The 142,078-nt window shown below is 53.9% G+C and overlaps 1 protein-coding gene across 3 annotated transcripts; it reads left to right on the top strand.

Annotated features, from left to right (window-relative positions):
- Positions 1 to 25,410: 25,410 nt before the first annotated feature.
- Positions 25,411 to 140,067, top strand: AJAP1 (adherens junctions associated protein 1). 3 transcript variants are annotated; one of them, XR_008661944.1, is made up of 6 exons: positions 25,411 to 25,526; positions 80,471 to 81,282; positions 127,852 to 127,939; positions 130,058 to 130,300; positions 131,964 to 132,095; positions 138,944 to 140,067. XR_008661944.1 is itself a non-coding variant. In XM_055306316.1 (5 exons), the coding sequence occupies exons 1-5, from the start codon at positions 25,498 to 25,500 to the stop codon at positions 132,034 to 132,036; spliced, it is 1,245 nt and encodes a 414-aa protein (XP_055162291.1). In that variant the 5' UTR covers positions 25,411 to 25,497; the 3' UTR covers positions 132,037 to 132,098. The 3 variants fall into 3 exon arrangements, 1 of the variants encoding a protein (XP_055162291.1); XR_008661943.1 differs by lacking the exon at positions 138,944 to 140,067 and adding an exon at positions 136,989 to 137,091; XM_055306316.1 differs by lacking the exon at positions 138,944 to 140,067 and having other exon boundaries at positions 131,964 to 132,098.
- The last annotated feature ends 2,011 nt before the right edge of the window (positions 140,068 to 142,078 follow it).

Here is a 142,078-nt window from a genome sequence, read left to right as displayed (position 1 = left end):
ATAAAACAAATAATTTTATCTTCAGCAAGGAACTTCTTAAGTGAATTTGCAACAGCGCTCACAATAGTCTCAGGTGTGTTGCCTCCAACAGGATGAAATTCTGAAAGCTGCATTTTTGGTTCATAAGTGGGATTTAAAACTTTGAGCGGAAAAAAAAATAAAAAAAATAAAACTTTGAGCGGTTCTTGGAATTTACTGATTTCCTGTCTGAAGTATCTGATGTCATCCTTTAATATGAGCTTCCTTGACAAGTTTACAAAGTCTTTCTTCTGCTAGTGGCACTGGCATATGAACCGCTAACTGCTCACCTTTCACGCGTGCACAAGAAAAATTAGAAGCTGAAATGAGCAGACTGAGTTTGGAAGCACAGCCTGTAATCTAAAAGAAAAATGATGCTTCAAGGTATGATGTGCAGGAGAACTGCAGCCACATATGGTGGGATCCCAACTCGGGGCAAGGTCCTCCTCAAGCGACAACTAACGTTGGATGCAGAAGCTGCTGTGTGATCGGTGTCCTTGCTAGGGTCCGTGGACAACGTGAATGAGCATTTTGCGCAAACTCCAGCTTCAGCATAATTTTAATGACCATGAGGAGTTCAGTACTTGGTTTTCAATAAACGTGTACTTTCATTATTTTAGCTCATTGCTGCCAAAGGGGTTTATTGCAAAATTTTAAAAGCATTAGCAAACAATAAAATGAATACTTGGTTGTGTCTTTATCCTTGCAATAAAGAAAGGATCGTTTGTGGCAAGAGCATGCCTGCTGCTCCCTGTCTGTATGTTCTACGGCAGGACGGCTTGGCTTGCCTCAACCTTCACGTTTGGTTTGTAATGTCCTACCGATCCCAGTGACTGACTGCCAACTGGGGACTTTGAGGAGTTTGGGGTGTTGGCATGGACCATAGCACACCTGGCTGTCCACCAAGTGTTGCCCCTGCTGGGAAGCAGGAGAGACAGACATGGGGTCTGGAAAGGGTCAAGAACAGGCTATCATCACTGCTGGTCTTTCAGCTTGGACCACATGTTATTTTAAAATGCACCAGCTACAAGACAATCACAGAAGCCAGGGACTGAAAGGTGGCTTTATCAGACTACAGACTACACTTACTTACTTTAATGTGAATGTTCACTGTGATGTTTGGTTAGAAAGTGAAAAATCTGGCACAAAAGCCAAACTGACAAGGTGCAGTGGCAACAGGTATAGACCAGGACTAAGGTCACTGCTGTGACCACATGTTTGTGTGGCCTCCAAATCTATGTTAAAATTCTAAGTTCCAGTGTTTTGGTATTTGGAGGTGGGCCTTTGGGAGGTAATTAGGTCCTAAGAGTGGGTCCCTTGTGAGTGGGATTGGTGCCCCTATAAAAGAGAGCCCAGAGAGCTCCTTCACCCCTGTAATGAGGACGCCAGCCTTTACCAGAGGCTACGAGCCTGGATCTGTCAGAACCAGTGACCTGCCGTGCTGTGTGCTTTACAGCCAGCCTCAGAGTGCTCCCACCATGACTCTGGAAGAAAAGCAACCCAAACTCCCTGAAGAGACAGAGTGAGTCTTCACCTTGTGTCTGGGTTGCCTGGGGTACAGCTAGCCCCCCATAGGCTGGTCCCTGAACCCAAACCTTGTGTCTGGGGCTTCTCCTGACCACTCACAGGTCAAGATGCTCACTGTAGGATCTTGATCCTCACAGGAACTCTTTGCACAGACAGGCCAGGCTTATTCTCTATCCAGCTGTTCCCTCTGTTTAGCCCCAGATGTCAGGGCCTGGTGTCTTGGCCTCATCTGGGAGTAGCTTTTCTGAAGCTTTTCATAGCATTGTCCCATGGGCCCAGACTCTTTCTGGGCTCTTCCCTTTTCAACACATTGCCCCTGAGGCCACCCAGGGGACCTTCTCCCCCCCAGCCACCAGAACGGGGGAGCCCATGGAAGGGCTTCCTTGGGAAGGTTTGATGGCAGCCAGGCCTGGATATGGATGCCACCTCTCTGTCCAGCATCCATTGGCTGGCAGACACACGGCCTTGTCTACAGAAAGGGAGGCCAGGAAATCTGGCTGGCATGTGTGCAGAAGGAAAGGAATTGTGTGAATACACAGCAATTTCTGGAGCCCTCTCCTCTGGCCTGTGATCATAGCCGGGTGGGCTCCCACTGACCCTGCTCTGCTTATGTCTCCTCCTCCTCCATGTGGGAAGAAGAGCTTCTGGGGTGCAGCTCTAGAGGCATTCTCATCAGGACCCACAGCATGTTCAGGGGTGTGGTTCCCTGGGAGGGATGCTGTGCAAACACCACCCACTTTGGGCAGGTCACCCCTCTTCCCCCTAGGTTTTGCAGGTGAACAAATTGAAGCCCAGATGCTTTCTCTGTTTCTGCCTGGGTCACATGGCTGCTTCTCTCAGGTTAGAGCTTTAAACCCACGTGTGCTTGACTCCAGAATCCATGTCCAGGTGACCTTTTGACTCAACTTGCTGTCCCTTCCCTGGCTTGCTTGGGGACAACCCCTGCCCTCTGTGTGGAGCCTCTGGTGCCCCCTAATCCCCATGACCAGCACCTCTGTTTATTTGTCTGGCTTCCCCCTAAAGACCCTGCTTCCTCACTCCTGAGGCACAGCCAGGGGACCTGAAGTAAGTGCATCTCCCTCCAGGCTTCCTGCTCGTGGGCAGGAGCATGGGAGTCCCTTCTGGGGAGGGAATGGACTTGAGACACTTCTGCTGCCCTAGGAAGGCCACATCCGTGCACCTGCAGGAAGCAGACACTCACAGGGGGCTAGTCTCACAACAGAAAATAAATCAATACCTTCCCAAGGCACATTGCACGCAGACATGCGTTGAGAGAGGATACAGGACAATTTGCCCAAATTATATAAACAGGAAGACTTTCCAGACAGATCCATGGCAATTAATGGAGATGCTTTCATTCCATGTGTTTCTGTGACGAGAAGAGCAGATGCAGAGCAAGCCTGTAATCCCTTCTCTCCGTGACCATCCGGTCTGTAAATGACCGAAAAAACTGAACCATCTCATGGGAGACTGCCCTTCACCTTCTCACTGATTGTGCTTTGATTGAGCACCTATTATGTGCGTGGCAGAGCCAAATGCACGGTGTTCTGGGGCCTGCCCAAGTGAGTCCAGGGAGAGAACAGAGGACCAGAGCTAATCCCAGAGAGGAAGTGATCAAATAGCTTCAGGGGATTTCCTGCCAAAGTCTCCTACTACCCCTAATGTCATGTGTGTGGCCTGGGGAGACCCCATCCTTTCATTCGGCAGAGGTTTACCAAGCAATTATGCTCCTGGACACCAGGATGGTGTTTAGAGACACGGGACTGCCGCCGAGACCACTCATATAGGGGAAACAGGACAGGTAATTACAGAACCTAGAGCAGGGAAGGTTCTGGCACCTGTGCTGCGTTGAGGGGGTCTTTAAATTTGGCCAAGAGGTGAGTGGTTAGTGGGGCTTCCTGATGAAGGCCACCCGTGCTGATGCTACAGGGAGCAGGGCGGCATGGGAGCCAGGACATTAGAGGACCACCTCTGGAAGGTGGGGTACAGACGGCAGGCTGTGTGCTGTTGGAGCTTGGAGCCCAAGGTGGGCATGCCTGGTGAGGGCGGGGTCTGGGAGAAGGCAGGGTGGGTGGTCTGCATCACCAGGGGTGGGTGGGGGACCCGTTCACTGGATGTCCTCATCCTGGCGCTGCGGGGGCAGGATGGTGGAGAAGACATGGACCCCCCATCCTGGGGCAGAGGCAGAACAAGTTCAGTGATTGGGCTCACTCAGGGGACCTGCCATCCGGGGATGGTAGCGATCAGAGGCAGCCCGCATAGGTCCGCACAGCCGACTGTCGGATAGCCACTTTCGTGGTGAGCGGGTTGGAAGCTGGAGTGGGAGTGGACAGGAGTGTGTCATCACGGGCCTCGGCAGAGACTGCAAAGCAGGACTCCTCTTTACCTTCCTCTCTCCAGGCGGCCTGTTTGCCAGCGCACCTGGCTCAGGAGGGGCAGGATGGGAGCGGGGACAGCAGCCCAAGATAGTTCTCTTGGCCAGCCCAGGGGATGGATGGCAAGGAAAGGCTGGACACATGGCGGCGGGGGCGTGGTGGCCTCGGTCTCCCCCTGCGTGCAGCACCCGCCCATGCAGCCTGTGATCCCTGTGGGCTGGCAGGGGCTGCTCCTCCTTCCAGGATGCAGCTGAGAGCAGCAGCCCCCGGGGCTTCCTCTGTGGCCACAGGGGATGAGCAGCTCCACCTCCACCAGGCACAGAGGAGTCGATGTCCTCACGGCTGTGCTGGGGACGGGCAGCTCGGAAGCTGGGACCAGCCGCACATGGACAGTCAGCCGACCGTCCCACCACCTACATGGACATTGAAGACACTCTAAAAAAAGCTCTGCATTGCCAAACAGCGTGCATTTAGAGGTGTTCCAGGATGAGAAGTCGCTGGGTGTGGGGACACTGGCCGGGGCCACCTATGCATGGCCCTCGACGCCCCTCCTGAAGTGGGCTCCGTGGGGTGGGCGGGCGGGCCTGTCGTGCACGCGGGGGCGGCGGCCTCCCTACCTCCCGAGCAGCCGGCCCCTGGGGCTCTCGTCAGAGCCTCTCGCTGAGTTCTGAAGTAACGGGGAAGGATTTTTATTGTGCCACTTCAAATTAAAATCTCTCCATTTTGTGGAATTGTCAGCTGCTGGAGGAAATAAAACTGTTTGTCGGCTTAATCATTTAAGTACGATGTCTCAAGATGGGTGGTGGTGTGCCAGGGACTAAAAGGTGCTCCACTCCCAGCAGAGACAGATCATGGAAATGACGGGGCCCCATAACTTTCTGTTTGAGGGTTTAATGGAACAGGCCTGCTCTGCATTGATAAACAGCTCCGGCAGAGAACAAGGCTGTGGGCTTCTGGAGGGGAGGCAGCCGGCCTCTGCAGGTAGCTGGTGCATGGGGGCGGTGGTCCCAGTCTGCTGGCCGCTGTAGCAGAACACCACAGCCCATGGGCTTAGGCCACTGACGTTTATTGCTCACAGTTCTGGAGGTTGGGAAGCCCCTAGATGGAGGTACCGGCACATTGGGTGCCTGGTGAGGGCTCGTTTCCAGGCTTACAGACGGCTGCCATCTGGCCATGCCCACACACGGTGGAGAGAGACCCTCTCTCCTGTCTCATCCTATAAGGGCACTAATCCCATTCACAAAGTCTCTACCTCTTAACACCAGCATACTGGGGATCAGGGTTTTGATGTATACATCTGGGGGTGGCGGGGGGGGGACACTAGTCTGTAGGGTCATCAGGACAACACCAGCAGGAATGTCATCTTGCCACCCCCAGCAGCCAAAGCCTGCTGTCTCATCCGACTCATCCACAGGCATTTGGCTCTTGCCTCTAGGCGACCACGGCTATGACTGAGGACCCCACTGGCAGGCAGAGGAAAGCAGGGTGACAGATGTCAACATGTCTGTGTCCTCAAGAAGATTGCAAAGCAAGGGGGAGAGCCTGGCCTCTGGAGATGGATCTGGGCTCCAGTTCCTGCTCCCTTGTTTGTCACCAGCTGTGAGATACAGGATGCCCGGCTAAATTTGAATTGCAGATAAACCACAAGTACATTCTGATGTAGGTATAGCCTGTGGAATATTGGGGATATATTTATAAAAAAATACGTATCGTTTATCTGAAATTTAAATTCAACAGAGCCTGTGTGTTATTTCGCAATCCTAGACCGAGGCAGGCCTCAGCTCCTCTCAATTTCTCAGGTTCCTCTTCCCCAAAAGAACGTCCATTTGACAGGACAGGATGGTTCTAAGGGACGGGGCTGCAGACCATAGGCAAGACCTCTCAAGCTAGCATTGAGTCTTGGTTGCCCTCCCAGGGTCCCAGACATACAGGAAACAAGCAGATAGCCACACAAGGGGACGGGGCAGGCCCAGGTGTGGGACAGTGCTGCCCCTGTCAGTGCGGGCCGGCCAGAGCACTGCTCTGGGGAGTGGGAGGTGGGCTGGACAGGAGCAGATAGGTGCAGGAGCTGAGAATGGCCCTGGAAGCAGAGCAGAGTCTCGAGTCCAAGCCTGGAGGGGACAGTGTCTGCAGAGCTCCTCAGGCTGGAAACGGAGGAGGAAGCTCAGTGTGGGGAGGCCTTTGCTTCGGTTTTCAGAGTGGACAGGAAGTGAGGGAAGCAAGGCCCTGGGGATGCCCTGGGGTGGGGAGGCCTGAGGTGGGCTGGGGAGGTGCCCTGGGGGGTAAGGTAGGGTGAGGCCTGGGGCGGACCTGAGCAGAGTGCAGAGCGTCTGGGGGCATCCTGGGTCGGGCAGTACAGGGGCAGAAGAGGGGTCAGGCCAGAACCTCCAAGGTTACAGACAGTGATGAGGGGTCCAAACATGGGAAGGAAATAGCCCAAGGGACGGACTGCCCTGGGACATGCTGTGCGGGCAGGATTCTGAGATGGCCCCACGATGGGGTCATACCCTGAGTACAGCCAGAACCTGTGACTAGCTTCTCACCCATAGACTACAGACAGGGCTCTGTGGGTGTCGTGGACGTCCCTGATCATCTGAGCTCAAGCTCATTAAAAGAGAGGTTATCGGGGATCCCTGGATGGCTCAGCAGTTTAGTGACTGCCTTTGGCCCAGGGCATGGTCCTGGAGTCCTGGGATCGAGTCCCACGTTGGGCTCCCTGCATGGAGCCTCCTTCTCCTCTGCTTCTCTCTCTCTCCCTATGTGTGTGTGTGTGTGTGTCTCTCATGAATAAATAAATACAATCTTAAAAAAAAAAAAGGGAGGTTATCCTGATTGGGCCTGGCCTAATCAAGTAAAGGTTCTTACAAAGGGGCCTTCCTGAGGCAGGAACCGTCTCTCCCACTGGCTTTGTGGAAGGAACTATGAGCTCTACAGCAGCAAGGAACCAAATTCTTCCAACAACTGTGGGAGCTCCAACAACTTGGAACTGTGGGAGCTTCCAACAACTGTGAGGACCCTACCCTCAGGTGAGAACCCCCCCCCAGACTCCACTGATACCTTGATTACAGCATTGGGAGACCTGCCCAGAGGACGAGCCTGGACTCCAGACCCGCACCAAGTAGGGGATAATAAGTGGGTGCCATTTAACCTGCTGAATTTGTGGTGATTTGTTACACGGTACAGGTAGAAATGCAGATGCCGAGTTTCCTGCCCCTGCAAGAGCTCAAGAAGCAGCCAGTTAGCTACCCAGGAGGGGTGCTGTTTGCATGCAGGGGTGCACCAGACCACTCACCGTGGAACCTGGAATCTGTCCTTCCAAGTGCCTGGACAGACTGGATGGGCTCCATTCATTAATGTTAGGACACTGCAAGGTGCGTGTAAGAGCAAAGCACAGGTGATGGCTGCCCTCGAGGACCTAGACACAGGCGGAACCATCAGAAGTCAAGACGTGGACGGACACACAGCAGCTGCAATGTGCTGCAAAACAAGGTGTGTGGTGCAGGGAAGGGGGGAGGAGGGCTTCCTAGAGGAAGATGAGGAAGACGTGGCTCCGTGAAATTAGCTTCATGGGTTTGGTGTGTTGACCCAGAGAGGACAGAGGTGAACCTTCCCCCAGACGTACCAGGGGTGCGGGCTGGGCTCTAGTCAGGGTCCCCAGAGCTCCCTATCTGGGCTCCCTTGGGGTGTGTCCCCCCAGGAGTGGCCCCCACGCCACCTCTTGCTCCTGCTTCCCCGGGGAGCTGGAGGCCCTCCAAGCACCGCACGCTCACTTCTGGCTTGAGGAAGTGGTGGTGAATGGAGGGCCACAGGGAGTAAGCAGGCTGGCGAGGGTGCACGAAGGTGGGCCCTCTTCCCTCTCAGTGAGGGGGCACTGGGGTGCGCTCTGGCCTGCCAGCTGAGCCCAATTTCCTGACAGCACAGCTGAGCTAGTGCAGCAGGACGTGGCCACCGTCCCGGGCCCCGGCTGTGCCACACCTTCTTCCTCCGTCCCAATCAAGGGCTGAGTTTCTGGTGGGATCCAGAAAGGTCCTCCTGCCCCTGAGTTTTCTTTCTAAACAAGGCACTGTTCTTCCTTGCTCTCTGCACAGCAGGAAATTTGCATTTTTAATGCTCAGTGCTGCATGTATTGATTGAAATTATACTGATTTGCATTTTTGAGGTGGTCAGCCACTGGAGCTATTTCTAATTCACATTTCTTCGAGAGAAGACTCCATCATGAGCCATAATGATGAGCAGAGGAGGACCCGAACGTGGAAGCAGCTGTTGGAACCCTTTTGGGGATGGGGAAGGCTGAGGGTTCCTGCGACCCTCTGCCCTGTGCGAGGAGGCTGGTACTTGGGGCCTGGGGTTAATGTTGGGCATCCTTTCAGGAGCAGTGTGACCTCCTACACAGGGGCGGGGTACCTAAAGCGAGCGACACTGCTAAGGTCAGAGGGAGAGACTGACCCCACTTCTGACATGGGCCCCTATAGTTGGGGGGATCCCCAAACCACCGTTGGTTGGATAACTTGTTAGAAAGGCCTGGAACCCACTATCATGGTGCACTCACAACTATGGTCTACACTGCCGGGGTGTAAGTAGAACCAGCCCAGGGCATAGGCATGTGGGCATAGCTTGCATTGCCCTCTCCCCATGGGGGCAGGACACATCCACCCTCTCAGCACCAACGAGTGACAGCATACATTGGATGTCACCAACCAGGCAGGCTCACCTGAGCCTGGGGCTTTATCAGGGCTCCATGAGGTGGGCACAACCGAGCGACGATTAATGGATTGGCGATTGATGGCCATGGACTTCTCTGTCACCAGGTTGGGTGATACTGTAGGAACCAACCCCCAACCCCCACGCCCCAGCCAGTCCCATGTTGATGTTTCTGATGTGGCCAGCCCCACTTTAAACAAAGGCCCTCCTATCAGGACGACACATGTCACCTCTCAGAAGCCAAGCACAAGGGCCAGACCACTCTCAGGGCAGGACTAAATTCTTTATGGCCCCGCACTCCATGGGAGCCCCTGCCACGGCCAGCCCATACCCTCTCTAAAAGACCCTGAAACCAGGAGACAACATTTCAGGACACTCAGAGAAATAGTCTGTAGTCTTGTGACCAGGTTGTGGGCAGGAGTTGTGAGACTGTCTGGGGCTGGACAGGAGGCTGAACCGGGGCAGGGCGTGGAGACCAGCACTCCAGCCGTGACCTCTGGTTGCACTGCCATATGCTCATCTGCCCACCCACCCTGGTGCTTGCTGCCTCCACTGGCAGGAGACTCTGCCTCCAGCCTCAGCAGTGCTGGGCTGACCCCTCCTCACCCATCCGGTCTCCTGCCTGAAGCAGCCATGAGCTCATCCTTCTGATCCCAGTCCCTCACTCATGGACTTTTTTTGTGTTTGTGTGTGGGGGGGGAGGTTATTAGTTTCCAGTTGCTGCTCTAGTCAAAGCCCACAGACTAGGGACTTAGCAGCACAGACTTATTATCTTGCAGTTCTAGAGGCCAGAAGTCCTGAATTGAAGGTGTCAGCAGGACTGCATGCCCTCTGGAAGCTCCAGGAGAGAAATTTGTCTTGTCTTTCCAGTTTCCAGAGGTTGCTGGCCTCTTTGGTTGGTGGACCCATCCATGCTCCTCACAGCCATCAGGGAAACATCTTCCAATCTATCTTTGGTTCTGACCCCCAGTCTCTCTCTCAGGAGGGCCTCTTTGATGACATGGGGCCCAACCAATGATCCAGGGCCATACTAAACACCTCTGCAAAGTCCCTTGGCCGTGTAAGGTCATATATTCCTGAGTTCTGGGGGTCAGGACATGGGGACTTTGTGGGGACCATCTCTCACCTGACCTTCTATGTCTATAAGGTACCTTTGCATTATCTTCCATCACTGACTATTTGCTTCCCACCCCCACACCCAAGTAGATGTCTCCTGGGGGCACTGGTGCACTCCCAGGTCCTACTAAGTGTGGACACATAGTTGGGGGCCATCCAGATCCATGAATAAATGGTTTCAGGGGTGCTTGCTGAGTCCCTGACATTGAGCTTCTTGAGAAGGTTCAGAGGGAATGTAGAGATGGACCCCAGGGGAGGCTGAGACTTTACTCCATGCAGCTGGGTAGATGCAGAGCACCCACCCAGGGTACCGACCTAGGGGCTGGCAGGTCACACCCTGGAGGCTGGACATGCCCAGCACTGCTTCTGAGAAGTGTGGACAGGTGGTCCCAGGGAGAAGGTAGGCTGTGATCTGTCATGGAGGTTGGTTCTCCCACCTTGTCCCCACGACATGGAACACAGAGCTACATCCCCTCTCTGGCAGTCCCACCACCCATGGGATGCTATTTTAGCTGGGAATCTGAGACACAGATTACCTAGAACTCTAGGAAGGGCTCTGGCTTTGGGGTTCCTGCCCCCCTCTCACACCCTTGTAGCAGGAAGAGACCAAGCAGAACTCAGGTCTCCCAGCATTCCATCTGCACTGGAGAGTTTAGGGGGTGCCACCACCTCCCACCATCCCATCAACTATCCCTCAGTTTCCAGAAGGTCCTACATCATTGCTCATTAGTCACCTGCATGACCTGGAGTTGGGAGGGAAGTGTGGACACCAGTGGGGATGATGGTGTTAGTTCACAATGAGCAGATGTCTCCACTACTTCTCCAGGGCCAAGCCCCCATGGCCTGTCCTCCCACAGGGACCCCGTTTCTCTATACTTTTAGTCTCTCTTCTCCTAGAAGGTAGGCTTGCTTTCCTCTAGAGTGAGTCACACATCCTGAGCTATTGTGCTTTGCTTTTCATTTGTTTTTAAAAGTCTCCAGAGCCCAAAATAGCATAATCTTCCTTGGGCACATAAAGGCAATTTATGAGAATTTGCCTGCTTGTACAATACTGGTGTCAGAGAGGCAGAGCTGCGTGGAGATCCTGTCTGCAAGCAACCCCTATCTGCCTTCCCTTCCTGGCTAAACCAGCGTCTTGTTCTCAGCCAGTTACTCCCAAAGAGCAGTCAAAAGCCTGGCATTTAGCAAAATCCCTGTGTGCTATATGCTTCCAGGATGTATTTGCCATTTATGATCTTTAACAACAATGAAAGGAGATGTCTGCTCATTGGGGACCTCCCTGGAAATGACTTCCATTAATGTGTCAGAAGGTTTTATGATGACACAGGAGAGTGGGTCTGCCAGGTGCCCCAGGGGGCCTTTCCTGCAAGACAGAGTAGATGGAAATAGCCTCCCCCCAGCCTTTGCATGGATGACCTGCACTTCCCCCTGAACACCTAGCCAACCGCTTACATCCCTGCTCATCCATCCAGGCATCCAGTGCACCACCACCACTCAGCACCCTCAAGGAGCCAGGCCTCAAGGGGCGCTTCCATGCCATCTCTCCATGACCCCTGAGACACCCTATGAAAGGGGAAGAGCTTCCCAAGAGGTGTTTGTGAACACCAAACTCCATGGTGAGGCTTGTCTATTCCTGGCAGAGCTGGAAAGGGCATCTGCATGGACCAGCTACTAAGATCACAGTTCAAGTTCCACCCTGGAGGAAAGAGTGGACCAGCGGGAGGAACAGCAGATGATGGTGATGGTGATGATGATGATGGGGATGCAGGAAGATGGAAGAGAAAGGGTTATGTCTAAGAAGAGGACCCATGGGCACACAGAGATGGGACATCTCATCTCACAGGGAGGTTAGAGAAATGTTCCAGAGGAGGGGACACTTATGAAGTGAATCCTCCAGGACCAGGGCGAGTTGGCCAAGGAACACCAGCACAAGGTGCAGGAACTCTCCTACAGGGACCACGGGCCAGTAGAGAGGCCTAAGGACAAGTGGGACAGTGCAGGCAGTGGCAGGGATGGGCCAGGTGGGAGGTGGGGCAAGCAGTGCAGGAGGGGAAAGAGGCCCTGGCCCTAAAGAGCCATGTGTGTCTTGTATCGGAGCAGCAGGAAGCCACTGTTGAATTTTAGTCAGGAAGTAGCATCATCCATGTCACCATAACATAGCGAGTACCTGCTTTATGTCAATCCTATAGGCTGGACCTATACACTATGCAGAACTCCCAAGGGGTAGAAACTAGTGTCAATTAACTTCATTTTACAGAAGCACAGACAGGTTAAGAGACTTGCCCAAGGAAGCAAAACTGAAATTTCATGAGCAAAGCCCAAGCTGGAACCCAAGCAGTCTGGCCAGAACCGCACCATCGCTGTGTTTCTCCTTTGCAACACGGATCTGGTGTGCCTTGACCTTCGACGGATGCCATGGCTCCAGGGAAGGGGTGGGTGTGAGGAACACAGAGTTGGCTGCAGAGAATTTCAGAAGCTTAGACACCCAAGGTGCCCCGTCCTGCAGCGAGTGGGGACCTTTTGCCTCTGACATCAGTGCCTGGGCCCCACTTAGCAGACACATCCATTCTCAGGGACTCTGTCATCCTATTAATCATGCTGGGTAGAAATCAGAAGGTTTTTTTTTTTTCCATCAAGAGTCTGAAAGCTCCATTTTCAAAAGATGCTTCTCATTGTGCAAATGAATAGCCATCTCCTTATAAAGCATTCTGCTTTGAAATTCTGGGATGAAAGGGCTGGAGCACCAGTGATTGGAGTGGTGGTAGTAATGGGAACAATAATCACGATCATCATACTGCATGGTGATTTTATTTTTGAAGTTAGGGAGGGCTAATTAGTGCTCTCTGACTTCATGCTCAAACCCTGTGCCATGCCCTTCCTAGAAGTCGGAATCCTATCAGGTCCAGGAAAGTGGCTCATGTAAGAAGTAGGGCTTTGGAAAATTAATGCTCTCACCTTGAGCTTTCTCTTCCCTGCCTTGGACTTTTTGAAGATCTGGCAAAAATGCATTAATGGCACACATGAGCCCCTGGGACCACTGGGGACTTCAGTGTGTTAGAATCCAAGACAATTTCCATAGCAGCTCAGGGTCACATGTCCATTCTATGCTGCTGGCCCCTGGATACAGTCATTTGAGTCGTTGGAGCCCCCCCCTACCTGGGGTGGGATTAGGGGAGAAGTGGACCCCTCACCAGGGGAATCGTCATTGGCCGCATTACCCTCCTGTCCCTGATGTCTGCCTCCCCTCCCCACCCCAGGAGCACAGAGAGCTGCCTGCTAGGCAGGCTGCGTGGTGACAGACATCACAAGAGGCTCACATCAGTGAGCCATCCCTGTGGAGCTGCAGAAAAACAAGGGACATCTCGGCCAAAAGCATAGGAACAGAGCCTCCTGCAGTGGGATATGGTCTCCATCCAGGAACCTCACTTAGGCACGCCCGTCGTGGGGGAAAGATTTGAATGGAACAGGCAGGATGGCCCTTCACTCTGTGCATTTCAGAATTCAGTGCCCCCATGCTGGCCGGGTTCTGAATCTGCAAGAGACAACTGGAGGAGCAGAGAGCACCCGAGGACGGCTGCGTGGGCTCCCTGAGGGCCTGTCCTGGGGGCTCCGACTCCTGCAGCAGATACCACCCTGGGGGCTTAGACAACAGACCTGTCACTCTCACAGCTTCGGAGCTGAGAGTCCAGGGCTCTGTTCCTGGCAAGAACCCTCTTCCTGGCTTCTCGCTGGGTCCTTGCACTACAGAGAGCATGAGCTCTGGGGTCTCTTTTATCCTTGTGGGACATCCTCATCACCTCATCCAATGCTAATCATCTCTCAAAGGCCCCACCTCTAAATACCATCACACTTTAGGGAATAGGGCTCCAACATTTGAATTTGGGGAGCACAAGCATTTAGTCCCTAGCAGCTCCCAACAATTGTGAGGGAGATGCACCCATTATCCCAATTTTGCAGGTGAGGGTGTGGGGTGATGTCACTGGCCTGAAGCCTTACTGCTGCTAGGTGGCTTGTCTGCCAAGATCCGGGTCTGGCAGCTGACTCTAACCACTGGGTTGCCCCACCCAGTAGGCCAACCAGGTAATAGGCAGGTGCAAAGCAAATGAGTCAGGACATGAGCAAGGTGGGCAGCCAAGTGGATTTTCTAACTTTGCCCCCAGAACTAAATTATTTGCACTGGAAGTCTCATCTGGAAGGCTGGGGAGGGGGCCTATGTTCCCCTGTATCGATGATCACAAACATCCCCTGCATGCCTAATCCATACCCTGCTAAGGACGTGACAGCCACTGACACACATACCCACCTCTCCAAGCCTCCCAGGGAGGATCTGGGCATGAGCCACAGTGGCAGAGGGCCATGCCTCATACCTAGAACGTATCCTGGGCTCTCTCCTGGGCTGATAATATTCTCATACTGCAGGGCTGCTGTGGGGGATAAATAGCTCAAATCCAGAGAGCACTTGACACATGGTAACTAGTTTATAATATTAGATAGAATTAATACAGTTATAAACATCTTCCTCATCACTCTGGCAGAGAGTGGGCATTCATTGATTTTCTGAAGGAATAAACGAATACGTGAAAAGCTGTGCAAGTTCAGTGATCATACTATGCCAATCTTTAGCCAAGGCCAGTAGCTTGCCACTGAGTCTCCATCTCCTTCCTCCTTAAAAAAAATGTTGTTGATGTAAAGAACATTTTTTTTTTTACTAAGAATAATGTTTCCAAATTAAAAATAAATTGCATAAGACATCTGGATTCTCGTATCTGTGTCCTTATTCAGCTTCTTAGTTGCTTTGGTTAAAATATATGAAGAAAATCTGGCCTCAGACATATATGTAGTCAGGACATTGCCTTTTCAGACGATCGTGGGCTTCTCGTTTGATTGTCCGCTAACATTTGACAAGTGGTCGTTTCCTAAAGTTTAGCTGCAATGAGAAATTCCATATCCATGCCTTTTGCCCTATATTAAATTAAAATCTATTGGATTATCTTACTTTGGATGGCTCTTTCACCCATGCATGATTTTTTATTAAGTTTTTAATTTTAATTCCAGTAGAGTTAACGTATAACAGCTTTATCGAGATATAATTCCCACACCAAACATTTCAGCCATTTAACATGTGCAATTCAGTGTTTATTTGGAATATCCACAGATATATGCAACCATCACCACGGTCAATTTTAGAAGATTTTCATCATTCCCAAAAGAAATTGTTCTGGAGAGTTTACATCAATAAACAGTATGTGGCTTCTTTCTCTAGCATAATGTGTTCATCTATGCTGTAGTGTGTGTGTCAGAGCTTCATTTCTTTTTATGACCAAGTACTTCTCCACTGTGTGGATGGACCACGCTTGTTTATGCACTTGCCTGTTGATGGACATTGGGATTGCGTCCACCTTTTGGCTATTGTGAATCATGCTGCCATATATAGGCATGTGCAAGTTTCCATGTAGACCTTTGCTTCTCATTCTTAAGACCCTGCTGGTTTATAGTCCCCAGGTGGGCTTTCCCAATGCCCGGTAGCTTTTGATGTGGGAGTGCTTGGTTGATCAGGTCAGCACAAAATACACAGTCCAAACTGGGACACTTTGGGGGGGGGAGATGGGGCATGGTAGACAGTTACTACAGGACAGCAGCCCCAGGGAGACTGGGACATAGGGTCACCCTACTTGCTGAGAGCCTCCCTCTGCAACACCCACCTCCCCTAGATTGGTGCTCACGCTCTTTAATACTGTGCAGATGAGGATAGATGCCCATCTCCCCATTTCCAAACAACCTTTAATAGCAGATGCCCCAATCAGAGAGTTTAACAAGTATCCCTCCTGGATGTTCAGGGCTGGAGATTTGACCCGGGAATCTGGGCATGGCGAATGTGCAATCGCACCAGCCCCTAATCTCAAGTCCAGGTTCCAAAGGGATGTTTGTCCAGTCTATGTTTTCTGGAACTCGCTGGAATGAAATAGTGAGCCTCCTGAGCAGACGCCTCACTTGCCTGATTCAGCAGTCACAGAACACATTCTGGCTAAGTGAGTGGATGAATTTAAGAATGACCCTAAGATGCTGGGCACTCTGCCTGAACGGAAGCTGACCCAAATGTGCATGCGTCATCCTCTCCCTACCAAGCTCTCAGGGCACAGGTGGATTGACACGCCCCTGCAGCACTTAGCAGATTCTCATAGGCAGTAGGTGGGCACTCCATTCCTGTCGGGTACGGTATCACGCTCCTGGACACGCATGGACGTAGCACCTGCTTTCCAACAGTATTATTCTGCTGACTCTCTTGTGAGACCCGGACACAATCCCTCCACAGCAATTCACAGGATCATAGGTTCCTGCAGGAAGAAAGTCTAGGAATATAGCTACACGCTGTAGCCCCTGAAAGCAGACAGAGCTAAGAAGGGAGGTGGGCTGAGGACCAGGCAGTATCCAGCTGGTGGCCTTCGGAAGGGTGTCAATGGACAATAATGCATTTGTATCTCCTGTATCCGTTTATCGTCTGAATTCCACCCTGAGCTGTAAATCCTATAAGCACAGAGATTAGGTGCATTTAAGAAGGTGCAACTGGCACATGGGACCCTGCACAATAAATGCTCATTGCAGGAAGAAAAGGTTAATAAGTCGTTGATGCTGACCATGGGCCTCTTCCTAATAACGGCAACAATGTGTGCCTAACATGGAGGAGCGTTCCGTAGCTCATCAAATTTAATCTTCCGAGGCGGGTTGCCCCTTTATGTCCCACTTTCAAGATGTGAGAACCAGTATGGGAAGTGATGTAACTGGTCTGACATCATGCAGCTGATGAGTGGTGGAGGCAAGACCTGAATTCCTTGTTCCTTAAACACACACACACACACACACACACACACACACACAGTGTTGTTCTGGCTACCATAGGCTTCCTCTAGTTGGATACAAGTGTCCGCGCTGATTTTGCAGATCTCTGCGGTGGGTGAGTGGGAGGGGCTGCCGGGGGTGGTGGGGGGAGGTATTCTAGTACAGTTGCTCCACGAAAAGAGATCCTGGATTGCTACCCTCGCTTTATATAGCCGGGAGAAATGAAACTCCTCATTTGGGAAGTCGTGGGCCTGATTCAGCTTTTAAACACCTGCTCCAGACACGGCAGATCTGTGCTGCCTTCTCCAGGGCCTTCTGTTGGCTCCTGCAACAAAGGAGAGCTCAGGAGCACCAGACATCAAGCCCAGAGCCAGGAATCACCATCTCCCAGGAGACTCAGCATTTGCCTGCTCCCTCAGCAAAGCCTTCAGAAACCTGGGAACAAAAAGCCGAGAAGGAATCCATAGCTCCATCCCATCCCCACCCCAGGTCAGAACTCAGCCAGAGATGCCTGTTAGGCATTGGTGAGGTAGGCCGGGCTCAGGATGTGCAGTGGGTGACGTGAAACCCACGTGGTGTGTCTCTGTTTAGCTTCCAGATTTCTGTCCCTCCTTTTTGACTAGGATATTTAGTGGGGGTAGTAAAATTCCTCCCCAGACAATTGACAAGAAGCTCAGTCTGTGTTCAGGTATTCCCAGCGTTGCCCAAAAGTTACAGAAATCTAGAATGAACTGTAGCTTGAGCTACAACTGATTTGTCGTTCTTGCCTGCTAGAAAGTCTGTAGACCAGTTTGTACGGATGTCTACGACACCTCAGAGGCCCAGACTGTTTCCATCCATTCACTCTGGCATTCTTGGGTTGTAGCTTCAACCCACATACCTGTCACTTCAGGTTGACAACATGGCTGCCGCATCTCCTGCATCCCATCTGCATTCCAGGCAGGAACGAGGAGAAGAAGAAAAGTAAAAGGTGTGTGCTAATGGGTCAGCACTCTCCCAGAGAATTTTGTGGGAAGTCCCATCAAGCAATGCCTGTCTGCGTGTAACTAGCCAGGACTGTGTCACAGGCCACCCCAGGTACAAAGAAAGGCTGAGCTAGATGTATTTTTGGCCTGGCACATTTGTCACACACACACACACACACACACACACACACACACACAAGTTTTGTTGTTAAGGATGAAGGGGAGAATGGATATAGGGTGGCCAGCAGCATGTCACTGTAGGCACACTCCCTGGAAGGCTAAACAAAATCGACCATTTCATATAAGCACAGTTTCAGAGGTGAGATTCAGGGACCAGCTATACTGTATTTAAGAATGTAATGACCCAGGGTAGCGACTGGTAGTCTTTGAATATTGCAACCTACCAGGGGTTCTGTTTTTTGACATATTCAGAAGTGGGGGCGAACATGGGGGAGAAGTGATTTTCCCTGAAGTGTCCCCCATGTGGTACACTGGATAGAACCCTGGCTTTGATTGGCTGGGACTGGATCACAGAGCCATCCCTCCCCTGCTGGGTGATCTTGGACAATCCTCTCTGAACTACATCTATGTGCATACCTATGTGAGCAGGCTTGATATCCAGGCAGCATGCCCAAATACTACACTATTACAATATTGAAATGTCTACATGCCAGGTGGAAACAGCCCCTGAACTTTCTCAGCACCACCCCATATAGCTTCATCCCCTCACCCATAATGCCTGCTTGGCTCTGTGGTCACAGCCAGCCTCCGTTCCAGTGTTCAAGCTGCACAGTGCTTAATATTTTAAATGTTAGGTTCAGCTAGGATGATATTATTAACCTCTCTGCGTTGTTGTGGTGGTTAAATGAGATTAGAAATGTAAAATTCATCATGGTGGCTGATGCTTATAGACTGGGGTGAATTTCAGGCCACACTGTAACAAGCCAGCTGGGTATTTGCTCTGCATCAGGGCACTCAATAAGTGACACGTCTTCCTCCCTCCTTGGCATGTTCCGGAAGCCTCTTCAAGCCTGAGAATAACAGCTTGGACAAGGCATCGTTACAGGAAGTGGCTTTTCTGCTTGATTACTCTCTGGATTGGCTGTGAGCAGCCTTGACGTCACATGAGCTGCTGCTTGGGGAAGATGGGCTATGATGATCACAGGTCAAAAACGGGGGGCCATTGAAGGGTCAGAGCTTTTGGGTGTGCTAAGAAAGTATCTCTCGGTAGATCCTGAGCACCAATAAAATTCTTAAAGCTGATAATTATAGTGATGATGATGGTGATGATAGTGATGACAGTGGTGATGGTGGTGATGATGGGTATGATGATGGTGACTATGATGATGATGGGGATGATGATGATGGTGGTGGTGATGATGTTGGTGATGGTGGTGGTGATGATGGAGTTGATGATGGTGACTATGATAACGATGAAGGTGACTCTGATGATGATGATGGAGATGGTGATGATGGGGATGATGGTGATGATGGTGGTGATAATGATGGTGATAATGGTGCTCATATGGTGGTGATGAAGGTGACTACGATGATGATGATGGTGATGGTGATGATGATGAAGGTGACTATGATGATGGTGATGGTGATTGTGATGAGGGGGATGATGTGATGATGGTGATGAGGGTGGTGATGATGATGGCAATGATGGTGATGATGATGCTCATGATGATGATGATGATTTTTCTTGACTACTCGGAGCTCTGCCCTCTAGATAGAAGCAGAACCCCTAAAGATGCGTTGTCTGACCGTGGCTATAGCTAGGGGTAAGCAAATCACCCCCACCACCCAATTATAGTCAGCAAGTGCATCTGTTTTTCCAGCATTACTCTTGGTTCAGGCCCAGAGTCCTCCCAGCCTTCAAAGTCAAGGCTGGGAGGACTTTAGAGTCTATCACTCTGGAATCTGGAGGTAGAAAAGATATACAAACTCAGCATGCCTCCCAGAAAACATGCTCCTTCCTTTGAACAGATTCTGGCATTGCAGAGTTTAGGGGCTCAGTGAAGTTGAAATACAAACTATCTTCTTGAACCATTGACATCTACTGGTGAGTTTAGTAGACTGTATGAGTATCCAGAGTGTCGTCTGTCCCTCCCTGTGTGAGATTTATGCTTCATCATCCTCTAATATCAGCTTGGCCATGTTACTTACTTTGGCCAGTGAAATGTGCACAGAAGCGACATGTGCTCTTTCCCTGCAGAAGCTTTAAGGGCCACTGTGAGCTTCCAGCATGACTCCATGCCCTGTGTTACGTGACTGGGGATGTTCAGATAAGGGTAGCTCCTTGGTTGGGTCCCAGAATGAAGACAACATGCAGCAATGCTGATGGCAACCGTTGGTGGTTGTGAGCAAGAACAAGACATTGACCTTTGTTGAGTTCAGCCACAGCTCTGGGGGTTGTCTGTTGATACAGCATAATCTAGTCTGAGCTGACTGATGTGGCTTATGAATCAATGTGGAAGGGACATCAATAGTGGGGATGCACTGGCACCCAGCTTGGCTTTCCTGCTTGAGACCAGTCAGTAGCAGCAACTGCTCTGAGATCAGACTTCCTTCCCTGTGAGGTCATCCCCATTGGAGGAGCTTCTCCAGCCAGGCATGCTTCTGTCCAGGGAGCCTCCCTCACTGGTCCTTTCTGTACATGCTCAGAGCTCATTCAATGGGATGAACTCAACCTCTCATCCTCCTACTAGCAGGTGTCAGACCTTTGGATGCCAACAAGAGACTCATCCCCCATAACAACCAAGGGTCTGATCTCCCATGTCCCTGGTCTCCTCTCCCCTCTTTTCTTTTAATATCCACATGAGCTCCATCCTGAGTATTTTGTGAAGCCCAGTACCCCCTCCCTCTACCTCCCAAGGCCCAGCGCTTTCCGAAGTATGGGAGAGGAAGGGGGTTTTTCCTCACATCCTCTGGCCTTGCTGGCCACTGTTCTCTCCCTGGCCCTGACCGGCCCCACTGCAGAGTCCATCATCACTCACCAACGTGCTTTTAACACAAGCACAACTGCCTTGGAGCAGAACCATGACACAGGACAAAACCCTCAGACTTTGGTTTCAGCCACAGTGACGAGAAAATGTAAGGATTCAGGTGGGCCCTGTGGCCTCTCCCCTGGGGACACCCCAGCCCCTGCCTGGCTTCCCTGCATGCCTCCGCCCACCTCTGGACATTCTCATTTCTCCAGCTCCAGGCTTCAAACCTCCAGACTGTCCACACTGCCAAGGGAAGGTGTTCAAATTGCCACTTTACTTTGCAATGCAAATTCATCCTCTTTCTCATCATCCTTGCCCATCCCAAAAGAAGAAGCAAAACTGTCATCACAGTGAATCCCTAAAAGCCTTAAAATGGGCTTTTTTTCCCTCCATCCCAGGCCAGCTCAAATTTTTAGGCAGTCCTTTTTTCCACCTGCCTTCAGAGTCCATCACTTGCTCAGAACAAGTGGCGGGAGCAACTTTGCCTCTTTCTGATACACAAGTGTGTTTGAATGGACAGTAGGGACCTGGCATTTTCTGTTGCTGGCCCTGGGCTGGGCTAACCATCCTGGGAGTCATTTTGTCTGGGGGAGTCTCTTTTCTGGCCCTTGACAAGGAAGCCTTACTCTTGTGCTCAGCTGGAGTGGGCAACTCTGTGCCAGCCTCACCTAGGAAGCAGCTCAGAAGACCAGGGAGGAATTCCAAAATCTGGGCACTTAACCCCAGCCCAAGGCAGAGTGATTGGAGTTCATCCCTGCCCCCACCCCACCAGGGGCAAGTTTTCTTGTGTGGGGGAGCCACTAAGGCAGGGGGCAGAGAAGACAGTAGTGTGAATGCTTTAAAGAAACTTACAATTTTAATCAGCATTTTTCTTTCCATTTAAAATCACAAACTTAGCTACTTAATCAAATGTCATGCTTAAGACACATTTACCTCCTTGGGAGAAAAATGAACAATGGCAGCTCAATTTGGCTTTGGATGGGTTTTAAAAATAGTCGACTCTGGGAAGGCCATTAGGTAAATGGCCTAAGAGAGTTTCAAAGAGGACCACCTGCAGGGGGTCGGCGGACTCCTTTGTTGGGAAAATAGGGCAGGGCAGAGGCGAGGGGGCTCAGAGGGACCCATGCGATGCCCGCTGATTCTAGGGTTTCAGGGCGCAGCTAGCCCCTGAGTAGGGGGCAGCAAGCAGAGGTGGGAGGGCGCTGGGAGAGCTTTCCACAGCGGGTGCCTCTAGAAACCACCCTTCTGCACCTGCTGAAGCTGGGAGGCCTGTGTGTGCGGGAGTGACAGTCTGTGTGTGGGGTGTGGGATGCCATGCACCCACCCTCCCAGTTCCCAAGAGAGGAGGAAAATGAAAAGGTCAGAAATATGAGATGTCCTCAAAGTACAGGAAGTCAGTTACAGTAATGGTGAAATACAGGTCCTGGTTTTATTGTTTTACAGCATGTAAAAAATGATAATGTTTTTCATCAAGAGAAAAATATAAAAACCAACAGGATACCAGGTGGGTGCTTTATTGGAGGGACTTATGCTGTAGATATCGGTGCCTAGAGGAAGAGGGGAACTTGTATGCCCAGTTCTTACTGATATGCTACTGTCCAGGTGTGGGAAGGGCAGCCTGCTGGCCCAGAGATTTAAGAGACCTGCACTCACCTGGCGAACAAGGTGAACAACTACTGTGTACTTTAGACCCTGACGTCCCCCGCTACTTATGCCCCCTCGCTCTGTTGTTTTCAGGACACACATTCCTGTCTATCCAGGGGTTCATGCCCGAGGTCCAGGGAACCCCAAGGTATGTGGGTAGAACCCAATGGGCCTTTTTATATGGGTGGGAAAAATTGATATGTTTATTCTCACAAATTCCAAAGGAAATCCAGCATTTCCTTCCATTACAAGTGAAGGCAGCAGGCTCCTGTGACCTGCTCTCAAACCGGGAACCCGCGGGCATCCCCTCTCCACTCACATCATGGACATTTCGGATGTCCCAAACTACCATTGCCACGTATCTCCTACATCGTGGTATGTTTTGATCCACTCATTCATTACTGGGCCTAATATTAAAGAACACACATTGCTGTTTCAAAAATTTGTTTTAAAAATTTGATAACGCATTGCAATATAATTGACTTCCTAATGATTCTTCCTGGTGCATTTCAGGGCATGCATTTGTAAACATTCTGAGACGAGGTCTGTGGGTTTGCACACAGCCACTGACGGGGTCCCTGGAACAGAAGGGCCAGGACTTGCCCTCACCCATGGGGGCCTCACTCGTGGCTGTGCGGGCTCCTGCAAGGGCCTCCCTCCCGCAGCACCCCCCACTTCGTCCCGCTAGGTGGCAGCACTGTGGGCACCCCCTTCTCCCCTGGCTATCCTGAGCCCAGCCTTTAATGGGATCTGTTCCCCCAAACTCCTCAGGCAGAGGGGTCCGGGGGAAGACCACCCAGGAACGGCCAGGCAGGCAAAGTGCTGATGCAGCCTGGTGCTTCTTTGAACCCTAAGAGTGACGCTGTGTGCGAGGCCACCTCATTGACTCCCCACAAAAGTCTGTGTGGAACCGAACATGAAATCCATTTTACAGAGAAGGAAACAGGATCAGAGAAACTCAACCAGGCACCCAGGACCCCTCAATGGTAAACAGCACTGGCTGGTCTGCTCCTGGCAAAACTTGGTTCTTGCCACCATGCTTCCTTGCCTCCTGCCTTTGTCGTTGGGGATCGTGGTGGGGATGCAGGTCACCTGCATCTTCTGTCTGGGCGGAGCAGAGTCCTATGGCTCTCCAGGACCTGATGCCCAGGGATGAAGGCCCTGCCTGGGAGTCCAAGTCCTGGCCATGCAGGGCCTGGACCTGCCCCGCCACCAACTGCCCCTTCTCAGCGAGGCTTGACCAGCCAAGTGGGGTCTCTGCTGACCTCACAAGAGCAGGTGATTCCAGAGCTGGGCTAAGGGAGGCCGCTGGATGGCTCAGGTCTGGAGTGAGTTAATGACCTTCCTTCCACTCCCGGACCCCGGCTGCAGGCCTGCTGCAGAAGAGCCGTGCTAGGCGGCCTCTGAGGCCTGTGATTCTGCACCTGCCTCGGGGGCCCCAAGGGGACAGCTGGGCTTTGTGGGCCGTTTCCCAGGTGGCAGAGCAGGGCCGGCCTCCGGAGGAGCAGTTCACCGTAGGTCACTCCTCTCAGTGAGAGGCCCGCAAGGAGGCCCTTCGTCCTGGGGCCGCTGTCCTGCAAATAGAGCCTCACCAGGAAGGCAGGGACAAGTTCTGGGATGGGGTAGGGGGGCCACGATACCCGCTGCGGCAGAGAACGTGGGAGGCCGAGGACCCTGAACTCAGCGGCTCCTCCCGGAGCAAGGGCCTGGCCAGCAGCAGCTGCTGCCTGCTGCTCCCCCACCCCCGCCCCGGGGGGGCTGCGGGATCCGGCCCGGCGGGGGAGGGGGGGCTGCCGGAGCGTGGACGTTCGGGTCGGGGCTGGGATGCGATAGAAGGTGCTGAGCTCCGAGCTGGAGCGCAGGGGCCCAAGGCGGGGGCCGGGAGGCGGGAAGAGAGGAACGCGGGCCGCGGACCCTCGCGCTTCAGCTGCGCACGGAGGAAACTTTCCGCGAAGCCTCTGGCTCCAGACGCCCCCTGGCAGCGCCCCCTCGGGAACGCCCCGTCCCCACATTAGCTCTCCGGGTCCACCGGGCGCGCCCGTAAATGGGTCGGAACCCCGAACTGCTTCGCAGGCCATCCGGTTACCGTGGCAACACCATCCGGCGGCGCCCGGCGGTCCAATCCGAGCCCGCGGCCTGTCTCGAGCCGCTCCCGAGGTGGGGACTAGGACGAGGCCGGGGACGGGGAAGGGGCGGCCGGGCCCCCGCCCGAGGTGTGGCGGGGCCGAGCACAGCGCGGCGGGCGGGGCGCGGCGGGCGCGGGGGCGGGGCGGGGCGCGGGGGCGGCGGGGCGCGGCGGCGAGCGGCAGCCGGCGCCGGGCAGGGGGCTCGGGCTCCAGTTCGAGGGGCGGGGAAGGCGGGTGACGTGAGCCGGGCCGGGCGGGCGGAGTTGGGACCCGCTCGGGGAGGCGGGGGCGAGCGCGCCGAGAGGCAGACGCGCGGAGGGAGGCGGCCGAGCGGGCGGGCGGCTCTGCGGCGGGCGCGGTGGGCGCGGGCGGCGGGGCCCCGGGATCCCCGCGCGCCTCCTCGGCGCCGCGCCGCCGCCGCGCGTCCCCACGCCCCGCGCTGCACGGCGCCCTCGCCCCGCGCGCCCCCCGCGCGCCCCCCGCGCCCCCCGCGCCCCCCGCGCCCGCCTCCTGCCGGCCCCGGCGCCGCGGCCGTCTGCGGAGCGAGCGCTCAGACGGAGCCCGCGGCCAACTCGAGCGGCGCCGGCCGGCCGCGCACCCCCCCGGAGCCCCCTGACCTGGCCCGCGCGGGCCCCCGCGTCCCGCCGCGTCGCCGCCGCCCGCACCCCCGGGCCGCGCCGCCCCCTCGGCGCGGGGCTCGGACCGCAGGCGGGAGCCGCGCTGCGAGACGCGCACGGTGCGCGGCGGCGCCGCCCGGCCTCCCTCCCCGCCGCCCCGGAGGCCGACGCCGCGTCTCCGCCGACTCTCCCCGCGCGGCCGCAGCGCCGGAGCGCGCCCCTCCGGGCCGGCCGTGGGCGCCCCCGCCTCGCTGCCGCCCTCGCCCGCTCGCCCTCTCGCCCGCGGAGGGGCGGCGAGCCCCGCGCCCCGGCTGGAGGATGTGCGCCCCCGCGGGCCGCCCCGCCTGAGCCATGCGCCCCAACGGCGGCGGCGCGCCGGCCGGCATGGAGCCCCGCGCGGCCGCGCTCTGACTCGCTCTGCGCCCCGCGGCCGGCGGCGGCGGGCGGCGGGCGGCGGGCGGCGGGCGGCGGCGGACGGAGAGCCGGGGACCGGCGCCGCGGGACGGAAGCGAGCGGGCGCGGGCGCCGCGCAGATGGCCGGGGCGAGCGAGGTCTGAGGCTCCGCTCCCCGAAACGTGACCATGTGGATTCAACAGCTTTTAGGACTCAGGTGAGCCACCCGGCCAGCGCCGGGGTGCGTGTGGGTGCGTGGGTGCGTGGGTGCCGGGCTGGGCTGGAGCAGCGCTCTTGTCGGCGTTGCAAGCAAGGGGACCCCCCCCCGCTCCCCGCTCCCCGCTCCGCTCCCGCCGGCTGCCGGAGGGGGTCCCGGGAGCGCGGCCGCGGTGCCAGCCCTGAGCTCAGAGCTCCGCGACCCCGCAGGGAGCGGCCGGCTCTCCCGGCTGCGTGCGTCCGGGTCCGGCCGGGGGCGCCCGCCCCAGCTCCCCGCGCAGCCGGGCTGGCCGGGGCGAGCCCGTGGCTCCAGGCGCCAGCAGCGCAGTGTCCTGGCCTGCCGCCCCGGCGCGCCTCCTCCCCGGGGCCCGCCGAGCCGTGGACCCGGGGCGGGGGCCAGGGCTGCCGGAGAAAGCTAGAGCTCTCCCGGCTTCTGGCTCCCGGCTCCCGGCTCCCGGCGAGAGAGCCTGGCAGGAGGAGTTGGAGGAAACCAGAACCCAACAGCCACTCCGCCCTCTCTTCCCCTTCCCCGGGGCCCCGGGGCTGAGCAGGGGCCGCCTGGGCGCCCAGCTGCCGATCCAGCTGTTTGCCGGTGACCTCCGGGCCCGACGGGCGCGCACAGCTGGCGGGCAGCTGGGGCGAGCGACGCTGGGGCTCCGGGGAGCGCGGGCGGGCGGGCGGGCGGGCACCCCCACCCACCCACACGCGCAGACGCCGGCGGGAACGCCCCGGGGCTCGTCGGGGTCGGGGCTCCAGGGCCCCTGGACCCCGGAGGTCGCGCCCGGGACTCGCGGCAGGGGTACGCGTGAAGACCCTTCTCCGCAAACTTTGCCCGCTTGCTGTGGAAGTCGGGCTTTGGGGCCGGGCGGCGGGCGGGCGGCCTGGGGCCCGGGAGGGCACTGGCGTCCCCTTGGCCGGGCGGCTGCCTCCGCACCGTCGCCCTCCGGCCTGCCGGGGGGCTTCTCGGAGCTGGTGCGCGTTTTGGGTCCCGGGTTGCAGCCCAAAGCAGGGGACGACAGAGGCGGAGGCGGAGAAAGCGGTGCGGTTCTCGAGTTTGTCCACTGGGATGCACTGCGCTCCCGCGCTGGGGAGGAAAGGCCGCCCGAGCCGCCCCCACCGTCGCCCCATCGGAGCTGGGGGGAGCGAGCGGAGGGAGGATCGAGTGCGCGTCCTGATTTTGAGAAATCGGGAGAGGTCGGAGCGCCCCGAGCCTTCTCTAGCTACCCTTGGTTTACGAGACCACCCCCACCCCCGGGGGAAAGACTGCTTTTAAAACATCTAGCGAAAATTGTCAGATGTTATTATCCGCCTTTTTCTGGAAATCGGCATTCCTTCTCCTGGTGGCTGGTCTTGTCTGCCAGTGCGGGCTTTAAAGGGTTAATGGCGAAGCGGATCCTGTTGGGTACTGGCTGGCCTGAATCGATACCGTGTGCTTGGACTAGATAACGTTTAGGCTCCCTGTTCTGGGACACGGACAAAATGGAGCGGGGCAGCGGTGCCTGGTGACCCCTGCAGGTGCCCTGCCATCCGCCTCTCAAGTCTCAGGCAGCCCCGCAGGGCCTCAGGAACGACCCCCCCCCCCCCCCGGGCCCCAGCCTCGGCTCTGGGGGCCCCTCTGGCTCCCAGATGCTTCCTGAGCTACTTTCTGGCCGCCTGGCTGCTGACTGACTGCTGGGAAGTTATGTGTGCTTTTTTTTTTCCATTATTACTAAGTTGCTAGATTGAAAGATTAGTACATTTTGATAAGGGAAAGAGAAGAGTAAATACCATGGAAGGAAACCTCTGTGCTGGTTCAAAATTCACTAAAACAGTTCCTCTAAAGCATCCCCAAGTGAGATCTCCTTGGGATTTTGCTGTAGGAAATAGTTCTGTTGGTGATTTTGAAGTTTGACCTTTTGTGGTTTTTTTTTTTTCCCTTCAGTGTTAGCACAAGAGATTTTCTGTAAGTGTGCCTCTAAGGACGAGCTGTCACCCATCTAGGAGACTGACAGGAGAGAGCTCCGTCATGTCTGGGAGAGCCATCCCCTGGCCAGCAGAGGTGCCTTGCCAGGAGGGTCAGTGTTGTTTCCCCATCACACCAGGCAAGGGTAGTAATAACAGTAACAAAGCCGGGACTGCTTACTCGAGACCTGGAAATGCACTTCTTCCTCGATGAAAACCTGTCACCTTTGCTTACAAGCTCACCTGGCCCTCCAGGTGAGCACTGGGCATCTTGCTGCCAGGCTTCCAACCTGGTTGCGTCAGGCAGTTCCTTGACCCGGAGCCCAGGTGAGAGGGGGCAGCCTGGGCATCACCTGAGTCCGAAGCTCTGTGCTCAGGCTCCTGAGATGAAGTCTGGGCTTGGTTTTTCTGCTTCTGCGTTTGACCGGAGCTGTGCATGGAGCCTTTTCTTCTCACGAGGCAGAAACAGATTGAGTCTTATTGAGCTGTTTTCGTGCCTTTTTGGCGGTAGTTGTATCAAAGCACGGAGCACAGATAAAGGTATCTCTTGAAGGCAGCCAGGAGCTTGACCAGCTGCTCTGGAGCTCAGACATAAATGAGCACCGAGCCCAGCGTGGAGGGGTGCTTACTCAGCACGCAGCAATGAGTTTGGCTGCCTTGTCGTCGTGGTGAGTGGCCTCTGGGGCTGCAGCCCACAGCGCCGCAGCTTTGTCAGGGGCTGGGAGCTTGCGAGGCATTTGCTAGGTGTCCTCGCGCGCGGGCCTCGGCCAGCCACCGTCACGGCTTCTTCCCGGGCCGTGCTCCTCGGGGCTGCTCTGCAGGTTCTCCCGCCCCAGGGCCCTGGGTGTGCGTGTCTGCGTGGGGGTGGGTGTGTAACTGAGTGCTGTGGCTCTCTCTTCTTGTGGGGTGCTTTGCAAGTCCCCCGAGCTCTGGCCGTGCACGCGGTACCATGCTTGGGCCTCACCATATGGACCCAGCGGGTGGCCTGTCACCCTCCCCGCGTCTAAAGTCCAGGAGTTGGGGCTGTGCTGAGGCTTTAAGAGGACGGACGGAGTCAGATGCTCTGTCCACAGACATGGCCCTCCTGGTGAATCCTGGCTCGTGCCCATTTCCAGCTGCTGCTACCAAATTGATTGCAGCCGGAATCCACCGAGTGTCAGCGGCTGGGATGCTCATCAGGGAGAGTGATGCTGAAATAAATGGCCATTCTGAGAGGCAGCTCAAACCTTTCCACCACTGGGGTGCGTCCCCCTCCCCTCATGCCACGCCCACCCTGGGGATCCAGCATCCACACAGAGGAGGAGGGGCCGGCAGGCTCCTCCTAGTCCCCTTCTGCTGATTTATTGTAATCACCTGCTTCCTTTCCTTCTGTGCGTCCAAGAGGGTGATAAGTAGGGAGCAGGGCAAGCCAGCTCCGAGCGGAGACAGCTCCATGCCTCCCTGAGATGTCTGTCTCTGCACTTCCAGAGGGGGAAGAGCCCACGTCCCCACCGCATCCTGCATCCTCTTAGCTGGGGTCGTTCAGGTGTCAGTGGGAGTGGTGGCAGCCCCGCCCGGCCTCGGCACCCCCCAGCCCACTGGCCCCGGGCACTATCAAGATATCTGGCATGAACGGGCTGGGTGTGCTCGCTGACGCCTTTATTTCCCTGGGCCTCTAGTGGGAAAACTCTGCTGCCCAGCCGTGTGGATAAAAGCTGCCCCCTAGGTCACGATGAAGTGGGTAAACAGCAAACCCCGACCCACCCGTGACTGCCTAGCCTTCCAGAGCCCAGGGGCTCCTGTCTGGGGTTACGTAAGAGTCATCTGCTTTCCATATGCGTGGTTGCCAAGTTTTCTTCAAAGGGCTACAAGTCAGTAGAGACCAAATTGGATGTAAAGATTAGCTTGGAAAGCCAAATATATCCTTGATCTAGATTTTCATGTTTGAAGTCTGGCTCGAGAGGGTTCCTCTTGCCCGATGCCAGTCAGACTCGAGGGGGAGTAGGAGCCGGGCTCACTGGAGCTGGAACAGACAGGCCATGGGGCCCACCGACATTCTTTCTCTAAGACCCCCTTCCAGGAATTCACAGGAGTCGGTGAGTCATAAGGCTGCCGAGTGGGGAGTGGCAGTTACATAACTCAGATGAACTCTCAGGTAATAGAAAGTCAGAGGCTGCCGCGTGCCCATGTCAGAGCTTCGGGGGCCCTGGTGTGGGGTACCCCCGCTCTCTGAGCTCTCTGAGCACATCAGGGCTGGAACAGATCTGGCTGGTTGGAGGAGACCTGGCTGCTCCAGCCTCCTCACTGGGGGCAGTGCCCTGTACTCCGGCAAGCAACGAGAAAGTGTAGGATATTTCTTCAATGCCGAGTCCCCGAAGCCCCTTCCAGAAGATGGTGTGGGATTCATTCCCTTCTGCTGCTGGGGTGGGGGCAGCTGCCTAGGTATCTCCCAGCAACCTCTGCATGGGCTGAGTTAATTGGGGCACCTGGCAGGTGCAGAGAAGTGACCTGGGGAGCTGTGCTGGGCCTCCTCTTCTCTTTGGCAAGGGCCCCAGGGACAGTGACAATTCAGAAACCCAGCATTCCTCTGTGGGGGGTCTTCAGCCTTATCAGTATCTCCGATGTGGCTGAAAGAGAGCCCAGGGCAGGGGCGGCACGTTGAGAGTCGCATGTTGGCAGAGGCCAGGGTCCTGCGGCTAGACTAAGGGGACTTGGTGTTGGCCGGGTGGAGCTGGGGCTCGTGTTTGCATTTCCATCCCCTGCATGTGCTCTGCAGAAGGGTGCCACTTTATTTCTTCATCCCCGCCCCCCACCCTCCAAGAAAAGGTTGGTGGCAGCCATGCTGGTCCCATCTGTGCCTTAGCCTTACAGCCTGCCATTCACTGTGCTTACTCTGTCCACTCACTGGGACGTCTGCCATTTGTTGCACTTTCTCTTGGGTGGCCAGCCAAGGAGGGCTGGCATGGCAGGGCCTGCTGCAGCTCTGCCCTCCCACCATTTCCAGTCCCGTGTGGGCACTTGCCTGGGCCTGTGGCTGCTGAAGCCTGGTCGCCTGCCCTCCCCAGGGAATCCATGCTTGGGCCTGTGACAGCCTCAGGGGCCTCTGGAAAGGGCAGCATCTGGACCTTGTAGTCTCAGTGGAGACTGAGGGGGTGGGTGTGTCCACCAGAAACCCGTGTTACACCAAAGAGGAGTTCTGGTCTCTGCAGTATGGGTTCATGAGGGCAAGGACTGAGTCTTATTCTTCAGGAGCTCGTGAGAAGAGTGTGTGGCACACAGTAAGTGCTCAGGAGATGTGTGTGCATGAGTAAATGTGTCTGCCTGGCTCAGTGCCCTGGCTTCATCTAGTCTCGCCCTGTGGTTACTCGTCCTTAACTCCACACTGAAGCTTAGGAAAAGAATTCGCAGCCAGGTCCACTGTGTGTTTAGGCCCTGTCCTGCCCCAAATAGATAGACTGCTTCTTCCACCTGACTTACTGAGGCTCAGGGTTCCACCATTAGAGATTCTTTGATTCTTTCCTTTGCTGTAAGATTCTGTTGCATTGGAATGCAGACATGTCTAGCAAAAACAGTCCTATTGAGCTCTTTCAGTTATTAACAGTTCAGTAGGAGTGAAAATATCTGATTTTTAAGTGTCTGGGAGGAAGAATGGGTATAGATGGGAGGAGAGCATGAAGGGTGGTGGCACAGGTATGCCAATGGGATTGAGGGGAAAAGGCATCACCAGAGAAGGAGATACGGGGTGAGGGTGGGCTTGGGGCCAAATGCAAGCTATTAGCCTTACAACTGCACTGAGTCTTCCCTTCCCTTTGGCTTTCTCAGGCACTGGGACAGTTCATACCCCTACTGGGGACTAGGGAATGTTAAATCGAGACAGAGCTTGGCTGAAAAAGAAGGTTCTGGTCAGTATGTGAGTCCACAGGTGGGCAGGTAGGTAGGTTGGTAGGTCCTGAGGACAGGCAGTGATGTGTACAAGTCTCTGGCACTTTGGCTCCTGTCCTGAATGTGACCTACAGAATTTGCACTGGACTCCGATAAAACATGTCTGCTTTTTTATGAACGTTGAGGTATAATTGACCTATGACATTATATTAGATTCAAGTGTCTAGCATAGGGATTCAGTATTTGTATATTGTGAGATGATGGCCATGGTGAGTCTAGTTAGCATCCATCCCATCACACAGTTACAGAATGTTTTTTTTTTTCTTGTGATAGGAATTTTTAAGGTCTGCTCTCGTAGGGATTCCTGGGTGGCTCAGTGGTTGAGTGTCTGCCTTGGATTGGCTCAGGTCCTGATCCCGGGGTCCTGGAATCAAGTCCCACATCGGGCCCCCCACAGGGAGCCTGCTTCTCCCTCTACCTATGTCTCTGCCTCTATGCATGTGTCTCTCATGAATAAATAAATAAAATCTTAAAAGATCTGCTCTCTTAGCAACTTTCAGAGATGCAAAGCAGGCAGCAGACTGGTGGGTGCTGGGATGGGGGTGAGGGCGTGAGCAAAAGAGGTGAAGGGGATCAAAAGGAACAGACTTGCAGTTATAAAATAAATAAGTCCTGGGGTGTCAGGCACAGCATGGCGACTCTAGTTAATCACACATGTCCACTTTAGATGTCTTTGTAACATAGAGAAGATGCTCTGATCTCTGGTTTCATTCATTTCATCTACACTTTTCACTCACTGCTCAATCCTTGCATGCCTGGGGGGGGGGTGGCTGACCGGGAGCAGGTGCCGTGCAGATCCAGAAGTGAGTGGGTTTCTGCTCTAGAATATGTGTGAGGATAAAGATACTGTTAGCATCGGGGAGACCAGCACTATCCAATAGAAATGTAACATGAGCCACCTTTAGGGTGCTTGGTAGCCTCATGGGGCTGCCGATTGTCATATTGGACAGTTTCCTGGGGAAGCACAGACATGAGAAAAGTAAATGTTTTAGAGCCTGCCAACCCCCGCTGCCCCACCCATGTCTAGCTTGGGCACTGGTTCTCGTAGGTATGAGCCCTGAGAAGGGCCAGGCTGGCTGGCACTCCTCCCCATTTGACAGTGGACATCTGCGGAGTGCCAGATCTGGGCCTGGCTGTGCCAGTGCTGGGGGAAGGACGTTGAGCCAGGGTTGGGGCAGCAGCTGAAGGGGCCGGAGATCTCAAGCGAGAGAGAGCCAGCCAGTGAGCATGGTGCTCTTCAGTAGCTCCCACACTGGGTTGTTACACGGAGTGACAAAGCCTGCTCGCTTATAACGGAGTCTTGGAGGCCGGGGGACAGTCAGTGGAGGGGTAAGATCAGCAAATAAAGAGCAAGACAGAAGCCAGGCTACCTTCCAGACGGGAGAGCTGACCTCCTAGAGGGATGGTTCTAGGGTTCTGTCCCAGTGTGCCCTGGAACCAGCACCCTGCTGGGACCAAGCAACACACCCTGGGGTGACAGACGTCCCAGTGGCTTCTCTGACAATGCACATACACCAGACCTGTACTGAGGGCAGGGACTTCATCCTCTGCCCTGCACACAGCACTTTGCACCGACATGATGCTGAGAGTCTGTGCCACCCCGGGCTTGTGGGAGGAGGAGAGATGGTGAATTGCCAACGTCTGGTTCCAATGAAGACACTTACAAATATTCTTGCAGATATGGGGGTGTGTATGTGTGTGTATGTGCGCATGCATGTGTGCGTGTGTGCCTGTGTGTGTGTGCCTATGTGTGCACTGGGCATTTTGAGGACCAGTGGGTACCAAAGCACTTAGATCAGGAGCTCCAACTCCAGGTGAAAAGAACAGTTTTTAAAACAAAACTCCTCCTGCAGAAGGAAACTTGCTGTGTTCACACAATTGAGAGTCTAAATAAGAAATGATGGAATACGCCGCATCAGAACTTGGCTGCTGACAAAAAAAAAAAATCCTTAGCAAAATATTAGCACACAAAATTCAACAATATATAAAAATATAAAAAGAAGCTTATATCGTGGCCAAGTGAGGTTTGCTCCGTGGATGTCGGAATGGTTCTGTATGTGAGGATCAATCACGGTAATCTATCAAATGAAAGGCTAAAGAATATCATAGGATCCTCTGCATTTGATAAATTCAAACCTATCCACAAGAAGGCATGCCAGAAAGTCAGGAAATAGAGGGGCACTTCCTCAGCTTGATAAAGAACATATACAAAAGCCTACAACTAAGTTCACGCTTAGTGCTGAGAAACTGGAAGCTTTTCCCCTTGAGATGAGGAACAAGCCGGGGGTGTTTCCTCTCCTCACTCTGATTCAGCATAGTGCTGGAAGTCCTAGCCAGTGTGACAGAGGTAGAAAAAGCAATAAAAGACATACAAAAGGGAAGAAATAGAACTGTCCTTATTTGCAGATGATTGTCGACGTAGAAAATCTCATATAATCCATTAAAAAAAAAAACTCCTCAAACTAATGAATGAGTTCAGGGAGGTTGGAGGATACAATAAGTGTATAAATATGAATTCTATCTTCCTCTGTTAGTAATGAACATGTGGACACTGAAATAAAAAATGCAGTGTCATTAACAGTCACCCCCAAAATGAAATATTTCAATATTTCATGACAAGTCTTGTTATGCTGATGACTCACATGCTCAGAGCAACAGGGTGCGGATGGAGGAGATGAAAGGAGGTCTAAGTGATGGAAAGTCATACCATATTCATGGACGGGAATACTTAAGGAAGGAAGTCACTTCTCAAACTGATATAGGAGGTTAACATAATTTTTATCAATATCCCAGCAAAATATTTGCACAGGTAAGATTATTCTAAAATAAAGGACCTAGAAATACTAAAATAGTTTTTTGTTTCATAAAGATTTTATTTATTTATTCATGGTGGGGGCAGAGACATAGGCAGAGGGAGAAGCAGGCTCCCCACAGGGAGCCTGATGTGACACTCCATCCCAGGACTCTGGGATCATGACCTGAGCCAAAGGCAGAGACCCAACCCCGGAGCCCTCCCCCAGGGACTCCCTAAAACAGTTTTGATAAGATAATAAAATGAGAGGCATCAGTCTGATGACCAGACTTACTATGTAGCTGTCATATCAAGACTGTGTCACATTGATGGAGGGATAGATTATCAATGAAACAGAGCAGAGAATCTACAGGCGGACTCCCACAAATATGCCCAGCTGATTTTGGTTAAAGGTGTTAATTCAGTGGAGAAAGGGTAGCCTTTTCAACAAATTGTGCTGGAACAATGGGACATTCATAGCCAAGAGCAAGCAAACAAACAAGAATCTCAGTGTTAAGTCTTGTACCTAATACAAAATTAACTCGAAATTGGTCACATAATTACATGTAAAATGTAAAACTAGGAAGGCTTTAGAAAAAGAAAAAAATGAAGTTATTCAAGATGTGGGACTCAGCTGAGAGCTCTTTGGCTTGCCACTGAAAGCACGATCCATAAAAGGGAAAAAATGATAAATTGATTAAGATTTTATAAAATTATATATTTTATATATTTATGTATTTTATAAAATTATAAGATTTTATAATTTTCTCTGTGAAAGTCTCATCCAAAAGGGTGAAAAAGACACTACAGAGTGGGAGAGCATATGTGCAAACCATATACCTGAAACAGATCTAGTATCCATAAGACAAATACCTCTCAAAACACAATCCAATTAGAAACAGGTGAAACCATGAAGGGACATTTCAGCGAAGAGGGTAGTCAGGTAGTCAGAAAGTACATGGAGAGATGTTCGACATCGTTACTCATTAGAGAAATGCAGATTAAAACCACAGACATCACTGCTTATCTATGAGAGTGGCTAAAATGAACAATACTGACAACACCAAGTGCTGACAAGGATGTGGAGAACCTGGGTCTCCTGCATGTTGCTGGTGGGAAGGCAAAATGTGACCATGCAGTTGAGCTTTTCACTCCAGGGCATTTATGCCAGAGAAATGCAGACATGTTCACCCAAAATCTGCACACCTCTTTTATGGCAGCTTTATTTGTCATAGTCTCAAATTGGAAACTACCCAGATGCCCTTCACACCGTGGAATCGTGCCCAGGCATAGCAATGAAAGGACCGTCGATACACCCAACAACCTGTATGAATATCTGGAGAGTGATACTAAATGAAAAAGCTGATCTGGAAGGTTGTGTGCTACATGATGTCTCCATAGCATGCTTCAAACGGTGAAATTACAGAAATGAACAGGGTAGTCATTGCTAGGAGTGAGAGAGGGAGCGGGGAGTACCAGAGGAGATGATATGGGCCACGCGAGGGATCTTGGTGGTGATGGGGATGCTTTCTGTCTTGATTGCATTGATGCCAATATCCTGCTTATATTATTGTACCCTAATTTTGTAGGATGTGACTGCTGGGGGAACCCCGTAAACAGGGCAGGTTCTCTCTGTTATATATTACAGTGCTCGTGAATCTACAATTAACTCAAAATAAAAATTAAAAACCAAAGAGCCTCTACTTATCTGCCAAGATAAGCATCAGAGTATTGGGTTTGTGTGTATACCTTTTAGGCACCATGTTTTTGGATTTAATGACAGTCGGGCACTGTGGAAATGGGGAAAGGGGTAAAAACATTATGGAATTTGCTATGTTGTGGTTCTGCCACATTTTTAAGAAAATACAGCAGCCTATGAACAGTGTTGCTCATGTTACCAGATCCATCATCAGTGACAGCAATAAATGACCTGGTGCATATTTATTGGATAAGAAGAGCTGTCCAGATTCTTGTATAAAGCAGGTCAGCTCTGAAAATAGAGCAGCCTTTTTGGGGACAGACCCACTTTCCTACCCCGGTACGTAGGGTGGCTTCAAGACCATGCTCCGAAGATTTTAAGTCAAATACAGGAACAGTTGGTTTCTTGTTTCTAGACGAGTAAGACATGAGCCTCCAGTTCTTGAAGGCAGAGCATTGGTTTGTGGCTTTGCTGTTTTCATTTTATTTTGGTCTTTATGGTAAAAGAATTGCAGTGTATTGTGTGTGCGCACATGTGCGTGTGTGTATACATGTGTGCATGCGTGCACATGAGCACACGCACTCTGTAAACATTTGTTGAATGGTGTCAGTTAATGCGGTGGGAGGCTCTACCTTGGATTTGACTGTGAGCTTCTGAGACACCCATGGACTAGACCCACTGTCTTTCTGTCCTTTCAGGTCCAACTGGGAGGTGCTGGGCCACCGTAGTTCCCAACCTTCTCATAACCCAGGCTTTGTGCTGATGACCTAGCCAGGCTGCATCCTCTCAGTCTTCAGGATCCCCGTGATGGCTCTGTGGCGTGGGCATTGTTGCTTTTATCTTACAGAGTTGGAGACGGAAGCTCAGAGAGGTTTAGTGACTTGCCCAAGGTCACAGAGCTAGCCAGTGGGAGAGCTGAGATTTTGACCCAGGTTTCATGGACTCCCAGGTCCACTTGTGCTCCTCCCATGGCTCTTTATGGCTCCAGTGTTTTATACAAAATCTCCTTCTTACTCCTTTGGTTAAGTTACACATTGCCCTTTTGGGACAAACAAAACAAACAAACAAAAAAACAACAAAACTAGAAGGACCTGCTTGCTGCGAAGTCAGGCCAGCACTCTGAGGATCCAGCTGTCCTTGTGTCTAGCAGATGCTGGAATAACAGGTCCTAATGGCAACCAGAGTTTTGGGTGCAAGTTTTATAGTCTAACTGAGAGATCATTTTGTGGCCAAGAACTGATGAAATGTCATGAAGGGGTGAAAACACGTCTGTGACACAGATACTGTTATTCAGTCTACTTAATAATGAAAAATAAATGTGTCACCAAATCCATGGAGGCCCCTCCTGAGAGCTCGTGTGAAATCATACCGCGGAAGTTAATGAATGAGCCCATCGACAAAGTTGGGTTAGTGTGACACAGGCCTGGGTAGCGGGATTGTCTACCGTGTGTGCGTGCACATGCATGCTTACTTTTGGAATATAATTTATATTCTGCGACATTCACCCATGTTAAATGTACAACCCAGTGATTTTAGCAGATGTGCCATGTGTGCAAACATTTTCGCTGTCCTGCAAAGATCCCTGCTATTTCCAGATAACCCCCATTTCTACCCTCAGTCACACGCAACCGCTGGCCTGACATGCATCTCTGTAGATTTGCCAGTTCTGGGCACTCACTGAAGGCAGAACCAGGCAACGCTCCATTGGTTTGGGTAGCTTTCTTCACTGCGCCTTCGTCCTTGGGGTCTCTCCACGTTGTAGTGCACTTCTCTGTCCTCTGCACTATTTCTGAGGGGCACTGCATTTTTGGATGTACCATAGTTGGTTTGTCCATTTGCTGGCTTCCTTCTGCTTTGTGGTTCATGCACATAACGCAGCTGTGAACACCGCTTTCATTTCTCTTGGCACCCCATGTCCTCCGTGGCCATAGACGGAAAGGCTTCGAGGAGCTCCGAGGAGCCCCTTATATCACCAAGTTGGTAGAAATGCACGGGGCAGGGGTCCAGGATTCCACCTCTGGTTTTGGATTTGCTCCTTCCCTTTGCCCTAAAGGAAGAGCTGACTACACACAAGCCCTTGTTTATTTGTTCATTTTTCATTTGATAAACATTTATTGAGTGTCAACCATGTCTCACTATGGTGCTGCATCGTGGCGAGATAAAGAGCAGTACAAAGCTTTCTGTTCTGCCTTGGTGCAAAGATACCGTGAAGAGGAACATCTGAGTCATTAGAAGGGCTCCTGGCTCACCTGGGTGTGGTCACCCGGGCAGGAGGAGGGCGGAGTGTGGCCTGGGACCAGAGCAGAGGGGGCTGGCAGGTGGCCCTGCAGCAAATCCTCCAGCCCCTGAGGCTTCTGCTGCGTGAGGGTGGCCTGGCTCACGGATCCAAGGGAGGCAGCTGCATATCTCATCGTGGGCTTCCTTCCAGAGGGACAGTGCTGCCCGTTTAGTTCATCCTCTGGGGTACCTTTTAGCAGAGGGCTTTAGAGCAGCCTTTCAGATGGAAGAGATGGTGCCAAGTCCCTGTATAGGCACAGGACAGCGCTCACAGGAAGCTTCCCTGGAGGACAGGTTAAGTTGAATTGTAGGTGCCACGTGCATGTTCCAAGGTGGGGTCAGTTCCAGGGGGATCTGGGAGCTTTGAAGAACCTGATTTGATAAAAGGAAAAGGTGAAACGAGTATTTACCATTACGTGGTGAGACAGCGCATTTGTCAGTTGTCCCCGAGCCTGGGCTTCTGGCATCCCTCCTGCATGGGTCCCATGTGCCTGGACAAGAATAATGGCCGTGCTGGCCCTGGAGGGCCTTTGCTCCCAGATGCCAACTTAGCAGCTGGTGTCGAGAGCAGGGACATCCCAGACAGACCTCCACTGTGGGACCAGTGTGGGTAGTCGCTTCCTCGAGCCCCATATTGAGAAGGGATCTGAGTTCTCCTGAGGCCCAGAGGGAAGTGTCCTAGACCATTCATCATATCTGTGCTGGGCAAGGGATGGGGGTGTCAGAGAAATTTCCTCCCTCCCTCCTTCCTTCCCCAGAAGGACAGACAACAGGGCTTGTGAGTGGTCATGGGCTGAACACCTTGATGGAGACACATTTATATTAGTGAGCGCTTGTGATTATGGCGTACCAGGCACTGCTCCAACACTTGACGCATCTTAACTCATCCCTATGACCCTGCTGTAATGTAGACGTTTAATGATGTCCTGATCCCCAGGGAGGCTCAGAAAGATTGAGTGATTTGTCCAAGTCACACAACAAGGAAATGACAGAGCCAGGACTCACACCCAGGCAGCTAGCAGTAAGAGCTGCTCTTACTGGTCTAGAAGACAACGCATGGGTGTTGGTTGTATTGAAGGAGCATGATGTCCACCAGGCCCAGGCAGGTGGCAAATTGGGGATTTGAGCCCAGTGTGGAGGGGTGGGGTCCTTCCTGCCTGGCTCAGCGTGGAGCATGCATATTGAGGCCCAAGATCCTGACCTTCAGGTGTTCTGAGCCTGGTAGGAAAGATGATGGTTTAGGAGTACCCATGTGACAACAGAAGTCTGTCCATGTGGTTGGGGGGACCAGAGCCCTGAAGTGAGGCCTGCCTGAGGACAGCTGGGGAGCCACAAGGAATGAATGCCACATGGTTGGCTGCAGAACCTCCAGACAACACTCTCCTGCTGGGAGTGGGTTGGGAACACTGTCCTCATACAGTCCAGGATGGCCTAGGAAATAACTGGCGATTTGGGGGAGGGAGCAGGTCAAGTCCATGACTGCTTTTCTTTCCCTAGAAAACATCTGGTGACCTCCACTACCGCTCTGGCATCTAAATAATGCAGCTCACCTTTCGTGAGAGTCCCATCACTGGCCTCCGGGACCTGTGATCAGAAATAAACCTTCTTCGGTGGATTCAATCTCCCAAACTGTTGCAAAAAGCCATATTAGGCGAAGGTGGAGAAATTGCCCAGGGACAGACAGCCCATAGGCTTGACGTGCAACTACTATTTTCTAAAACTGACTTTTCTAAAACAGAATCAGTTGGCAGGCAGGGGCCTTACATCTTGCCTATTGCAATGAACCTCCTGAAACCACAAGGCCAGCCTTGTGACAAAAGCCCCAGCCTCTAGACCCGCTGAAAACTGTGTTCCAGCACTTGGCAAGGAGAATATAATAATGAGGAGGGAAAGAGCCCACCTAGGAGTCTGCTTTCTCTCGCTCCCCCCATCCCCTCTTTTTTGTAAAGAGAAAATGCAGGACTGTACCCAGATGCTGAAAAAAGCTGTACTTCCTGCCGAGGGACATGGTGGCTTTCAGAATGCAAGGATTCTTTAGGGAGCCAATTATGCAAGACAAGAGTAAGCATGTTTATTTTTATGACACCGCATTTCAAAATCCCAGAAAACGTTGATGGAATGGCCCCATTAGGCGCCTGGGTCCCCCCCGATGCTGTGGCATTACACCTTGCAGTTTGCAGGGGGCATGTGCAGGCTCTAAGCGAAAGCTCCACAATGGGCTAATTTACTGCCCGCCACTACCCCAGAGGTCTCTTTTAGCTCCCACATATCCAGGTTCCTTCTTCCCTCAGCATTTTTCAGGATAATTTGATTCTCTTCACAGAAGCTTGATCAGAAACCTGGAGCCCCAAGCTCACTCTGATGGCATCTGTTCCTTAGGTTCTCACGTCCAGGGTGACAGGGGAGGTCAGAGCTATGGTTTTGTAGCACCAGCTACCCAGGTGATCCCCAGGATTGCAGCCTAGGCTGGCTCTGGGCCTGGTGGGGCAGAGGAAGAGTCCCATTCTGATGCCTCTATTTAGCAGACAGAGATGGTGTGCCCACTGCATGCAGGTGCTGTGCTGGCTGGGGAGACAGGAGAGCCCGATCCTGACCCTGTAGGAACTTTTAAGGGGAGTGAGGGCAGAGATGCAAATGAAATTTCAGGAGCCAAGAGGAAGAAGCATATAGTTCCACCTGGAGCAATTGGGAAGGCTTCATGGAAGAAGCAATACTCAACTCCCATCAGAAAGAATGAGAAGGAAGATGCATCTGGGCAGAAGTGGCAGGGTGGCTGTTCTCCATCGAGTGCTTCTGGTGTCTGTGCTCCTTGGGGCGTGGAGGCACCCAGCAGCTAGTGACTTGCTGAAGACTTCCCACCTCTTGGCCTAGGGGGGAATCCAGGTGCAAGGCGTGGGCGGAGCAGGTGCATTTGGATCAGGCTGTAGGTTTTGCACAGCTGAGGAAGGAGTGCGTATGGAGCACCAGAGGGAGGAGCCTGGACAAGCCAGCAGGGCTAGCCAGGACTTGGGCTTCTGTCCTCAGGCTGGGAGCCTCAGGAGGTGCCAGGGGCAAGGGTGCTGCTCCATTGCCCCAGTATGCTCAGGTGTAAAGGGAAAGACAGATCCTGGGGAGAGAGGTGAGGAGGAGAGTCACTGAGAGCAGGGGAGTGAGCAGATCTATGGGAACCCCTGCCCCACAAGCAGAGTCTTCTGTCCTGGCCAATCAGTGCAGTCCTCTGCCAGCCTCCACAGAGGCCTCGAAAGACCCCAGGTGGTGAGGGGCTCAGGACAAGAAGACAGTCTGGCCAGGTCCCTCAATCAGAGATGTGGCTGCCTGGCCACCCTCCAGCTGTTTTCACTCAAAATTACTCTTCAGAAAAGTGCTGGCTCGAGACCATATGGGGACAGTACACAACTCGCTTCAACCACCCCACCTTTCTCCCTGTCCCCCCCGCCCCCGGGAAAAACCCATCCCATACTCAGGCTGTGCTCAACCCATCCTGCCCACCCTTGAAATGCATGTTTGCATTTTGAGAAAAGACCCCAAGATTCAAGGTGTCAAGCAGCACCATCAAGTCAACATGGAATCTTTCGGTAGAAAAGGGGAGCTTTGGGGGGAATTTGTTTCCCCCTCAAATAATGTGGTCAGGGTGGCAGATCTTTTTGTCACCTATGGGTCTAAACGTGTGTGGCAGTGAAGCTAAGGTAGCCTAGGAAGAAAGCTGTGTGTGTGCATGTGTGTGTACATGCATGGAGGGTGTATGTGTCAGTGACTATGGGTCTGTGTGTTGTAGAGTATGTGTATGTGTGTGTCTCTGTGAAGGTGGAAGTGTGTATGTGTCAGTTTCTGTGTCTGGGTACCTATAGGGATGTGTGTGGAGGGGTGTGTGTGTGTTGTATACATGGAGGTGTATGTGTGTCAGTGTGTGTGTGTCTGTGTGTACATGTGTGGTGTGTGTGCAATATATGTGCAGGTATGTACTGGTGTGTATATGTGTGTGCACGGGTGTGTGTGTCCATGTCTGTGTGTTGTAGAGTGGGGCAGAGTGGGTGTGGGGTGTCAGTGGACTTGGAAATCATCAATTAATAAATCTGTGCCCTGTTCATCCATCAGGTGCCCAGTAGTTCAGAACCTTAATTAACAAAATCTCTCAATAGCCCTCCATGATCAGAAAATGTCATTTAGCCTTATTTCACAGGTGGGTAAACTGAGGCATTGCATGGTTCAGCAGTATGACTAAGGCCGTGCAAGGTCAGCAGAGTGGCACCCAAGGGCTCCCAGAGGAACCTGACCAGACCCCTGGGTGTCCTGCTTCCCGTTGCAGTCCTGGGCAGGGACACCTGGGGAGCAGGGGCACATCCTTTCTGTGTTTAGCATGTGATGTGTGTCCTAACGTCTGGTATCCCCACCTGGAAGATGGGCTGGGTCCAGGGCTGATGTACCTGAGGCGTAGCCTTCACTGCTAGGCCTTCTCGCTGGGCTCTGCTTGCACTTTATTGTCCATCACTTATTTTTCGGTGGCAGTCAGCAGTCCAGGGCAGCCCTGAGAGGCAACGGGGTGGGTTGGCTTCACACCTCCCTCCCCCCATCATCTCCCCTAGCCCCTCCTATCAGTCTGAGACCCTGTCTTGTGTAGGAATTCCAGAGTCACGGTGGGTAGAGTATGTACCAGTGGCCATGGGGCATATTTGGATTTCACAGGGACTCAGACTCAGCCAACAGGAGGGACTCAGACTCTGTCAACAGGAGGGGCCCATACTCAGCCAATAGGAGGAAGGACTCAGACTCAGCCATAATGAGGGGGCCGAGATTCAGCCAAAAGGAGGAACCCAGATTCAGCTAACAAGGAGGGACCCAGACTCAGCCAACAGGAGGGACTCAGACTCTGTCAAAAGGAGGGGCCCACACTCAGCCAATAGGAGGGACCCAGACTCAGCCAACAGGAGGGACCTAGATTCAGCCAACAGGAGGGACTCAGACTCTGTCAAAAGGAGGGGCCCACACTCAGCCAATAGGAGGGACCCAGACTCAGCCAACAGGAGGGACCCAGACTCAGCCAATATTTTTAGTTTATATTTTTTTTCATTGAGGTGGAATTCACATAAAGAAATTAATGATTTTTAAAGTGTACGCATCAGTGGCACTTAGTACGTATACAGTGTTGTGGGGTAGCCATCAGCACTAGCTGGTTCCAAAGTATTTTCGTCTTCCTCAGGAAGCCTGGTATCCCTGTCGTCCGCACCCCACGGTCTACTCTTTGTCTCTGGATTTACCTATTCTGGATAGTTCCTACAACGGGAGCGTGCCGTGCGTGTGCCTCGGGGGCCCGGCTGCCGTCGGTGGCTCACCCACACCGCAGTGCATGTTCCCGTCCTCCGAATGGCTGAGTGTATTCCCTTGCTTGCGCGGACCACGCTTTGTTTCCGGCTCGTCCACCGAGGACATTTGGGTGCTTCTGCCTTTCAGCTGGAGTGAGTAGCGCTGCTGGGAACGTGGGCGCGCGGGGTCTGTCTCCGGTTCTCTGGGGTGTGTTGTCCACAGCTGCACCTCCTGTGCAGCCCTGGGTGGTTCCCGGACTCCCTCCCAGCCTGGCTTCCTCGCGGGAGGGATGGGGAGCGGAGGGGTCACCCTGCCCGGGGCCTGGCGAGCGCCGGTGGCTGCCGGTGGCTGCTCGGTGGCTGCGCGGTGACAGCCGGCCCACCCCCCGCCCCATCGCCGAGCAGCCGGGCCTCTGCTTTGCCTGTGGGCTGCGCTGGAGCGCCCGGCGAGGAGCAGCTGTTCTGTCTTTACTCCTAACACATCCCCAGGGAGGAGGCTCGGGTGAGAAGCGGCACTTTTTATAAGCTCTACACTAAAGAGGGATTATGAGCCATTTTGGGAACGGATTAAAGCAATTGCCCCTGGGATGAATCTTATTCTCGGTGACTTTTGCTTTCCCCTCTTCCTGGACCTCAAAGCTAAGCTGTATGGTCTATTGAAAATACCTGAGCCGACGTTTATCCTTTTAGCCGGATCCCAGCCCAGACCCCGCAGGAGCGTGGGACCTCTGTGACCCAGCCACGTGCCGTGAACTTGGAGCTTCTCCGGTGACGGCCCGGCTTGTTGAGCCTGTCACTTCTCATTGAGAGCAGCATCTTGCTGGCACAGAAGTGCGCTGCTGCGCGGCCGCTAGCTCCCAGGGAGCTGCTGCCCCTCCGCCCCGGCACCCGGTCCCCGAGCGGAGTCACCCCCAGCCTCATGCCTCCGAGGTTTCCTGTCGCTAGAACCCGCGGGGTCAGCTGTTCAGGAAAACATGTGAAACCGAGAGCAAACCCAATGAACCGGAACACAGCTTTCCAGAATGTTCTTCCGCCCTCTCCCTCTTTGGAGGAAGGCAAAAGAAAATGGCCACAAACTTCCTCCGTGTTGGGGATTTAAGTTTCTGGAAAGCCCCTTCTAAGGGATGTCCTGGCATGGAAACCGTTTGAGAACGTCCTGAACTTTACCCATCATTACTTCTCTGTAGAGACAGTGGTAGTAGTAACACTTGCTGGCATTTTAAAGTGTGCATCACACTTCCCATGCATTGTTTCCGTTTGTCTTCACAGCAGTGAGTAGACTTGGGCGATTTTGCTCACTTAGAAACTGAGGCCCAGAGTATGATAGTGATCATAATATTGACACGATGATGACAGTCTTCGTGAAAGAGCAAACCACCTGTGACCAGGGCCGAGGTCGTATGGCGTAGAGTACACACATCCTCCCCCTTTATCCGAGAGCCTGCCAGGAGCATGGAGCCGGGTCTCCCATCTAACAGGTGTGGGGTCACAGGCTCGGGACAACCCGCCCTCCTGAGTGCAGTCTGCAAGTGGGGGGATGGACCTGACATGGGTCCGGCTGTCCTCTCCAAGCATCTCCGCTGGTCCGTGCCCCATCATATCCCCATCCCTCAAAGGACGATGGCATCATGACATGGAAGCCTCATTAGCTGCTTCTAATCTAAAAGATATTGGCCCGTTATTTTTCCTGCTTTTGTAAATCCAGAGACTGAACAAAATTGAATCCCTGGGTAACCAGAAAATGTAATTAATGGGAACACAGCATTTCAACAGGGAAGCTGGTTAGAGTCTGCTTCATTGTAACGATCTAACCGGGGACCCGTCGCACAGACCTCCCACCTGCGCTCAGGTGCCCGGGAAGAGCAGAGACGCTCTCGTGAGTCCTGTTCTCCCCTCTTTGGTGGGATCCTCACAGCGCCCTCGCCCTCTGTCCTGGGGTTCCTGTGGGGTTGGGCACAGTGGGTCTAGGGGTCTCTGGGCTGCTTGTGAATCGTGTGATTTTGTGCATGTTGAAGCCAGGCAGCCAGGTGTCTTCCAGGGTTGGATTTTGATGGGGTGTCGTTGTGGGGTGTGTGCACTGTTACATCAGGTAAAGGGAGCAGTCGGGGGTCGCACGGGCCTTGCACAGCCAGACCTTATGCCTACCAGCATTGTCCCCATCACATAAAGGATCTTTGGATGAAGCAAACAGGGATGAAACAGCCAAGCCACTGGGAGCCTCAAAGGGCCACACTCAACCAGGACTTTTGTCTGGATGGAGGGCTGTCTCCACCAGCTTTGCCCCTGTGCTGTTGGGATCTGGTGGGTTTCTGCTGGGGACCCAGCACTGTCCTGCCAAATGATGGTAAACCTCCCATCCTCGGAGTATGGGAACAGAATGTCCGGCACAAACTCCTTGGAAGGCCCCAGAGCACCCATTGCTGGGAACTGGAAACCAGAGTGGGGGCTTTTCACTGCAAACACCAGCTCTGTCCAGAGCCATTTCCATGGCTGAGGTCACATCTGCCCATGGGTGATGTGGGGGGCACTGTGAACCCATGGGTGATGTGAGGGGCACTGTGAACACTACGTGGTCCTACCCCCTTCCTGGGCCAGGACTGTGGTGTGATGCCACACCCTCAATATGTCACCTGACACACCAGTAATTAAGATCATTAATCAGCTAACCTGAAACTAGGGAGATGATCCCAGATTATGCAGAAGGTTCAGTGTGACCACATGTTCCCTTAAACCCAGAGACAAAGGATGGAGAGAAGCAGGGATAGGGGCATGGAGATTGGATGTGATGTGTCTCAAAGGGCAGGAGATAGGACCTTGGTCCTGAAGCCTGAGGGACAGGAGTCAGCTTTCCTAGGGTCCCCAGGAGAGGACGCAGCTCAGTAGTGCCCTGATGATGGGAATCGTGTGACCCTGAGCAGAGGACCAGCCCCCTGACCCACAGACTGTGAGCTGATGAGTGGGTGCTGCTCTAAGCCATAAATTTTGTGGTCATTTGTCACTGCACAACAGACAACAGGTACACATAAATTAGTTGATGAGATGCCCCTGGCTAACCAGCCTTCTCCCCGACTCCTTCCCTCCCAGATGTGGGGTGTGGCAGGGGCCCCCGAGACCCCTTTGCTCTGTGGGCTGTGCACACAGATGTAGCTGGCAGCCGTCCCAGGAGATGGGCTCACTGGTGGCCTGCAGTGTCCAGGTGGACCAATTAGGGCGAGAGTTCTGGTTCAGCCTTGTGCTTCGTCAGAGACAGAGTGAACTCACCACTGGCAGTTTGGATTCATGAGTCCTCTTTCCTGCTCCAATCGAGGCTTTACCAGAATCACTGATGCAGGGGAGGCTCTGCTCCTGAGGGAGGAGCAGAAAATTTGACATCTCTGTGGAATGCATTGAACTGCATTGCCCCCCAGATAGGGGGCTACCAGATAAAATGTGGGAAGCACAGTTATTTTAATGTATATCCAGTTATTATTTAATTTCAGACAAACAACAAATACTTCTTTGTTGTGTGTCCTAACTTTTGCATGGGATATTCTTATACTTAAGAAAAAAAAAAAGCTGTTGTTTCTCTGAAATGCAAATGTAACTGGGCATCCTGTACTTTTATTTGCTAAATCTGGCTGCCCTGTTCTCAGGGATTGCAAACTGGCCGAGGGGCTGGGTTAGAGCACGGATGGAGCAGTGGGCAGGGAGAGGGCTCTGGAGACAGGATGCAGGGGGAGCTGTGGGCGTTAGTAACCCTTCTCAAGGGCAGGGGTCAGCAAACTATGGTTCCAAGAGCATATCCCACGGCTGCCTAATATCTGTCAATAAAGTTTTATCGGCACATGGCCGTGCATGCCCATTTGCATATTGTCCGTGACTGCTCTTGTGCTACAAAAGACAGGATGGGACGGTTGTGACAGAGCCCCCAGCCAAGCCTGCAGAGCCTTAAGCACTTGTCTTCTGAGCCTTTCTAGAAATAGTTGGCGAATGCCTGCTGTGTGGTCAGAGGTTAGCAGGAAGTTGTTAGTGTGGGGAGTGGAGGGAAGGACTCAAGTCAGACGTGAGGGGGCACTTTCTGACCTGGGGGGCCCCTGGCCTGGCCTGCTTGAGCAGTGGGCAGAGGTTCTTGGCCGCTGGTCTCGGGCCCCCACTCCTGGGGCTCTGGTGCCATGGGAGGCTCTCAGGGCTCCTGTTCTGATGGCACAGGGACAGGGCAGAGTGAGCAGCCTCCACCCTTCTCTGCCTCCCCGCCTCCGTATTTTGGGGTCTCTGGTAGAAAGCTCTATGCAAACAAAAGCCTCGTTTTATCTGTGCCCTCCTATTTCTGTCTTGTTGCGTACTTCTGCTGTTCCTTCTCGACATTCAGCATTTTCAAACACAGATTGTGCGCAGGGCATGAATCACGGTGCCATGTGGCTGTGGAGACGTTGTCCTGGGTCCTGGCTTGGGCATCTTCCTGCAGGCGGGAGAAGGCTCTCCCTTCACCGTGAGGCCCAGGTATCAGAGCATCAGGCCTGGGTGGAGGGGACTGGACGCACACACAGCCTGCACCTCCCTCTGCTGGGCCACCGTCTTCCTTCCAAACCCCCCAGGGGTGGGCAGCAGGAGCATGCCTCAGCGAAGTCCAAGGGTGCTGTCCCCGGGGATTCCCTCACTCTGACACCCACTCCAGGCTTTGGGGGGTCCCGGGACCCTCCAGTCCTGACACCAACTGCAACCCTTAGGGGTCTCCAGTGCTACCCCCAGGCTCAGTGATTTGCTAGAGGGACTCGCCCTATACTCACAGCGAGGGTTTGTTCCAGGGAGCGGATACAGATTAAAATCAGTGAAGGGAAGAGACACGGGAAGTGGAGTTCAGGGAGGAACTAGCCAGGTCCAGGATCTTGTGTAATCCCACTATGGATGATGGTGTCGCTAAAGCCAGCAGAACCCTGCCCCAGAGGTCTTCTGGGCAGCAAAATGGGAGAGAGTAGACAGAAGTTTCTCCATTAATCAGTGAGACATCCCTGAGGCACTTGGCGAAGTTGCTGCCGAAGCAGCATCGGGGCTGCTCTCCCACTGGGACCTGGACACCTGCAGCGTGAGAGGGTCCCCCTGTGGCTCCCAGCGCCGTGTCCATGTGAGGACAGCCCGTCCTGTGGGTTGCCTGCTGCACTTCCCCTTCTGTGGCCGGTTTCGGGAGAGGACGCTCTTCCAGTCCGTCGGCTGCTGCAGGATCGGTGGGCACCGTGTGTTCACCACCTCCTCGTGTCAGCTTGGTGCCTGTGTATTACTCACGCTCCTTCAATTTCCTCATCTTCTGTGCACTTGCTCGTTTTTTTCCCCCTTCCCTTTTTTTTTAAAGCAGTTCCAAAAAAAGATGATTTGTGTGAAGGCAGTAAAAACTGAGTTTATTTACAATGAATCCAAGCTTTGGCCAAGGATCCCAGAAGAGGCCACACTGGCTTCTGGAAAGTGCCTGGTCGTGTCACCGTGACATGAGGTTGTGGCCTGACTGGGTGAGATCCATTCCCTCACTGCCATCCTCCTGGGCTCCCATGTCCACTTCTATGCTGCCTTCTTGGAGACACGTGAGCCAGTGCTGACCGAGGGACTCCGTGGTAACACATATGAGAGAGCAGGAAGGTAGCTCCTTGGGAACTCGGGCCCACAGAGCACCTGGATGCTGAGCTGGGGTTGGGAGCAGACCAGGGGAGAGGCAGAGGGTTGCTGGGTCCCCCGCTCATCGGACATCCACGTTTTGGGGTGATGTGGCCTGCAGACGTGTCTTCTCTACCAGTGTCCGCACCCAGGGGCCAGTGAAAAACAATGGTAACACGAGGAATTCAGCCTCTAGATTATTACGGTATTGGATTTGCTGCGAGTAGGAAACCCAGATGCAATGGTATTGGTTCCAGGAGTTAAAAAAACAAAAAATCGTGGATGCATGGCTATCAGTTGGACGTGGGTAGAAGGCTGGCCATCCCCTAGCCTGGGTGGAGGGAGTGCAGTGACGAAGAGCTCTTGGGCCCACAAAGAAGCAGGCTCACACGTGTGTTCTTGCCTCCTCCTGGCTTTTGTGGACTGAAGATGCCGGGTCCTTCTGCAGAGCACGCCAGCCAGGTGCTGAGTTTGACCCCACCCAGGGAGTGAGGAGCTTGCGGAAGCCCAAGGGGCAGGTCAAAACGTGATGGTGGAGATCCAGACCCACATCTACTGCTCTCCTTCTGTGCCCTCGCAGCGATGACCAGGCCAGGCCAGTGCCACAGAGTGCTAGGGAGAGAACATTCTGGAAGATAGAATGAGTCTCTGGTGTACCCCGCTGCGTCGTGTTTCCCTTGGCTCGTCTGTTCTCACTCCTGCAAGTGTCTGTTCTGATGTTTGTCCCCGGACATCTTATCTCAAAGGGCCTCTCTGAGGCTGCGCCAGGTGCTCCAGGAGTGTGGCGGCTCCCTATGGGTCCTGCTGCCTGGCTCAGACCTGGCACATCCCCAGTGTGAGTCTAGACAGTGGCCCGTGGACGGAAGAGTGGGTGATGGAAGCACTGAATGTGTGGACGTGTTGGAGGAGTTTGTCATTCAGGAGGAGGGGTCGTCTGGGAGAGTCCAAGGCCAGGAGAACGGAGCTTATAGGTCAGGAAGGCTGTCCGGCAGTGCTTGTGGACCTCAGTTATGGAGGTCCAGTGGTGAGACAAGTCACCTGTGGTGACAGTGAGTTCCCCACTGGAGGAGGCATGTAACCCAGGTTGAATGACAGGTGGCACGGGTGCTGCAGAGGGGGCACCCTAGCAGACTGTCAGGGTGGGCTTTAATGATGCACCTTCCAGCTCTGACCGCACACACCCTGCTTCCGCTAATAGAGAGGCTGCCCCGGCTCTGCAGCCGCCCTGCCGAGCGTGCTGCTAAGATTAATTGCTTTTATTTGTAGTAAATGAGCTGTTCAGATAGAGGAGGGCCTCGCCGGGAACTGGCCAGCGGCCTCTCCTTCCTCTTCCCACTGGGGATCTCACCCTCTCTTGGCCTGCTCTGCTACGCCAAGTGTAAGACAGAGGGGATGAAGGAGGGAAGGGAGGGTTTAAAAAACAAAATCAACAACTAACATTGGAAACCACGGTGTGCCGTGCAGGGCGGGGGGGTGGGGTGTGTGAAGCCGTGGCTTGCAGGAGAAACTCTTTGAAAGTCAGCCAACGGATGTTCACAGCAGGTGGAAGAGTCGTTTCCTAAAAATGCTCCAAATGGAAATGCCTTGAAGTTCAAAAAAAAAAAAAAATGTGTACGTGTGAGTGTGTGTTCAGGTCATTAAGAGCCCATAGTTCAATATATCCCATCAATGACAAGATGGAGCACTCCTCTCTTCTGGCCACGGTGCTCCTACAGCTAACTATCAGCTCACTTTGGAATGCCAAGTCATTATCTTTCAGAGAAATGTAAATGTACAAGTACATTTACATATAAAGTAAATATAATATAGAAACACATATAGGCATCACACGGAGTGAGCATGTGTGTTCACATGGGAGGTGTGTCCTGTTGTTCACATGGGAAGTGTGTCCTGTCCCTCTTGGTGGCCTGGGGAGCGAGGACCAGCCTGGCTGGCCGGCAGGTGGCGGGTGCAGCCGCCCTTCCTGGGGGCAGGGAGATGCCCCCCCCCCCCACAGTAGGGATGTCCTGCCAGCCAATGTGACAGGCGTCCCTTTGTCCAGCACTAGAGGTTGCATAGAACTACTTCCCGATGAATCTCCCCTGTTGCGTGGGGATTCTTGCGGGTTCCGTGTATCCATGACTCACATAGAAAGGTGTCTGGCACAGAAAGTGCGTGTCACAGGCATCAGTAAATCTGGCCCTGGTTCATGCCTTGTGGAGCCGGCCTGTTTCTGAAGATGTTTGTATTAGTGAGTGACTGCTGTATAACCAGTCATCACAAACTCACACCTCCTGTGGGTCTGGGGGCAGGGTAGGGGGGAGGCCTGGGCCTAATGTAGTGGCCTTCTGCTGCACAAAGCTGCAGTCAGGATGTCAGGTGGGTCTGGGGTCTCATATGTGGCTGGACTGGGGCGGGGGTCCCTGCCGAGCGTGGGGCGGCTGCAGCACACAGTTCCTTCAAGGCTGTCAGCCAAGGGTTCCCTTTCTTGTTGGCTGTGAGCTGCCAGCCCTGTGGCCTTCCCCCAGTGGTGGCTCACAACAGGGCAGCTTCCTCCCCCAAAATCAGTGAGCCAGAGAGCCCCCCACCCCCAGCACGATGGGATGCTGTGATCTTATGTAAGGTTATCCTGGAAGGGACGTCACTGCCTTTGCTGTTTCCTGTTGGTTGGAAGTGGGTCAGGTCCCTCCCACACCCAGGAGTGGATTATAGAATGTGTGAACACCAGGAGGCGGGCACCCTGGGGATGGCTCTCTGCTACCCGGTGTCTGCCCAGCATGTGGAAGTGGCACTGTCTGGGGTTCTCCAAATAACTGCTAATAGTTGTAGACTCCACAGGACCCAGTCCAGGTGCACCTGCCCTGAAACATCTCATTGCATCCTCAGTCCAGTGACCCTGCCATTATCCCTGTTCGACGGCTGAGAAAACCAGCTCATAGGCGGGCTTGGGAACTCAGCCAAGGCCACTCAGCGAGTATTGGGAACACGGGATCAGGTGTGCATGCCCTGATCTGTGTTAGCCCTCAAGACCAAGGGTGAGCTGCTGACGAAGACCCAGGCCCTGGAGGCAGTGCTGGGCTGGGCACCTGAGCTCCCCGGAGTGGTAGATGTAGCCCTGTTTCATACACTCTCCCTGCTCCGTGTGCCATGTCCTGTTTCCTGACACAGCCTCCTCTTGAGAGCTCTTGTCACCCTCTGATCGGCTGTACCTTCTGCCTGGTTTATGTCTTATCCGTCTCCTCTTTCTAGAATGTCAACTTGTACCTCTACAGCGACTTGTACCCCGTGTCTCAAGATCCCAGAACAGGGACCCTCAAGTACACCATGAATGAATGAATGAATGAATGAATGAATGGGAGTCTTTGGTAAGGGGCCTCGGATCCTAAGTGGCCATGGCTGATCAGTGTCCTGAGGCCGCCGTAGCAAAACAGCACAGACTGGGGGGCTTCAAACAGGGAGACTTTGTTCCCTCCTGGTCCTGGAGGCCAGAGGCCAAAGATCAAGGTGTCCATGGGGCTGCACTCCTTCTAAAGGCTCCAGGGAGGAATCCATACTCCCCTCGTCTAGTCTCTGGTGACCACCGGCAGTCCTCCGGGCATCTTGGCTTGTGGCTGCATCTCTGCAGTGTCTGGCTCGGTCTTCCCAAGGCCTGCTTCCATCTGTGTTCATCTCTCCTTCTTGGAAAGACACAGGGGTATGAGGGCTGTCCAGAGAAGCAGGGCCAGGAGGACGTGTGTATATGTGTAAGTAGACATAGATTTACTATGAGAAATTAAATCAGGTGATCACGGAGGCTGAGAAGTCCCCAGATTTTCAGTCTGCAAGCCAGAGAGCCGGGAGGGTCCCCCCCCCCCCCGTGTTAGCTCCATCCTGAAAGCCAGCGGGCTCGTGACCCGAAGAAGAGCTGGTGCTCCAGTTCAAATTGGAGACAGGAGATGACTGTTGTCCCAGCTCAGTGCAGTCAGGGAGAACCTTCTGGGTTTTTTGTGTTTTGGTTGTTGTTGTTCTGTTCAGCTCTCCAACGGGTTAGGCAAGGCCCACTCTAATCAGAGAGGACACTCTGCTTGACTCAGTCTACTGATTCCAATATTAGTCTCATCCAGACACAGCCCACAGACAGACCCAGAATGACCTTTGAGTGTCTGGTGCCCCAGTCCAGCAGACATGAAATTCATCCTCACACCGGGCCTTAGATTCATGGTCCACTGTGATCCAACAGGACCTGTTCTTAACTGACTCCATCTTAAAATACCCTATTTCCAGGTAAGGTCACTTTCTGAGGTTCCAGGTGGACATGAATTTGGGTGCTCCATCCTCCCACTGTGGGTCTGCTGGGCCTGGCCTTCCTCCATTCCTGGACACCTGCATTGGTGGATGCTTGCAAACGAATAGACCAGCATGGGATTGCATGGAGCACCATCCTGCTGGCCCTGTCTCTAGCCACCATTCAGGTCGCTGCTGTCCATTTTGCTCCCTTGCAGAGTCACTGTGGGTCTGCTGCTACTGCCGGGCAGAGATGACTGGAGACAAGAATCACAGTTGTGCTTTCAGGCACACTCAAGTTTTTATATATTAGACATACAAAATTTGTTTCCATCCCAGGAAGAATGGTGAAGCTCCACGTAGCATTTCCACGTGGGAGCTTTGATTCCAGCACCGGCGTCTTCCTAGAGGTGTTTTTGCATGGACTTTTGGCTGAAGGGGAGTAGAAATAGAACATTTCTCTGCAGGATTACAGTTTAGTGTCTTATAACCTATATGATACGGGAGCTAAATAATAGATCTTTGACATTAGAATGCGGGAGGATTTAGAAATATTGCAAAGATAAACTTCTGAGCAAGTTCTGTTTGAAATGGAGTGTTTTCCAGCACCCATTATTGGCTTAAAATCCTGAGGGAAGAGTTAAATAAATCAAAGAGACAGGTGCAGGTTTCAGATTAAACAGCCAAACTCATACAAAATCCCTTTGTCTAGACTGGACAAACATCAAGTGTTATTTCAGAGAGTTTGATGAAATGCCCCACTGTTAACCCACAGCCCGCTAAATGCCCGCAGTGTTTGGTGAAGCCCTTCGGAAGCCCGTGTTTTCGGCAGCACGGACAGTGTGCAAAACCGCCACAGACTGCAGCAGAGAGGGGTGTCAACTGGACCACCCTGTCAGCGTCCCCGTCTGCTAGCCACAGGCCAAGGAGAGGAGGCCAAGCGCCTGCCAGAGCGGGGCCAGGACGCCCGCCACACCCTGCCCAGGGCCGGCCTCTGGGAGGAGCCGCAGGCGGGTGGGCAGGCGGGCGCTTGAGAGCAGCCTGCGTCCAGAGGCTGGGAGTCTGGCTGGAGCTGGCCAAGCTTCTGTCTGTTCGGGGTGTTTCTGCTCACCTCGCCAGACAAGCCCAGCTCGAGCAGAGGGGACAGGCCCAGGCTGGGTGGCTCCTGGGGTAGAAGAGTCCCCCTCTCCTCCTCCTGACAGTGCCCTTTGCTCCAGATAAGCAAGGCCTTTTAGAAATATGGTGTGTCCCAAATTTGCACCTCCTGTCCGTCTTCCACAGGGAAGAGGCAGCCGAGTGCGGGAAGGTGGCATGCTTGGGGTCTTGGGGACAGCCTGGGGAGCGTGAGTCAGTTCCGTGGGCTTCCTCACATCCTCTGCCTCAGTCTCCCCATCTGCAAAGGCCAGCGGGTTCCAGGCGCTACTCTGCGTGCTGGACATGGGCTGTGGGCCTTCCTCAGCACCCTGTGATGGTCTCCATTTCGCAGATGACAAAACTGAGACAAAGGAGGGTCAGGAAGTTCATGAGGTCACACGGCCGGGAGGGGCCAGGATGCAGCCAGGGAGTCTGGTGCCGAGTGCCTTGACAGTGCCATAGTCGACTGGCACTGCAATGCCAAGAATGGGCAACACATCCCCATCTGCCCACTTGGCGATGCTGAGCGTGCCAGCAGCATTTGCCTTAGATGCTGCGGTACACGGTGGGCTGTATTGGGCATGGGGCTCTCCACAGCTGGTGAGCCATTGTCACCACTGTGGGCGTCCTGGCTACAGTCGCCTTGCTCAGGGACACTCGGGGGTGCCTCGCCCCCTGTGGCTGCCTCCTTCCACCTGAGCCTCCACCTAGACCCCCTTTTCTCCCCTCTCCAGCCTGAGGCCTATCAACCTGCCCAGGCCAGCCTGGTTCTGGGCCCCTGACCTCCCTCCAGGCTCCCTCTTGAACCTGGCTCCACAGCACCCTATAGAGTCTGCCTGGATTTGTGCAGTCTGAAACCCAGGACTGCCCCACCTGAGTGATTCCTGCACGCCCACCCCCATGGCATCCAGAGCCATGCTGAGCCCTTTGTGGGGTTTTAGACTTGTGATGAGGATGGCAATAAGCCCCTGTGTGGGTCCAGGGCCCCAGCTCTCCCTCTGCTCCTCGCTGTGGCCCCAACTGCATTATCTGCCAAAGTCCGGGCATCCTTCACCCTCTTGGGCCTCTTTCCTGTTATCTGTAGAATGGGGTTCATTAGCATCTTGTCCTTCAGGGCTGTGGGAGGATTGGATCGACCAAGGCCATGGATGCCTGCCTGTAGCACACACTCTGTGAAGGTCAGCTGAGATGCCCACTTGGCCTGCAGCACTCAGAGTCAGCGCCCTGGAAGGCTTGTGGAATGCAGATTCCTGGGCCCAAGCGTCTGATGCAGCAGGACCAGAGTGAGGCCCAAGAACTGCAGTTCTTACCAGGGCCCAGGTAGGGGTGCTGATGCCACTGGCCTGGGGACCCCCTCTGAGGGCCTCTGAACCTGTCCCTTCTGCTTTGGTGGATCTTCTGTGACCTTGATGTGTGCGAAAAGCAAGTGTGACTTCACAAACTTGGGACAGCAGGGAGACATAGGACATGTGCTTTCCGTGTGTTTTAGGGGATATTGCTTCCCATGCTGAGCGCCTGCCACCCTGGCATCCCCCTGGGCACTCTGGCATGACGTACTTGGAAGACCTCCCTGGGGCACCTGACTAGCATGAAGCTGCACCCACTTTCTCCCTGATTCCACAACCATCTGGGGTCACGGCCTGTGTCCCAGCTCCAGAAGGGGTGCGGGGGTCACGGGCAGATAAAAGGGCTGTCACTGCCTTCAGGAAGCCCCAGGGATGAAACTAGGTGGGTAAGGCATGAGAAGGGTCAGGAGAACTTGATACACAGGGTCAGGGGCAGGAGGCAGGGGGTTGGGCAGGAGGCAGAGGGTTGGGGGCAGGAGGCAGGGGTTTGGGGGGCGGGTGGAAGGGGTCAGGGGCAGGAAAAGAGGAACTGAGTAGAGGGAGGCCAATTGGGAGAAGGTCCCCAGGAGCTCCACAAAGGGTCAAGAGGGGCCGGGCCTTGGGGCTGCCAGGGTGGGCATGGCGGGCTCAGTCTAGTGATTTAATTTCCTGTGGTCTGCAGAGCTCGAGGCTCCGAGGTTGTTGCCACCCTACGCCTGTGCAGGGCCAGGAACTCACCCCCAGCTGTGCAGGGGCAGCTGTGAAGGAGCTGATAATTTTCCTCCACAGAAACCGTCCTCCGTTCATTTGCTCTTGGCTCAGCACATCTTGCAGGTTTTAAGAGTTCACAGGGAAGGCAGGAAGGAATAGGCCACGAGGCTCCCCTCGAGCCTTGGGCAAGGGACTACATGGCCATCTTTATGAGGGCCTGCCTTCCTAGTCACCAGCTTAATGAGCTGCAGGAGGGAGAGTTCAGGGAGCAAGGTCCAGGGCAGCTCCAGGCCTGCCTGCCTGTTGGGAGGACCGGTGGGATGGAGGGGGGCAAGCAGCTTGGGAGAAGAGGGGAGGAACTGGGAAGAGATGGAGGGGGTGAGCAGCCTGGAGGGGGAGGAGAAAGGAGGGGATGGAGCTACTCAGGCAAGTTGTCAGCACATCCTCATTCCAGGGAGCTCTTTCCCTCCTGCCTCTTAGGCATCCAAGCCCATTGCCTTTCCTGGGTGCAATCCTGGGACAAGAAGCTTTCTGCAAGCACGTCTGGCTCACCATTTGCTTCTAAACAGAGCTGCATGTTAAGTGTCAGAGGCCGACACATGTCTCTCCCATTTCCCAGGTGGGAAGGCTGAGGCAGGGGGCCTACGGCTTGTCTGAGGGCAGTGACCAAATGGTGAGCAGGGCTGAGATGGAGCAGAACAGAGGGTCCAGTGAGCTCTGCTCCCTGACCTCCAGGCAGCCGGCCGTCGACGGCCTCGGAGAATGGAGTCCGACCCGGTTCCTGGCAGTTGTCCTCTGCCTTTGTCATCATAAGTCACCGTAGCAGGAGGAAGAAAGACAAAACGAGACAAAACCAACCTCCTTCAGCTGGGGCCTCCCCTTCTAGCAGGGCTTTTCTGGAGGACGTGCTGACGGCCCAGCACCCTGTCCATCCCACGGCCATCCCGTGTCTATGCGACAGCCAGAGTTCCCTGGGCACCCGACGCGTGTTAGTGAGATTGTGTCCAGAACCAAGAGCTGTGAAATGCTCCGAGCCCATAAATCATGAAAAACAAGGACATAACCTTGGTTCTTTCTGCACCATCAATACATTACCTAATTCAATCATAAAATGGAAGAGCAGTTCCATTTGTATAATTCCGTATGAAAAATCAGCAGATCTTTGCATTTTAAATGCTGCCTGCACAGCCTCTCCACGGGACAAGCGGGGCCTCCCTTTGATGGAACAGGTGTCAAGCAGAAAGGATATAAACAAGCTCCTATGTCACTACCTTCCGTGAGGATGCTTATTTAGGGGATCTTTTAATGCCTCGCTGTGATGGTTTATTTGCAAATGGTCTGCAAGCTGCTAACAATTTGTATATCACAATTTGTGGGAGCCTGGCGGCAGCCACCATCCTAACTAATAACGTTGACAGATCACCAAACGCAGCGTCTCTGTCTTCAAACTGCTGCTGGCAGGAGCTCCTTCCTGGGACCAGAGATCTAGATCTAGACCCCACTCCAGGGCTGCCACCCGCTGCCAGGCAGGGGACACACAGGCTCATTGGTGCCACCTTAGCATGCACTGTGGGTGCCTCCCCTCTGCCTCCCCTGCCGCACATCCAACCATGGGGGCAGGTGTTGTTGGCGGCCAGTGATAAGCCATCTGGTCAACCTGAGGCCACAGGCTCAAGGTCTGTTTGCTTGGTTACTGCAGCCTCCGCCAGGTTGGGGATGGCAGGAAGTGTCAGGTGACAGACAGAGGGGCCCAGGCAGCACACCAAATTTGGCAGGACTCATTCCTTTAGGGATTGCCTTCTGTTTTCCCTGGGTAAACCCAAACGGTGCCCTGGATGGCAGGGCCTTCTCCTTCTTTCCTGGGGTCTTCTCCCACAAAGCAGATGCAGGCACGAGGCAGCTAATGCTGAACTAGTTGCTGAACTGGTAGAGTGATCGACCCTCACTGTCCTCATAGCCAGTAGGGCTGTCTCCACTCTGCGGCCCCGAATCCAGTGATCTATGTGGTGTGCATTTCCTGGGATTATGGCAATGAAGTGCCATGGATGGAGAGCTCAGAACAACAGGAACAGAGTCTGTCCCAGCCCTGAAGGCCAGAAGTCCAAAATCAAGGTGTATGCAGGGCCATGCTTCCTTCTAAAGACTCAGGGGGATGATCTTGCCTTGTCTTCCAGCTCCTGGTGGCTCTGGGTGGTTCCAGTGCATCTTGGCTTGTGGTCACATCACTCCCTTCTCTGCTTCCACCTTCACATGTCCTCCCTGTGCCTTCTCCTGTAAGGATACCGCTCACTGGATTTAAGGCACTCATGGGTAGTTCCAGGAGAGTCTCAACTCAAGACCTTGAACATAATCATATCTGCGAAGATGCTTTTTCTGAATAAGGGCACATTCTCAGGCTGGGGGTTAGGATGTGGATATCTCTTTCTGGGGGCTGCCATTTCACCCACTATAGCAGTGTCATCCCTTGGAGCGCCTGCTGTGTGCAGGGACTTGTGTCCCTCACCCTCCTCTTCCTGAAAACCTCCCCTATCACTTGTGATTGACAGATGAGGACATAGATGCATGGTGGTCTGTGTGCCATAGGCCCAGACGCGTCTACCGTGTGGTATAGCAGGGAGCAAGCAGATGAGCCCTTTGGGCTTCAGGGTCCAGATTCCTACTCTTGACCTCCCTGTCTCCCTTCCTGCAGCCAGAACCTCAAGAGGGGCTGGCTCCAAGTTTTGTTTCTTCCCCAAGAGTGCAGGTGAGTCCCTTAATCTATCTGTGCCTCTAGAACAGCCCCATCCAAGAGCATGCCCACACAGTTACCGGGCTTCCGTCAGTGAAATGATAAACCCCAGTCCTCCGCCATCCCTCACCGATTCTGAGGAATTTTTTTCCCTTCCTACTATTCTACCAATCTCAATGCCAGCAAATTAATAAGGAGATTGGCTGAGATGCTAATGTGGGCAGGCCATTATTCCAGAAAGTTCTTGCCTGCCCTTCCTGGCTATGGTCAGGACACCATGCTGGCCCCAGCCTTTAGGTCTGGGATAAGATAAGCCCCTGGGTCTGTTTGTCCACTTTGTCCCTCTGGAAGTCACCAATCCCTCCAATCCCTCAGTGTAACTCATTGGCATGTATCAGCCTCCTTTTAGGATTACAGCCTCCAAGCAAAGGGTGGTCTCTGCTCTGCAGAGGGATCAGAACAGAAGGTCAGCGCCCCCTGAGCTGGACTCCTTACCCCTGAGCTGACCAGGACAGCTGTCTGCCAGCCGTGAGCCATGTCCCCCACAAGAGCCCTGCTGTAAGTGTCAGGACTGGGGCAGTGGGTGGTGACAGGAGCCAAGAGTCCTGTTCCTCCTCTGACCCTTGGCTTGGCCTCTTCCTCCTAGGAGACTGCTGAGTGTCTGTCTGTATTCTTTCTCTTTACAGAGTCTATTCAACAATGTAGGAAGTGTTTGCTTTTTTAAACCATCATCAGAGTAAGAGTATAGAATTGAGGGCTTGAAAACCTCATGAAGTCCACCACGGACACTCACCATATAGCAGAATCCTGGGGGATGTTTTTGAGGGAAACCATGGATCATTTTTGCAATATCTCATAACTATCTGTTGTCTCAGCTGAAATTCAGAGTAGGTTTCCCTTAAGCCCAGCACAGAAAAATATAGAGATGCTGGCACACCTTCTGTTGGCTTCAACACACTGATTCAGCCCTAATCCACTGGGCCTGGCGTGAGGGCAGATCCTGGGCAGCAGCAGCCTGGTGGACTGCCTCTGGGTGGGAGCTGGAACCCCTGGAGTTTGCATACTAGATCTTCTCCCTCTGGTCCTAGTTTTCTCTTTGATTGGAAATAAAAGACCTAAATAACATCATTTTATTTTATTTTATTTTATTTTATTTTATTTTATTTTATTTTATTTTATTTTATTTTATTTTATTTTATTTACTCATGAGAGACACAGAGAGTGAGAGGCAGAGACATGGGCAGAGGGAGAAGCAGGCTCCATGCAGGGAGCCTGATGCGGGACTCGATTCGGTGTCTCCAGTATCAGGCCCTGAGCTGAAGGCAGGCGCTAAACTGCTGAGCCACCCGGGCTGCCCCAACATCTTTTCTTCATTTATTGTGGAGGGGACAAAGGTTAAATGTTGCCAAGCCAGGCAAAGAATATACAAAGAATAGGGACAATTTCTGTCCTTTGTAATTATGGCTTCTTTAAGAAAAGAGAACATTCACATGTGGAATAGACCACTCAGTCACACTGTTAAGTGCTGAACTGAATTATATGGTGAACATTGCTGTCATTGAAAGAAGGAAGAGCACCCAGGACCTGAGTAGTTGGTGCAGATGGCAAATGTAGTGCAAAATCTCATGAGAGGGGAGACACACTGGCACCGTTCGTTTATCTGTCCGTCCATTTAATTCATATGTCCATCAGTCTTTTCGTCTGTCCATTCCTCCTTCTAGTCAGCCAGCTATCCATCCATCCATCCATCCATCCGTCCATCCATCCACCCACTTATCTATCCAACCATCCATACATCCACGCATCCACCTGTCTGTCCATCGTTTGTCCATCCATTCACCCATCCTGTGTCCATCCATCCATCTATTGGCACTTGTGGGGCATCTCTGTGTGTGGGTGTTGGGTGAGGTGCTGGGGAGGCCAACAGAACAGAGACTCAGAACGTTGGGGCCACCTGCTGAGGGAAGGATTGCAGCTCTAAGTAGCTGTTGATGAGGGGGTGCACCTAGGAGAACATTTCTCAGGGGCCCAGCCTTTTCTGGGGTGACAGGAGGGCATTCAGAAGAAAGGACCTTTATGTCAAGGCCAGGGGATGCAGGAGCAGGTAGCCAGGACAGGGAGAGGAATTCAGGGCTAGGCTCTGTTGGAGCCAGAGTGTGACCTTGTGAGCCCCATGAAGGTGGCTGTGGGTTTGGAGAGGGTGGTGTGTGGCCCAGGGTATTGGCTGAGCCATGGTGAGTGTAGACATGAACTCAACTTGACCACACATGTGTGCAGGCTGGGAGGAGGCTGGCCTGGCTGAAGCCTGGCTCCCCCATGTACCTGGTCACTCTGTCCCCAAGGAGATGTTCCTCCATCACCTGGTGGGGCTATAAGGATGTCTCGGGCTGCCCCGGGCCTCGGTCAGCATGGTACCAACTTACAGTCACCAACCAGGCCCGTGGGTGTATTTTACCCCAGGGCCCGAAGGGATCCGGCACGGGCAGGCCTGATGGCTACTAATATATATATTAGGGGATTGGCAGACTGACCCCAAAGAGGGGAGAGACAGGGAAAGGGGAGAAGAGAGAGGAGGGAGAGAGAGACAGAGGAGGACAGAGGGACAGAGGGGAACATGGGGAACAGCAGGACAGAGGGGGACAGAGGGGGACACAGAGGACAGGGAGGGACATGGGGACACAGTGGGACATGGGGGACAGAGACAGAGGGGGACGAGGGGTACATGGGGATGGGGCAGTGGGGGACAGAGGGTGACAGGGACAGAGGGGGACATGGGGGGAATGGGGACATGGGAACGGATGGGGGACAGAGGGAGTCCTGGCCTGAAATGCTCCCGGGAGGAATTTAAATACACTGATCGACCGGCAAACACAGACTTATTTAGTGAAAACACTCAAGGTGTAGCTTCTTGCTTAAAAACAAACAAGTGATTAAGTTAAAAATAGAATTCTGAAAACAAGGGCCTGGATGATGCTCACTGCTCTGCTACCAGACTATGGTTACCCTCGCACTGGAGTCACACCCACGTGGAGACCCAGGCCCCGCCCCCCCAGGGACCAAGGACAGGGAGCAGGGCACACCCCTGTGTGAGGTGCTGGCCCCCCCAGAGTCTGAGAGGCTGTCCTGGCCACAGGGTGGGGACAGTGGGTCCCTCTCCTATGTTACCCTGAGCACGGGGTGGCGAGAGCTCCGGGCCCAGCAGGCACGCTGGTGGTGGTTGGGACACTATTTCCTGTGGAGTGTTCCTGAGATCGCCTAGAGGAGCCAGGCCATCCCGAACAAGTCCTGCGAGTGAGAAGAGAGAGTGACACACCCACATCCTCTGCTCCCAAACAGGACAGGGTCACTGAGAAATCAGAACAGACCCTGGGAAGAATTCAAATGACTAGGGTGGCCAAATGGTTCTCCCTTGCCGGAGGGCTGCCCGGGCAACAACCAGACAAGCAGCCCGATACACCACCATACGTGTCTCCGAGTGGAACGGCGAGTGCGGGGGTCTGCAGAGCCACCCGGGGCCTGGGGGCGGCAGAGCCAGGACTGCTCTCCATGCAGAAGGGGAAGGGGTCCTGGTGGAATCTTGCACACAGCAGAGGGGCTCCCTGGCTGGGCCTCCAGTTCTGCGACTCTGGGCTGGGCCCTGGCACGGGCACGGCCTCCCATGGATCTCCCCTGGAAGTGGTGGCCTGGGAGCCGGGAAGAGTTGGGGACTGGGGTCCCGGGGACCCGAGGCTTGGTTTCAGCTTCTTTGTGGGGGGAGCTCCCAGGTGAGATGCTGGGCCTCTGACATCGGCTCCCCAGCCCACAAAACACGACTGGGCTCTGACATCCAGAGCAGAGGGAATGTCCACACTGTTGAGCGCTCGGCACACGTGAGGCTGGCTGTGGACACACGGAGCGGTGGGGAAGTGGGTGGTGGGAAGCACACGAGCCCAGAGGACAGAAGCCCCTGGCGGGGACAGGTCAGGGAAGAGGGTGGTTCTTTCTTCCCTTCCAAGGACAGGAGGCGTTCCCACCCTGTCTGGCTCCGTGCAGTGTCCTCCCTGATTTCATGGCTGCCCCAGTTGTAGCACAGAACCTCACCGGCTCTGGGCACGTGTAGTACCCCGTGCACCCTGTGCACCCCGTGCACCCCTGGCAAATGGATGGATGTATTTCCTGCTCTGTGACAGAGACCAGTAAGATTCAGTCCCTTTCCTGGACAAGATCAGGTCAAGGGTGGGGCCTCACCACTGCCCTTTCCAGAAAACTTCCTCTGGGACGCTGCCCCCAGCCGGATCCCACAGGAGGGCATGACATCGGCCCTCTGGGCCCTGCCTTGTCCCCTAGCCAGGGCTGCTCACTCTGCTACCATCAGTAGCTGTGGTCTGGGGTGCTGGGTGGGGTCTGCAGAGGTGCCCGGGGGGTCCAGATCTTTGCATTAGCTCCTGTTTTAGAGATAGAAGCAGGTGGAGTGGCAGTCAGTGGTCCTCTTGTCCTTTGTGGATCCAAATCCAGGAGCTGCCCCAGGAGCCCTGGGGAGGCCCAAGAGAGAGCGGACATCACAGATTCTGTCCTCACCTTGGAGCCTGCTGGGGACAGATGATGTCCCAGTCGGAGAGGGACAGGGCTCCTTCCCGTTTATCGGGCCCCGACAGGCGTCTGGGTCCTCCCTTGGCTTTGTTTCCTTTAATCCAGTCTGCGTAGTATTCTAGTCCATTCATGGATGGGCCCATGGAGAGCCTCCACAGCTGCCCCCGCCTCCTGGTCTACACGGAGAAATGGCACTTGTAGGACACTTCCAGCCATTTCTGGTAGAAGGGCCATCTCCATTCTGCATGACCCCGTTCCTATTAAGGGGGCACACCCGGGCTGCAGCGTGTCCAGTGTTCTCGAAGCCCCCGTCCCTCCCCCAGCCTTCTCAATCTAGGCGGGGGCCTTGCAGACCACCCCCCTTGGTCCAGGGCTGGGCAGCAGGCCTTGGCCCCTGCAAGGCCGTGGACGGGGTGCTCTGTGCTGCTGGTCGGTCGGGGGGCCAGTGCTGGGGGTGGATGGATGATGTGCCCGCTTGGCCCTCTGCTGCCCACCTGCTCTGGGAGTGCCAGACACACAGATCTCGGGGAAATTCCTAGACCTGCATGCTGGGCTAGCCAAGGGGGTGTCCAGAGAGAAAGGTGGGCTGTGGGGTTTCAGGCTCCAGCTCCAATTGGAGCCCAGGAGATGCTAGGGTTAGCTGGTCCTCTGCAGACACCCCCACAGACGTGAGCACTGGCTGGGCGGTCAGAGCAGTCAGCTAGCTCACTGGGCACCGGGAGCGGGTGTGGGAGGAGGAATCCAGGCACGAGGAGGAGATGACCAGGTGCTCCCAGCAGGGAGAGAGCCATGGGCAAGTGCTTTGAGACTGGGTGTGAAGACCGTCTGGGGGGACAACCACAGGAGGGGCCCCTGGGTCCCCCAGATGCCCCATCTACAGGTGAGGAGATGGAGGCTCCTCCTTGCCCTTAGGTCCGGCCCGCACCTTCGTGTCTGGGAAGAGGGCTGTTGGGGGGGCCTTGGCGTGTCTCTCTGCTGCCCGTGCTGTGGCCCTCTGCCCTCCTCCACATGCCTCTCTCAGCTTTTCCCTCCCTCTGACCCCAAACCCATACTTGGGGCGATGGGCAGGATCCACCAGAGAGAAATGGTGTCGGTGTGATTCATGGGGTGGGTGAAAGGAGGTTCCTGGTTAGGAGAGGAGCACCTGAACCCCCCTCCCCCACCCACCGGGTCTAGTCACGGGGACTGCGAGGCTTCACGGTTGCTCTGCTCCCTTGGGATCATTTTCCAGACACATCCCTTCACGCTGACGACACAGAATGTGGAGCAGTGGCGAGCCTGGGCTCTGGGGCCTGAGAGCCTGGGTCTGGAGCCCTGGCTCCCGTTTTCCTGCATGTTCTCAGAAGTTCGCCTCTCTCTGTGTTCAGATGGGGAGGCTGAGGCACAGGAGGCAGGGTGTCATTCCATCATCACTTGCTGTGGGGACCGATGCAGCTTGTGACCATGGGAGTGGTCCCTGTTCCTGTGCCAGCAGTGACCTCTGTGACTTCTGAGGGGCCACCCATTGTTCCCAGAGGAGATGGGTGTTGGGACTTCCTGCTGCCTGCCCTCTTCTGAGGTCCTCCTGACCACTGTTGGCCTCCCGAAGTGGCCCCCGCAAATCAAGCTTGGGTTCCTTCAGCTCTCACGTGTCCTCCCTCATAAACTTATACTGGGCACTTGAGACCCATCACTGCCTCTGAGCTACCCTCCAGGATTGCCCACACAGAGCTGAATCCACCCCAGCATGTTGACTGATCCGCCTCTGGGTCGTTTGTTACCCAAAGCGCCTGTTTTCCCCAAGTGAACTGCATGCTCCTGACTTGCATTCATTGATTCATGCATGCATTCACTCATTCCCTCCCTCCGTAAATGATTCCTGAGTGCACATTTGTGAGCCTGAGCTGCACATGGGGTTGGAGAGGGTGAGGACATCACTCCTTTGCTCCTAGATCCCCAGAGACCATCGTTGTCATTGCTTAATCAATGGTTGTAGAATAATTGGATGAAAATTAAAATTATGAAGCACAGTTAACGGTTGTATTAAAGTGTAATTAATATTAAATAATAATCAAACTTAATAAGCTCCCACCTCAGGCTGCAATTTAGTTTTCTGTGCCCTGTCTCCCCACCACAGCCCTGAGGCCAGGTTCCTCTCTTATTTTATGGGGAGAAAGCTTCCGAGGGAACCTTGATGCTGCAGGATGCAGAGACCCACCTAATGGGGTGTCACAGGCAGGTACTAGTCGGGATGGACTCTGGGCATCAGAGGAAACCCTATAGGAGGTGGAGGGCAGTCAGAGAAGAGTAGGAGGTTTCCTGGAGGTGGTGAGGGGGGTCCTGGGGGCTGGAGGGTGTCCAGGGAGGGGTAGGGGGCTTCCTGGGGGAAGTGTGCCAATGTCTAGACACACCTGGGGGGAGAAGGGAGCTGTTAGCATCTCGTGGATGGAGGCAGTGCACAGGACAGCCCCCAAGGCAGACAGATCCCACCCAGAGGTGCGAGTGCAGAGGCTGAGAATCCCTGCATGGGAGGGAGGGATGGACGGGACTTGCTGAACGTGTGCTTTTAGGACGAGGAGGGAAAGGTGGGATCCGCTGGCTTTTAGATTTCGGGCTGTGCTGCCATCTGAGCGCGTTGACGGGGGCTCCGTTGTGCGGTGAGCAGAGGTTCTCAGAGGCCGTGTAGGGTTCTGCAGGACTGGCCCAGAGGGCGGTTAGCCTGGGGTAGCCAGACGACTGCAGACCTAGGAGGTGGGACCGTGTTTGCGAGCGACCCCCGCATGCCCGGGCAGGATCCAGAGCCATCCCTGGCTCTCCTGGGGATGGCGAGCAGACGGCAGCCCCGACCACCCCCAGGGGGAACTGAGGCAGAAGCAGCAGGGGAGGGAAGGTGCCCGCATGGGCCGGCTCCTGCCACCCAACAGGAGTTAGTTTGTCCCGGTCCTGGAGGCTGGAAGTCTGAGGTCGAGGTGTCGGCAGGGCTGGTTCCCTCTGAGCCTCTCTCCGTGGTGTGTAGAAGACTGTCTTCTCTTCGTGTCTTCACGGAGTGGCCCCTCCAGGCGTGTCTGTGTCTGGATCACCTCTTTTTATAGGAACGGCAGTCCCGTTGGATTACAACCCACCCTAATGACTTCATTTTAACTTAATCACCTTTTTAAAGACCCGATCTCTAAGTGCTGACCAGTTCTGACGTCCCGGGGTTAGGACTTCAACATATAAATTTTGGAGGGACAGACCTCAGCCCACAACAGGGCCTCGGGGACATGAGAGACCCCGAGAGAAGACAGCCCGTGGTGAGAGGCAGTGGGCAAGTGTTGTCAGCACTGCCAGGGGTCAGGCCCACTGAGTTTGAAACTCAGCGGTCATAGGTCACCCTGACAGTGTGCATAGAGCGGGGTGTGGTGGCAAGCCAAGGGCTCCAGATTCCCCGGGGAGTGTGGAAACGGGCCCTTTCCAGAAGATCTTACCCAGAGTCCCAGCTTGGCAGACGACAAGACGTCTCTGGGCTCCAGAGGTTGGGGTGTATTCTTCACACCAGGGCAGTGTTCCCTGAGGGCCCAGCTCATGCATAGCAGGTCCACAGCTTCTGTAGGTGGCGTTTCTCTCCGTCCTCCCCACTCCCATAAAAATCAGCATGGGTTGTCCTCGGGGAGGGGCACGGAGCTCTCACCCTGGCACCCAGGGGCCAGCGTTGGGTCTCATGTTCCTGGTGAATGATGTTCAATGACAACTGAGGATCATTGATTTCTGCGCCGGGGAGCAGCCCCCAAGGTGGTGGAGGGTGGTGTGGGTGACAGGGAGACCAAGCAGACTTAGGTCCTAGCTCTGCCCCTCGTATCCCCATATCCCTCCACTTATCCCTGTCAGTGTCCCCGTCTATACAGTGGGAATGGCCATTCCTGCCCCGCCTGTGACGGAAACTCTCTTTGGAGTGCGGAGCTCAGATGCATGCATGTGAGAAGATACAGACTCAGGCCTGCCTGTTATTGATGCCACAAGAGAGAACTGTGGTTCCAAGGAACTTGTCAGTAGCCTACGGCCACCCATGCTGGGGCACGAGGTGGAGAACTTTCCGGAGAATCATTTGAAACCCTCTCGTGAGAGGATGATGCCGTGTATCTGCAACTGAGCCCCTCTTGGAAGTAACCGGCAGGTGGTCAGGGACTTCGCACAGCACCAGCCAGAGCTTGAAGCCAGGTGCTTTGGGATGGGGATAGGGACAGAGGCCTTGTTGGCCCTTGGTCCATCAGAGCCCCGCACTGGGGACTTGGCCTTCCCAGAAAACAGAGACCTTCTTCCCCTTTCAAGTCACAGCTGCCCAGAAGCCCTGGGCCTTCCTGGGAAAGCTCTCATGCCCCAGCAAGACATTCCAGCAAGAACTCCTGTGACACCTGTTCCTCGGGACAGTGTCAGGATGGGATGACCTCGTCAGGAAGAACTGGAAGCTCTGACCCAGCTGGCTTGGCTCCACTGGGTTCTTTTGGGAAGAATTTCCCCAAATGACAGTGTTTTGTCCCCACGCCAGCGGTGGCTGTCACATTAGCTTTGTGCCAAGCCATGTTTGCAGCCAAGCTCCGGACACTCCAGTGGGAGACTCAGGCAACACGGCGTTTGCCTGGTGGAGGTGGCCAGGACAGTGGGGTTTCTCAGCTCCGCCGCAGGAGAGGGAACCAGAAAGGGGTGGATGGGAATGTGTGTGCATGTGTGTGTATGTTTCTGTGTGTGAGTGTGCATGTGTCTGCATGTGCAAGTATATGTGTGTGGTGTGTCTGTCTCTGGGTGTATGTGTGTGTGCCTGGCTTAACCTTGTGCAAGCATGTGTGTGAATGTTAGCACATGTCTGTGTGTGTACAAATGTGTGTCTCTGGGTGTGTGTGTGCATGCCTGGCTTATCTGTGAACATGTGTGAGTATGTGCATGTGTCTGTATGTATAAGTGTATGTGTTATGTGTGTCTCTGAGGGTATGTGTGCATGCCTGGCTTATCCTTGTGCAAGCATGTGTATGAATGTGTGCACATGTCCGTGTGTGTACGTGCATGTGTTATGTGTATCTCTGGGTGAATGTGTGTGTCCCTGGCTTATCCATGTACAAGCTTGTGTGTGAATGTGTGCACGTGTTTGTGTGTGCACAAGTGTGTGTGTGCATGTGTCAGGGTGTGTGTGCGCGTGTGCCTGGCTTATCCATGAACAACTTTGTGTGTGAACGTATGCATGTGTTTGCATGTACAAGTGCATGTGTGTGTGTGTCTCTCTCTGGGCGTATGTGTGCATGCCTGGCTTATCCATGTACAAGCATGTGTCTGAATGTGTGCACGTCTGTGTGTCTGGAGTGTCTGTAAGTGCGTCTGTGTGTGTGTGTTGGGGTATATGCCACCACAAGGATGTAGGAGTGCTGCTCAGGGATCGGATTAGTCCTCTGTCCCCCACAGGACACAGCAGGAGTGGGAAGCAGAAGCCCCCCGGATGCGGTCTTTGGTTCACATGCAGGCTCTTCTGAGACACTGCCCCGCACTTGCTCAGTGTTGCTCTCTAGAGCTCGTGAGTGCCTGTCACCCTTTGTGTTCAGAGCCTGGGGACCCTTTGATGGTGGCTGCAGCAGAGATGTCTGAGTCAGGCAGAGCTCCTTCCAGCTCCCTGTGGCTGTGAAACCGTCTGGAAGCTTGTCCTCGCCTCACTCTGCACCCAGGCCTGGGGCAAGGTGGGGCAGGCAGCCGCAGAGGGTGCCCAGGGTGCCGTGCACCAGGGGTGGCCCTAGGCAAGCCCACTTACATCTCATTGATGACGGGGAGAGGGGCTGCATCTCTAGGGCCGTGGGTGGGTAAGTGGGAGCTGCCCGGGTGGGCTGTCCTGGGGCTGTGGCCAATGCTCGGGGTGGGCACTTCCCTGGGGCAGCATTCCCATGGCCTCGCCTACAGCCCCTTTGTGGGGGCTTGTGTTAGGCCCACTTGTGTTAGGTGCCTCCCACCTGCAGGTTGGGCACAGGCAGGGCATCGGGGTGGGGCGAGCAGGGCTTCTCTCCTTGTTGCAGCCTCTCCTGACGGGGACATGGGGACTGTCTGTGGCTGGAGATGAGATGGAGCCGTGACCTACATTGGGGGATTTGCATGGATGATTCATGCACTTCTGGCAAGTCCAGCTCATCTCCAAGTTACCATTGCATTTTTTCCCTAATCGTGGATCAAAGGTGGGACGTCAGGTGGGCCACAGAGGAGCCCTGACTGCCCCCTCCCCACCATAGGCCCTGCACCCCGCAACAGCCACTGAATGAGTCCCTTGATCGCCTGCGAGGGCCGTTTCATTTATTTCAGTCTCATTTATGCCTGGGTGCAAAGGGCCGAGGAAGGTGAAGTATGTGTGGTGGGCTGTGGACCTCGGGGCTCCTGCAGGTGCACTGAGTCTGCTTGGACGGTGGAAGGTATGAAATCTGCACATCACAGATGCAGAAGGACCTCCAAGGTCATCTGCCCACCCCCAGCCCCAGGTCCCAGCCTCAGCCAGTCCCAGGCCCTCTGCTAAGAGCTTTGCTGAGCTCTGGTCATCATCCTATCCCCCTGAACAAGATGAGCACGTGACCACCTTGGGAGATGGTATCCGGACAGGTCCCTGCCCCTGTGGTTGGTAAGCTGGCTGTGAAGTTGGGCTTTCGGCCCCCGTGGCCCTGGCCACAGGGCTTCCCTCAGGCGGCTTGCTCTCCTGTCCCCACCAAGCCCTCCACACCGCCACCGCCACCGTCCTCCCCCCTCCACCAATCTGGGAAACCCGTGGAGCCCATGATGGGTCTGCTTTAATTGTTCTGAGAAGCAGCGACTCTGTCCCTGTCTTCCGCCATCCTTGGGTGGCTTCGACACACCTTGAATGCAGTGATTCTTGTACGCGCCAATGTCACGACGGCAACAGAACCAAAAGGCAGAAGGCCTTCGGGGGTGCTTTGGAAGCCGGGTATTCGTTCCTGTGAGTCCCCGTGTCAGGGCTGAGATCACGGGCAGTGAGTGTGTATCCCCAGGAGCCGCGCGTGAGCAACTGGGATACGTACTTCGCAGTGTAAGAGGGATGACGGTTCAACACCTGGAGCCTTGGAGGAGCGCGTGCTGCCAGCACCCCTCCCGCGGCTCCGTGCCTGCCTCCTCCATGCTTTCCGTTGTGTCGAGAGACTTCTTTCCAGAGAACACACAGCTGCTATTTTTGTGCTTCTCTTTCTTGTGAAAGATGAGAGTAACAGCCCTTCCCCCAGGGTTCCCGGAGCCAGCCGTGCAGTGCTCTGAGCCCCGTGCCCGGTGTGGAGCCGCTGCTCAGCCCGCGTGGGCTATGGTTCAGTGTGCGGTGCCATCCTCTCTCCCTGAGCTCCTTTCTCTTTAGTCTAGATTTCTGTAAGTGTGCGTTTGTGCACTGGGTCTTTTTGCAGGATTGCATGAGAACTTGCCCATGAGCCAGTTCCTGAAGGAGATGTGACACGGGGGAAGGGACCGCTGTGTGCCTGTGCTCTGCCCAGAGCCCTGTTCTGAGGGGTCACCCAGTACCAGGCATGCCCCAGCATCCCTGCTTCCCTACCACCCTATCCTCTATCTCGTTAAAGTTGTACTGAACTGGGTCCAGGTGGGGATGGACTGTGCCCTGGGCTCTTAGTCCTGGATGCCTAAGAGGAATGTAAGGGGGGCTTCTGAAGACAGGACAGATGCTGGACTTCTCCCCCAAAGAGGCTGGTTAGTGGGGCCACAGTGGGGCCTGGGTCTCAGCCTTTTTTAACAACCCTCTCCCCAACCAAGTGATTCTCACATGAGGCCCAGGCTGAGAACATGTGCTGGGCTTTGCAGAACTGCCTTTGGCTTTCCAGGGTCCTTCTGAGCTTCCTCATTCTGCACTGACTTCAGTGTGGGGATTCATGTTACCAGGCAGCAGGATTCTGGTCCAGCTCCTCTTACTCTGTGGCTTTGCCAAGTCTGTTCTTTTGCCCAGAGGGATATGACGTGTCTCCTGGGATGGGCCAGCTTGGGCTGGGGGCCTATCTAGATCTTTGTCCCCACCTGCAGAGGAAGCATGGGAGGTATGGCGCAGGGTACCTGGAGAGACCGCGTAGCTGCTGGGGCAGGTGCTGGCCACATCCAAAGTGCTGCCCAGAGAGGACACAGGCATGATGTAGGAGGGAGAGGAGCTGAGCCGAGGGGACATACTAGTCCTAGATGGCCTGCCTGTTGTCCCAGCAGAGTGGAGGGCACTGGGGACCTGGCCGCAGCAGCAGGGCTGTGTGTCAGACTCGCAGAAGCCCCGCTCCCCACTCCTGGGGAGAGAACATTCCCACCCACGGTGCTACCCACCCACTGCTTGTCACCACTTCACTCCTCCGGAATGCTTGCGGGCACGTTGCCCAGGCAACCAGAACGCCAGCGCGTTGCTATCCTTCAGTCTCCTTCAGGCACCTGCGAAGGCTGTCGAGAACATCCCCCGTACCTCCGAGTCCTGCAGACGCTCTGCTCCAGAGCTCCTGGGGAGGGCAGAGGGCCCCTTGGCATCCCTGATGGCCTCAGGGGAAGTGGGGGGGTTGTGGCCGATGCCTGTGAGTGCTCATGGGGAGCTAAGCCTAAAGGATTCATCATGGGATCCTGGGACACCTGAGGTTTGGGGAAACTGAGGCACAGGGAGGTCACGTGAATTGCCCAAGCTCACGCAGCCAGCATATTGCAGTGCCAGGATGGAAGCTGGGCAGCAGGCTCTGAGTCCCTGTGTCTCCACCATCTCCTGCTCCTTCTGGAGCCTGAGTGGGTGGGTCATCTCTGAGCCTCTTTACTCTTGGGATAAAGATGCTCATACCCCTGTCATCAGGCCCTGGGGGGGCAAATGGAACATGGCAATAGGGCTTCTTGACCTTGGCCCTATGGAAACAGGGGTCTGTCCTATCCCCTGTAAGTTGTTCTTAGCATCTCAGGGCTCTCACTAAATGCCAGTAGCACCCTTGGATGCTGGCAATCAAAAACATCTCCAGACATTGCTGAATGTCCCCCGGGGTAAAGTGACTCCCAGGGGAACGTCACTGACACATAAAATGCATTTCATGAACCACAGGGCACCGCAGAGGTGCCAGGGGTTATCCTTTTCGGGAGCATGTGAGGCAATTCCTTGGGACTGCAAGGCCCTGGCTGCTGCCAGAGGTTGGCAGGGGTTGTGGAGTAGCACCTGCCAGGGCCCAGGGCCCACCCCAGACCTCCCCTCTGGGCAGAGCCACCATGCATATAGGGTCCAAGGGGGTGGAGCTCCCAAAGGCCACAGGTCACGAAGGTTTTGTTCCCTCTACTTTTCTTAGCATGTCTCTAGTCCCACAGGTCTGGGCTTGTTGGGACCTTACGTCCCTGAGTCCTAGACTCAGGGTCTGGGTCTGACGCCAGCTCTCTGTGACCCCGAGTAGGCCCCTTCATTGGTGGGTCTCGTGCTCTCATCATGTGAGTACTGAGTGTTTGGAGTGTTTGGGATGGGACAGGGGTTCGGTAGCATGGTGCCCGTAGAACGCCCATCCACAGACACTTCAAGAGAACTGGCTTTGTCAAGAAACTGGCGTTGCATTGGCCTGTCCACTGCTTCTCACACGAGCCTGAGCCGAAACACTTTCCTGAGGTGGGCAGACCCGCTCGGTTCCCAAGCATGAGGGGGCTGAGACGCCCAACTTTGGGGTGGGCTGAAGCAGAGACTGTCTTTATTGCTTCCAGCTAGGACTTCCTGTGATTTGGGTACAGCGGAAAGACCAGTAGAGCAGCTAGTGGACACACATTTGGGACATGCTCAGAGTCCTCTCACCCTTGCCTTGTAATGATCCCCGGAGAAGGCCACTTGCCTGCGAGTACCTTCTCTGCAGGGTGCTAGCCCTTGGCTGCTCCTGCGCGGGCAGGACACACATCCCTGGGCCACCCCGGGAACCTGACCCAGGGCTGGGACCTACTCCAGCAGGGGAGGGTGCTAAGAGACCCCAGAATCCCGCCCCAGGCCCCCTTGGCCTGCAGCAGGCAAGTAGCCAAAAACTTCTTGTCATTCTGGAGGTTTCTATCCCACGTGAATGAATGGCTCCTACACGGCTCCTTCCCTGTGGATCAAGTATCACGTGTGTGCCTGACATCCATGGGGCCACCGAAGATGAAAGCCTCATAGGCAACCAGAGCACCTCTCCTGAAAGAGCGGGATGCTTGTAATCATAGTAAGTCACAGGGTAAAGCGAGCGAGGGGTGGCTCTAACAGGACACTAATGACGACAGGCTGGGGAATCATTCAGGTGAGTCACAGCTCCCTTTCTCTCTCATTAGGAAAATGGGACCAGCGACTGCCTTCTAGAAGACAGTGTGAATGTGTGTCTGCTCCCTTCCTGGGCCAAGGCTGGGGTGTCCTGCCCTGAGTGGGGAGCGGTCTCTGCTCCTGAAATCTAGCGGGAGATGCCACACGTCCCGTTGGCAGTCGGGGACGCGGGTGAAAGCCTCCCAAGTGTGTGATGGGGAGAGAGGAGGCTGCCTGCTGGCCCCTTCTGTGTGGGTCTCTGTGCCAGAGAAGTTGGAGCAACGGGGGGCGGGGGACCGAGGGGTCACCGGGTCTCTTCCACACCAGACACCAGGGTTTTCCCTTTCACCTAAAGCCACATTTCTCTACCTGATGGAATGCACACGTCCGATCAGGAGGAGACACAGTGATGAGGCTGTGCTCCTTGTGGGTGCCCCCACCCAGGCCATCCCTGGAGGTGGACGTCCCTTCACCCGGGACCCAGGGTCCCCGGGGAGCCTGTGGTGAGTCCACCTTCACCCCTCAGCATGACCCCCTTGTCCTGACGCCTCCTGATCCGCCACCCCCCCCACTTCTGTGGGTGTGTTTGCTCACATAACCTCTTTATTTCAGAATAGTTTTACATATACAGAAATTGAAAAAAAGAAAAGAAAAGCAGATAGAAATCCTGCATTCTCCGCCCCCAGGCTGCTGTCGGGTTAACATCTCACATCACCACGGTGTATCTGTCCTAACTAGGGAAAAACACCGCTCGTGACCATTCGTGAAATCCCTCACTTCGTCTGGATTTCCCCGTTTTTTCTCTGACTTCTTTTCGTCTTCCAGGATTGCGCTCAGGGCACCACATGACGGACGCGTAGGCGTCACGTCTCCTGAGGCTCAGTCTTGGTGCTGACAGTTTCTCAGATTCACCTAGTTCTTGATGACCTTGGCAGTTTCGAGGAGGACTGGTCAGGGATGTTGCCGAATGTGCCTCCATCCGCACTTGTCTGGCGGTTTTCTCGTGGTGAGACTGGGTGACGGGTTTCGGGAGGAGGTGCCATGCCCTCCCTGTCACGTCACGTCAGGAGCGCCTGCTGTCAACATGACTCACCACCACGGATGTGACCTTGACACTGGCCAAGGTCCTGCTTGCCAGGTGTCTCCACTGAAAAGTGACTTCCCTCCCCTTTTCTTGTGCTAATTTTGGGAAGCAGGTCACTAAGCACAGCACATGGCATTGGGGGACACCCGCTCTTCGTAACTCTTCAAAACTCACCTGATTCCTAGCCTGAGGAGATGGGATGGGACACATCTAAGGAAGTCACCATCCCAAACCATCGGGAACCAACTTCTCCATCCAACAGTTATGCACACTGTGGCTTGTGTCCCAGGCCAGCTGATGATGAGCTCAAGAGCGGACACTGTGGGGGCAGGGGTGTTCCTTGGTGGTGCGGCACTGGGACTAGGGGGGCCGTGCCGTCATCCCAGTGGCCAGATTCCAGGGCTCACAGGAGCTCCTGGCCCTGCCGAGTCTCACTGGCCCGGGCCCCTCGCATGTGGGAACCAGCTGCTTGCAGGAAGCATTTCCCTGCGAGCCCCCTGGGGAACTGTGTGACCATAAGTGGAAAAGAAGTCTTTCTCTCCCCTAATTGACCACAGTTTTCTTCTGTGAAGAAAATAGAAGGTAGCGAATTCAGTCTCAATCCACTGAATCATAGGGAAGTGTTCTTAGGGGGAAAAAAGATTTCAATAAAAATTTAAAAGGGGGAGAAGCAAGAAAGCCATGAACCAGAAAATAAGGGGGATGGTGCCGCGGCCCCTATGTGGACGTGGCTGGGTGGGGGTGGGGGTGCTCACTCTTCACAGCTGGGCCAGGATGCTGCCCCACGTGGGCTGAGGGCCAAAGGGCCAGGCACTCGGACGAGCCCAAGCCCCCGTGAGCACTGCACACAAGCCTGAAAGGTCTCTAGGGCACCCTCTCTGCACTTTGCTGGCAGCTCAGACGCTGGCTGCAGCCTGGGCCCCCTTCCCCCCTCCCACCTGCTTGTGCCCACACCCATGCCAGGAGCTAGACACCCTGCAACCCACCCCAGGCCGGTCCCCCTTGCATGCATCCCCTTCTTGAGCTACAATCTTCATACCCTAAGTTCACCCCCCTCCATACTGCGCAGTTCAGTGGTTTACGGATTCACCAATTCTGGGCATTTCATAAGCGTGGACACTCAAAGGATGTGGAACCTGACATAATCGGCTTCTTTTACACCATGTAATGTGTTCAAGCTCCAGCCATGTTGAAGCATGTGTTGGTGCTTGCTTCCTTTATGAGGCTAAAGAATGTTCCCCTGTAGGGACAGATCACGTTTTCTTTGTCCATCCACTTGAGGGACACTTGGGTTGTTTCTGCTTTCCACTCTTGTGACTACTGCTGCCGTGAACATTCATGCACACCTTTTTGTGTGGACTTATGTTTATTCCCAAGAGTGGAAATGGTGGCGCAACTGGTAACTATGTCTTGGAGCAACTGCTGAGCTGTTTTGCGTATTGCGTAGCAGCTACACCATTTTACATCCCTATCTCCCCACATCCTTGGCAACACTTGGACCTGTCTTCGTGCTGTGACCGTCCCCATCGGTGTGATGAGGGGGCATGTCTTCAAGGGGCGTGTGGATGACCCCGAGCTTTGGGGGAGCTGGCATCCGCTCTGTCTACCCTGTGGCCTGGCCTCCCTGGTGTGTCCCGTGGCAGGTCTGACGGCTAGTGGTGGTGCTGGCAGCCTCAGGGCCTCACTCCTACACCTGGGAGGGGTCCTCTACCACTATGGGAGTGGCGGACAGCACCCCAGCGCCTTCCTGGGGTGTGCTGGACTGGGTCAGAGGGCAGAGCAGAGCCGGGTCTGGGCCAGCTGGAAGTATGGAGAGAGAGGGCCCGCATTGCCCCCCATGGGGTCCTTGCACATGGGACTGTATCCCCTGATGCCAGGATGCCCTGTGTGTATCTCTGGAGCATGAAGGTCCAGACTGACATGGGCTGCCACTTCTGGTGACAGAGCAGAGGGCTTGGGACCTTCGGCTCCCCTAGAGAGACCGCCAGTCCCTGCAGGCTGCAGGATTGGCCCCTGGCCTCCCTAGGGAGGGACTCTCTCTGCCCCCGACGCTGACAGTGAGGATGAGGCTCTGTCCCCACTCGTCCACCTGCCCTCCTAATAGTCTCTCTCTGACAAGTCCAGCACTTTAAGAAGGAAGAAGCTGGACTCGAAGAGAAACAAAGCAAGCTCTCCCTGCTCTTGCCATCGGTTGGTTTTTCTGCATAACAGCCGGGTGGTGTGGAAATGAGGGGGTTTCTATGGTAACCAATTACAGCTCATGATTGGTGAAAAATGACAGAAATATCCTGTGTGTGAAGTTATGCTGGGGCAGGCAAGCAGGCACAGGCTGAGGTGCGGCGGGTTTCATTTCCTGGGGCGATATTTCTCCAAGTACTGACGGCACACAGGTTCGCCTGTGGCTGCTCTTCATTCAGCCTGTCTGGTGGGGCCAAGCAGGGTCTGGTGGGATGTGAGGGGCCTGGTGGGGCCAAGTAATACCTGGTGGAGCCTTATGGGGCCTGGTGGTGTCTGGTGGGACCTGGGGGGCCTGGTGGGACCTGGTGGGACGTGGTGGGGCATGGTGAGGCCTGGTGGAGCCTAGTGAGGTCTGGTGGGACCTGGTGGGACCTGGTGATGCCTGGTGGTACCTGGTGGGTTCTAGTGGTAGTTGGTGGTCCCTGATGATAGCTGGTAGGGCCTGGTGGGATCTGGTGGTGCCTGGTGGGACTTGGTGGTGCTTGGTAGGACCTGGTGGGACCTGGTGGGGCCTGGTGGTAGCTGGTGGGGCCTAGTGATAACTGGCGGGGCCTGATAGGGCCTGGTGGGCCTTGGTGGGGCCTTCTGGGCTGAGGCATCTCTCTTGTTTGAAGGAGTGTTAGTTCCCTGGGAGCTGGACTCCCATCCAAATGTGCAGAGTGGCGAGAGAACCAGAGGGTCTAAATCATCCATCCTCACTGAGCCACCTGTGGTCACCCTGGAGCTGTGCTTACCATGTGCATGGGGATGTTTCACACTGACCTAAATTTCTGTGTGTGGTGACAGTGGCCTGGGTCCCTGCACGGGGCTTGGTTGGCTGTGCAGAGAAATTGCACACCGGCAGAAACTCAGTGCAGAGGCATTAGCATAATGAGCGATTCCTAATTTCTGCAGCAAAGCACTTTCATTCTGATTAAAAAACTGGGCCCTTTTTATTTGGGGATTAGTCCTTTTCGGTAATTAGCGTTCATTAATACATGTTTCTTCCTTTCAACATCCGGATGACAGGCAGGGAATGGCACGTGCCTAAGTACCCACCAGAGAAGAGGCAGCCCAGGCACGTGGGGCTCAGTGCAGAATGAGGAGGGAGCTCACACGCAGACACACTCACACACACACGCACCGACATGCAGACCCCACACTCAGCCACACCTGCACGTACACACATGTGCATATATGGCAGGCAGGCACATAGACTCACACTCTTGCACACTCACTGACACACTCTCACACAAGCACTAAGAGGCAGACCTCACGCTCAGCCACACCTGCACACACACGTGCATATATGACAGGCACACAGACCATCCTCCATAAACTCAGTCTTGCACACTCAATGACACACTCACAGGAACACCGACATACATGTAGACCCCATGCTCACGTACACCTGCACATGCACACGCTTGTGCATATATGACAGGCAGGAACACAGACCACACCCCTAGGCTCACACTTTTGCACAATGACACACTCACATGTGTGCACCAACATGTAGACCCCATACTTGGTTGCACCCGCACAGATACACAGATGCATATATTACAGACAGGCACACAGACACCCCCCCATGGACTCACACTCTTGCACACTCATTGACACACACACACTTACTAGACAGGCAGACTCCACACTCGGCCACACCTGCACAGACACACACATGCACATGTGACATACAGGCACACAGCCCCCACAGACTTGTGCTCTTACACACTCACACATTTACACACTTGTACTTTGGTCTTTCACAGGCACTGATGCACTATCACACAGCAGCAGTCACACAGGCCGACACGCCGTCCTGAGACACACTCCCGTGCACACATGCACACATGACTCACACACACCACACACTGCTCACTCACTGATTTATTCCCTTTTAAAGTCACGCGAAACCTCATAAAGAAAAACTGCCAAGCCTTTTTTTCTACAGGGCTGGTCTTGAGCAGCTTTTCAGGCTGGCGGCTCAGCACACCGAACGCCCTCGCCCGCCCCCGCCCACAGTAGTCACTAACGTCCTGGATCCGTGTCAATTTTCAGACGTGACGCCGGTGACAAGTACCGACTTTGAATGGCGCCTGTGCCCGGTCCTCACTTACCTAAGCTGGTGGGAGAGGGAGCGTGGGCCCGGGGCCCCCAGCCCTCCACGTGGCTGGCTGCTATGCTCTGGATGCTCACGTGACGCTCCGTGCACCCACCTGGCCTCATCCTCCCTGCAACCCCCGCCACTCTCCTGGGTCTTGTGGGGTTTGCCCTTCCTCCCACCCTTCCTGGAGCTGAGGAGGTGGGGGATGCGGTTTCAGAGGGCACCTGCGCTGAAGATAAATAGGGAAAGTCGAAATGTCAACAGAACAGCACTTGGGCAGAGTTGGCGCATCGATAAACTTCCAGCTTATCCACAGCAGATCTCATTTTCCTGAACAAAATCCAGAGGAGGCCAAAAATAAGAAGCTTTCCTAGCGTACAGCATCCAAGACCGCAGCCTGCACATTTGCCTGAGGAGGGGGTAGTGGGGTTTATGGACCAACCGTGGGGCAGGGGCTCAGCAGATGCCTGGCCTTCGCGCCCCCTGTGAAGTCCAGCGGGCTCAGCCCCACAGAGAGTGGAACCCCCGCCCCTCCGGGCCTCGGGGAGGGGAGGCTGTGTGCTCAGAGACAGCCGCCTCGGGCCGGTCACTTCTGTGACACAGAGGAAAGAGCCCAGCCCTGGACCCAGGGCATGGACCGAGCTCCCAGCTCTGCCATCCTCTTACCACACATCCTCACCGCTTCTCCGTTTCACTCAGGCCAGAAGCTGAGCGGGTCACAGAAGGTGTTTGAGATCATCCTGTCGGCCGAGTTGGGGGTTTTGAGACTCAGTTTCCCTCCCGGGTCACGTCAGCCGCGTGCGTTGCACACTCCCGGGGCGAGATGGGCCGTGCAGGCGGGGGAGCCGGCTCCTGGGAGCAGGTGCATGGGGACGGTGCTTCCGAGATGCTGACGAAGTGGCGCTCGAACGGGGCCGTGCGGTCGGCTAATGGAGGGTTTCGGTTTCCCTTTTGGAGTTAGGATCAGCGCTCGACGGCGGGGGTGGAGGGACAGGCAGCTGCGCCCCCGCGCCACCCCCTGACGCTGCTCTCTCTTTTCCACGCAGTTCCATGTCCATCCGCTGGCCGGGCCGCTCCCTAGGAAGCCATGCTTGGATACTTATAGCCATGTTTCAGCTCGCCATGGATCTGCCGTCGTGTGAGTCCCTGGGCCCGGGCCCCGACTTCCGGCTCCTGCCCCGGCCACCGCAGCGGCCGCCCCGGCTGTGGAGTCTGAAGAGCGGACAGGCGGCGCGCATCCCCGTGCCCGTGTGGAGCCCGCGCCCGGCGCGCGTGGAGCGCAGCCACGGGCAGATGCCCAGCCCGCGCGCTAAGCGGGCGCACAGACCCAGGGACCAGGTGGCCGCCCTGGTGCCCCGAGGGGGGCTCGCCAAGCCCCCGGCCGCCGCCAAATCCAGCCCTTCCCTCGGCTCCTCCTCCTCGTCCCCGTCCCCCACGGCGGGCGGCGGGGCAGCCACGGACCGGCAGGCCCTCCTGCGGCGGGGAAAGAGGCACCTGCAGGGGGCCGCCTTCAACACCTTTGACTTCCGCGGCAGCAGGCCCACCACGGAGACGGAGTTCATCGCCTGGGGGCCCACGGGGGAGGAGGAGGCCCCAGAGTCCAACACGTTTCCGGGGCTTTACGGCCCCACCACGGCCTCCATCTCACAGACACGGAAGACAACTGTGGCCACCGCCACCACCACCACCACAGCCACCATGGCCACCTCCACGACGCTGCAGACTAAGGGGGTCACGGAGCCCCTGGGCCCCAGGAATAGGATCCCGGTTGGGGTTAGCACAACGGAGCCTTCCACCAGTCCCAGCAGAGACGATGGTGAAGACGTCAAGCCCCCGCGGATCCTGGGGGAGACCTCAGGTACAGCCGCCTCTTTTCTGGTTGGGGTTCGGTTGGGGTGGGAGGACATGGGGGTGTGGCTCACGAAGGATGCCCAGCCGTGCCCCGGGACGCGTTTTTTTTTTTTTCTCGGTGTTGACAGTTGGGTGGCAGCCTTGGGGACGGAGGGGGGTTGTGTGTCCAGAGACTTGTGTGTCCTGGCAAAGGTGGGTTGTGCTCCAGTCATGCTCCAGCCGGCGTGTGGCTAGTAGAAGGGAGATGGGACAGGGTCTCTCTGTAGTGGTGGCCTAGAAGGGGACGTGGTGGCTGCCTTGCCAGTGTCACAGGCATCTGAACCCAGCAGGCACAGGGCCGCATCTTCCCGAATGGCAGCGCCTTGACTTCTGGGCCAGCCTGGGAGTAAGATATGGCCACAGCTGCTGGTGTAATTAGGGCCCATGTGGAGTCTCCGGAAACGTGCAAGGGTGTGGCTCCGTGGAGGAGTGACTGCCAGATTAGGGATCCCTTTAAGCAGCAGAAGAGATTGAGGTATAAGGAAGAACTTCCTGTGGTTTCGCTGAGGTTCTGCACACCGACTCAGGCTGGGGAGTGTATTCTCTGGAGATGGTATCACAGGTGTTTGGAGGACAGGGGTCAGGACGAATGGCTCTGGTTCCTCCCCCTGTTATTCTAGGTGCATAGGACAGTTAGCATTTCCTGGCCTCGAAGTAGCCACTGCAATGTAGTTCTTGTTTTTCTTTCTTCTCCTCTACCTCCTCTTCCAGTTGCTTCAGAAGGAGTAGCCCTTGAATATCTGCCAGGCCATAGCTTGTCCTTTCAGGGGTAGCCACAGCCATGTCCCCAGCCCCACGGCTGGCTGAGGGAGATGCAGAGCCCAGGACCCCTGTGTTCCAGCCTGCCTCTGGCTCTCTGTGCCACTGTGAACAGGCCCCCACCCCACGCCCCACCAGGACCAGGATGTTCACAGGTCGGGCCTGTGCTCACACATCACACAAGCGGCAGTACTTGCTAGCTTTTTTTTTTTTTTTTAAGATTTTATTTATTTATTCATGGGAGATGCAGAGAGAGAGTCAGAGACACAAGCAGAGGGAGAAGCAGGCTCCATGCAGGGAGCCCGACGTGGGACTCGATCCCCGGTCTCCAGGATCATGCCCTGGACTGAAGGTGGCGCTAAACCGCTGAGCCACCCGGTCTGCCCACTTGCTAGCTCTTAAAATGGGATGCAAATTGCAGGATACCAGCACGAAGGGGTGGTGGTGCCGTGTGGCCTCCTCCGTCCCCTGTCTGTTTGCTTCTCCACATCCTAAGGGTTCAGGGCTCCTTGGTTCCAGGAAGACCCTCTTTGGGACCTGGGAGAAAGAAGACAATTGCTCCCCAGGGCCAGTCGGCAGCATTGGTGCTCCGGTTTTCCTACAGGCCTCATCAGCACTGGACTCTGCGTCTGGCCATAGTCAGGAGTTGGATAGGTTTTCACAGAGTGGGTGGCTTTTGTTCGATGACCTACTTCCTTCCTTTACCTGGACAAGAGAACTGCAGTTTTTATTATGAGCAATTCTTCCCTAGAGAGCAACGTATCTATGAAGGCAAACCCAACTCCATCTCAAAGCCAGGGGCCAGGCCCAGGGCTGGAGGCTGTGAGCTTGGAGCACGGAGGGAGGAGGTCTGCAGGGGGTCGCAGGCCATCTTCCGGGTGGCCTTTGTCCCGAACCTATGGACGCACAGCCTGCAGCTCATCCTGTCTGTGCCAGATGCCTGAAAGCTGTTTACAAAAGCATTTGTTTTTATCTCAATAAGCTCGCAAGCCATCATCATAATAGAATACAGTGCTGTGTTCATTTCCTGTCATCCCCTCTACATACGTCACTTACTATATAGGCACGGATGAGAAAACAAGTTCCCATTTATTCCAAATTACATTTGTTATTACTAAAGTTAAATGCTCGGGACAGCATTAGAAGGCTTAGCAAATTAATTCACAGTACATTGGATGTTGCTAATCCAACTCGACAGATGCTTATCTTGGAAAAGATTTATGGTTCTTCATAATATAATCTGGTGCTAGATTAATTTGTTTAGCAAAACAAATTTAAAGGGTGGGGGGAAATATGTGTGTTTGCTTTTAGTGCAGAGAAATGTTAATTCTGGGAAGTGATGCTGGATGCTGAGAAAGGACGCCAGCAGCCTTCAGCATCCAGGCCAAGGCAAAGCAAGACAGGAAGTGCTGAGCTGACGCCTCTAATTCGGTGCATCACAGCCCAGCAGATCCCACATAAGTGGCCCAAGCCCGGGCACTGAGAGCCCTGGCAGAAGCCCCACGAAGCCAAGTCCCTGCTTGTCCTGGCAGTCACCACACATAGACCGGGGCTCCCAACTCTTCATGGAGCATGACTGTTGCTCACTCTTCTCAAACAGAGTTAAGGCCGTAAGAGTAAGTAGCCTTGGAGATCCCAGAGCTGTGGTCTAGGAGGCTGTGCATGCCCTTTGAGCTTGCAGGCCACAGACCGCCTGTGCGTTGGGCTCTCCTGCAGGTAGCTGTGTGACCCTGGGGAAGTTCTCTTCTCTCTTGACTTCATCTTCTTCATCAAAAAAAAAAAAAATATTAAAGCTTAGAAGTATCTCTTCCAAATGATGGTCATGAGGATTCAGCAGAACAACACCAAGCACATGCCCAGGTGCTTCTGTACCCAGCAAGAATGACTCCAAAGAGAAGTTTGCAGGTGTCAGGGGCCAACAAGCCACCAGGGACATGGAAGTCTTCTCATCTGAGACACACCCAGCTCTGCCCACTCACTGCTGAGGATACCCCAAAGGACAGAGTTAAGGTTTTGGAAAGTGATAGGAAGAATTTGTTAAGTCAGCTCTGTTGTCCAAAGAGATGTCTTTGGAATCAGATTTGGGGAGTTCTGAGTTTTTATTTTTGCTTCTGTAGAGAGGTATTTGGAAAGGAAAAGTTACGTTTGCCCATCTGTCCAGAACACAGATATCAGTAGGCATAGAAAAGTAGATGGCTAGAGATTTGGGGCACACTGAAATCCCTCAGGAGCTAATACTGTGTGGAATAGCTACTGGAATCATCAAGTGGTCCCTTTCCCAGTGACCTCCCTGTAAGTGAGTGATTGGGAAGTCTCTTCTAGTTTTAGTGTAGTGGCTAAGAGTGTCTGCCTTCAAATTCCTGGCTTTATCTTGTATTAGCTGTGTGGACTTGACAACCTGGTTATCTGTTCTGTACCTCAGTGGGAGTTATAGAATTAAAGATCTTATAATGTTGCAAAGATAAAGTGAGATAGCATATGCCTGGTAGTCAATGCCTGGCACATAACAGCTGTTCATTACATGTTTGCTGCTGTTAACATGGTGGTGATGATGGCAGTGGTGATGGTGGTGATGATGATGGTGATGAGATTGGTGATGATTGTGATGATGATGGTGATGATGTTTTTTTTTAATAATAAATTTATTTTTTATTGGTGTTCAATTTACCAACATACAGAATAACACCCAGTGCTCATCCCATCAAGTGTCCCCCTCAGTGCCCGTCACCCATTCACCCCCACCCCCCACCCTCCTCCCCTTCCACCACCCCTAGTTCGTTTCCCAGAGTTAGAAGTCTTTATGTTCTGTCTCCCTTTCTGATATTTCTCACACATTTCTTCTCCCTTCCCTTATATTTCCTTTCACTATTATTTATATTTCCCAAATGAATGAGAACATACAATGTTTGTCCTTCTCCGATTGGCTTACTTCACTCAGCATAATACCCTCCAGTTCCATTCACGTCGAAGCAAATGGTGGGTATTTGTCATTTCTAATGGCTGAGGAATATTCCATTGTATACATAGACCACATCTTCTTTATCCATTCATCTTTCGATGGACACCGAGGCTCCTTCCACAGTTTGGCTATTGTGGACATCGCTGCTAGAAACATCGGGGTGCAGGTGTCCCAGCGTTTCATTGCATCTGAATCTTTGGGATAAATCCCCAGCAGTGCAATTGCTGGGTCGTAGGGCAGGTCTATTTTTAACTCTTTGAGGAACCTCCACACAGTTTTCCAGAGTGGCTGCACCAGTTCACATTCCCACCAACAGTGTAAGAGGGTTCCCTTTTCTCCGCATCCTCTCCAACATTTGTGGCTTCCTGCCTTGTTAAGATGGTGATGATGTTGATGATGATGATGTGATGATGTTGGTGATGGTAATGGTGGTGGTGGTGATGATGGTGGTGATGATGATAGTAATGATGATGGTGATGATGTTGGTGATGATGGTGATGATTATAGTGACGATGATGGTGATGATAGTGATGGTGGTGATATTGGTAATGATGATAGTGATGTGATGATGAAGATGGTGATGAGGCTTCTGGTGATGATGGTGGTGGTGATGGTGGTGATGATGGTGATGGTGATAATTGTGATAGTGATGATAATAATGATTCTTATCCTTGTGATGATTTGCTACCGCTAACTTGCTGCTACATTTACTGCTCCACTGATGAGGTCATTTGATGAGATGATTTGATGGAGTCCCGCATCTTCATCCCTGACCTTGGTGCTCTTTGTGGAGGTATAGATGGCACTAGGTACGAACTGCTTGGGATGGAAAATCACCTGGCTGAGGTTCACTGAGGCATTGAGCTCCAGCCTTGCATGGTGCTGGCAGAGGGTGAGTGTCAGATGGGGCAGAAGTTCACTTGAGGTCGAGAGACGAGGACTCCCCACTGCGAAGCACCATCTTCCTGTGACAGCTCTCTTGCTGGTCATGTTCTGAGTCTGGAATCACAAAGTCTCCTGGGAGAAAAACACAAAGTCATTTCCTGGGCTTTAATCTTAAAACTCGTAAAGGGAGCTGTGGGGAATTCAAGCCAGCTGATTTTGGTTATTGCATTTGCCCACTGTGGATCTCCTAGGCTGTGGGTGCTAGGCATACAGCTAGTGCTCAGTAAAGATTTCTGCGACCTGATGTTCTTAGACCTTCCTGCTGGCACCTGGACCTTGAGATTCCCCAGCCTGCTCACATACATCTGTTGCTTTCCTCAATCGTCCACATTCATAGCTCTAGAAGGCTTGCCACCCAAGAGGGGCTAAGAAGCCCTGAAAGGTCTCCAGTGTCATTCAAGGTTTGCTCCCATTTGGATTAATCATGTATTCATGACACCCAGCAGCTCAAGGAAAAGATGGCACGGATGTCATCCTAGTCCTGCCTGGTAATTTTTACATTGGGATTCACTCATGCGTTTCCAGGGATGATTTCCAAGTTGCTTTGTCCTTGTCACCAGGGGGCCTTCAGTGTCCTTTATGTGTGTCCCACTGTAAGCAAGAGGACAGGCCGGTGACATCCTCTCTCACACCGATAGTCAGCTGACCTAAACAGCAGAGCAACCTTGGGAGCAAGTCTCACGTTGGGAACTATTTTCTAAATGCTGGGGTAAAAGTGGAAGGGAGTTAGGAGCAGCTGCGACAGGGAGAGATGGGCTCTTTTCCTTCTGTTTAAAGCTGTGATGGTGGTTTAAATGCTGAGCCCCTTTTAATTAACTTGCTGGGTGTTTGCTACCAGGAAAGTGAATCCTTCCTTAATTTAAAGATATTTGAAGCAAATGACTCATGAACTTCAAAAGTTTTGAGCGGCTTAATTGGGCTAAGAGCAACCATGAACAAATGAGTGTTCAGAGCTCGCTAAACATCCTGCACTCAGTAGCCGGTGAGCCTGGGCTTTAAAGGGTCTTAACTGAGCCTGTGGAGTGGATGTGCCTGGTTTTGGGTGGTGACCTGTCGTGGCACGGGTGGGATTGCGCATGTCAGCCGACAGCTCTCTGCACCCGTCCAACCTCCCAGAGCGCTTCTCTGCTTTTGCTGAGCAAAGCTGTGTTCACACCAAATGGATAAATGAGCTCCAACTCATTAGAGCCAGCCTCAACGTCTTCTGGAGATGACTGTCTCACCAGCTTATTGCATCTAGCACTTCTTATGCTTGTTTGGTTTCCGCCAGAACCTCCTTCTCCTCCCAAGAGCAAGTTAGGCATCAGGAAGGTTCTTGAGTTCTTGCTGGATTGTGGTGCCTGTCCGGGCAGCCTTTCTCTGTTTCCCTTTGCCCAGCCCTCAGGACTGTGGAAAGGGGCCTGAGCTCACACCCCCTCAATCCGGGCACCGGCCTCCTCAAAGGGCTGTAGGCAGGGTTGTTGGCAATGCAGGTATTGGGAGATTGCCCCCCACCCCTGCAGAATGTGCCTTCCTGACATCTAGTGCTTCACTAAACACTGGATGGGTAACAGACCCGTTTGATATACGGTGGATTGAATTTATGGTTTTCATGCACTCACAGGGGAATGATTCTAAGAGTAGAGATTAAATATTAGACAGAACATTATTTTTAGAATTATTTGACGATGTGAAGAGGACTGGTTTTGGAATTTCTAGCTTCTGATCTGTCTTGCAGGGAACTGTCAGCTCCGTGCTTGGTTGATATGAAATACCGCGCTTCAGGGTGGGGGAGGCGTGAAAGGGTACAAAAACCTGGGCCCTTGCTGTCTTTTCAAGGAGTTTAAAATCTATTTGGGAAAGTCAGACAGGAAAGGACACAAGTCTGCCTAAGAGAGTAGTGACAGTTAAGGACGGAAGCGGAAATGTCAGAAAGCCCCAGCTTGGGCAATCATATAGCAATCCTGAAAACGCAGTAAAGAAGGAGGGGGCCAGTCCTGGTGGGAAGGGCCCTGCCACGCTTCCTGGAGAGGGTGTGAGGCTGGTCCTGACCGACGGGGAGGGTATGCATGAGCAGAGCATCGGGTGGGCAGAGCACACGGAGCACTTGGAGACTAGAGCCTGGAGGCCTGCATGGTGGAGGCAACAGAGCAGGAGGCCTGGGACTCAGTCTCCTCACATCTAGAAAGACACTGGAGGAAAAATCTCTGAGGCCTCTCCTCCAGCTCTGAAGGTCCATCAGCATGCTCGTGGCTCTGTGTTTCTTCTGCCCACAGCCAGGACAGTGGCCTGCCCTGTCCCTTTCGTCAACAGTGAAAGGAGAAGGCTGGTGAGCGTTGGCCCTCCCCTCTTCCGGTCAGGCGTCACTCCAGGCACTCAGCCCAGTAGTTCCCATGCACAGCAAGCTCTGGGGTTGGTGGGGGCGGGCAGCTGTGGCCGGGATTTCCCAGCTGTCAGTTGAGGTGAGAAGTCACCTGTCCCTGAGCAGAAGTCACCCACCCCCATCCAGGAGCAGCCTGGCGGAGCTGGTGTCCAGCTTGAAAGGGCCCCACGTGCATGTACTTGCTGGAAGAGCATAGCCTTCACCTCTGCAGCAGGTGGGTTCCAGGTGAAGCACCAGTGTGCCCCAGAGGTCACTGCCTGGTCCTGGAAGCTCAGCCAAGATCACAGGCACACGCCTGTTGGACATGCCGTATGGTCCGACGGGCATACAAGGCCTCCCGTCTTGGTTTTCACTGTGGTCCAGTGAATCTCTACCTGGGAGTCTGTTGCAAAGAGATGAAGATCAACAATGCCAGAGAATTATCTCTTCCAGAACTTTCCATCAGCAGCAGGAATGCCCAGTCTCTCTCAGGAGAAGAGGTGGAAGTGTCTGCTGAGTGGACCAAGGGTAGGATGTGGGGGCAGTGAAGCTGGTGCTGATAGGGGGAGCCCCTGCCTTGACCCAGGCATGACCTGGGCCTGGGCTTCCCGCCGTCCATGGCCCTTGCTATGCCCCATGATCTCAGGGACAAGTGGCTTCTTGGGCAGCGGACTGGGAAATGATTTCCACCTCGAGGGGTGCTTCTGAGACGTGGCTGAGTTTACCCACATGGAAAGCTGGACACACATAGCAAGTGTTGGGGCCCTGGGCGCTTGCAGGTCCCCTCACTCTGTGACAACATCACAGACGGAAGGACACTTATGCTGGGGAAGCATGCCTCCTGTCTCCTTCAGCATCCCCCAGCGGGGCTGGGGTCAGGACGTGCAGGGGCCTGGCCAGTGCTGTCCTAGCTGCCTCATGACCTTTTTCAGTCCCAGATGAAAGGGAAAGAGACCCACCCGGGGAATAAACCGCCAGCAGAACCCCATACTCCACAGTGTTAGCAGCTCCCACATGTGGTTTGTGGGAGCACTATGTCCAGCGTCCCTGCCTAGGAGAGGGCTGCGTGCTGGAGGACCCATCAGCATGTCCTTCGTCAGGGGCCAGTTGGTGTCTCTGCACACTGTCCCTTGCACACGTCCCTTTAAGTGGCTTATTACCAAAGCTGTGCTTCACTCTTAGTGTTCCCAAAACTGCCCTCAGAAGGCTGTGGGGCTGATGTTCAGGGAAGTTCAGCCTCTCGTGTGAGTCGGAGGGAGGTGGGTTGGGGCCCTTTCTATGATGCTGAGGGTCCCTCTTCACCACACACCCTGCTGCCTGGAGCATCGGACATCCTGAGTGGGACCTGAATCCAACAGGGAGCTGATGGCCGTATTCACTGGAAAGTCCTTGGCCCATATGTGAGGCGTGGTGATGAAGGAAACTTCTAGAAGCTCCAGGGAGGCAGAGCCCATGCCAGGTGGAGAGACGAACTGGACGCCTCCACTATATGGTTTCACGTGCTGAACAGAGAGGCTGGTGGCTCAGGCCAGAGGCAGAGCCTCTGGGAACCGTGCCTGGGTCCCCATCCCTGTTCCTACCTGTGCCAGGAGAGAATCACCATCGTCTATGCAGTGGGGCAGGAAGAAAGGCTGGCTCTCTCCAGCCAGCAACCTGCCCTTCCAGACCCGGGACCTGGGTTTTACAAAGCATATTGGCCAATCCCCTTTTACTCACTTCAAATGCACCTTTTCAGAGAAATAATAACTGACCGTATGATGTCCTCCTGACTCGTATGAGTGGACCTGAGAGGAGGTGCAATGTGAAGTAATGTACGATAAATGCAGGTCTGTGCACGTCCTCACTACAGGCTCCGCCCCCGTGTGACATCAGCAGGAGCCTGAGCACAACTCGACCTGAGACAGGTGTGTCGTCTGAGCCTGGGGGGCAGGTGACTTTCTGAAAATGGTGAACACCTCCCGGCAACGTTCAGTACGAAAATAACACAGCCTTCTTTCCACATACGTGGTGGTTGTGTTCTTGGAAACTTTGGTGCTTATTAAAACCATGCAAAAAATACTCTGGGTCTGTACGTGGAACAGAAGGAGCCGCTCTGGGCTCAGCGCATTTATAGCAGGAGTGAGCAGAAGGATGTTCGGAGTCGCATGGAACGGAGGGCTGGCCGTGGGTGAGCACGTCTGTCCCGTACACCACAGGGCAGGTAGTGTGCTGGCCCCATGCCACAAGTGTCACTCATTGTGACAACCAGAAACATCCGCCACAATTCCTAGATGCCCCTGCCTCCCAAGAACCCTCATTCCCGTCCTAGACATTCCAGAGGCAGCCTCCCACCCCAGAGACTGGTGGCCTTGCCCCTACCTGCATGCTGCACAGGACGGACCAGCTTCCCTCTGCACCTGGGTGTCCTGGGGCCGCAGTGACACATCTCCGCTAGCGCAGAGTTTGAAATTCTAGGCATTTGATATCTCCTAGTCTCAGGGCATAGGCCTTCTGGAGACCCCGGGGTAGGATCTTTCCTGCCTTCTGCCGCTTGTGGTGCTGCAGGTGTTCCCTGGCTCATGGCCACACCACCCAGCCTCTGCCTCTGTCTTCACACGGCATTTTCCCTGCATGCCTTTGTCTCTCCTCTCCTTGTAAAGACACCGGCCATTGGATCAGGGCCCAAGCTGGGGATCTGGGATGGTCTCATCTTGCAATCTTCCATGTCATCACGTCTGCAGAGTCTGCTCTTCTAAATAAGGTCACATTCACGAGGTGTGGGGTTAGAATGAGAACGTATCTCTTCCATGAGGCTCCCAGCCACTCCAGGGGGAGCTGCCATCTGCTCCGCCTGGGGGTTGGCAGTGCCCGGGGATTTTCTCCAGAAGCTGGGAGAATTGCAGACCCATCATCTGCTGCTCACCCCACTGGAGAAGAAGGTGGGTCGGCAGGAGGGGGGGGGCATTGGCCCGATCCTTACTCCTACCCACACTTCATGAGGCCTTGGAAGCCACCAGGGCTTGGAGAAAACACTACCTCCGTTTGTATAAAATGCTCTGTATAAAGTGAGGCCCACAAACAGGTCACAGATGAAGATGCCTAAGGTCTGGTTGGGCTCATGCCCTGAAGAACCATCCTTCACTCACCCACCCGCCTGAATGTTTCCTGAACACCTACTATGTGGCAGGCAGTGCGGTCATACTGTAAGACAACACACAGTCCCTGTTTCTTCTAGGGGCAGCAGACAGACAGACACACATGCAGAACATGTGTAAGACCAGCCCAGGTATGTGGAGAGGATGCCTGGAGCATGGGGCAGGGAGTGGGATTCTGGAGTTGAGACCGGCTGATGAGAAGACAGGGTAGGAGGGAGAAGGAAGGTGGCAGCCGGGCACTGAGGTTGTCAGAGCGGGACAAGCAGTGCCAGGGCTGTGGTGTGGCAGGCCATGTGGTGGGGACAGGGGATGTCGGAGGTTGGACTGGAGCAGGGTCTTCAGGGCTTGGAGGCTGTCGTGGGGGCTCCTGGTTTTAGTCTGAGGATAGTGGGGTGAACAGAGCATAGCCTGACTGGTGGACCCCCTGAAGCCCTGCAACTCTGGGAAGACAAAGTAGGGTGGGAGTCCAGGTCAGAACAATCTAGAAGGCCTCCCAGGTGCTTGGTCTGAGCAGCTGGTGCCTTTGACATAGTGGGGCCTGTCCTGAGCTGGGGTGGGGTGGGCACAGATGGGAAAGGGTGGCCAGCAGCCCCTTGGGCCCTGCCTCCCTGCCCCTGCCCATTGGCTGTCAAAGGGGACGTCTGTGGGCTCCTCCAGCCTGCGTGTGAGCAGCGGGGGAAGGTCTGGCCTGCGGTGGAGACCCCAGAGCTGTTGGGGAGACATATGGGTGGTTTCTGAGATCACCTAGAGGGAGTGTGGATGGTGTGCGAGGGGACAGGGACAGAGGACAGGGCCCCAGGGAGTCCCCAAAGTATAGGAGGGGTGCCCAGGATAGAGGAGTCCAGGAAAGGAGGAAGAAGATGGAGGAAGTGGTCCTGCATCAGGGCTCCTACGGGGCCAGAGCACAGAGGTGTCTGTCACCTCTGTCCCCACAGAGGAGCCTCTTGGAGGCTTGATGGGAAGGCCCGATGGAGCACATGGGGGAGGACGGGACTGTGGGCGTGCAGGCCCGGGGGAGTGGTGGAGGGGCTGGGCCAGACGGGATGGAAAGGCCTGGTGTGCGGGGCCCAGAGGGGAAGGACACGTTTGCTGCTGTTCTGTCATGAGCGAGCAGGAGGCAGGTGTGCTTGCCAGTGTGGAGGGTGCAGGACAGGATGACACTGGCTGCTGGTGGTGTGCAGACAAGAATGGCCCCAATGGCTGCTGGACAGCCAGCACCTGTGCACACAGCATAGTGGAAGGCAGGATGGGCTGGGCTTGTGCAGGGAGCAGGAGGTGAGGAGGAGGTGGTCTGTCTGGGAAATCCCGCTTTCCTGGCTGCAGAAGTCTGCCCTTATCACTCCTGTTGGCTGGAGGAGCCTGTGCCCCTGGGGGATGGCACAGAGGGGTCAGGGATGGCCGCCATCCCCGGGGGGGACAATCAGCAGGCACCCAGACATAGTCTCAGGTGGACGTGGGAGCATGTGAGCTGGGTCTGACTGGTGGGAGAGGGTGTCTGGGAGGACATGGGCTCGGGGCTTGGGGCAGGGGTGGAGGCCTCCTGGCACTAGGGAGGCTGGGGATGGGGATGGATGGTGTGGAGGCCAAGAGGTCATGGTCAGGGGCAGGAACCGGTGCTTCCTCAGTGCAAACAGACGCTGTGGGAGGGCCAACCCCGCTGGCTTTGGCAGTGTCCTTGGGCCTCTCCTGAGGTCCCTCATCTGGGAGGTGAGGTCCACGTCCTCACCTGGTCATGTAACGGGCCAGACCCACCAGCAACCAGCAAGAAGCCATCGCCCTCAGTCCCATGGCCATGAAGAAATGAAGCCTGGAATGAGCTTGCAAGCAGGCCCTTCCCATGTCAGGCATCCAGGTGAGAACGTGGCCCAGCCATGGAGACACCAGGAGCTTCAGGTGGTGGAGGTCTATGGGCCCTATTGACCCTCAGACCCAGGCAGAGGACCCGGCCAGGCCAGAGTGGGACTCCTGACCCCCCAAAACTGACATGATTGGGAGGTTTAAGCCTCGGAGCCTGTGGTCTTTTGTTACTCGGTGTGGATGACCACCCCAGCCTGGAACCCTGGGATGCCAGCAAGCAGGTTGGAATGAGGGAGTAATCGTATGAGTCGGTGGTGGTCATGGATGCTGGGTCCAAGTGGGCTGCAGGCCCTAGCCGTCCCCTGCTGGCTGCTGTGGCCCTTGCTTTGGCCAGTTTGGAGAGAAACTCCATCTTGGGCACAGATGGCTGTGCTCTGCTCCCCACCCGGAGCCTGGGACCTCCTCCTCCTCTGATCTACGGTCCTGGGGGCAGGGCACTGTCGTCATTCCCATTGGAGCCGACCTCGCTGGGCCTGTCACCGGATGTGTGGGCTTTCAGGCCGTCCGCTGCCCTCCAGCCCTGGCCACAGGCCCCCTGTTGGTCTCCCCATAAGACCCCTCTCCCCCACTCCCTTCTAGCCTGGGCTAGCACGGGGTCCATGTTGTGCTGTGTCCTGGGAAAGATCATGGAAATGAATTATACATCAACACCAGAGATGGATCATCAATTAATAAACTCGGCCATCTCAACTTCCTGCCCGTAAATAGCACTTACAGTGAATGAATAAGCAGCCTGGCGCCCCGCCTGGGTATTGACAGGTCCTCCCTTGGCTGGTGGCAGGAGAGCAGGTCAGAGCGGGAACTCCCCTCGACTGGACGCATGTCCCCATGGGTGTCCCTACACCAACCCAGACGCTCTACCAGTCGTGCTGCAGGACGCGCCTGGCCCTAGAGGCGAGAGAGCCCCCTGCCCTGAACTGCATGCCCAGGCCCCTCCCTGGGACTCTGAGCTCCCCCTCAAGAGGATGTGCTTGCCCCGTCTGCACACCTGTTTGCTGGAGCTCACTCTGCTGCCCCAGCACGTCAGCTGGAGCCAAATAGGAGCTCCACAGGCAAGGGGCTGGGGGTCTATTTAGGGACCTGTGAGTGTCTCTGGAGCTGTTGTAGCCCAGATGACTTGAACAACACATTTATTGTCCCCACTCTGGGGGCTGGAGGCCCAAGGTAAAGTCCTTCTGGGGCCATGGGGCAGCATTCTCCAGGCATCTCTTCCAGCTTCCCGCGGTCTCCGGGCTCCTGGGCTGCAAGTGGCCATCCCCTCCGTGGTCCCAACATGGTCTTCTCTGTGTGTGCGTCGGTGTCCACATTTCCCCCCCTCTTTTTTTTTTTAAGATTTGATTTATTCATGAGAGACACAGAGAGAGGCAGAGACATAGGCAGAGGGAGAAGCAGGCTCCCTGCAGGGAGCCCAATGCAGGACTCGATCCCAGGACCCCAGGATCACAACCTGAGCTGAAGATAGATGCTCAACCACTGAGCCACCTAGGCATCCCCACATTTTCCCTCTGTATATGGACACTGGTCATATTAGATCAGGGCCCACCCTGGTGACCTCATTTCAACTGGATGACCCCTAGAAAGACCGAATTTCGAAGTAAGGTCACATTCTGAGATCTGGGCAGCTAGGACTTCAACATGTCTTTTGAGGGGAGCACAGTAACTCATAGCATGTGTCACTGGACTTAGGCTCCACCTAGGTAATTCAGGATGATGACATCTAGAGACCTTAGTTATATCTGCAAAGGCCCTGTTTCCAAATATGGTGACGTTCACAGGTTTTGGGGGTAGGGCTTTAGCATCTTTGTGGGGGGACAAAGCTTAACCCCAGATGCACCCCACTGCCAGCCAAATCCCACTCTTGCCTCTTGTCTCTGAGCAAAGGAATTGTGTCAGCAGACAGCACCTGTGTGGCCCTGGGACAAAGCCTGAGTCTGAGCAGGGAGGGGCTCTTCACCCTCAAGAAGAGAAGTTTCTGGAGTCCCCCTGACCACGCATGGATTATTTCACGTCTTATCAGAGGAGGAGACGGGGAAGAGGGGAAGCAGGCTCGCTGTTGTGCTGGTGGCAGAGGTTCCTTGTAAAGTTTGATGTTATTGTTAACTTTGGCTTCAGGGGGAAAAATAACTCACCAGACGTTAGGAGAGAATCATAGACAGAGCAGCTCAGCGCGGCTATTCCAGAAGCCAGATTAATCTACCGCACACCCAGCCCGGTGCCGAGGAGGAGGAGGTGGCGGGCGGTGGGAAAGCGCTTTACCTCCCTCTTGATCTTGTCTCATTTTTACAAATTTTAAAGAAAAGCAGAAACATGAGCCTCTCCTTCCCCTGCTGGATTTGTCATTGGTGCAGATTGATTCCTAGAAGGCATGCAGTGTTTCCCTCTCACCCAGGTGTTGGGAATGTTGAGGGCCCTCTGCGCTTGGCAGCGGGAGGTGGCACCACGGAACCCAAGGCCAGCCTTCCAGGCCAGAGTCGAGGGGGCACATGTCTCTCCCAGTGGGAAAACACCAGCTCCTTGTCTGTCCTTTGGCACTGAGCCTGCAGCTCCTGGCCTGTGGCAGCCCCATCCGCCATTGAGGCGAGTGTTTCATGCATACCTGTCAGGTACAGCCGGGAGTTGGGTGCGCACAGGTGCTCAAGGAAGAACAGACACCTGGAGCAACACTTTGCAGTCATCCTGACCCCCTCCTGCATTCGGCACTTGAGCAGCTCTCGTCCCTGCCTGGCTGGATCAAACCTTACCTGCATCCCACCTTCCCCCTAAGCAGAATGCATGTTGCTTCTCCCTTGGGTATCTTCTCTTAGTCTCACTCAGATTCAACTCCCAAAATTAAAAGGAGGTTGAGATTGCAAAACCTTTTACTGTGAGGAAGTTTTACTGGTTGTTTGTTTTTATTTTTTAAGTAACTGAAGAGCTGACGTGCTTAGACTCCTTCCATTGCTGCCATCTCTGAGCCATGCCTCCGCCCTTCTCTTTGCATTTTTAATGCCTCTAAAGAGTTGAGAAAAGTATAAGATCAAAACATCCCATTGTTCATGCTAAATATATACAATTTTGTTTGTCGATTATACTTCAATAAAAATTACAGGGGTCAGAGCAAAGAAGAGCAAACCAAAGTATGAGGGGAGCAGGCAGGGACTGTGGGGCTGGGGTGGCAGCAGCCTAAAGGCACCCATTTGGGCAGCCATCAGGTTAGGCTTGCGGGGACAGCTCGAGGAGGAGAAAGAAGCAGGTGCTGTAAGGGCCTGCAGGGACATAGGGAGCCTGATTGGACTTGGGTGCTGTTTGCACGGTGCTCTGCAAGGGCTAGCCCGCTAGGACAAGGGCAGAGATGCCCACGCAGTGGCCTCCTTGCCTCTAGTTTCTAAGGAAAAGCCCAAGTCACACTGGGCTCCTGGGAGGATGCCCTCCTCCCCCTCTGTCCTGGGAGGCCAGAGGCCCGTCACCAGCAGTGGTGCTCCCCACGCTGCCTGTCCTCCAGCACCCCTCCTGAGAGGCCGGGGTTTCAAAGCCTCTGGGATGGCAGCACGATGTACCTTTGGAGAGAGAGGCTCCACCAGGAGGGAGTGGGTGGACATGTGCCTCTGCCCTTGGGGCCAGTGAAGAGCATGTTTCCATAGGCCTCCGAGGGTCCAGGGACAAGCTTTCTGCCAGCCTCCCTGCTCAGAGAGCCCCTGGTGCACCAGGTTGGGGAGAGCGGGCTTCCCCAGAGGACCTGAGGAGGGTCAGGGCTGGTAGTGGGACCCCTGGGGTCTGAGCATACTGAGAAATCTGCGCAGGCCCACAGAACCCTAATGCCACCTGTTCTGAGGACCTTCTGGTGCTGGGGCACCGCATGGCCAACCTGGGCAAGGTGCAGCATGTGGGGAGGTGGGGGAGAAGGAGTGGCACAGGTGCTGGAGAGAAGCATGCCCGTGCCCACCCTGCATTCGGCCTCCCTGACAGCTCCAGGACGGGTCATAGGGCCCCGGCCTCTGTCCTGTCTGTAACATGGGGTGACCTTTAGCACATGGATTATGGAGCTAGGATTGGACCCAGGTGCCCACCTGTGGCCCTTCTGCTCCAGATTCCCACAGAGGAGCTGAAAGAGGACTCTGGTCTCTCTGCCCACAGGGCTACCGCAGAGCCGTTTAGCATGGAGGACGATTGAAACGTTAAGACACTTACTTTCAACTTGGGAATCTTCTTGGGATTCCCTGGCCCCTGAGTGTGGGCTGCCCCCTCCCCAGTCTTTTCTCTCTGTTGTAGTCGAGGCTCGGAGGCAGCAGCCACCACAACCCCCTCCCCCCGCCCCGCCCCACAACCCCAGGCTTGGCTCAGAGTTTCAGTTGATTTACTTTTTATAGGAACAGTATGCTTCCCTCCAGCCTGCCTGCACAACCTGGAGCTCAGATCACAGGAAGAAAATGTGGGTCTGCACTTGCCTAAGGCCCCACCTGCCCTGAGAGTCATCGTCTCCAAATCCTGGGTCTGGAAGCAGGTTACACAGTAAGGAGAAGCTGCCAAGAGAATCCCATGTGCTTGCTCATCTGTTCCATCCTCCATTCATTCCACCAATGAAAATACACCCAGTGCCCAGCTCTGTGCTGGGGGCTGAGGCCTCCGCAGCCAGTGGGATGGCGCCCGCCCCTGTCCTCATCAAGATGTATCCAGGGGGAACCAAATGCAGCCGAACAGCTGCCCTCCCTGTTCCGAGAGCCCTGTTGACGCTGTTCTAGAAGAATGGAGCAAGGAGAACCGACCCTGCTCCCAAACATGGGAATTCCCAGCAGGCGTGCCTTGTGGGGCAAGGTCCAGGGTGTCCTGACCCACCCGTGGCTGGTCCAGGACAAGCCCCGTCCCCCTCCGGTGGCAGGGGCAGGAGAAGGCCACTGTGACTTGTGCTATTTCCCAGAGACCAGAGAAAATTCTGGCATTAGGATCTGCCCACACGCCGGCGTCTGTGTCAGAGCCAGAAATAGAACGCGGAAGATTCTTGCTCTGATTTCTGTGCTCATAATTCTAGGGCAAGATGCCCTTACGAAATGTGGATCAAAGTGATGGTGGGGGAGAGAGCGGGCTGCACAGAACAGTTCACGCGAGGTCTGAGCGGTGTGAGCAGGGCCTCGCCGTGCTCCAATTAGCTGCGTTCACAAGCGATCACGTCCCAAGCCTGGACTCTGCTCAGCCTGGGGAAGATGGGTATGATTTGCAAAAGCCCCTTCAGTCATGACAATTCGAATCCAGATACAGCCCACAGATCCCCCCGAACTCCAGGACTTGTTCTGGGTGGGGGGAAAAGATGCCAGCTCAGATACTGCACTCTTAGAAGGAAAGAGCACATCCCCTGAGTGCTGCAAACTGCAGGGCGCTCCAGTTGGTGACTTGGTGACTCCCGCCTTCCTATTAAGGGTTACCTCGGCAGGGGGGGAGGTACTCACCACAAGCCATGCTCTAAGTGCTCGACTTCAGCCAAATCTTGTACATCTGCAGCACTCCTGGGAGACAGAAATGATGTCCTGTTCAGCATTGGCTGAAACAGAAGCACAGAGAAGTTAAGTGACTTGCCCAAGGTCACACAGCCTGTACAGAGTAGGATTGTGATTTGAATCCAGCTTCCAGGGTGTTCTTGTAATGTACTGCACTGCCTTGGGCCTTACCTCGTTCAATCCTGGCCTCAGCTCCTTAGGGTATATAGTATATCTGTATTTTTTTAAGCTGCCTTACGGATCAGGAAGTGGAGAGCAAAAGAGATGAGGGTGTCTGAACACCATCTGTGGTGGGGCAGAGGCAGAGGTGGAACTTGGGAGCACTCTGGCCCTGCACCCTGAGGGACCGTGCCATCCCCTGGGGCGGCCTAGGCCTCCACTGCCCTCCAGACCTGTCTGGTCTCCCTCACCCCCACTGCAGCCGGCGCCTGCCCTGGGGGATCCCGGTGACAGTGCTTAAAGCATCTGATGCAAAGGGAGGGGGGCAGGCAGAAGGTGTGTGAGGGTGGCAAGAAAGCCACCAGCACCCCGACATCACAGCATCCCTAAGGTCCACTTTGGGAAACACTGTCTCTTCCCAGCAGCCTGGAGACCCAGCTGGACAGCAGCACCGGTGCTTTGGTGACCTTGCCACCGTGTGATCTCAGACCGCATTTGATTTGAGGGCGTGAGCCCCATGAGCAATGTTAGATGCAGCGTAAGAGCCGACTTTGTGGGTGTTGGCAGGAGGAGTAAGAAGGCAGCCCCGATGAGGAGCCCCTATTGGCAGGGGGGCGGGACCTAACTTTGTCTCCTCCTTCCACATGGAGTACCCAAGGTCCAGGGCTGTCCTTGGCTTCCAGGGCTGTGATAACCCTCACACGTGGCTTTGCAGGACCCTCCTTGTCCGTGGCTCTGCACCTTGAACCCCCTCCCCACAGCCTTGAATCCCTTCCCGGTAGCCTTGAATGCCCTCCCCACCCTGCTCCAGAGCCCCTGACCACAAACATCCCCCTCATGCAAATCATTCTCAATCCCCTGTAGCCAGAAGTAATCTCTTCCTTCCCTCAGTGCTCCTAAGCATGTCTCAGCTTCCCGGCCAGCCTTGTGCATGGGGGAGCATGGGGCAGGGACGTATCAACACTTGGGAAGCACAGCTCAGGTGGGCTCCCCTGGGTCCCTCCCTACACACGGGGTCCCAGGGCCAGATCTCGATTATGGAATGAGGCCTGGAGGTTCATCCTGTGATGGTTTGTCTCCTTGCCCTGGTCAAGCAATGCAGCTTCCCTGAGGACAGGATAAGTCCGCCAGACCCGAGGTGACATGCATGCATTGGATAAATGGAGATTATTTGTGCACGGTTCGAAGCAAAAGCACAGTTAGGGTTATTCTAAGTTGTTTCTTGAGAGGAGCTTTTCCCTCTTCTACTGTAGTTACTTCTGGGGTAGTGGACAGAGCACCAGTGAGACTTGGGGGCTCTCGTCAGAGCCCAGGCCTGGGCAGGAGCAGGGCCCTTGGAGGCCGAGCCCCAGGGTGGGCTGTGGGGGGCTCTGCGGGGAGCACCCTGGACCAGCCGCCGCTCCACCAGCCCGCTCCTCATGTCTCGTACAGAAACGGAGCAGTACTGATCACCTGGAAGGGGTGGGGTGGGAGGGGTGGACATGCTGTGTTCTCTTTACCCTGATTGGATTGAGATGCACAGGGCTAGGGCCATCAGTTTGGGTGTGCCCTGGTGGAGAGTCAGGGTTGTGGTGCCGGGACCCAGCCTCCCAGGGCCCATTGCCATGGGCTTGGCCATAACTAGGGAAACACCAGCTGCCTAATTATGCCCAGGGACCAAAAAGGGGGCAGGGAACTCAAGGGTCCGATGCCATTTGGGTTTTGGGGGAAACCTGGAGCCCAGTGTCGCAGAGCTGGCTGGACGTGTGCACCTGCCAGGTGCCTGCCCGAGGAGACAAGGGCCTTTCGCTGGTGCCGAGGACAGTCTGCTCAGCCTTGAAGCTGCATTTCTCTCCTCACCCAATCCTTACAACATGCAGCGTCCTAGGTGGGATGACCAGAGCTCGGGTGACTGCCCCAGAGTAGGGGAAGGTCAAGGCCAAAAGAGGTCGCAGAGGTCATTCACTCATTCATGTGTCAGATCATCACTGACCTCCTACATGCAGGCCATGGTAGCAGGGCCTGGAGAGACTGTGGTGAGCTAGCCGGACTCTTCTTGTGAGTTGGTAGTCCAGGCAGGTGGTGATGTGGAAATTCACTCAAACAAATGTCTAATTGCAAACTACAGTGAGTGAGCTGAAAACATGTGGAAGATAGCCGGAGAGCTTACAGAAGAGGTGTGTTGTTCTCCCCGAGAAATTTGTGTGCCTGAAAAGGGAAAGGGCAGTTAGGAGTTGTTGGTCAGCAGTCCAATGGGAGGGCCCATCAGGCAGCATAGAACCTGGTCCCTGGGGCAGCATGTGCATGCAGGGCCTGAGGAGTAGTCAGGAGGCCTATGTAGTGGGGCAGAGCATGCACAGGGACAGAGTGTGCATGTGGTGTCGTGTGCATGGGGCATAGTGTACAAGTGGCAGAGTGTGCACAGAGGTAGAACATGTACATGGTGTGATGTGCAGGAGGCAGTGTTCAAGGGGGCAGTGTGTGCAGGGGGCAGAGTATGCATGGAGCAGGATCTGCATGGAGTGTGGTATACAGGGGTGGAGTGTGCCAGAGGCACGGTGTGCAGGGGGCAGTGTGTGCATGGGGTATGGTGTGCAGGGGGCAGAGTGTGCATGGGGTAAGGTGTGCAGGGGGCAGAGTGTGCATAGGGCATGATGTGCAGAGGGCAGAGTGTGCATGGGGTGTGGTGTTCAGGCAGTGGAGCATGCAGGGGATGGAGTGTGCAGGGGACATGGTGTACAGGGGGCAGGCTATGCAGGGGGCAGAGTGTGCATGAAGCAGGGGGGAAGAGTAAGGTGTGAGTGGGATGGTGAAGTCATCAAAGGGTGTTCAGGGCATGGGCAGTGCTTCTGAGGCATCTAAAGACCAGGAGAAGCCACTGGAAGTCTGAGCTGGGGAGAGACAAGGTCTGATCTCTGTTCTCAGGGATTTCGCTGGCTGCTATTTTTCAAAGCAGCGTGGGCCCAGGGAAGCCTGCTGGGATCCAGGTTGGGGTGGGGGGGAAGGGGAAGGACGGCAGGACCCACGTGCAACCCTGTGACTCAGCGGGTCAGCGGTGACAGAAGCTCGGGGAGGACGGGGATGACACCGAGGTCCTGCCGAGCCTTGGAGAAATGGGGCATACCTCGGCGTTTAGACACATCCAGGTACAGAGCTGAGACATGGGGAGGCACAGCTGTCTGTCCCCCTCTGTCACTCACGGAGGACTACATTTCCCTCTTCACCAGCATGAGACTCCTGTTACTGCCCAGATCTGGATGACACAGGTGCTAGCGAGGTGCTGGCTGAGCCAGTAGACCATGCTGGGCCTCAGGGTCTGCCAGCTTTGGAACTGGTCCACACAGCACCCACAGCAGGTGACAGCCAGGAGCCCCGTGCCGGGAGTGCATCTGCGACTGGGTCCCCTCTGTGCAGCACCCACTGCAGGTGACAGCCAGGAGCCCCGTGCCGGGAATGTATCTGTGACTGGGTCCCCACGCTTCTGTGTCTCCCCCGCAAGAATGTGAACCTGGGGTCTCGTTGCTGCCTTTCCGAGCTTTCTGGGGGAAATAAGTCAAAAAGTTAATTTGATTTTGAACAGATTCTTAAATCAGTTCCCAGGAGGCAGAGATCAATTTGCATTCCGTCTTCTCTTACTTAGTCATCTTGGCTGGTATTTTGCATGGGTTCTTGGTATTTTTCATGTTCTCTCACTGCACAGACTTGACCCTTACAGCATTTTTTTTTTTTTAAAGAAGCCATCTGAGGAACGAGAGGAGGCAACAGACTCTGAGTTGCTGTGTGTAGGTAGTTTTTGTTGTTTTGTTTTGTTTTGTTTTTCTGTTTTCTTTTGTACTTTGGTTTCTGTTCCTCTAGCCAGGAGTGGATGATGTAGCCCTTGACTCTGACTTTGACTTGGGTATTTGGTCAAATGCACATTTCCTTCTGCTTCCCAGCCAGAGTCCAGGATCTCTTCCTGTGTTTCTAGCTTCCAAGTGGCTCCTGGAGATAGGGATCCCCTGCCACACAGCCCACGGCAGGCACCCACACCCTGACCCCTGGGAGGACTTCCAGGCCCATCCCCTTCCCGAGGGCATCTTCGTGCAGCTCGCAGACCCTCTTGTCTTGGGAGAGGAAAAGGATCTGACAGGTCTTGTGCCCAAAAGAACTGAACACAGGGACTTGAGTAGATATCTATATACCCGTCTTCACAGCAGCATTTTTCACAATCCCCAGAAGTTGGAAGGAGCCCAAGTGCCAATTGACAGATGAATGGGTAAACAAAATGTGATAGATCCATATGATGGAGTATTACTCAGCCTTTAAAAAAATAAAAAGGAAGGAGATTCTGAGATACCCTATGGTATGCATGAACCATGAGGACATGATGCTGAGCGAAATAATCCAGACATCAAAGGACAGATATCATATGATTCCTCTCCTCTGACGTCCCTAGAGGAGTCAGTTCATGGAGGCAGAGAGGAGAGGGCTGGGTGGACATCAGAACCAGGGGAGAGGGTAGCTTGTGATTAATGAGGGCAGAGTCTGGGACGTGCAAGAAGGGTTCTGCAGATTAGCCGCCTGTCGGTGTGAATACACTGAACACTACTAAACTGTACACTTCGGGATGCCTGGGTGGCTCAGTAGTTGAGCATCTGCCTTTGGCTCAGGGCATAATCCTGGAAACCCAGGATCAAGTCCCACGTTGGGCTCCCTGCATGGAGCCTGCTTTTCCCTCTGCCTGTGTCTCTGCCTCTCTGTGTCTCTCATGAATAAATAAATAAAATCTTTAAAAATAAAAAATAAAAAAATGAACTGTACACCTCAAAATGGTTAAGGATAGATTTCAGATGATGAGTATTTTATCACAAATTTCTCAAATTAAAAAAAAGGGACAATATTTGGCAGAGCTCTGTACAGTGTAAGGACTGGGGTGTCCTGCTTCTGGCACCAGTCCTTGTCCTCAGGTGGAAGTATCCAAAGCAGAGAGACTTTCCAGCAGCAGCAGAGGGGAGTCACCTGCAAGTGGAAAGCTGTTCCAGGGGTACATCAGAGCAGGGCAGTGGCTGGTAGAGCTGAGAGGGTGGCCGTACCCAGGGGATCAGTAAACACACAGTGAGGGCAGTTTCTCTGAGAGAAGCAGGGAGCAGCTGGAACCATCTCATGGTGTTGGGCTGCATTTGGAGGTGTATGGTTTCTTGGGGCTTAGGTAACAAGGTCCTCCAGGCTGAGAGTTTGAAACAAAGAAAATGTATTCTGTCCCAGTTCTGAGGCCAGGAATCCAAGATTGGGGTGTTAGTGGGGCCATGTTCCCTCTGGAGGCACTAGGAGGTGATCCTTTTCTGCCTCTTCGAGTTTCAGGGGGCTCCAGGCATCCCTTGGCTTGTGGCCACATCTCTCCAACCTCTGTTCACACGGAAGTACCCCCATGTGAGTCTGTGTGTCCTCTCCTCCTCTCACAAGGATGCCAGTCGGTGGAGTCCGGGCCCAACCTAACCCAATACGGCCTCGTCTTATAACTCAGTCTCATCTTCCAAGAGCCTACTTCCAAACAAGGTCACATTCTGAGGTTCCAAATAGATGAGATTTTGGGGCGGACACTGTTCAACCCACTGAACAGTATTGGTGCACTCATGGTTTTCCAGGTGAGTGCTCATAAAGACGTGTCCTGGCTCTCTAACCGAGGGGCCTGAGAAACAGTGACACCCCAGTAGCAATGAGCACACCTAACACATAGACCTTGGTTTCCAGCAACCTCTGTAAGAGGACCAGGGCTCCTATATGCTCCAACTGGTAGGAATCTCCAGGAACACAGCATGGCTTCATGGCTTCCCTCCCTGGACCCTTAACCCATGAGGAAGCATGGACAGATGTTCCAAATGACTGGTATTTCTGTAGTCTCTAAAAATGTCAAGGTCACAAAAGTCTAGGAGAGGCTGGCAAGAGACTCCAGATTAAAGGAATTGGAGACAAGCTGTCACTACACAGGACATGTAGTCTGGGGTTAGGTAGTTCCAGGACCACTGGAAAATCCAGGGCAGGGGTCTTGGTTCATCCTCTCCACTTTTTTCTAAGTTTGAAATTATTTCAAAATACAAAGTAAAATAAATCTCAAAATCTAAAAGCCCATCACCCTTTTCTACTCCACCCTAAGGCTTGCCTTGCACACATGACATAGGACAGAGTTATAAAATTAAAGATCTGAATACCTGACTCTGCTGAGATGGGGCCCTGTGTGGTGGGGTCGGGGGCAGAATTAGAATTGGGAAGGCAGGTAGTTAAGGAGCTAGAGGGTACGCTTCAGGTTGTAGGGAGTTCAGGGCAGAAAGGCTCAGCACAGGTGCAGAAGCACAAAAAACAAACTGTCTGTGCCTGCTCTCCCTGAACCCCCATTCACCCAATTGTCTGTGTCTCCATCCATACTTTCATCCATCTGTCCATCCATCCATCCACTCATCCATCCATCCATTCATCCATCCTCCTATCCATCATCCATTCATCTATCCATCTATCCATCTATCCACTCACTCATCCATCTATCCATCTGTCTTTCCATCCATTCATCTATCTGTGCATTGGTCCATCCATCCATCCATCCATCCATCCATCCATCCATCTATGCTTCCATCCATCTGTCCATCCATCCATCTATCCTTCCATCCATCCATTCATCCATCCATGTATCCATCCACCCACCTGCCTATCTATCCATCTATCAATTCATTTATTCAGCCATAGGCCATCAAATAAATGCTGAGGCTTTGCCAGGAGATCACAGCCACATAGGCCTGAATGGTTTTCTCATTTCTTCCTCTCCCCACCCCCCAGTGGATTTGTCTTTTACATTTTGACCTGAGCCCTTAAATGCTCTGTGCAGCTGGGGCGGATTTGCAAAGTGAAGGTCAGCTTGGCTCAACCCCATCTATAGGAGGTCTCGCCAAGAACAATTCCTGACTTACCTACTCAAAATTGATTGGGGAATAATTGGCCTCCTGACTTCAATAAGGCTTGTGTGCTGATTCAGTCTTGATGATATAATTACAGGAGAAGATGGGGCCATGGTGTGCCCTGAACTGTCACAGCATGAGGCTGGGACTGCAGTTTGGGATGGGGAGGCAAAGTGAATGGGTGCTTTCATTTGGGAGGGAATGGGGTCTGTGTGGACAGGCTAGGGGGCTGTTGGGAGGAGTTATAGGCCAGAAGTAGGAGGGAGGATGCACAGAGGCACATGGGCTTCCAGTCTGTGCCACCAAGACTTTGAGGGACCTCTGAGTCCAGATTGGCCTTGTGAGTGCCTGAGTCATTTTTCCAGGGCAGTGAAGCCAGGCCAGAGCCTCATAGCACAGGGTGCGGCCACTTGTATGTGTGTTGAGCCCAGAAGGAGACCCGGCTCCCAAGTGCTGGATGTGGCCATTTCTTTTGTTTTCAGCCTTACACGTAATCCTTACATTTGTATAATGCTTCATGATTTTTAAAGGACTCTTACATTTTTTTTCCATCTGGCAGATGAGTAGGCTGAGAATTTAAGTGATTTGTCCAAGGTCAATGAATCAATCAACAGAGCTACAATTGCACTCTGTCAGAGAGCACAGTGCCGAGTGCCACAGGAGAGGCCCCATGCAGGAAGACAGGCCTAGCCGAGCTCAGCCAGACACAGGGTGGATCTGAATGCACATGCAGGCACGTGTGTGCACACACATGCATGCACCCTGGCATGCTCAGCCATCTGCACATGGCACACATAGGCACGTGTATGCATAGGCGCACAGTCCCACATGCACACACCCGCACACATGCATTCACTTAGACAAACGTGCCTCCATGCTCAGCCGTTCCGCATACAGCATGGCATACACACAGGCACACACACCATGCACACACACATTCCAGCTTCCAGCCAAACACAGTGGTTTGCCCCCGGCGTACTGGTAGCACCATGGAGAGTGACCAGAAAGCAGAAGACATGTGGGTGACAGGGGCTTTGGGAGAGAGGCAGACCTCCACAGGGCCTCAATCCTGCACTCGGCAGCTCTCAAGGGCTGCAGGGGTCCGGACTCTCTACCCGCACCTCCTCCATCCCAGACCAACAACACCATCACGCCAAGGATAGAGCCCCTTAGACGAAGCGCCCTAGGAAGGAAAGAAACAAGGCAATCCCAGTGGGACTTCCAGCTGTGTTTCCCCTCCACTGCTAGAATTGAAATAAACAAAATAATCACATGCAATCATGCTAAATAACAATGAATAACAATAACAAATGGTCATCAGAGACACCCTCAAAAGCTAGAGTTTGTTGTAGAGCCCGGGATGACAATTTCCTAAATTAATTGTCCCGGGGCCTCCCGCTCAGCCAGCGTGGGGAAGCGGCAAGCGTGGGCTCCGGTGCAGAAACCAACTCAGGTGTGATTTCGGGCTCTCTTCTTCTGAAGAGGAACAGGTGTCCCCGGCTCTGCTGTTTTCTTTCCCCCATTATGAGCCTTTGGCTTCTCTCCATATCTTTGGGAGGAACGCCGCCCCCACTTCCCAACCTTGATGGCAGGTACAGATCTGGGTGCTTTGATTAGAAAATAATAAAGCTCAGCCCAACACTGAGCAGAGAGCCTGAGGGAGCACTCCTCAGGGGTTCCCATCTCCTTCAGCCTGACGCACGCACTGCCCTCCCCTGCCAGTCAGCTTCTCAGATTGATTTAGCTCGGGCATGAATGATGCATGTCTTAGAGTTTCCAGAACTCCCTCCCCTGATGGAGGGTGGGGATGAAAGGCTGTCTCTGAAAGCTGTGAGGCATGCCCTCTGTGTTTGGCTTAGAGTCCAGGGTAGGCAGATCATTTGGGGATCTGAGGTAGAATCGGGCCAGCGGAGGCCCCTGGGAGCTGGGAAACACATTCTCTTGGAGCACTTCCTCCTTCCAAGTCCCCTGTTGCTGGGGTGCATGGCCTGCCTTGGTGTTTGGCTGGGACTTGAGTACACATGGAGAGGGAGGGTTTTGGAATCAGGCTAAGCTGAGTCTGAACACGGGCTCTGTCCCGTTTGGGACTACAGGTGACCTGGACAAGCCTCACCGTCCTCCCCATAAGGTGAAGACAGCAGAGTCTACTGTAGGAGTTTCCCTGGGCCACTGGGAACAGGTCTCTACAAAGAGAGGCGGGGTGGTGGTGCTGGTGCTTAAAACAACAGAAACGTATTGTCTCACAGTCTGGAGGCCAGGAGTCTCAAACCAGGTGTGGGCAGGAGCATGCTCCCCCTGAAGGTGCCTGGGGAGGATGCTTCCTGCCTCTTCCAGTACCTGGGCGCTCCAGGGGGCACAGCTCCAGCCTCTGCTCCGTCTTCCTGTGGACTTGCCCTCTTGTCTCCCTGTGTCCCAGTCCCCCCCCTTGTCTCCACCTCTCATTGGATTTAGGACCCATCCGAAGTCCAGGGCAATGGAGGTCCTTAGCTCATTATCTCTAAAAAAAAAAAAAAAAAACTGTTTCCAAATAAGCTCACATTCAGAGGTGCAGGGAGTTAGGACTTGGGTGTGTCTCGGGGCTGCTCCTCAGCCTGCTACACATACTTTTGTAAGCTCATTAAGGTGAGATAAGCAATGCTGTGTGTCACGGGCCTGCCATGGCACCCAGCTGCCCAGCCAATGGTACAGGGCCATCGTCATCTGTGGGAAGACTACAGGTTGGCTCTGAAGCCCCTTTCCCACCATTGTATGGCTTAGGAGAAAACAGTTTTACTTACTACAGACTATTTCCATTGCATTCCGTTGTTTTGAATTTCTGTTCTCTGGTGGGCGCCAGCTGGGGCGGTGGTTGTGCGGAAGGAACGCCAGGCTTTACTTTGCCTGTTCACTTGCTTGTTTGCAGCTTGGCCTCTGGAAATGATCCCTGCCCTGAGAAATTGCATCTTGTACATTGGAGTTTTAGTTGAGGAGGCAGCCAGTGACCTTTAGTGTCTCAGATGAGACAACAGTGCACCATGGGTCACTGCACATGGCATTAGGATGGTGCTGGGTCCCTGTAGCCCCTGCACTGCTGGCATAGAGGGTGCAAATTGTCTACAAAGAACACTGGCCCCATGGAGAGGGCAGGGCTTTATGCCCCTGCCACAGAAGACCACCCCCTGCCAAGAAGACTTGGCCATCTGACCCCACAGAATCCAGCCTTTACCACTAATGTCCGGCTCTCAGGACTGATGTGACTGAGCCCCAGAAGCAGGACGCTTAAAGCAGCAGACATATACTTGTCACAGTCTGCAGGCCGAAGTCTGAGATGCAGGTGTGGCCAGGGCTGTGCTCCCTACAGTCCCTGGGGGGACGATCCTGCTCACCTCTCCCATTCCCAGGGTGCCTGGGAGTCACCCCAACCTTCGCCTCTGTCTCCACGTGGCCCTCTATGCTCTTTGTGCATCTCCATGCGTCTATTCCTCTTCTTCCAAGGACACCTGTCACATTGGAGTAGAGGCCACCCTGCTCCAGTATGACCTCAAACTACTAGTCACAGCTGTGGTGACCCTGTGTCACGCCAGGTCACATCCTGAAGTTCTGGAAATGGGGACACCCCCAGAGCCTATCTCTTAGGGGGGCCCACTCAGCAAGTAACAGCAGGCGATCCTCTCACACATCCCTAGTCCCCCCAGAACACGTCAGCCTAAGAGCCTCCTGGCATTTTGATCCCATTGACTCTGTATTCCCTGCATGGTTATGAAGACCCCAGGAAAGCTTGAACAATGGACAGGACATCCTCAGGCCCCGAGGACCTATGCCTCTGCCTTGCATGGGGCATGGTGTCCAGTGCTGCCTGCAAGCCACGCTGTGCTTCATGCTGAGGAATCGCCTTGGAGAAGTCACCTTGTCCCAGAACCTTGGTCCTTTTATCTGCAAAACCGAGATAACATCTGACTCCCCACCCACTGGGCCTCTGCAAAGAGCGGATGGAGGCAGGGACCCTGCTGTAATGCCAGGGTGTGGGGCCACTTGAGCACCTCAGTGCTGCTCTGCATTTGCATCTGCCCTTCTGAGAACAGGCCCTCCAGGACGAGTGACCGGCCTTCCCCGGACACAGGAAGGAGTGCTGTGCAGGAGATGGGAGCTGATGGGAGGCAGCCCAGGGAAAACAAAGGGATTTGGCGTGTCTGCTTCTCCACCAGTAACGGACACACAGAGGTGCACAGTGACCTGGGTGCTGAAGGCACACCGGGGCCTCGTGTGAGGAAGGACGTGTGTGTGTGTGTGTGTGTGTGTGTGTGTGTGTACCGGGGTTTGCCCGTGTGCAACCACATGCCTGCAGCAGAGGGAGACAGGATACGTGGACGCACCTCACCCTGCCAAGGCTGGACTGCCTCCCTGCCCTTGACAACTGTCCTAAATGACACAGGCGTGACCAAAGGAACCCGACAGGGGACCTCATCACCCTCATAACTCTTTTAGGAATGATTTTTGAGCAAGCCTGGAGTGAATGACCTTTGCCAGCTGTCCTCCCCACCAGGCCAGGACTAGTGCGTCCCCTAAGGATGAGCTGAAGTGGGGTCTGTGCCACAGTGGGGGGGGGGGACGCACAACAAACCTCAGAAATCTCCTGTAAACCCCCTCACCCTCCATCCTTGCAGGGGGACCCCTGTTGTCCCCTCAGGAGGAGGGCGATGGTCTGATTAGGCTACAGAGGAAGCTATCCAAACTTGCAAGAGACAGAGAGGGAGGAAAGAGGGAGGAATGATGTGCACGCTCATCTCCAATAGCACAGTCCGTGGCCCCAGGGAGAGGGTGACATATCAGATGGAGCAACCAAGAGGCAGGGATGAGTCTCCCCCCTACCCCGCACCCTGACCTGAGCTTGGAGGGGGCCAGTGAGGCAGCGGTCAGCTTTTGCTGGTTCCCATTGTAGAACCCAAGACTCTGAATGGTCAGGTCAGTTGGACTCCTTGCCTAGGCCACTTCTGCAGCCCGGCTGGGTGGCCCTGAGGCCAGCCCTCCATTGCCCCCAGGGGCCTCCCATGCCAGTGGCCCCTGAGGACCCTGCCTGGGCAGGTGCTTCTCCTGCAGACCACCCGTTTCTTCCCTGTCACAATCATTTCTTCACCATCATCCTGAGATGACGTCATGGTTACTGGACGGGACAGAGCACTTTGTGGCCCGGAAAGGATTTTGGTGCCTTCGTCCAGCCCAGCCTAAGGCACATGGGGTGACTGTGAATGAGTCCTACAGCTCCAGAACATGGGCTCTGTGATGAGCCTGGGGCAGCGCTGTCTGCAGGAGCGGAAGGAAACGGCCCGGCCCACAGTCAGGTGTGCTACGGTCCTCATGACTGTGCACATTCTGCCCAAGTGTCTCTTCTCCGATTTCATCCAGGATCCAGCGTGTCATCCAAAGACAGACCTGGTGAGCAGACCAGATGATAGTGTTTTGTCCAAGAGGACAGAATGCAGTGGAGACAAAAGCCAAAGGGAAAAGCATCCCTGCTCCCTGCAAAGTGTGTTTCAATTTCTGGAGTGATAAGAGCGGGTCACTGGGCACTGACACACGGCCAGGCCTGGGCAGAGGCTGAGTGCACAGGTGACTGCACCCCCAGAGGCTGAGGGGCTTGGTGGGGGGCTTGGCTCCTGGACTGGGCCTCCTGCTCGCGCCCCGCCCATCCTAATGCCACCAGACCCCCATCCCATACCATACACCTGCCATCTCCCTGGATGTGATGGCAGTGCCCCCGGTGAGACAGGGCGAGTTAGCCAGGAAGGCTGCTGTGCAGAGTCCAGGGCTCACTGTGTGGAGGAAATGGTGTCACAGATACCTGAGGAAGGTAAAGCCCAGTAACGTCATGAAAGGAGGGTTTGAATGGGCAGGAGGAGGGGGGAGAGGGTAGGGAGGAGGGGGAGGAGGAGCAGGAGGAGAGAGAACACTGGTGACATCCACTGGGATGGGGGACAAGGAAGGAACAGATTTGCTTTCTGCTTGGGGGTGCGGTTACCCCAGAGGAAGCTCCCAACAGATAGGAAAAGGTAGCCAATGCAAGGTCCCAGCAGGAGAAGGTGCTGTGGCCACTGTCAGGATAGACATGGTAACCCTAGCTCCAAGAGCAGATGGGATTGCCCGGGGGGAGCACAGTGCCATCTCTGTGAGCCCGTATTTGCCATCCCACGGAGCTGGGAAGGCGGAGTGGTCCGCCTGGCACACAGTAGGTGCCAAGCAAACGATTATTTTGTTGTAGAGTGTAAATCAGATACCTAAGCAGAGCCTAATATAGCTTCTGCGTGGGGTCCTCAGGGAGGGCTGGTCTCCTTCCGTCCCTGGCTTCTCAGTGACACCACTTGCATCAGGACCCAGGATTCTCTTGCTTCTCTGAATCCCTCCAGCCAATAAGAAATGATCTTAACTTCCCACGCCTTCCCACACACCCCCACCCAATTACACTGTCACCTGAATGATTTATCCCTATAAGGAATTGCCTCTCTAAAGACATCTATAAAACCAGGGCCAAAATGGTGAATTCAAGGCCTGAGACAAAGGCTGGGGCCCCAGGAGGAGAGAGGCCTCATCATGCTCCTGTGGATCCTTGGCCACGTGGCCCCTGTGCTGGCCACCAGACAGATCCCCCTCCGGGGACTCTCCTGACCATCCCATCCCTCCCAGGAGCCTAACTGGAGCCTGTCGCAAACCTCCTTCTTTGACAGAATAGTACGTCGTTGCTGCTGTAAAGGCCCCCCACACGGATCAATCCAAAAAGATTTTCACAGTTGTTTTCAGTGAAATCTTGTATCCCTCATATGCAGAACAGCTTGAAGGGAGGCAGCACAGTTTAGGAGGGAGAGAGGACTCCAGCCCCTGAAAGCATAGTGTCCCGGCTCAGGAGGATAGTTGGAGGACCACAGATGGAGACTCAGCTACTCGTTGCATGGGTGGGAAGCCAGGACCCGGAAGGGGAGCTACAACCGCCCACGGCCAGTCCCACAGGAATTAGCAGGAATAGATTCTGTTTGCTTCAGAAATACCCACATGCATTATTTATGTATACCTATGTAAATTATCAGCAGACATGATTTATATGTAGATGTTAGTATTTATGGATGTCGCAGGTCTCTCTGGAAGTTGTCCGTCTTGCCATCTATTCTCCTTACTATATTAATCACCTGTAATTTTCAAGTTAGCACCTGATAACACCAAAGCCTGGTCATGCTGTGAGACCATTTCTTTTGTCTGTTGTGCCTTTGCTGCTGGATTTTGTTCTTCGTTGCTATCCCCTGTTGTGCCTGGTAAACTTGGGTTCAGTGCTGGACATTGTGGACAAAAAGCTATAGACAAAATCTGATGAGAGGTAGGCACAAAGCAGAAGGATGCTGTTTCATAGCACATGAAAATTACTTGGAATTCTAAAGTCAGGGCATGGCTGACCCATTTCTGTGCCTGGCCCTATGGTAGTTTCAGGGCTACAGTGGCAGAAGTGACCAGTTGCAGTGTAGACCTTATGGGTCTCCAAGCCCAAACTGCTAGCCCCTGGCCCCTCACAGGAAACATCTGCCAATTTCTGCCCCAGCCACATAGTTTGGGATCACAAGGACTGGAATCTGGGATTCCACCTTTCTGGAAGGCCCATCCTCCTCAGAAGGCTTCAGCTCCCATCTCTGTCTGCAGCCCATACATGTCTCCTTGACTCCAAATGACTGTGATCTTGGGGGCAGGAGCATGACACCTCTTCTGTTCTCCAAAGTCACAGGGAATTCCTGGCTTCAGGTTCCCCCAGACTGAGCTTGGACATTTTTCTGTTGGTTTCTGCATGTTCTCTTTGATGGGGCCTCAGTCTTGGGCTTTGAAAGGCTGTCTTGTAAACATGGGTTCAGATGTCATGAGGACCACACAGCAAAGCAAAGGGCAGATGTTTCCCTGTCAGCCTCTGTCATCCACCACACGCCACTCCTCCCCTGTACCTCCCACCCCTTGGACCCTCCTCCCTGCTCTCCTGGCATTGTGGGGACCAGTGCCCAGAGGCACCACTGCACTCCTCAGCTGGCCCTACAGGTGGCCCTGGAGCTGGGGTGGGTGAGAACAGCAGTTATTCTCATCGAGCGCCCCCTCCCAATGGGAGAAGAGAGATCAGACCACTGCCCAACGGCACTGGGATGGGTACACAGGGCTTCTAGGTAGAGGGGGTGGGTATTGGGGCCTGTCAAATGCATCTATTTGTCTATTTATTGTTTTTAATAAAATGGCAGTTATCAGCAGAAAAATAGTGGCTGCTTTTGGGATTAAAGATATTCCCCACCAGGAAGCTTTTAAAAAGTGCTCAGAGCACTACTGTGGGAAGCTGGTGGGCACTCTTGCATTTCCCCTCCTCTCCCATCCTCCCTACCCCATCAAAATTGCATTGCAATTTTCCCAAACTTTAGCGCTTCATGGGGATTTTAATGGCACACAGGGATAGGCATCTCCCTCCTGCTGGCTCCGTTGACACTGTCAGTGAATTCTTAAGGCAGGGCTGACAGCCAGCTGAGCCACCAGGCTGTTCACGAGCTGCACAATGCTCTGCAGAGACTATGCTGGACTCTCCCACCCTGCCCCTCGGACTTGGTCTGACCCTAAAGGTTTGACTCAGAGCTCACCGGGTCACTGAAAGGAAGCCGTTGATGGGGTTCCACAGCTCCGCCAGTGAGCAAGGGTCTCTCCGCACGTGGACAGAACAGTGGCCACCATGGGGCCCTAACCAGGTGCCAGCTGAGGTGAAGGACTTGACAGTGCAGAAAACAGCTCAGTGGTGGCTCTACACAGCAAGGCCACCCGGCTCAGAGCCCAGGACCAGTGCCCGGGATGCTCTGGGTGGCACTCTTGTGACCTCTGATTATGAGCAGGGGCTCGTCCGAGTAGGGGCTCGTCCAAGCCAGGACCAGGCAACAAGGAACGTCTGTGCTGGATCATGTTTCCTAAGCTGAGTTCTGTTTCTTCACCCCACAAATGTTTATTGAGGGCCAGGGGTGCAACAGATGGCTGGCTGGACATGAAGGAGCAGCAGAAATAGGACCACAGGATAGGGGCTCGTTCCTCTCCTGAGCCTGTGTGCTGCCGAGTTCCACGGAAAGTGAGCTGTGCCAGGGGTTCAGACATGCATACTCTGTTGGGGGAGAGTACACGTGTGAGGTTGTCCGGAGGAATGCTGGGTCAAACCAACTTCATGAAACAGGCTTCTTTACAGGACAGTTCTCAAAGTCGTGCATCAGGAGTCTCTGGCAGGGAGTGCCTGGTTCCAAGGACAGCACAAAACTCTTGCTTCAGAACTCTGAGAAGGATCTTTGGGGAAGGCCGGGCCTGCGTCCAGCACAGCCTCTGTGGGCAGGTGCCTTCCGGCTGCCCACAGCCACCTCCCTAAACTCTCCTCTTTTCAAAGCAAATCCAGTGTGTCCCATATCCTTCTCCTTCTTCCTATGTGTCAGAACTTGGCTCCCAAAGGGAGACCTTGAGACCGTGGCTCATGAGTGGGTAACTACTCAGGGACTTGGCAATTCTGCGTCTGGTGCCATCTGGCACTCTGAGCTCTCTGGACCTGAAGCTGCCCTGCCCTGCCCCACAGGGAGCAGTGACCCCTGTGTTGTGTCGGTGGGGCCTCCTCTGACCTTTCTCCCTGCAGTTCTTCCTCTTGGCCTGGAAGACCGTCCCCTCCCCTCTTCAGTTAGCTGGAGTCCCAGAAATGACAGCATGTAACAAATAGCACCTGACCTCAGGGGCGAACACCTGTGGAAGCACCTCGGGGTGGCTGTCTGCCTGCTGGCTTACCTGGGTTGGCTGTAGTTCCTGTCATTGAGGCCATCTGCCCTGCTCTGTGTGTTTGGCCTGGGTTTGTTCTCCTGGTGACAAAAGTGCAAAAGAGCCAAGGCCTCAGCATGCCCAGGGCCAACCTCTGCCCCACGGCTGGCATGGCCTGGGGGCAAGAGCAGGGGTAGGTTGCCCCGTTCTCAGGTGGGGGGCCCTACAAAGTGATGTAGCAGCAGAGTGTGGCTGGAAGGAGGGCTGAAGACATGGGACACCCCCTCCCGGCCCTCAACCATGGTAACATGCCTGACCTGTGGTGCCCGTCTCAGCCTCTCAGGGCCCTGACTTCCATATGATTGGCTCCATATGGGCCATCATGGTACCTCTTGTGGTGAAGCCTTCATTACAGATGCAGTGCACACACGCTCCTGAGCATGCTTGGTTGGCGCCTGCCCTCAGCCTGCGGGAGCACAGGGAGCACAGACTGGGTGCTGCTGCAGTCTTATATCCAACCTGGTGTCTGCACATAGTAGGTCCTCAGGTGTTGAACAGGCACATAGCACTTTTCTATCCAACAGAGACCTTACAGAGATGAGGTGTGTCGCTGTTCCATCGTGTGACATTGGGGGACTGTCATTGCAGGACTGTCATCCTGCATGGGGATGAGGGAGAGAAGTGTCCTGCAGGTGCAATGCAGAGACTTGTCCCCACCCACCCCACTCTTTGTGTAGGGCAAATTGGTGTGTCGCTGCTCCAGGACAGTGTGGCCCCTTTGGGATGGCCAGAGCACAGAAGGCACCTCATGAGCGACCCTGTGGATGGGGATAGTTTCCGCCAGAAATGGGGTTCTCGGGGCCGAGTGCAGACACCAAGCTTTCCTCTGCCTGAGCAACTGGGACAGGAGCAACGATCACACCTGCTCTGCCCCGGGCGCCGGCTGGGGGCTTCCTGTGTATCCTCTGCAGCCTCTGAGCTGGGTTGGGAGGCAGGCAGCTCAGAGCCTCAGAGCTGTGTGAGGGGCAGGACGCATGTGTGCCCGCTGCAGCCCTGGCTGAGCTCCTCAGGACGTCTGTGGCTGTCCCGTGATTCTGTCCTTACTATGACGCACGGACGGATGAGGGCTTTTCCCACTGGAGCCCACGAATGCACCTCCTGAATGCAGCCAGCATCTGAGAGCCACTCACTGCATCCTCAGGGTGTTTTTGCCTGTAGAGGGGAGAGGCCATGCCTAGATCTGCCCCTGTGAGATGCAGCTGCTAGACAGCGGCTCTGTACTGGGTCACAGTCAATGTGCTGAAATGTCACTGAAAATAAGTAGGAGACAAGCACATAAGCCATAGGAAACGGATACCCTGCAGTGTGGGCCCATTCCTCAGGCTTGGCTGGGAGTCTGAAGTGCAGGGACTCTATTTTTAAAAAGACCCCCAAATAAAAAGATTAGCAGGACAAAGGCCCCCAGGATTGCCCCTGGGTGGGAATCTGGTCATGGGGCACACCTGGGCTTTCCAATACGGATGAGGCTTTGGTCCCTCCCTTTATCTAGAATGCATTTGTCAAGCATCTGCTTCAGGCCATGCACCTGGTGGGCGTGCCCAGCCCAGCCGACCTGCCCTGCGCCAGGAAGGCAGCCTGAGCCTCTGCCCACACTCCCCGTAGATACCAATAGCCAGGGTGAGAGGTGCACCCACGGTGCTCCAGCTCGTGATCTGGAGCACACGGGAGTCCCGGAGCATCATCTGCGGGACGTGAATATCCAGGTGGCACGGTGAGGATGCTCTGAGAGGGAGGGTGGCCAGGTTTTGTGGGGGAGGGCAGCACTGTTTGCTTAGAGGTTTGATCCATTCACTACTGTATGGGCTAAATATGGATTTTACTGATGGCGAGTGCTGGCGCTGCTGCTGAGTAATCCAGCTACTGACTCCACACCTGACTCGTGGGACCCAGAGCCCTAGCCACTGGGCCCGTGCCCACGGACCATGGTGTGTTCATAGCAGAAGCCTCTCTGTGGGTCAGGAGGGCTGGCTGATGGGCAGCACGGGGGTGTCCCTCCCCAGCCCCCAACATCTCCTTAGTGTGGAGCAATGCTGGCTTCCCCTGCACACTCCTTCTTCGCCTGCCATCCTTTGTTGTTGGAAATATCCAACATGCTTGGTAGTTAAGTGAAAGAAGTGGGTCATTTCCATATTAGCTACTGAGCTCAAAGCTGAAAATCGGCAGCGTCTGTTCTTGAATGAGATGAGCAGTGAATTCAGTGTGTGCATGGGTGCACCTGAGTGCATTTGTGCCTGTGTGTGTACGTGTGTACATGTGTGCCCATGTGTGCATGCATGTGGTGCATTGTGCCTTGTGTGCATGTGGGGAGTGTGTGCATGCACATGTGTGCCTGTGTGTGCACGTGTGCCTGTGGGTGCATGCATGAGTGTGTAAATGTGTGTACATGTGTTCCTGTGTGTGTGTGTGCCTATGTATGCATGCATGTGGTGCCTATGTGTGGCCGTGTGTACATGTATGCAAGCATGTATATGCGTGTGTGCCCGTGTGTCCATGCCTGTGAGTGGGAAGGAGGGAGCAGCAAATGATGCAGGGCAGAGGTAGAGGCAGGGGTGGGCCAAAGAAGCCGTGGTGCTCGTGCTTCCAAAGCTCCTGAAGTTGAGAATCTCATCCTCTCTGAGGGGTTATGTTCATGCAGGACTGGCCTTTCTACTCAGAAGCGATGCTGCCTGTGAACGAGCAAGTCTGACCCAGCCTCTGCGGTTGCCAGGGCCCGAGGCGGAAGGCCTGTTCCCTGGGCCCCGCTTCAGCATTCCAGTCACTGCTGCCCCGGGAATGTGAGTCCGAGGACAGATGGACAGGGCCTGGCCTCCGTGTGTAACCCTCCTCCTAGCTGTTAAATTCAGCTCAGAAGTGCTCATCTAGCCTGTGCCCTCTTCCACGAGGGGTGACCGTGTGTGTGCAGTCCTGCGGTGGGAGAGGCCCCAAGATAAGTGGTGGGCAGGGTCACGGAGGGCCAGACCACCCTCTCCCCAGCTACCCCCTCCCCATCCCCGCCAGGCACACACAGCAGCATCTACTGTGGAATTTCCGGGGGTCCTCTAGGGCAGGGGTCCCCAACTCTTTCCTAAGGGGACAGATAGCAGATATTTTAGGCTTTTGGGCCACACGAGTGAATCTTGCCCTGGTAGCACAAGAGCAGCCTCAGATATTTAATCTCATGTGGCCCTATGCCACTAGAATCTTAGTTACCAAATCACATGGTGGGCTGGATTTGGCCCTCAGCCACTTTTCTGACCTCGGCCTCAAGGCTTTTCTACTCAGTGTGGTGTCAGCGACCCCAGGGATTGGGAGAGATGCAAACCTCAGCCCCATTTGCCACCCTGCCCCAGATCTGTGCATGTGTGGGGGCTGGCGGGGGCAGAAGCAGAGCTTCTAGAGGCCCTCCTTATGGCCACAGGGGGAGGACACCTGCCCCCACTGAGGCCTACTGTGCCCGGCCATGTGGCTAACGATGTTTCCTCATCCTCTGAATAAATTCTCCTGGGATCTTATTTGCAGAGGAATCGAGTGAGGCAAAGCAAGTATATAGATCTCCTGGGGCCGCCAGGGCCAAGTCCCATAGCCGAGGTCTTGTAATGACAGAAGTTTATCCTCTCAAGGTTCTGGAGGACTGAAGCAGAAAGTAAGGTGCCAGCAGGGCCATGCCTTCTCCGAAGGTTCTAGGGGAGGGTCCTGTCTGCCTTCTCCAGCTTCTGGTGGCTGCCGGTGGCCCTGGGCTGGTGGCCTCACGCCTCCAGCCTCTATGGCAGCCTCCACACCCCCATCGCAGTCACATGGGTTTCTTCCATGTCTCTCTGTGTCCCCCTTGAGGTTTTGTAAGGGCACCAGCCATTCATTGACTGTCCACCCTAAATCCAGGATGATTTCATCTCAAGATCCTTAGGTAATTAATTAAATCGATGAAGAGCTTTTTTCCAAATCAGATCATATTCTGAGGTTGGACAGGTGGATCTGAATTCAGGGTCAGGAGGGTGATGCTATCCATCCCACTACAGGGAGACCAGGTCACTTGTCCAGGGTCTGGACTCCCAGGGGCTGACGCCGGCTGTCTCAAGACTGGTTGAATCCAGCTGTGAGGTGGGGCCTGGTTTTGCAAAGTATTGTAAGGGCCATGGGCTTCTGTGGCTCTAACTGACCCCCCCCCCCAGGTTCCTGGGTCCCTACGAAGTGTTTCCGCTCAGATGTGTTCAGTTCCTCGCACCATCATCAGAGCTTACCAGAGAGTTGGTGGTGTCAACAACAGAGATTTACTGCCTTATTGCATCTGTAGGCCAGAAATGAGAGCAAGATAGGGTTACGGGAAAGGATGTTCAAGCCTCTACCGGCTTCTGGTGCTTCATGGGCTCTGATAGAGGGGAACCTGATCTTGTCCCTATGTGAGTGAGTGTCTCCAAATCTCCCCTTTTTATAAGGACACTGGTCATACTGGATTAGGGCCACCGACCCCAGCATGACCTCATCTTAACTGAGTCTGCAACAACCCTATTTCCAGATAAGGTCCCATTCTGAGGCAGCAGGGGTCAGGACTTCCACATGTGAGTTTTGGGGGAGACACAGATCAACCCCAAAGTGAGAACCACACTCCTGGCAGCAAATGGAGTTTCCGAAACTCTCTGGGGATCTCAGTGTGTTTGGCCTGGCCACTGTGTGATCTTTTTGGTCCTTAGCTCCCTGCCTCTTCACTAGGCTCTAAAATTCAGAGGAGTCTCCAAATGCAGAGATGGTTCTCATCATCCGAGGAATTGGCCCCTCGATGTGGCCAACCTGGGATGGGATAGCATTAGTGGGGCCTCATATCAGGGGCCTGAGTCTCACTTCAAGTCCCTTTGGGAGCCATAGTCAGAGAGGTGTGCACAACAAGCCCCACATTCTCTTGCACTCACAGCGGCATGGCCACAGGCCATCCCCTTTGGAGAAAGGGCCTCTGTTCTCTAGTGGGTGGTGCAGGGGAGCCGCTAAAGGCACGGGCCCCAAAGGAAGACTTCTGGGGTTTGAGTCCTGGGTTTCCTGGGCCTTAGCTATATGTGCAGGGAAGGGTTAACCTTGCTCAGAGAAATGACCTTGACCCCGGCTCCTAGGAGGTCACTGTAAGTCCTCCAAATCTCCTGCTTGATAGGAGTATCTTGGTTTACCAGATAGTCTGCACTACTAGTGGGACTGACAGAAGAGGCCTTGGGCTGCAGGGTGTCTGCTCTACCTCTCGTCTGGCTGCGGTGAAGACCAGCCATGCTGACGTGACCAAGCCATAGCAGAGCCCCTGAATGCCTGGGCTCAGGGCAGCTTCCCTGGCTGGCCACATCCTGTGCATGGTGTCACACATCATCACTGGCGGGAGCAGGGCTGCCCACGTTCCTCCACCGGGAGAGGAGGGCTGCAGGCTCACGCCTGGTCTCTTCTGCACTCTGCCCCCTACGCCTCTTCCCAGTGTGGATTTTAATATGTTTGTTTTCACAGTAGTAAACCAAAACTGAGTGTAACAGCTCAATTCTGTGAATCCTTGAGTGAATTCTTGAACCTGAAAGTGGTCTTGGGGACCTCCCAAATTACACTATGCAGTGTTGAGAAAGTCCCCTAGCCTCCATGTGGAGATGGGGAGCTCTCTGCACCCACTCCATGAGGCTGTGGGTAATTCGCCCAAACCAGTTGGACACCCACTACTATAAGATGCGTAGGACTTCCTTACGTGGCCAACTCATAGCCGCAGCGGAGGATCAGTCCTGTATGCCTCCCCCAGCCTCATTTGCTACTAAGAAGGAAGTCTCTTGAGGGAGCACAGGAGGCATTATGGGCAGAGGATCCCATCTCAGCCTCTGTGGCCACGTGAGGTGTGATGGGGATGTGTCTGAGCCACTAACCACATGCTACCACAGTGATGGTGTTCTGGCAACTCAGTTTGGATGGTGTGACCAGGTTACAATGGGGACACCTTTTTCCTGGTGTCATTCATGCATCTCTTTCATTAGTGAAGAACTTCAGCATTGTTGACATTTTGAGCCAGATCATTCCTTCTATGGGGTTGTCCCATGCGTTGTAGGACATATGCCAGTATCTTTGGCCTCTATCCACTAGATGCTGGTAGGACCCCTCACCCCTGTGTAGCCACAAAAAAAAAAAAAATGTCTCCAGACATGGCCAGATGTCCCTGGCTGAGGACAGTCTGACTTGGGTCCTTTGGGCTGATTGCTCGAGGACTCACCTTCACCGTGTTATCATGAGTTGTTAGCACCACTGTTTCCAGAGTGTGGCTCTCTTTCTGTATGGGGTGGTCCTGCCCTAAGCTGGAGAGATTTCTAACAAAAGGCAACTTTATCTCCATGGAGTCCTGGCTTCAGGCTCCCCCATCACCTACCACTTGCAATGCTCTGCAGGGTCACTCAAAAGATGGCATGCTCCTTGTGTCCCCACCACAAAAGTGAGAAGCCCTGATCTCTGAGAACACCCTGGTTTTGGAAGACACATTTTCCCTGAGCAGCCTTCTCCCACCCCAGGAGGCGGCCAAGTGCCTCAGAATGAGCCCAAACCTTGGAGTGCCTCCTACTCAGAAAAGCAGGGCCACCCTCTCACCCGTCTTGCAGTGGATGCTGCGAGCTTCATCGTGTTCCCAGAGACTGTCAAAGATGTGCTGTGGAGTCCATGTCTTCTGCCTTTGTGGAAAAGCAATGGTGTTTCTACAGTGGGATTGGTACTTTGGGAACCACCTGTCACCTCTCACCTATCAAGCCCCTGAAGACAGATGTCCTTGGATCCATTGGTCATCTGTTCTTCATTCCCACAGTGCTGGCACATGAGATCCCTGCTTGTAAAATGAGCTACTGTTGACAAAGATATGTCATCCATTTGTTTGGCTCAGCAAATTCCAGGGCCATCGTTCTGCCTTCGTCCAAGTGTACCACTCCTCAAGTGCTAGGAAAGAAGGCCCTGGAAGGGTTTGTTTTTGCCATGGACAGTGGCCCATGTTTGATTCAGCCTCATTTAATGAGAAAGTCTTCCAGACTCAGAGATGGATTACCAACTCCACATCAATCTCCAGGGCCTGATCTTATTACAAACCACCACAAATATAACCATAAAAGCCCTATTGATTGATGCAGAGTTTGCTAATCCATCTGTCCCCATCCATTATTCCAGGTATAATTTTTCATTATCTGGATGGCAGCTGATTCCTAGCACATTAGTATACAGTGGCAATTACCAGGAGCAGAAAGAGCCCCTAAATTAGCAGGAACAATAACACCTGTCAGGAAGGGGAAGCAAGGACCCCCACGCAGTATGCTCTGCACTCTGGGACCGAGTCTGAATTGCAAAGAACTTGAAGATGGATTCAGTATTGACCTTGTAAATGGAGAGGAGAAAGTTAGTGTTTTCTTCCCTTTCTTGGGGGTTAGAGTGTACATTCTCTTTAAGGTGACCTCGTGGTTCTCCCAATTACAGCTTGCCTGACAGCTGGTGTAGATACTGTTCAAGGATTGCCTTGCCGGGAGTCAGTAGGGTTTGTGGGACAGATGTTCCTGCCTGAGCTGAGTAATGGCCATAGGGGACCTGACCTGAGGAAACACTATTTAAGGTGGGACTATCGGGAGAAATTAGTGAAGAAGGAGTGAAGCTGGGGAGATAACCTCCCAAGAACCCTGCTATTTTCGTGGGGCAGGCAAAGCCAGTAGGCTGAAGTCCCTCTTGACACACCAATTCTGAGATCTGAACATTCTTGTCTTTTGGAAAAATGCAGCTCCTTTTCAGCCAATGGAGAAAATTGTAAGACATGTAGCTGAAATATTTCTAAGGGTCCTTGGACTTAATTGTTGAAATTCTCCCTGGAGTTTGGTTTCCAAAAATCAAGAATCCTGTCTAATTGAGTTCTCAAGGAAACTGTCACACAAAGTGATCTGTGGTCAGGCCAACCTCACATCACAAACCCAGCAGGGCAAAGCTGCCCGTTGCTGATTGTTATGGTCCAGCTTGCTAAGATGTACCCGTGGCTATCTTTGAAATCACCTTGGCAGTGGCCAGTGAAATGCTCAGAATTCAGTAAACCTTTGATGATGGGGTGTGAATGTTCTAATCTTGGGAACCAAAGGTTTGAAGATTGAGTTCCAGCCTTAACCAATCGTTCAAAATACATATGTATTCTACTTAATTTATAAGACAAACCACCCTCAGCTGTTCACCTAAATTAGAGGCCAGAAAACTATAGCCTGTGAGCCAAATCTGGCTGCTGTCTAGTTTTGTAAATAGTTTTATTGGAACATAGCCACACCCTCTTGTTTGCATGTTGTCCATAGCTGCTCTTGCCCCGTAATGGCCGGATTGGGAAGTCGCAACAGAGACCATACTGCCACAAAGCCTTAAAATATTTACTCTCTGGCCCTTAATGGTGAGGTTTGCCTACCCAGCATCCATGGAAAGACTTAAGGGATTTATACAGATGAAGAAAGGACTCCTGGCATTTGGGGAGGACTCAGTAACAGGGCAGATGATTGAAACAGGACACCACTGCTCACTGCTCTCCTGTTCTCTCCTTAGTAGCTGGTCTCCCAGAAAGAGGAAATGAGGAGGCATCCTTATGGTTTTTCTGTCTTCCTACCTGCTTCTTACCAGTGTCATTCTTGCCACATGTCACAAGGCCTGATCCTTGTTAAACCATCATAAGAATGGGGTCTATGGGATCTTTTTACATAGCTATTGATCTTTTATGCATGAGCCCAAGAGCCCATCAAAACGCATGGGAAGGCGTTGAAGCATAAGGCAGTTTGCCTTGCAAGTAAAGTATGTAAGAAGTAGTCAGATGTTTGCCTCTAGCTAGCTCCATGACCAGAATGTAGCTACAGATGGGTCTGTTTGGTATTAGATATTTGATTTTCTCTAAGACTCCAGAGCAGAGAACTGTCTTTCATCCTGGGTCTGCCAAATGATGATGGGAAAGTCACTTTACTCCTCAGCATCAGGCTCCTCATCGGTGAGGCAGGTGCAAAAGTGCAGGATGCTGGTGGATTAGATTGATCACATGTGAAGGCTTGGCAAGGTACCTGGCATAAAGAAGTCCTTCTAGAAAGCATAGCAGATGATCCTGGCTGGTTATTAACCCACTTATCATTTCCTCCAAAATTTAATTTGGTAAGTTCTATGGAGGAATTCTGTACCGAAGGCAGAAGGGCCTCCAGAAGAAGGCAAGCTTTAGGGTTATATCATTACCCTTCTCCCTGTTGCCCCGGTTTTTATTTTCTACTTTTCAGTTATGCATGTAATAAGTCAGCCAGCTACAGTTGTGAGGGACTGTATTAGATTGTGTGTGGGGTTACGGGTGGGTTTGAAGATGATGATGATGCCCCTTTCTTACAGAGTCTCAGGAACTTATGAGGACCTCAGGCAAAGAGCTGGTCTTCCATTCTGAGAGTCCTCAGGGAGGGAGAGAGTCCCTTGAGCCCACTGTTCTGCCCTCAGGCCTCAGTTTCTTACATCTAGCAGATGAGGAGAGGCAGTGCTTTCCCAACCTCACCCACAGGGGGAATGGGAGGCAAGCAAACATCTAGGATTCAGCTGGTCAAGGAACTCCTAACTTCCAAGGACATTAGCCACTGCAGATACTCAACCCAAAAGAATTCCCATAGTAACAAGATAAGAGGTCAAAATCTGGCAGTGCCCTGGGCCTCCTGTGGTCCTGCAGGTGCTGGGGCCTCTCAGTGCCTCCAGCTGAGCCCACCCTAGCAGTTGAACCAACCCCCACTGCCCATCTTGGCTCGCCCACTCAGTGTGTACTTCCACATTGCCAGTCTCCATAAGTTGAATTCTCCTGACCTAGAAGATGGAAGGCTTAGCCCAAGAAATGAAGACTCAGAGACTGGGGTACAACCTGCCAACAAATGGCTGAGAAGCTTTTGGCATGGGCCTGGAGCCTTTCCCATGGGGTCTATCCATGGAGGAGGTGGTGAGGCTCGAACCTGCCTCCATGATGTAGAAGCTTACTCTCCCCCAGGAATGTAGATGGGAGAGGTGCCAGCCTCCGCTTTGGAAGACAGAGGCCCAAACTGAGATTAAAGAAGGTCAGAGCAAAAACAGAAGTGAAGGCTGAGCTCAGAATCGTATTATACACTACTGCTCTTAGTATGGGCTTTGAGCTAGCAGATCCTGTGTGATCCAAGGAATTTACACCAAGCGGGCCACATAATTTTTGCTTCCATAATGGATGATGATAGTGTCTCCCTTTGAGAGCTGTTACCAGGAATAATTTGGACAATGCACATCTGACAATTGTTATAGTTACTGAGCATGTCTGAGATCACCATAATCACCATTATCACCACCATCATCACCAGCACCATCAACGCCACCATCATCACCATCACCGTCATTTCCAACCCTTCCTCTGCCAACAAGGTCTTAGTTGGGTGTTGGGGAAGCTGCTGAATAGTTGGGGTCACTGAGACTGGTGGGTAGTGCATTGTTAATGAGACTGAGGGTGATCCCTGGGGCATACCTAGCTATCAATCCCATTGGAAAGCTGATTTGCAGTCTTATATGAGAAGGCAAACTGGCCCAGAGGTTTATTGCAGGTGTCACAACTTGGGCACATGTGTATGTTCAGCCATTGGCTAGGACCAGCAGTGAAGGTTGCCACTTTAGAAAATGGGCACTAGTGCAGCTGCTCCCTAGAAGGGGGCACTGTGGCTTAGTTGGTCAAAACTGATGCTGCTTGGCATGCAGTTAGGTGCTCAATAACTGGTTCTTGAATTAATGGATAAAAGAATAAATGAAGGGAGTTCCATTACATTCATGTGTCTTCTCCAGTTTCCCTCGTGGTGCCTATGCTGTGGGCTCAGGATGGGAATCCCTCATGACAAACAGAAATAGTCCAGAAGATAGGCAAACAGGAAGAGAAAGCTTGTTTTCTGGTCATGCCAACTTTGAATCATTTATTAGCAATTTCCCCCACGAGGATCATATTCAGTAGAGAGGTAACATCTGTTTGCAAGCCTGTGTCCTTGGGAGACCGCCAGAAAAACCTTATATTCTGAAATCCTCCACACTGGGACCTGCGTGCTCCTTGTTCTCACCCCAGGACCTGCTGGGTTCTTCGGGGGTGATGGGCTGGACTCTGCAGGTAGACTCCAGAGGTGGACAGAGGCAAGTGCTTACACATCCCAAGTGCTTGAACATGAAGAAATTAATGTTTCCATGGGACAGGGTGCTGCCACTTGCAGGGCTCGCTGCAGAACCCCCAGGACCTTTATGGTCCAGCTCCTCAGGTAGGGTTCCTTTTGATCAGAGAACAGGGCCTTTGCAGGTGGCTTTTTTGGACCAGTGATTCCGCTGGGCATGCCCCAGTGTCCGTGTTCCAGGAAGGATGTGACAGGTGTGTTGTCTTGGGTGGGAGACCGGAGGTAGGAGCTTTACCTCCCACCACTTGCATCTGTGGTTAGTGGAAGATGGTGCAGGGGGTGGGGGCAGAGGGAGAGGGTGGGAGGGAATCCGGGTCCTCTGCCACCCCTGTCTGTGGTTAGCAGACAGCTCTCAGGTGGGGCTCAGGCTGCCCTTTTTCTGTTTCTGACTTGCTGTTTCCACTCCTCACCCCCAGGGCACCGCTGCATCCTCCTACCCCATGTATACACACACTGCAGACACAGGGCAGCGAGGCTGCACTACTGATCCTTTTCTGGGCCTTTGGAAAGTATGAGTCTCTAGGCCTGGGTCTTTTATTTTGGGAACATCATCAGGCTATGAGCATCTTGGAGGGACTCTGGAAAGAGGAAGACATTGCCCAGTGATCCAGTTATTCCTGAGTCTGCCAGGGGGTCAACCCATGACCCCTCTCCCTTACCTTCCCAATAAATCCTGGGCTGCCCTGGTCCCTCCTGTGTGTCCCCTCAAAGGCCTGGTGCTCAGAATCGAGAACTTACCCAGGTGGGAGGAAACAAAGGAAGTATGAGGTCCTGGGGGCGTGCCTCAGCCAGAGCTTACCTGGGCCAGGTGAGGGGCTTGGCAGTTGCAAGAAAGGACACAGCTGCCTGTGGGCTAGGTCACAGCTGGGGAGCCAAGAGATGCTGAGGCTCGGACTCTTTTCCTGGACTCCAGGTGAGAGCTGTCCTGGTACCCAGGGCACCTGCCAGGACCTGCTCTAAGGAGGAAAGACCCTTGCCCTTCCTGGGCTCCTTTGTCTCCTGCCCTGGTCTCATGGCTGCCCCCTCCTTCCTTTTTTCCAGGTCTGGCTGTTCATCAGATTATCACCATCACTGTCTCCCTCATCATGGTCATAGCTGCTCTGATTACAACTCTTGTCTTAAAAAACTGGTAAGGCTCCTTGGCCCCTCTGGGCTGAAAATGGGGGCTGTGGGGGGCTCCTGGGGAAGTGTGCACAGAGTCTCCTACTTTTCAAACCTGGGCTCCATTGCATCCCAGGGCATTGTTTTTCTCATTTGGGCCAGCGAATGGGGTGCAGCTCTGGCTCTTGAGACCCCTTGAGGAGCATCCTCTGAATGTGGGTTTGTGTGCAGGATGTGAGTGAGCCTAGCCCCCTCCTCCTCATTGGGCAGCAGGTGCTCCTCTTCCTGAAGCCAGTGGCTGCATTCACTCATGCCTTTCCATGCCGCCCAGCCAGTCCCAGCAGCCCCGGCGGGTCCACACCCACCTCTCGCTGCCCCCGGCTGTCCAGGCGGCAGTGCTCAGTTGGAACCCTTCCTTCCTCTTGCAGCCGCTCCGTGTCTACTGAACTAGGTTATTGCTTTGCTCCAGGGAGCCTGTCTTTGCCTATTTCCTCCTGGAAATTGGCCTACTTTGAGGTTGGCCTTGCTAGGTTTACACACCTGCTACACCCCTGGGAACACAGGGGCCCTGCTGGGTGACCCTGCTGCACACACACCTCTGAGGCCCCATCTGCCTGCAGCCACCCCTCCAGCAAATGTGTCTCCATTTGGCATCAAAGCTCCAAGTCCCTCGTAGAATAATACACCCAAATGATCCCCCTGTCACCGGCAGGTGTTGAGAGGAAACCATACGGGGCTGATGGGCGGCAGCTGCCACGAGGGTCCAGATAATGGGAATTGAGGGAAAGCCAGTCCCCAGAGTTAGCGAAGGTGGGAGGGTAGGGATTGGCACAACCTCAAAACAGACCTCAGAGCAAACCAGTGAGGCCTCCCAAAGGCCAGCAAAGCCGGGGCCTGGGGAATTTTCCGGGACAGGTGATGAGGACAGCACTCCGCTTGCCACTGCAGGGCGTCTTGGGCAGAGGCCGGCCAGCGGGCCAGAGGAGGGACTCTGGAGCCTAGGACCAGGGGGATGTGCGGCAGGACAAATTCCATGGATCATCCTGATGGCCCTCAGAGGGGACACTTGCAGTGTGACAGGCGGGCCAGCTCCCTCTTTGTTTCCCACATTTAGGTTTGCAGCAAAGCCTCAGGGAGCTCTTCTGGGGAAGACAACACAGGCAGTGGATGAAGGGGTTCATGACCTTGCGGGGGGGCTCCCCTGGCTTTTGCATTGATCTTTCCACCTTTGTTTACGGGGTGAGGCTTCTGGACCAGGAAGCAGGGCTCCTCTTGCTGGAAGGTTGAGACAGGGCACGTCCATGACTTACAGGAAGATGGGCTCATCGACCCTCGCCGCTCAGGGCCCTCCTTCTGCATTGACTCTGAGCACAGTGGGACGGGGGAGAAGGGGAGCTAGGTCCCCAGACTGGGGGCACCCCAGATTTCCTTCTAGCTGCCCTCCTCCATGGAGATGGGACTCATTCTTGTGACTTGCTGGAAGTGTGTGGGAGAGGTCCCCCATTGTCTCCTCCCTCGGCTCCCGTGGCTGATGAGGGTGGGGTTCCATGTCCATCCTTGGTGGTGTTGGGAGGCCTCTGTGGTCCAGAGGATCAGGAAAGTATCCATAGGGCGTTCAGGACAGTTCTCTCCATAGACCTGACGGCAGGTGGATGTCACCCAGTGAAGGGTGGACGATCCACTTTCATTTCCAACTTGGGACGTGGGCAGGGAAGGGGCTGAGGAGGCAGGGCTCCCCACTTAATAATTCTCCCCAGAGATAGTTACACAGTCCATTCCAGAATGAACCACCAGACCAGCCCCACCAGTACCCATCAGCTCATGGGGAAACTGAGTCAGCACCACTGCCTGGCTGACATCATTTGGCCAGATAAGGCCTCATCCCTGGGAGAACACAGCTGAGACACTTCCCTTATAATCTACCCCACAATAATGGCCACATTTAAAATTCAAATTTTATTAACAAAAAAAGAGAGAGAGAGGGAGCGAACTGATTGTTTGTGGTTGATCTTTTTGAAGAGGCTGGGAATTACCATTTAATATTAAATGACGAATAATTAATGCTTGGAGACAAAGGTCCCATGGTCTAAGTGCCGGGTTCCGGCATCTGCCCACCGCACCCCCACCCCGACTTCTCTGTCACCAGCTGTGCCCAAAGCGGGAACACGCGTAGGAATAGCCACCAGCGGAAGATCAACCAGCAGGAGGAAAGCTGCCAGAACCTGACGGACTTCACCCCTGCCCGGGTGCCCAGCAGCCTGGACATATTCACGGCCTATAACGAGACCCTCCAGTGCTCTCACGAGTGTGTCCGGGCGTCTGTGCCCGTGTACACCGACGAGACGCTGCACCCGACCGGGGAGTACAAATCCACGTTTAACGGGAACCGGTAAGCTCAGGCCTGGGCCAGACCCCGGGGCCACAGCAGTGTCGCAGGGGCCCTGTTGACCAGTGGGGGGCATCCTTCACGTGTTTCTGCAGGGCAGGGAGGGGTGAGCAAAGGGACACAGCTCCTCTAGTGAAACGAGAGGGGCGGGCAAACATAGAAGGTGTTGCGGCACCCAGAGACAGAACGGAGCAGTCAGCGTTGACTTCCAGACTCCACACTTGGGGAGGAGACAGGCAGCCCCCCACCCCCTGGACACCCTGGGGTGGAGGCTGGGCAGGCGTCATGCCAGCCTGGAGCTCTGGGCCTTCTGATATCGACACACTACCCGTCCGTCTCTCTGAACGCCCAGCAATAAAATGTCAGCGGCGCATCTAGCAAAAATATCAAATACCAACCAGACTCCTGGTTATTAAATGCTTTTTTTTATTAATCATGTGTAATCCTTCAAAGAAGACATGACCCGAAAACCATCCCTGGGAACATTTAAGAAACCCTGGAGTCAGCTTCCGAGGGTTTATCCAGAATTAGATTAAAATATCAATAAGCTATTTTTTTTAAGTGAGCATGCACATATGCATCATTTTGTAAATTTAAACAACAACCACTTAAAAATCTGGGAAGAAACCAGTAGGAAACCAGGTGGACCTAGCAGCAGCTAGGGATACATGCCCAAAGGGACCCAAAGCGTGCCTCCCAGAACCAAGGTCGAGGAGACTCAGGGTGACGTTTGGCTGTGCTGCCCGTCATTCACAGGCCCCTGTCCTGGCCGTGAGATGGGGCCTTCCTTAGGCTCCCCGCTTGTGTCTCCACACTGGACTCTGTAGTACTCCCCGAGATGGTCCTTTCCCAGCCGAGGAGACTGGAGAGCAGGATTCTTGGGACTGTCCCTCCAGCCCACGTGGCTTTTACTTAGCAGCATTTGGGGAGCACCTTGGTTCCATCCCAGCCTTCCAGAAGGCCTAGTTAGCAGAGAACTGGCAAAAGGATTTTCAGACCATTTCACCGAGTGCGCGTGTGTCGGTTTGGATATGAATGCTGGCCAGCCAGGGCTTCAGTTTTGGGGTGGGGGGTGGGTTACCAAGGGGCATTGTTGTTTCCATTTGTCCCCCTCTGGCCTTGCCCTGTCCACTGCAAGGTGGGCACAGCTGGTGCTTGTAGCCCTGGTTCCGAAGCATCGGATGGAATAGGTTTTTATTTTTGGGCCTGACGTGATGCACTGTTGACTTTCACTGGCCTTTGGAGAGGGGAGCTTAGGTCTCAAAGGTGACCAGTTACAGGGTAGCCGCTTCAGAAGTCAGGCCTGCCCACTCCGTAATGTGCAGGAAAGTGGGTGGCATTTCTATCCTTGGAAGTGGAGACCCCAAACTTTGTGCATGTTCATAAATTAAAAAACTAAAATCTGGAGTGCCAGCTTCCTTCTGTGCATGGCTCCCTCAGGTTCTGTGTCCTCCAAGGCCTTCTAGGGTGGATGTGAGAGTGAGCTAGCCACGGAGGGCGGTAGGGGGGTTTGCCTCCTGCCGGAGGCCAGTGGGTCCCCATGGAGCTTGGCCTTCCTGGGTTCTTCTTGGCTCAAGAAGACAGTTTTCGGCAGCAGGTCTGAGCCCGCCTGCTTGTCGGGTGTCCCATACCAACACGCACAAGCCCATTTTTCTGCTTGCTGCAGACCCTCTTCTTCTGATCGACATCTTATTCCTGTGGCCTTTGTGTCTGAGAAATGGTTTGAGATCTCCTGCTGACTGGCCGAAGTCTTGTTTACCTCCTGGGGGCAGGGCAGACGCCATGTGTCTGTTTTATGGTACGTACCTCTTTTTCTGGACATTGATTGATTTTTTCCCCCTTTGCCTCACCTTCCCCATCCCTGCCTTCACTCTGGGACACCTGGGAGCCCTTCTCCACATGGCAGATGGAATTCCAATAGTGCTGCCGTCCAGAGTGTGAGCCGGAGAGCTGGGCTTGTGGTCTCTCTGCTGCACTTGTTAGAAATGCCCCGGTGGGAGGGAGGGACAGACACAGAGGACCGGCCCGAAGGAAGGCCCCAGCCTGTGTGGCTGGCCGCTGGCAGAGAAACCGGGTCTCTCAGCAGGCAAGACCAGGGCAGTGGCTGTGCCGGCAGGCATCACACCTGCATCGGATGTCTCTACATCAGCGGGGAGGGCGTGGGGGAGAATTAAAATACAATTTTGGATATAAAAATAAGAGATAAGAAGGGAAATGATAAAGGAAGAAAGCAAAGAGTTGAGACATCTACTAATTTGAAGCCAGGGACCAGCACCAAAACAGGATGAATTTTCCACGCTCTGCTGGATAGGAACATTTGGTTTGCTTTCAGTGATATTAACTTTAATGCTAACGTTAAATTGCTTTCTTCTGCACCAAATCTTCCAAACACGCAGGCTGCTGGGGGGAGAAAGAACATTTCGCCCCCATGACTGCACATGCTCGACGCGCAGTCAGTAGAGGCAACCCGGGCTTTGGGCTTTCTGGTTTGTTTTTCTTTTTTGACGTTGGGTTTTCTAAGGATCCTCATTTTTTTCTCATCCACAGATACTCTGTGACATCAGATCCCTTCCCTGAGTAGGGAACTCGGTTTCTAGGACATTGTCAGTATCTGAAAATACTGCTTCTTCCTTCTGCCCGCCTCCCAATGCAGGAATCACTGTCCGAGTGGGCAGCAGGTGCTTCCCCGGGGGGCACAGGTGTGCCCCTTCAGGGGCCAGCTCTCAGCTCAGAGTCCAGGGGGAGAGGGCAGCTGGAGGAGCCTATGGCTTTCAGAAATAGAACTCAACGAGTCAGTCCTAATCCAGCCCTAATGAATCGAATGTTTGCTCCAAATCAAATCTCCAGCCCTCACTTCCTGTCCTGAAGCCAAAATGACCTGCTTAGCTTGGTGTTCAGCCATCGGGCAGAGGACTATGATTAGATTAGAATGGAAAGCACTCCTCCCTACCCGCTCGAAGGCCTTTGTTGGGGCTGTGCAGGTGTGTTAGGTAGGATGCCCTCTGTTCCCGATCATTCAAGGGCCAGATGCACCTGCATGGCCCATCCATCAGAAGCTCGTGCCTCTGACTTCCTCAGTGTGACTCACCTCATTAAGGCCAGGGACAGAGTTCCTGTTGGAGTTCCAACCAGGCTAGCAACAGGGAGCTTCTTATTAGCAGTGGAGTTCCCGCCTGCCTGGGAAACTGCAGGATGGCTTGGTGGTCACCAGCATCCCTGTTAGGATTTTAAAAATGCATAAAAGCATAAGACATTGATCTGGCCCTGCACATCGAGGCTTCTGCTCCCTTCTTTCAAGAGCTGTAGACTCATGGCCTGGAGGTGGGCATGCCCTATGCTCCAGGGAGCCCCTGCTGGTGGAGGTGGGGACAGGTGCCCTAACGTGGACTTTCAGAGGGTACTTATGGAGCACTCTTTACATCTAGGGACTCATACTGTTCTCCCAGAAATGCCACTTTACAGAGGGGAAGCTGAGGCATGAAACAGTTAAGTGACTTGCCTGAGGTCAGTCAGGTTGCAAGTGGTGTGGCCAGATCACCCCCAGGTGGCCTGGCTCTGTCCCCTGTCCCACACCCAGCCCAACCCCAAGTGGGAAGAAAGTCGGTGGCAGCTGAAGATGGGCCTTCCCAGTAAGTTGGCATCCTGGGACATTCATCTCAATTCTGCAGGGCAGAAACCACATAGACAGGAGTGCCCAAAAGCCTGAGCCACCAGCCTTCTCATCCACATTGGAACAGGGAGCCACAGCCCTGACTTAAAAAAAAAAAAAAAAGTAGAAAAAAGTGCTTTTATTGACTCTTCTGCTCCAGAAAGCTTTTGTGTCCCAGTTCTCTCTTCTAGCAACAGAGAGCATCAAAGGACCCCATGGACTATTGGTGGGCTCTCCCCATCTGCTACTTGCAGGTGGGCCCTGCCTGGACCACGTTCCTCTTGGGGTGTCTGGACCCCACCTGCCAGCTCACCCCAGCAGCTCTCTCAGGACCATCTCCATTTGTAGGAGGTGATGCATCTTGACCCATTCACTGTGGATCCCAGGTGAGCCGTCTGGGGAGATGAGGCTCAACAGGACCTACTCTGAGTCCCACCCTGAGCAGCCGCCACACCTGGGTGCTCCAGCCACCACCTGTTCCCGCAGATGCAGAACAGGAAGGCCACGTAGTCTTGTTAGCCTTTGATAAATGCTTAAAGATTCCTTCACCATGTGCCGGACAGACTGTTTATCAGTCACGGGGAGGAAAGCATTCGGATTCTAAGTATCCCTGATTCTTGCAATTAATGCCTGGACATGAGCATCGAGCGGAGAATGGTCAGGAAGATCGCTCAGATTTACTAGGGTACTTATTGTCCCTTAAATAAATAGCAATTAATACTAAAACATTTAATTAAGGTTTAAGAGCCAGCGGAGATATTTATCTCTTGCATAGCTTTTAAGCCTCTGCAAATGCATTTTTAATGATGATATAGCAGTTCGTTAGCACACCATCTTGTTGGCTCATGCTAACCCCCACACACATGTGGGACCCAAAGGTGGCCACGTTCGCTTCCCCGCAGGCAGGTGGGTGGTGGTGCCTGCACTCCGGGACACAGCACCCCAATCTGGGCAGGTGTTCACCCTGTCTTCCCTATTTGGCCTCTACAGTAGATTCCAGCAAATTCGTGCCTCAGACCACCTCCAGAGTGGCACCCGGCTGTTCTGGATGTGACACCATGAAACTGGCCTTTTCCATACTCCGTGGAAAAAGGCTGGGGACACCTGCCTGCCATTGGCTCTTGGGCTAATTTCCTGTCGTTTTTCATATAACAAGTAAACTTCAGAAAACCTCATTAGTGTTCAGATCTTTGCATTTGCCAAGGCCACTTTATTCCCCACAGAGCGCAAAAAGTAATAAAAGTTCTCGCATCTGAAGCCAGTAAGAAATAAATCATGTTTTATTATTATTTTCAAAAACACACTGAAGACATAACTAATAAAACCCGAGAAACGCACCTGAGCCTTCCCGCTTTGTTCTAAAAAATACATTAACAGAATACCCAGCTTTTGCAATTCAGAGGAACACTGTTTTCCAAGCAGCATGCAGACCACTCTGCAAACTGATCTAAACTGAGCACCAGCAGCAAGGCAAACTTGGTGGCAAAGTAGCCCTTTCAGGATGCGGAGAAATTTAACTAGCAGCCAGTGGCTCCAGGGCCCTCTTGCCATAGTCTGTTCATTGTTTTGCAAAAGCAGTCACTGATCTTTGAGCCTGGGACCCACCATGTGGTTGGCTGCTGGTGGGGCCAGGCAAGCCCACAATCTCTTTCCAGGCAGCAGAGGGCACTAGTTTCTCCAAAGTCAGAATTTATCCCAGATCCCAATCTCTCAGATCACTTTGCAAGGCGCAGCTTCTCTTTCTGGCCGGGAACCAGGTGTGGACGCCTTCGCCACGTTCCTCCAGCCAGGACGTGGGGGTGGGGGTGGAGGGGTTCTCTTGGCTATCTTTCCCAACTGGCCTGGGATGCACGTCCCTCTCTGGTCCCTCTCAGGGTCAGTGTCCAGCTGGGAGGTTCACACACCAAGCCTTGAGAACAGAAAGCCACAAGCCCTCCCAGGAGCTGAGTGCAAGCAGCAGGAACCTAGGGCAGACATGGAAGGTGGCCAGGGTAGCCTCACGCCCTCCTCCTGTCCTATCAGGGCGATGCCACCCTTGTTGGAACCCCTCACAGGGAACCCGTGAACCTCTGTGGGAAGCCAGTACTGCTCTTCAAGTGGATATTCAGGGCACAGGGCTGGAGCCATGTCCCTGTCCTTCCCTCCCTCTCTTTCTCTCTCTGCCTCTTCATCCTGAGATTTTGGGTAGAGACAGATGCCTGTAGGTTTGGAAGAGGCTCTGTCCCCGAGCAGCACAAGGACCCCTCTGTCAACCCTTGCATGAGGCTCTCCTAGTCATAATCCACCTGTAGGCAGCGTGTGAAGGTCATTTCAGGCTTTAGTCTCAAGGGCTGCAGACAAGGCTACTTCCACACAGATGCCTCTTCCCTTAGCTGCATCTAGTACTGAAGGCCCCAGGCCAGGCACAGAGCTGGAGCCCCAGCGAGCCAAGGTGGACCTCGCAGGACTTGTGACAGCTGGGGCGACACATGGCACATACACACTCAGGTGAGAGCCCGTGCAGCTCATCCTACAGGAGCATGCTCTAATAGACAAACTTGAAATAGAGATCACAGTTAGGAAAGGAAGGGACATCCAGGAAGGCCTCCCCAGGGAGGTGACCAACCACAGAAACCTGAAGGACACAGAGTCAGAGATTTGCCATCGGAGGCCAGGCAGCTGCCTGGAACATTGAGGCAAAGGGATGCAGGGCAAAGAGGCAGAAGCACTGAAGTCCCTACGGATGTCCCCCCACGAGATGGCTGGCCCGAGGGGAGGGGTGAAGCAGCGTCTGGCACCTCCATCTGTCTGGTTAAGCTCAGAATAAAGGATCAGAAAGCAGCCCTGCCAAGGTTCTCGCAGGAAACCTCTAACGCAGGACCCTCTGCCAGTGAGGAGGGGGCGCTGCTCGTCATCGTGCTGGGACAGGGGACAGCTGCTCAAACCAGACACTCACCAGGCACAGGCTTCAGTGTCTCCATGTTTTTTTGATGTACATTTCTTAAGTTTTAAGCGGCAACATGTCCATAATGTGAAACTGACCATTTTAACCATTTTTAACAGCACAGCGGCATCAAGCACGTTCACGACATCATGCATCCATCACCACCACCTGTCTCCAGAACCTCCTCATCGTCCCAAACTGAAACTCTGACTCCATGAAACACCGACCGCCCCCCAACCCAAGCCCTTCCCCCAGCCCTGGTGCCTCCTTCTCCTCTCGGGCTCTATGCTTTTTGCTCCTCTAGGACCTCATATGAGTGGAGTCATAGAAGATTTGTCTCCACATTCTTAGCTTTCCAAAAACTAGAATGAAGATAGACACACAGGAGGGACATCTCTCTCTGTTATAATGGCTTCATTTTTTAAACCCCCACCCCCACCCCATCCTAGAAAGTGGAGGTGAGCAAGTGCAGAGCACAGCTGGAGAACAGCTGCCGAGGGTGGTGGCACCCATCTGGTGAGATGTCCTGTTTCTTTACACAACATGACACACCCCCACCCCCTACCCCCACTCACAGTGGAGTGGGCAGCCCCACAAGAGATGAGTAGATGTTCTATTCAGGCCTCCTGGACTTGCCCAAATGTGTCGTTTGGAGGTGAGGAGGCCCCCAGGGGCCCTGCCTTCATATCCAGACCAGGAGGGTTCCTGGAAAGGAAATGAACCCCCACACCCCCTGCCCAGGTGGAGGAGACTGTGCTCAGGCTCCCGGTACAGAGGGGTCTGAGTTCCTGCAGCCTGAAGCCTGAAGATGTGCCCTCCACCCCGCCCCAGCCTGGGTGCCCTGAAGCCCTTATTCCTGGGGAGGATCATCCCACGGGCTTGACTCAGGATGAAGAACCCTACCCCCTAGTCTGTTGAGAAAGGAGTAATGAGCCCAGGCCGGGCACGTGATCAGAGTCTCCCGGGGAGCTTGCAGAAACCATCTTCACAGTTCCCACCCTGAGGAGCAGGGCGGGTGCAGGACCCTGTTTTCCAAAGTGCTCAGCTCAGCCTATGACTAGGATGGGGCCAGGCTGGCCGCTGTGCCGGGAGGTGCTACGGAGATGCGAGAGCCCCAGCCGTGTCCTTCTGTGTTTCATTTTAGAATTGTTGCCTCCATTCTAGTTGTGTCATCAGCATAGATGAGGGTGCAGTGTCACCCCCCTTTATGCTGTTTGCAGGTCCTCATTTCCTGTAACTGTGGGTGCAGAGGGCTCCAAGTGACAGCAGAGAGAAACAATGCCCCCTCCTTCCAGCAACAGCGCCTCCAGGCTGAGCCGTGACGTGCTCCAACACCCACCACCATGCCCAGAACAGCCGTAGCTCCCTGACTCTCTGGGAGATGCTGGCCTCTGAGATCTGTCACGGGGGCGGGAAGACTTTGGGGTTCCTACTTTCTGAGGCTATGCCCGGGCTGGGTAAGAGCCGCCCCTCCTTTGCAGTCAGCTAACTTGGCCTGCAGGCACATGTGACTCACCTTCTTCCTGTTGTCAGCAAGATCACCTCTTGGGGAGACCCAGGACGTGGTTTTTCTGATGCAGTCCATGAATCTCTCCAAGTCCCAGCCTCACTGAGCCTCCAGCTGAGCAGTGGAGTGAAATGGACTCTGTTGCTTCCCACCATCCATAAATGGAGTGGGCAGCACCTGCGCTCTTGGCGGGTAGGAGCTGGAAAGGGACTCAGCGTGGTGCTAGATGCGCTCAGTCCCGCAGGCTTGGGGTGCGTGGCGCCCTCATAGTTAATGCAGGGGTGGTCCCAGCCCCTCTTAGGAAGCGCAGGCTCACTCCTGATGTGGGCAGAAGAAACAGCCCCTTCATCAATTACTATGATTAGCACGAGGTCCCTGGGACTCCTCGCATGTGCACCAATTCCTGGTGCCCAAGGCTGGCAGACACCCTGCCTGCTTGGGGACACTGGTGTCTGTAAGCCAGCGAGCAGCCTGGGGCTTGGTTGCAGAGGCTCAGAGGGGCTGCACAGACTCATCCTGCCCTTGGCTCCCTACTATTTAATCTCTTCTTGTTTTCTTTCCACACAGGATTCCGTTGGTGAACCTGTAAAAAAAAAAAAAAAAAAAAAATTTAAATTAAAAAAAAACAACAACAACAACCACACACACAAAACCTAAAACTAAACTTTCTACGGGGAGGGTCCCCATACCTACCGCTTCAGTTTGCCGGTGGGGAGCTCAAAGAGCAGGACGCTATAGGCCAAATATATTTTTATAAAAATGCTCACGCCTATGGGGGACTGCCTTCTGCCAGAGTTTTCTTTGGAGAACAGAAAGAAGAAAAGCAAGAAAGAAGCTGGAGACAGAGAAGGCCAGCAGGAAGCACCTGAAGCCTGGGATTTGTACTGATTCTGAACCTGTGCCAATAATACCATTATGTGCCATGTACTGACCCGAAAGACTTGGTGACCAAGCCGAAGCCAAGCGAACCACGCGTAGAAATCTTACAGAAAATGGGGGGTGGGAATCTTCCAATAGAGTCGCTATTTCTGGTTAATATACATATATAAATATATAAATACACACAGACACACACACACACTTTTTTTGTACTGTAGCAATTTTTGAATATCTTCAATGTTCCTTTTTAAAAAAATGTTATCGGTTACAAAATCTGATTTATTTAACATGCTTAGTATGAACAGAATAAACTGGTGTTTTCTACTTTGGCAACATATCGCACACACAGGCACACACATGCACACATACCCACACACAAACACGTACACGCATATATATGCATCTATTGGAAATGCAGTTCCACGAGTGAGCACATTCCTTCTGGTGACCTGGTATCCCATTGCCATCCATCCGGGGGATAGCCTGGACCCACGCAGACAGACCCCTCAATGACACATCCTGCATTTGCTGGTATTTGGTGAGTGGCACTAGATGTATAATTTATTATCTTGGGCCAGAATTAAGAATGCCATGGTTTTATATACATACATATATATAGAGAGACACATAAATACGATCTTTTTTCATCTAATTGTTTGAAGAAGCTACCTAACAGCCACGCACACATTTATGTAGCCAGCTGCTTACAAATGGGGCTGAGCGTCAGATTGGGTGGGTGGTGGATTCCTGACCATCTTTGTGTTATACAAGCATAGACCGAATTAAAGAAAATTTTCCAGTTCCAAAAATTAAAGGAATATATCCTTATAATGTGTGTGCGTATGTCAGAACAGAACCCAAAAATATACAAGGGCCCCAGTTTGTTTGAAAAGGAGGAATCATTCCATGTGTGAGGGACCCAGGCTACCCCCATGGGAGCTGTGCCCTGGCGTGTTTCACTTCTCTTCCACACACATTGGTGGACAGGTTGCTGCTCTTTCTAGAACCCAAGCATGAGTTTGAACCTTGATGGGGACTGTAGCAGAGAGGCTGTGTCTCTTGCTGGTGCTGGTTGATCAACATTTGTGTTTTGCCATCAAGAATCCTACAATGGGGCTTCCCAGTGGAAATAGGGGCTTGAGGCTGGAGCCTTGTGGAAGGGAATCCCAACCACACATACTTTGTTGGAAATACTGCCATGTCTGGGGCAGGCAACTCCCTCCCAGTCCCAGCCATATAACAGTGCCCTGGTGCCCCATTGTGCGGCATGTAGGGGCACTGTAAGGGATGGAAGGCTCCATTGGATCTTGTTTTCTCCTCACAGGGATCCCAGATTAGGTGCATGTGACCTGTCTTCTATGGATGGCCCGCATGTGACTATGATTTCACCAGTAGGGTGTGCGAACCCATCTCGTGAAATGACCCGCAAACCAGGTCAAAAGGTTGAAGGTTAGGTGGGCAGTTAGCCTTGTGCCCACTTCTTGGCCAGGCTGGTGACCTCTTTCTTCCATCAGACTCAGTTCCCCTCTAGAACACCTTGAAATGTACTTCTGCATCTCCTAGCATATGGGGGGGGAAAGCGATGCCAGGGGAGAGGAAGACCATAGTGCTAGGTCTATTTTGTTTGGAATGGCTTACCATCTGGGAAAGTCCGATTCTTGGTTTTGGTTTTGGTTTTGTCATTTCCCAAAGCTTCAGCACTTATGGAGACAACACACACACCTGCCACTAGCTCACCTGCATGGCATTAGAAGGCACACATTTCCCCATCCATCATCCATCTCATTACCCTCAGGTGGCTGGAGGTGGCATGGAGGCCCTCCTGACTCAGGTGGGCACAGCTTGGTGTGAGCATGAGGCAAGAGCTGTCTGTGCCTACTAGGGCAATGGAAGCTGCTCTCCACTCTCTGACACCCTGAGCCAGGGAGCCTGGCTGAGAAGGAGGTAATGGCAGGGTATCTGTTTGCTCACTAACAGCAGGAACCTGGGATTCCTCATGACACCACAATTTGGTGTCCATACCTCTGACTGCTGCTCAACCCCTTCCTCAGACCTCGGGTTGCACTCCTGATGCCTGAACTCTTTCCAGAATGCCATGTGATGCTGAGCTTTTGAAGGAAACTTACGATAACAAAGCTCCCCACCCCACCCCAACACATACATAGTCCCAGCCCACTGGGCACATGCTCAGGACGGGACTGGGTGCTGCACACACGCACGGCCAAGAGATGCCTGCACATTCCCCACCAGGAAGTCTGTTCTGAGTTGACATCTGTCAAAACAAATCCAACTCAGTGAAGGCTACTGTTTCATGATGATGGAGGGAGTGTGTGTAGGGATTTTAGTTTTTAAATGGTCACCTGGAAACGTGGAAGCATCATCTCTATACAAGAGGATAGTAGAAGCAAGTGAACAGGCTTACAGAATTCAGCTGTCCCAGGAGAACGTCTATAAAGTGAGATAGCACAGGATTTCCAGAGTCAGGACCTGCGCACACACGTCCTGCATGGTGTGTGTCCATGTGGTGGGTGTGGCCGTGCCCCTGCAGTGGAAGTGGGGGGCATGCTCTGCTCTGCCCACTGCTCTCCTCAGCCTCCTGCAGGCCTGCAGTGCTCCACCAGAGTTCCATCTGCCTGGTCCTTAATTTGCTGTAGATATTTTTTCCCTCAAGAAAAGCACTCAGAGGAAGAGCCTTACAGTTTGGTAAGTCCTCCAATTTTTGTTCATCTCTATTTCATCCCTGAGGTGACTGAAATCCAAGGTCAAGGCCCCTGCCGGCACACAGAGCACTGTCCATCATCTACTGTTTAAGTTTTTGGAACT

Source organism: Nyctereutes procyonoides, unplaced genomic scaffold, assembly GCF_905146905.1.
Source record: "Nyctereutes procyonoides isolate TBG_1078 unplaced genomic scaffold, NYPRO_anot_genome, whole genome shotgun sequence".
NCBI classification, from domain to species: Eukaryota; Metazoa; Chordata; class Mammalia; order Carnivora; family Canidae; genus Nyctereutes; species Nyctereutes procyonoides.
This window is presented reverse-complemented; position numbering and strand designations above follow the sequence as displayed.

Bases quoted from the DNA above. Each gene is read 5' to 3' on its own strand.
- AJAP1 (XM_055306316.1), top strand. From the start codon at position 25,498: ATGTGGATTCAACAGCTTTTAGGACTCAG. The intron at 25,527-80,470 runs GTGAGCCACCCG...TTTTCCACGCAG, and splicing joins CAACAGCTTTTAGGACTCAG to TTCCATGTCCATCCGCTGGC. The intron at 127,940-130,057 runs GTAAGGCTCCTT...CTCTGTCACCAG, and splicing joins ACTCTTGTCTTAAAAAACTG to CTGTGCCCAAAGCGGGAACA.